Consider the following 144,179-nt stretch of genomic DNA (forward strand, 5'->3'; position numbering starts at 1 on the left):
CAGAGATCTCAAGACATTCTCAGAAAACATACAGCAGGGGAGAGAATCAAGTGTTCCTATTTGAATCCCTCAATAATCTTTGTGAGATGTTTTTTTAAATATGCAGGTGTGAATGAAGGTAGTATCAACAGTTTAAAGAATGAAAGATCCTCACAAGATTTCCTCTGCTACCCACCAAGAACTTTGAGTTAGAATCCCTTTATGCAAGTAAATTTAATCCTGAATATATGTGAAGGCCAAATCTAGGTATTAAAACCACTTCTGAGAATTAAAACATTTTCCCTAGACTAAAGGAGAAAGCAAATTAGTGTCAGCCTAAAACAATGTTAAACTAAACACTACAAGTCCAGATACTAGTGAATATACCCAAGGACCATTGTCTCAAACAAAGCAACAGAATTCAGAATCTTTTTAGCATAGTAGCAACAATGCCCAGCAGGTTTTTGTTTGCATGTTTGTTTGTTTAGCTCTAAATGCATAAAGACAGAGGAAGAAATCTTGATTACAAGAAAACAAATGCAAAGATAACCAGAGATTAGATCAGCAGTTCTCAACCTTCCTAATACTGTGATCCTTTAATACAGTTCTTCATGTGGTAGTGACCCACCCGCAACCATAAAATTGTTTCATTGCCAGTCTATAATAGTAATTTTGCTATCGTTATAATTGTAATGTAAATGTTGGATATGCAGGATGCCTCATATGTGGCCCCTGTGAAAATGTTGTTCGACCCCCAAAGGGGTTGTGATCTGCAGGTTGAGAAACACTGGGTTAGAGTTAGCAGACAATCTCTTTAACCTACATAAATGTTAAAGGAATAAATATGTGTAAGAAATGGAGAATTTCAATAGAAGTAGTGAATCTTTTCAAAAAGAATAAACTCAAAAGTTTAAGAAGATGTTCTATAGGTGAAATGGACGTTAATTTGGTGGTATTAATGACATTTTGCCTCTAATGAAAGTACCCATAGACTTAATGACATGGTAATAAAATAAATCTAGTCTAAGGATAGGGAGGAAAAGATGGAATGTGAGTATCTGAAAAATTGAGTTTCTCAAGGAGAAAAGAAGGAAAATTGGACAGAAAATATTTCTAAAATACATGATAAACTACTTGGACATTTGATCAGAAACAGTGACTCTTAAATAGAGCAGTCAAGAAAACTCCAGATACAAAGAAGAGCATACACAGACATGATATAGTTAAGTTTATGTAACTGAAGTGAAAGAAAGCCTTAGAAGCATCTAGAAGTAGGGGAATGTGAATAAGAATAATAGCAGACAATAATTCAAAATAAAAAAATGAAACAATGATATTGTGAAGATAAAGGACTGATATCTTAAAATATCAGGTGGAAGGCTTTGTGGAGCATTATCACACAGATTGTTTAATCAGTACACACAGCTTTCAAATAAAGAATAAAGTTTTCCTGATGATGAACAGAATCTGAAAAAAATATATAGACTCACAGTAGAATAACAAAAGGTAACACTTCAGGGCCAATGTAAATGATGTGAAATGAACACTAGAATCTAAAAGGAAGGAAGAACTAGAAATGGTAAGTATGAAGAACTAGGTTTTCCTTTTCAAATGTTGTAAAAATGCAGGGTACTGTTTAGGGAAAACATTACAAAGATGAGACAGGAGCTGAGAAGGAACAGGTGAGGGCAGGACAGACAGGAGGACTGTTCCACACAAAGCTCCTTCTGGTGTGAGCAAATGCAATGCCAACTCAGCCCAGACTCATACAAGCTAAGGAGGTATTGTTGTCTGTGAAACACCCACTACAGAACAACAAGGACAAAAACAGAATACAACAAACAAACAAACACAAAGCCAAACAAGAGGACTAGTTAAACTGATTAACTGAAGAAAACAGGAAAGAAATACAAAGTAACCAGATACTCAGCACAGAGTTTCCGCAGGTAGTAAGCTGCCATCTTTGCTTCTTGGGAAAGAGGATGAGCCAGCAGTCAAGGACAGCTGCCATATTGCACAAAAAGGGAAAGAATCAAAGACACGTTTTTCAGAGAGACACTTTATTACACACAGGTGAGTAAAGAGCAACGCAACAGAGATATCAAGAATGGACTTGCATGGATATATTTAAAAAGCCAATGCTGTGTATCGGAACATATACTCAATAGTCAGGGAATAATGGGACAGATGAAGTATATTCTGCCATCATTAATACACTGATTTTCTTTAAAGAAAGCTAGAAAAACATGTATGCAACAAATAAAAATACTGCAAAATTCATAAGGAAAGTCTAATAAAAGTCAATAGAAAAACAAAGATTTAAACACCACTCAATTAGAACTGGTGACTAAAGTAAACAAATATGTAAAAGAATAAGGAACATTTGAAAGTGGTTTTAGCCAGATTTAGCATACTGACATTTGTAGATTAGATATCCAGTGACTACTATATTTATTATTGTAAGTATATTGGGGACATTCATAAAGATAGACTATATAAGCCTCAATAAATATCATCCAGTTGGAATCATAGAGTATGTTCTCTGGTAAGATTGAAATAACATTTGAAGTGATTGGTAAAATAATATCTGGAAAAATCTATAAAGATTTTGAAGGAAAAGTTAGAAATAATAAGAGTAGTTAAATAGTTTTAAATGGATGGTAGTTGAAACACACAAATTAGAGTTGTGATAGTTCTTGGAGATGACTCAGTGGCAAGACCATGAGGACCTGAGTTCAAATCTCCAGCACACAGGCAAGAAGCTGGGTGTGGCTTCACATGTATGTAACTTCAGCAACTTGGGGAAGCAGCAAAGTACAAGAATTTATCTGCTAGCCTGTCTAGACTGAACACCAAGCTTCTGATTCAGTGAAAGACACTGGTAGTAAGGCAGAGAGCAATGAAGGAAGGCCATTGATGTCCTGCTCAGGCCTCTGTATGTTTGCTCATGGTCATGTAATCATACAATCATAGGAATGGAACATACACACAAAACTACAAGAAGTATCAAATACACTTAGTTGTAATTATATAACTTTAAATGATGATATTGGGAAACAATGTTGTAAACAACTGATCTTCATTTTACCCCAGAAAGTATAGAAGTTAATTTCATGACATAGGAAAACACCAGTGGAACCCAATCCTGACTAGTAGAGAAAATGAACAAGATTGAGTTTGTTCTTTTAAAGTTTCCTAGGCAAAAACTATAAATAGAAATTATTAATATCAGTATGGTAGAGAAATAAGACTATCTTCATTTGATGAGTCATGGAATACAGTACTCTGTATGCAGTTATATTTTGGAATAAACTATTATTATAATATTTCATTTTATTAATACTAGCTTATATGTAAGCCAGACTTACTTTAAACTTACTTTGTAGGCTAGGCTAGTCTTGAGCACTCGATCCTCTTACTTGAATCTCTAAAGTGCTGGGATAACAACATGTACCACCTATGCCCAGTGCATGGCTATGATTTGAATGTGTTCCCCAAAAATTCAGCTACAGAAAGTCTATAATAGGCATTGTGAACCTTCAAGAATGGTTAGGTCACAAGGGGTCCTTCTCTTATGGACTGAATTAGTTTCCTTATAGGGGCTTACTGAAGGTCCAAGGATTCAGTTTAGAGGTAAAGCCATTGACTAGCATGCATAGGGTCCTGTATTCAATTCCTTGCATATATATGAACACGCACATGCACACTGCTTGATGAAGAGTCAATCTCTTTGGCCCTGTCTTCCATTATGTGTGGCCTTACTATCATGTAGGACACTCAGGAGCTGTGAAGGATTTAGGAGTTCTAGGTTAGGAACCAAGCATTTGGGTGAAACACCAATATTACAATAAAGATATACCAAGTACTATGATTTACAGAATGAGTATTCATATATATCTGTATTCATGGTTAAGATGTTATTATTATCATATATATTATATATTATAACACACAAACACTCAGCATGCACACACATGCACACATGCACACACACACATATATGTGTGTGTGTATGATAAAGATGCTAAGATAATTCTGTGGAAAAAAATGTTTTAAGGAAATAATTTTCAACCAACTAAATATTTGTGTGGATAAAAAGCAGGTCTTAAATCCTGATAAGCTATTCATAAAATTACTTTGAGTTGTATTATAGACATACCATAAAAAATGAAACAATACAATTATGCAGGAATGTTTGTAATAGGTTTATTGATAATGGCTAAAAACTTTTATGAAGCCCAATATTCATCTATATATGAATGTATAAACACACTGTGATTTATTTATGTAAAGAAAAACAAAACTAACATATGTAACATCAGCAAAGAGGTATGCTACATGAAACAAGCAGATACAAATAAAAGTGTCTGTTTAGTTTTATTTATATGGAATCCTAAAATAAGTAAAACCAATTGTGTGATGGAGAAACCAGAAAGGATATCTTCATGTGTAAAGCATATTAATTTTCTCAGGCATTAAAAAGCACCAACCAGTGTTTCTGAATGGAGCTCAGCTAGTGGAGTGCTTGCCTAGGATACAGGAGGCTCATAAGTCAGAGATCTGTCATCCTAGTATCCAGAAGGTAGACTCAAGAAGATAGTGGAATCAAAGTCACCCACAGTGTGTGAGAGTAGTATGACACCTTACCTTGAAGAACCAAATCAAACACATATGATAATAAATACAAATGATAAATTGGGCATTACCAAAATTAAATTCTGTTCTTGAAAAACAATGCCATCAAGAGAAGACATGTGTAAGTCAGAAACAGGGAAATATAATTACAATACACTTACAGCCGCAATATACAAACAGCTTGTATGATTCAGTAATAGCATGTAATTCAGTAAAAAAGTGGACAAATTGCTTTCCAAAGAAGGCAGACAGCAAGCAGTAGGCATATTAGAAGATGCTGCATGTGAGTAGTCTGCAGGAAATTGCAGATTAAAACTCAATGAGACATTAGTTTACAGATGGAAGACTAAGCAAAATTTGAAAAACTGCAGTACCCAAGCTGAGTGAGCACATGTATATGGCCTGGAACTTCCCTGCTCCACTGGTGGGAGTGTGAAACAACTCAGACACACTGTAAAACAGCTCAATGTCTTTATATAGAATTAAAAGTACACACACACCTACTTTCACTTACCTGAGTAAAATGACTGTATATTTCCACTAAGACATTGCACAAGAATGTTCAGGCTGGCAAGATGCCCTAATGTATATAAAGGCACTTGCTACCAATCTAATCTCAATGACCTGAATTCTGTAACTGGAACTCATATTGTAGAAAGCTCCTGAAAGATACCCACTGACCTCTACATAGGTGCTATACACCACACCATCCCACACCAAGCACACAAGCATGATTACATGCATGCACACACTGGAGATATGGATTATGGGATAAGATCATATTCTTCTCCTCCCTAATCCTAACCCTAACCCTAACCCTAACTCTAACCCTAACCCTAACCCTCCTCAAGTTTTGCTTTCAGCATCTAAACCAGGTGGCTGACACCTACCGGTAACGCCTGGCTCAGGGGAACCCATTCCCTCTTCTGGACTTTGTGGGCACCCTAATATACATGCACAAGTCCTCTGCTGACACCCCCACACCACAATATAATTATTCATTTTTAAAAAAATAATGATTACATATTTTTTATTTAGAAACAATCATTTTACATATCAATCCCCTGTTCCCTCTCCTTTCCATCCTCCCATGCCCCTTACCAATCCCCCAACCCACCCCCAACTCGCTCCCCAAGGACAGTGAAGCCTTCCATGGGAGAATCATCAAAGTCTGCCACATCATTTGGGGGAGGGCCTAGGCCCTCCTCCGTGTATCTGGGCTTAAATAATATCCCTCCATAAGGAATGGGCTCCTGAAGCCATTTCTGCACTAGGGATACATACTGGTTCAGCTGTTAGAGGTCCCATAGACTTTCCAGGCCTCCTAAATGGCACCCACATTCAGAGGGTTTGGTTCAGTCCAATGCTGGTTTTCCAGCTTTACAACTGGGGACCACGTGCTCTCACTAGGTCAGGTCAGCTGGTTCTGTCAGTTTCTCCAGCATATTCTTGATTCTTTGTTCATCTCTCCTTCCTCTCTACAACTGGATTCCAGGAGTTTGGCTCAGAGTTTAGCTGTGGGTGCCTGCTTCTGCTTCCATCAATTATTGGATGAAGACTCTAGGATGGCAATTACGGTAGCCATCAATCTCATTATAAGGGAGGGGCATTTAAGGTAGCCTCTCCACTATTGCTCAGATTCTTAGTTGGGATCATCTTTGTAGCTCTCTGGACATTTTCCTAGTGTCAGATTTCTCTTTAAACCTATACTGGTTTCCTCTGTTAAGGTATCTCTTTTCTTGCTTTCCTCTATTCCGCTCCTGTCTCAGTCTTCCGGGTCTTTCTCGTTCTCCCCCTCCTCCTCTTCTCTTTTTCCTATTTCCCTCCTCTCTTCCCCCATTCTCCCAATTTTCTCAGGAGTTCTTATCCCTTTCCTCTTCTTTGGGGGACCATGTATTTTTCTCTTAGGGCCCTCCTTGTTTCCTATGCTTTGCTCTATGTTTAATATCCATATATGGGTGAGTACATACCATGCTTGTGTTTCTGTGACTGGGTTATCTCACGATGATTTCTTTCTTCCAGTTCCATCCATTTGCCTGTGAATTTTCTTTCTTTCTTTCTTTTTCTTTTTCTTTTTTCTTTTTTTTTTTTTGGTTGGTTGGTTTTTATTCCCTCTGTGTAAATGTACCACCTTTTCTCCAAACTTTGTTCAGTTGAGGAGCCTCTAGGTTGCTTTCATGTTTGGGCTATTGCTAACAATGCTGCTATGAACATAGTTGACCATATGTTTTTGTTGTATAAATGTGCATCCTTTGAGTATATGCCCAAGAGTGGAATTACTGATTCCCATTACCCTGAGATTCCTCTATTGAGAATTCTCTATTTAGCTCTGAACCCCACTTTTTAATTAAATTGTTTGGTGTTTTGGTGACTAACTTCTTGATTTCTTTGTATATCTTGGAAATCAGCCGTCTGCCAGATGTGGAATTGGTAAATATCATTTCCCACTCTGTGGGTTGCTGTTTTGTCTTGTTGACTATGTCCTTTGCCTTAGAGAAGCTTCTCAGTTTCAGGATGTCCCATTTAGTAATTGTTGATCTCAGTGCCTGTGCTACTGGTATTATGTTCAGGAAGCAGTCTCCTGTACCAATTTGTTCGAGGGTACTTCCCACTTTCTCTTCTAAGAGGTTTAGTGTGGTTGGACTTATGTTGAGGTCTTTGATCCATTTGGACTTAAGTTTTGTGCATGGTGATAGATATGGATCTATCTGCAATCTTCTACGTGCCAGCATCCAGTTATACCAGCAACATTTGCTGAAGATCCTTCTTTTTTCCATTGCATAGTTTTAGCTTCTTTGTAAAAAAAAAAAAATCAAGTGTTCATAGGTGTGTGGGTTAATATCAGGATCTTTGATTTGATTCCATTGGTTAACTGTCTGTCTTTGTGTCAATACCAAGCTGTTTTCATTACTATAGCTCTGTAGTAGTGCTTGAAATGAGGGGTGCTGATGCCTCTGGAAATTCCTTTATTGTACAGGTTGTTTTTGGCTATCCTGAGTTTTTTGCTTTTTTTTCCATATAAAGTACAGTATTATTCTTTCAAGGTCAGTGAAGAATTGTGATGGAATTTTGCTGGGGATTGCATTGAATCTGTAGGTTGCTTTTGGCGAAATTGCCACTTTTACATATTGATCCTACCTATTCAAGAGCATGGGAAGTTTTTCCGTTTCCTTGTATCTTCTTTAAATTCTTTCTTTAAAGACTCAACATTCTTATTATATAGGTCTTTCACTTGTTTGGCTAGCGTTACCCCAAGATATCTTATGTTGTCTGTGGCTATTGTAAAGGGTGATGTTTCTCTGATTTTTTTTCTCAGCCCATTTATTGTCTATATATAGTAGGGCTACTGATTTTTTGAGTTAATCCTGTATCTTGCCACTTTGCTGAAGGTGTTTATCTGCTATAGGAGTTCCCTGGTAGAATTTTTTGGGTCTCTTATATAAACTATCACATCATCTGCAAATAGTGAAAGTTTGGCTTCTTCCTTTCCAATTTGTATCCCCTTGATCTCCTTTTGTTGTCTTATTATCTAGCTGGAACTTCAAGTACAATATTTAAGAGGTATTGAGAGAGTGGACAGCCTTGTCTTGTTCCTGATTTTAGAGGAATCACATTGAGTTTCTCTTCATTTAGTTTGATGTTGGCTATTTAATGATTATATTTTTAAAGGTTGTTCAAAATACCTCTAGTGATAATAGCCAAAAAACTTTTATCAAGGTCAATGGCCATATACAGGCAAGTGGGTAAGCATTCTGTGATTTACTCTTGTTATAGATAATGAACCAAATTCTGTGATATACAACATAGACGAATCTCAAAAGTGTTCTGCTGCAAGAACGAATGAGACATAAATAGTATCTGCTGCATGATTTCTTTGAAAGGAAGTTCTAGAATAAACCCAAGTAACCTTGTGGTAACAAGAAGCTAGCTCAATGGTTGCTTCTAGCAAATGGTGGGGTGAGTTGGGCACTGACAAGGCTGAGGTGATAAAACTACTATGCATGTTTCACTTGGGAAAATGGTTCTTGGGAAATGCAAATGGTAAATATTCAATGAAACTTGGAGAATTTTGTTGTGTTTAGATAATCATTCTGCTAAAAAAAAATGTCATCACAAAATGTGTTTATTCCTTTGAAAGTAGATAGGTGAGATTGGAACAAGCTGTCTGAGGCATGATTCCTGCTTCTCAATACTATGCTCTTTTGTTTGTCTCTTCTAACCTCCTGCCCAACAATTCTCACCTTGGGAGATGGTGCTATTGAAGTTGGCACGGATATGTTCCCAGGCCTCTTTCTGGCCACAAGGCTTTTAGAGCCCACCCCTACTGTACCTAGAGAGTATCTTTCTCTACTTTTGACTTCACCGCAGGTTGATAAAGCCACCCTGCTGAAGCAATTTCCTCCCTTATGCCCATATGCTTGCACAGATTTGCAGCTGATTTCTCCATGGGGAACAATCCCCACTTAAAGTCAAAGCTGCCAAGGGGCTTCTCTAATCTCCAAGCACTTGCAGAGCTGCACATATTTTTCTTTTCCGGAGTGGTGTTCCTGGAATCTCTAGTCTCCTGCATGGAGACAGGTACCTCAGAACCAACCTTCCTGTACTCAGTGATTCTGACTCTCTGCTTATAAGATCATTCTGGCCTCTGCTCTTTAAGAGAGAAAGACCCCATCTTCCTCTCTCTCTCTCACTCCTCATCAGCTGCAACTAGAGGTGAGAATTTCACATTCTGATCACAGTCTACTGGGACAGACAGTTTTCTCCCTTCACAGCCACTGTACAATCATAGCATCTTTCATAAACAATCACTGATAAGATTTTCTCTCTGGACTGATGCTTGTCTTATTAGGAACCTGCTCTACTCAGAGCCTGCACCTGAGCAGGGCCCTCAGCCTCCAGGCTGCCCAAAGGCAAGCTGAACTCAACAGGAGGAATGACTTAGAAAGGCAGTTTGGGAAATCAAAATTGGGATTCAGAAACTTCTGAGTGCATGAGTCCCTGAGGAAATACCTGCCTGATGATGCACAGTATTTTCAGAGTCACTGGCCTGAGTTTATTTTGGGGTTTTGCTAGCCTTTGTATAATGCAATAGAACAAGCTTTCTTGCTGTAGGCAAATGCATTTTGTGTTTTGGAGTGCTCCTTCCTGCAGGCAGAGATGTTTGTGAGCATGGGTGAGGGCTGATGGAAGGTGAAATGGTAAAAACTTGTGATCCCAGCACTCAAGAAGTTGAGGTAGGAAAGTTGTGAGTTTGAGACCAACATGGGCTACATAGCAAGCATCTTTTGCATCCAAAACTATAACATAAAAATGTTAAGGGAATATCTGCCATATGCCTCTGTTCTTTACAGATCAGTGTAGAAAGTATGGAATTGTATGGCTTCTTGCATCAGAAGCAAGTGCTGTGGGGACAGGAAATGCAACCTGGAGTTGATGGCAAGATGATAAGAGAGACAACCAAGCAGACCTGTCCCAGATGTGTTGTTCTGAGGAAGCTTCGATATCCTGGGTTTCTGTTGTTCTTTATTCCAAATCTGACAATTCCAGAAGGTCTAATGTCTATAGACATGGGAGGACACAGTTTTAGTACAGACAGAAAGATTGCCAAGTTCCCTACCTGATCCTAAAATGACATTCCACACCAGTTACTCTTATTGCTGCTATGACCAATGCAACTTAAGGAGGAAGAGTTTGTTAGGTTGTCAGTTTGAGGGGATATAGTCCATCTTGGCAAGGAAGACAAGGCAGTTGGGCTTTAATATACCTGGTAATATTGTATCCACAGTCTGGAAACAGGAGGGGAGGAAGGGGGCTGGTGGCAAAGAGATGGGTGCTCCATTTCTCTACATTTCTGTTTGCTGCCCCAGCCTACAAATAGTGCCACCTACATTTAAACCCTACCTAATATAGAATTAACCTTTTATAGAAAGTCCCTCACAGAGATCCTCAGAGCTTTATTTCCATGGCGATTTTAATTCCCATAAAGTTGATAATCAATATTAAGCAACCCAGGCTCAAATGCCTATTAAAGCTCTATGCCCATTACTTAGTTTCAGCAAGTTCCACTGACCCCACTATCTACCCTTAACATGTATGGGATGCCCATGCCCAGGGATAAAGACACAGTACCAAGTGATTGTCTTCAGAAACTGAGGCAATAAAGAGTGGGAATGAGGAGAAGCATCTCAGCTGAAGCCCCAGCTCAGAAGGTGTACAGCTGTGCATTTGAAATCCAGCCTGGCCCCTTGCTAGCACTGTGCTTCAGAAAACAATGACTGGACTCCAAGTGCTTCTTTCTTTGTGACTGAGGAAAATGTATCATATAAACTTGTTATAAGGATTCAGGCAAGTACAAGATAAAATCATATTTAATTCTAGGCTTGCCACAGTTCCTGCGAGATTCGTGGTGGTGTTCAGTTTATTTAATTTTGGATCATTAAACCTGAATTTGAAGCCAGTAATGCAACCTTGGTATATTAATACAGAACACCCCTTCCCTCTGTGTGTGTGTGTGTGTGTGTGTGTGTGTGTGTGTGTGTGTGTGTGTGTACAGAAACCCAACAGCATTGTGCTGGCCTGTTTTTGTAACATTGACACAAACCAGAATCACTGGTGAAGAGGGAATATTGACTGAGGAATTGCCTGCCTTACACTGGCCTGCGAGCATGCAAGCCAGTAAGCAGCATTCTTCTATGCTCCTCTGCCTCAGCTCCGGGCTCCATGTTCCTGCCTTGATTTCCTGCCTCTGCTTCCCTCTGAAAGACTGTGATCAGCATGTGTAAGGTAAATAAACACTTTCCTTCCCAAGCTGCTTTTTCGTCATGGTGTTCATCACAGTAACAAAGAGAAATCTAGAGAGAAATCTTACTCCTGCCCCATCATTTTTCTGTGAGAGTCCCTTGCTGAAATATGGAACTTACTATGTTGACTAGCCTGGCTGGGCAGTGAAGCCTTTGGATCTGCCTATCTCTGCTTGCCCTGTTTGCTCTGGGCTATAAGCAGTCATTATAAGATTTTATGTGGGTGCTGGGGATCAAGATTCAGATTATTAAGCTTGTACACTGATCACTTTATCACCTCAGCCATAACTATAGCACCCTAGAACTAATTTAAACCTCAGTTTTCTTACTTAAAAGTTAACAAGTATTTTGTTGTTATAATCATAGAAATATGACATCTCTAGGAAACTTCCTGCCATCCCTTGGGATAAGGCTCACTGCTTCTCACACTCAGTTTGAACTTCTGTATCTGTTTCTGTGTTTGCATTTTGGCATTTCTAGCAAGCATCTAGGTAATCCTGATGCTATGGAGCTATGGACCATACTTCTTCTGTGTATATGAATATGTGTGTATACACGTAGACATTTCTTTGGATCTTCTATGTATCTGTGCACACATGTGGATGAATGCTGGTATGACTGCATCTCTGTCTTTAAAATGAACATACTCTTTGCCTTAGGGCGTGGAGTTAAGGGTCACAGCTTCACCCCTGGGCAAAGTTGCTGGAATACAGGAAGTGATGGTTATTACTGAGGAAGAGAGGACGAATAGAAAGGGAAGTTTCTCTTGAAATATGCAAAGTTCTCCAAGTGTTTAGGAGATAGAAGAGAGTGAATCCTAAGAGTTGGGAAGCTTTAAAATACTGAGACTTGTTCAAGGCCATTTCCAAGTTGGACAGCCCCAGGAAACAAACACACACACACACATGCTTGTACAGATATACATCCCCATACTCCCATCGGTTTACACATATGTGCACATACATACACACACATAGAAAGAGAGAGTGAGAGAACGATTTACCTTTCAAGCACAACATCAGGCTCAGTCTGATCCAACTCCTGTTTTTTTTTTTTTTTTTTTTTTTTTTTTTTTCCTGTCTCCTTTTGTTGTCTCTATTGCCATCTGTTCCTCTTTGTCCACATTTTTCTTCACTACCTACTCCCTCTGTGTCATTCCTCCCTCAGTTTATCTGATCTCTACTTTCTCCCCACTCCATTCTCTCACTTTTTCCTCCCTTACCTCCTGTGTCTATCTACATTGCCCTGTTCCTCTGGTTCTCTCTGGCCTTTAGTTATTTCTTTCTTGTCTCTTCTCCCTGAAACGTTGAAATTCTTTGTCTTTCTGTCTGTCTCATGTGGTGATTACACATTCCATTTTCTCATATCCAAACAAAACCAGGACCCCTGAAGCTGCCCAAGCTACGTGCTGAGCCAGCAGACTGAAAGTTTTGATTTGTTTGTTTGGTTGGTTTTTGCTATGGGGGAACTGAAGAGCCTTCCTGAACACCCTCTTATTATATACCTCCAATAAACACCTTCATTATATAACCCCATTATACAGCAGGAAGTACAGGGACTCAGCATGCATCCATGACACAGGCAGCTCTGAGGAACACTTTCCTCAGAGTTCTGTTTCTAACCCTCCTTGCAACCACACCCTCCACTCCTCACATTACTCTTACTCTGTTCTAAAGAATCATTTCCCCTTGCTCTGACTTTATCATCAACACCTGACGTGGCCTTTCTGGAGGAAGGGCTTGTCTCTGTTTCCTTTGCTCTTTCCAGATGTGTTAATCAGACATTTTGTCACAGTGATTATTAATATCAGAGAAGCACAGTTTCTAAGAGTGAGGAGTTGTTTTGGCTCACTGTTTCAATGATTGAGTTCAAGGTCAGCTGGTGTCTTGGATGAGACAGATAGCATGGTGATAAGACCAAACAGTAGAGGTGGCTGCTTATCCCGTGACAGACAGAAAGGAGACAGCAGGAATGAACTGGGGACAAGACACAGCCCACAAGGACATGCCCCTGGGAACTTACTGCCTCCAGCTAAACCTGACTTACTAAAGTTTCCAGAAGTTCCCAAAATAACAACATCAGCTGGGGAACCAGTCACTCAACACACAACCCTGGGAGACATTTCATAGCAAAATAACAAAATAATTTTCAGTGATCCTAAATTTTCTTCATAAGAAAAATAAGATATGAAGAAATAAACAAGAAAGTTGGACTAAGTCATCATTTGGGTTCATCTTTGTTATGTTATGACATTCTGTGACATTTCCTGAGTTTGAAGACTCCTAAACACACACATGCACACACACTTGCACACACGCAAGTACATAGGCATGCACATGCACATATATAGCATTGTGGTCAGTTTAAGCATCTATATAAAGAAAATCTACATGGAAAAGTACTTCAGTTCTCTTTGATGCTTAGAAGGAGGTATGTAAGGTTTGTGATCAATACTTTTAAACATGGATAGCTAATGAGTGGATGATTGTCACCTGCTGTAGCAATCATCCAGCTGTTCTTAGCTTCTCTCTAAGATTTTATGTAGGTCCTGATACAAAGCTATTATATCAGGAACATCAGAATACTTTAGCATCTTATCATGTCCAGCAAAATGCCAGAAGCCTGTAGGTGTTGCAGGAGACATTAAGAAAATGAAACTGAAGATGTTCTGCATAAAAGAAGCCTTGCTTTGGTTTCTTCATCACTTTAGAAGAGAAGGGCAATGCCTATGGTATTTGCTAACACTTTCTGTTGTCTTCTTCACAGCATCATCAAAACAAAATGCCCAACCTAATTCTAAGGGCACGCCTTGCCTGTGCATTATACTATCACACAATTAGCAGAGTGACGGGTGATCTGGCAGACTGAATGAAATTGCTGTGAGTGACCTATTATTATCTGCAGATTACATTTTACAAGGAAATTAAATGAATTCTGTCAGAGCTCCAGGAGAGAAGAAAATGCTGCATTGTTCAGCTCTGAGAACTAGAGAGACTGCACGTGGTGATAAAGAGACCTGTGTTTGTGCAAACAAGGCGTGGGCTTCCACTTTGAAAGATGCACTTGTTACACCAAAGCTTGAAATAGGAAATATGTGTGGGCAGAAACAACGGAGATGAAAGGGGAGAAAACTAATTATTACTACCAGAGCATTTGCAGATCGGGGTATTTATATAATGTGTTAAATTTCCTCTGTTAGGAAAATGTTTGTCATACCAGTGAGATTGGAACTCTACCTTACAGGGGTTATATTAAGGCTTCAACACAGATTTTCTTTCTTGAAATCATCTCTTCTAGTTTTCTTCAATGAGTGGTGCCTTCAAGCATTGTCTCTCTTTTTCAGGCATCGTATATCCCTTATTCTCTCAATGAGTGTGCTTTTGATTTGTTTTTATTTTCCTCAGGTATATTGCAGATATCAAAAGGAGATAATCTACTAAGGGGTATGGAGCATTTTCCGTATTTGGAGTCCTTGTTCTCAGGAGTGGAGCAAACTTCTGTGTAGTTTTAGTGATCTTGTGTCAAACCATTCTGCATCAATATGTACTTCATTGTAAACAGTTGCAAACTTCCTTACCTCTATCCCATTCGCAAAGTACCAAAAGGGTTGAGAGACATGTAAAGACTTAATTGACATAGATGGCACTGTGTAGTCTCAGAATCTATGAGCTACAGAGAAATGTACTGTATTACTTAGTTTTCTGCGGTACAGCTCTCAGTGAAAGTTCCTGGGTATAACCTATAACTGAAAAAACCTGAGAACTCAGGAGTCTCACATTAAAATGTGTACAAAGCCATGGCTCTGTATCAGGACATTTAGCTTAGAAACAGAGGTAAACAACAGAACACACTGTTATAGAAACAGTGTAATGAACTTGAAGCAAGAAAGTTGCAGTGGTCCTTTAGGAGATCTAGTACAAGTTAGAAGAATGCTGAGGTCATTGAAAGTTCTCAGAAAAGGCTGCCACAAAGTTACCCTGTGGATGCAAAGGCTTCAGATACACCTATGGTCATGGACTCCAGAAGTCCCCAATTATAAATCACCATTTAATTATTAGTTAGCTTTGCAGAACATTTACTTCTAGTGAAATTCTACATGAAATGGCATAACTGTGGGCCAGAGCTTATTTCCAAATAGAAAGAAAACCATCATGCTCAATTTTACAGTGTTGAGACCTGAGACCTATGCAGGAAGTCATTGAATTAGGCTTTTGTTTTTGTTGTTTTGGTTTTTTTTTTTTTTTTGAGAGAGCTTTTCTCTGTGTTATCCTAGATGTCCTGGAAATTGCTCTGTAGACCAGGCTGGCCTTGAACTCAGAGATTTGCCTACCTCATTTTTTTTTAGTGAGCATATTTCATGATGAAATTGTAAACATGGATATGTGTGTATATAGGTATCTGTGTAGTACATATATTTTCAAAGATACTAATAAGTCGTTTTACAGTTAATTTTTTTTAGTTTGGCACAAGACCATACATGTCAAAAATATATTTTTACATTAATTTCATTGTTTCTAAAATCCCATAACATTCTTTTTAGCTGGTTGTATCAATTTAGGCACAGACATACTATTTGCAATGAGATATTTCCATGTATTCTACAACAGAATGGCAATTTTCACAGTTTATTTTCTATGGAAGAATAAAAGGCTTAATTCTCTATTTATTAGGGTTGCTATGAATATTGAACGCAGGGAATGAGCCTGAAGCCTCATAGGTATAAAAAGATGTTTTCAAAATAATAGCACCTAAGTGTGGGTCCATCTGGCTCATCCTCAGCGTCTAAGACTATTCTTTCTTGATTTAACAGCACTGTTTATGTATACTTTACATAGACAACATTTTACTCATACAAAGTATATAATGTAATAGCTTCAGAATATTCATAGGTATTTGATTTTCAAAAGAAACCTACAATCTTTCAGTATATATATCAGTTATTCTGAACTTGTTTTTCCAAACAGAATTATGCACACAGACTTTATATTTTGTATAATGTCTTCAGTTTATCTATGGGTTGTAACATGGACCAGAACATTATCCTTTATCACTTATTTGCATCGTAAGAGAATTACTCACTTTCTTCATCTATTCATTTTCTGTTGAACATGTGGGTTGTCTCATCTTTGGGGCCATTATGAATAAAGCTACACTAAACATTTGCACATACATTCTTGTGTTTATATCTGTTTTCATTTCTTTGAATATATACCTAGAAATGGAAATGCTGGATCATATGGTAATTCTGAATTCCAGAGTTGGCAAACTTTTGTAAAATGGTTGCATTGTTTTCCATTCCCACCAGCAGCGAGTACAGATTCTAATTTTTCCATACCATTGCCAACATTTGTTAATTACTTTCTTTTTAAAATTAAGCCATCTTTCTGGCCACAAAATGGGATCTTGCATTTGATTTGCATTTCCCAATGGCCAATACTATTGAACACTTTTTTTTTTCCATATGGTTGTTGCCCATTTGTGTATCTATCTTGCTTGTATTTTTTATGCTAAGATCTGAAATGCCTTATATATCATTTGAATTACTCATTTGTTGATGGAAGTTGATAGCTTGGTTTAAACTTTTATGTTTTTTTTAATAAAAGTTTTTTTTTAAATTAAAAGGTGTTTTCCAAAGATTTTTAAAAGTTTTGTTTTGGTTTACTCTTTCTTGAGACAGGGTATCAATATATAGCTCTAACTGGCTCATGAATCATATTCTCCTGCCTCAGACTCATAAGTACTGGGATTATAGACATGTGGCACTCTTTCTAGCTTGGTATTTTTTGGTATAATTGCTTTGTTTTATTTATTTATTTACTATTTTTTAATCTCTGAAAACATGACATATTTATGTACCACAATCTGATCATCAATGTACATACATAATGTTTAATGATGAAATAAGACTAGTTAGCACTTTCTGTTCCTGAAATATGCCTTTTAAATATTTTATGATGTGCAATAATAATTATGGTAATGAAACAGTAAATAACTTTTCTCTTATTATTCTAATTTTGGTCATTTTTTAAAAGAAAATCATATATTTTCAGTAAGTTTTCAAATGAATTTCATTAAGTTATATGTATTATTTACTTTAACTTCTTCCCTTCTTGTTGAAGTTATATCTCTTTCCATAACTAACTTTCACATTTGTTTACTTTTTGTCTATCCAAGGAAAAGTATTTTGGATTTCATTATCATTTTTACTTTAAATTTTTAATAATGATAGACATTGTTAATTCTTCTTTCTCTCTGATTTATATTGCCACTTCTGCTATATAAAGATGAGTATTGCATTCTTAACATTTTCATTTTAACTTTAATTATGAAAGGAATAATTGTTTTGTAGAACTAGGACTTCACACATGTGAATTGAAAACATATTTGACCTATGAATTTAATTTATGCTATGTGCCTTGAATTCAGTGTTCAGTTGAATTTCATAGCATTTGATATGGCATTATTGGATTCTTCACTTCTTCATAGATTTATTACCCAGGTTTTTGAGAATATAGCTTATGAAATTCAAGCAATTTTGATTTTTACTTGCTATTGATATTTGTAATTTAATTGAATTATGCTTGGAGAATGTAACTAATTAAATCTTTTAAGTTTTGTTACCAGCAGTTTTTCCCTCCAGCCTTGTCCCATAACACTGTTGGCCCCAAAATAACACACTAAGATGCTATATTTTATATAAAGCTGTTGGCCTGTTATTAGTGTTTGTTATTGGCTAGCTCTGTCTTAAATATTAACCCATTTCTATCAATCTAAGTATTTCCATGTGGTCTTATCTTACCAGAGAGAAGGTCTGGACCTCTTCCTCTGAAGTCCCTACAGCTTGACCCCTCACTACTACATCTCCCAGAATCCTCCATGTCTCCTAGTCCTGCCTATCTTGCCTTCCTATTTTCCAACAGTGCTTTATTCATTAACCGATAAGAGAAACATATTTACAGAATGACATCTCCTATCATCTTCTCTTTTCTGTCTAAAATAAAAAGAAGGGCTTTAACTTTAACATAGTAAAATATATATCAAAACAGTTATCAAAAAAGAACTATTGTTAACAATATTTAATCCATTAACATTTAGCAAGAATTAAAGAAAATATTCCATCATCTATCCTATCTTTGCGAGTCTAAAGTCTTAAATGTAACATGTCTTTAATCTTAACTAAGGAAAACTATAACCATAACTATCTGTTTTCAACTTCCTCAAAGACCACAGAAGGATAATATATAAACTCTAGAAAACACAGACACAACTCGCTGCCTGGTCAGTCACCTGAAGTTCTTTTGTAATGTACCATCTTCAGCCTATAGGTCATAGTGTGTGGTAGACTCCTAGCAAAGCAGGAAACTTTAAACCGTCCACCTGTATTGGTAGTTTGTCAATCACTTTTCTCTGTGTCCTGAAGACTGTCTGGCAGACTCTTCCATGAAGCAGGAACCCTTCGGCAATGTCCATCTTGTTTCAGTAGTCACTTTTCTGTGGGTTCTCATGTCTAGTTTATACAACATAAAATCAAATAGTCCAGACAAGAGCAGTTTCCTGCCCAAATATCTAGTCTTGCCATATTAAAAGAAAGTAGATATCCATCTTTCTTTCTGACACAGGTGGTGTTGCCAGAGCAGTAGTGTCTCACTGTCAACAAAAACCCTAAACCATTTTAAATGCCATATTCTGTAGGTCTTTGAAAGGTTTGAAGAATGCCTATCCATTTTAAATATATCTCTGTATATCTAGAAAACCTAACTAACTTAACTATAAGTTTTGACTATTATAGGTGACTGTCTATAATCTGTACTAAATTATACATTACATTTTTAAATGAGCTATATAAACAAGCTACCTAAACAAAAAGAGAAATGTACTTACCACAAAATTGACCTTAAATTTGTATCAATAAATGGAAATCCATTCTAAAACAAAATATTCATTTCTATAGCATAATCCCCTTTTTTTATCTTTAAAAAGAGATTGGTTGTGGTCATTAACCATTTATAACCAACCCCATTTAAATGAAAACGAACATTTATAGACAATATTTGGAACTTTTGGCATAATTATTTCCAAACTGCTTCCTGCTGGTAGGGGGAGCTGTCTTGGGGAATCCTAAGAACATGCAGAAATCCTGGATATAATGGTCTTCAAGGTTGCCTTGTTCCAGCTGTTTTGAATGTTGAATCATCTGGGACACTGTTTCAAGGGATCCTGCTTGATCAAACCACATTAGTCTGGAAGGAATCCAGAGCTTTTCATTTTCTGTGAAAACAAAAATAGAAAAAAATTTCCCCAGTAACATGTCCTTAGACTTAAATTTTGATGTCAAAGCAATTTTAAAATATATAAATTGGATTAATCCAGCAGCGTTTACCAGTTGTTGCTATTTCTTCAGCAGTCAAACAATACAAAGACAACACAATAGCATACAGTATCCAGACTCTCTGTGTACTTTCCATCTTCACATGGATTTTTATTACTCTATTTCTTCTACTTCCATTTTTTTTTCACTTTTTGCGACAGGGTTTCTATGTGTAATTTTGCCTGTCCTGGAATTAACTCTGTATACAAGGTTCACTTTGAAATCACAGAGATCTGCTTGCCTCTACCTCCTGAGTGCTGGCATTAAAGATGTGTGCCACCACACCCAGCTACTTTCTTCCTTCCTTCCTTTTCTTCTTCTTCTTGTTCTTCTTCTTCTTGTCCTCCTCCTCCTTCTTCTAAACTACGTTATCCTGTTTCTTTTTCTCTCCCAAGCCTACATATATTTTTAAACACACTGTAAACCTTTATAGGTTTTTACTGTAAATCTTTCTTTTTTCTAGTCAAAAGTATTTTACCTGCTAAGCATCATTGCTAAAATGAAAGCCACAACTGTATTAGCTGTCATCTATCCAAGATGGCAGGGGTATGTTTACTGCTAGTACTGAGAGCTGTGCTTACTCCCTTGGTCTATGCTGCCACTGAGCAGCATGCTGCCAGCTTGGAGATGTGGTCACTGCCCATGCCAGCACTTGTACACACCATTCAATTGTTAGCAGGGCTTCTTAAAAGCTGTGAGGTTTTTTTGGTGCTTATGCTGAGTCAGGAAACCTTTCTTAAGGAGCCTCGAGTGTCTCTGCTTGCCTCTAGCAAAACAGAGCTCACTCAAGAAAAATGCTGCTACCAAGAAGACTAGTTTGTCTCTCTTATTTTGTTTTACAAATCCTTTCTTAAGCTTTTGTTAAGTGGAAGTTCTTATTACCTACCTTGCAGGAGCCATTTTGTTACGAGCAGTTTTTCTTGCCAGCCTGGTCCCACAGCCTCATCAAAGTTTTAATTTGCAGTAAAGTATGATAGGAGATGCCATTATGTATATATGTTTCTCATACTGGTTAATAATAAAGCACTATTGGCCATTAGGAAAGGAAGATAGGAGGGACTAGGAGACAAGGAGGAAATAGGAAGTAGTAAGGAGGAGTCAAGATGGAGAGTCTGAAGAAAGCAGTATGCCTCCGGCTCCCCGGTAAGAGAAATACATAGATCAGCAGAAATGGGTTAATAATTAAGGCAGAGCTAGCTGATAAGAAACAAGTAACAGGGCCAACAGCATTGTATCAAATACAGAGTCTCTGTGTGTTAATTGGTGCTGGTGCTGCGGCAGGACAAGACAGGGAGGTGGCAGGCGGAAAAACCCGTACTCATTACAAAAGTATGTGCTGGTAATACTGGCAAAGTTACATAGAGAAACAATTTTTCAATGTCTATCTATGTTTTAGATGTAATATTCTAAAACAGCCCATTCCACTTAATGTTTCCTATGAAAATCATGCATTTATATAAACAATAAAGAAATGTGAGTATACACACATGGAGTGTGTATACATATTTATATGTGGTCATATGTGTATAGATACACACACATATATGCATGCACACATATATTGTAAAGTTGTGATCTCAGAAATCTTAAGCAATCTAACATTTTTATAAGTCTTTTGTATAATGGGATTGAGTAAACAAGCTATGGTTAACTCACAGAGTGGTTTGCTATACACAACTAAAATTAGTTAGAGTAAATGTGAAGATACATCTTAAACCTACAGTCTTTACCAGGGTGTACCCTCAAGAAGGACCACAATGCCTGTGGGTTGGTAAAAGGTGTGGAGATGAACTGCTCCAGAGATTTTGTAAGGTATCAGCATCTGCTTTAGTGCACATGAACAACCTCTTATGTAGTGGAAGTCTATCAACTGTGATTCGTTAGCACATTACCTCATATTTGATAGTGAGGACTTAGCACTTATAATGCAGGGATACTAAATAGCAGAGGCACATAAAAGGAGATTTGGAGAGTGAAGACATATCAGCATGCTAACTACAGTGTTCTCATGCAGAATTCAAATTTCTGACTTCTGGGAATACTCAGGAGCACAGTGTGCCATGCTTCTTATTTAGAAGTACAGTGTGTCAGGCAGGCTGGCTGCCAGGTCATGCCTGCATGTCTTATACAGTTAAGTATTTTTGTATAATGGGATTGGGTGTACCCATAGATTGGGTTAACTCCCATAGTGGATTGCTATGCAAAAACTAAAATGAGTTAGTGTGCATGAGCAGATACATCTTACAAACAAATATTATAAACAGTAAGGTATAAAACATATGCACAGTATGGAGACATTTATTGAAATAATAATTGGTTGCAACAATACTACAATGCTATTTATGGAAGTATCTATTTGTAGTAGAAAAACATGAATAGAAATGTTGCATATCAAATTCCAGGTATAGATAGTGTTTGGAATGGAAGCAGTAAGGGAAGGGATTTAGGATTTTAGGTTTCAAAATCGTTTATTCCTCATTGGAATATTGAAGCAAATAGAGCAGAACAACAGCATTTGCTGGATCTGGGATCATGTATCTGGGTTTCTGTTTACTGCTGGGTTCCATTTTTGCTCAATTATTAGGCAGAACAGTGGCTGGATTTGCCTTCCACAGTCTCTTCCTCGTAAAACTGAGATATGGATGATGTTCAATTTTACATGGGAAGTTTAGAAGTAACATTCACATTAAAAAATAGAAACAAATGAAAGGCTATTATTATACTCTAGAAAACAAAAAAAAGTTTATCAGGCTAAAATAACTTTCTAATACATTCTGAAATTTGTATTCTTCTGGAAAGAGTTTGAATTATTTTATGTGGCTATGAACCAAAAGTAAAAATAGTAGTTTGGAGCTGGGAAACGGTAGACTTCAGCCCACATTTTATTAGATCAAGCCCAAAGCCTGAAGGGTGTGAGTTTCAGAGAGAAGACTAAGGAACAGGGTCTTTTTGTCAAAAGGTGTTTAAATAGAAAAAAAAAAAAAGTCCTTCTCTGGCATGTTTAGCAGAGATTCATGTTAATGGATGCTAAGTAATATTTTTATTAAGGATTGTCTTAATTAGAATCAGTATTCCTGCAAAGAAACCATGTTCAAGAGCAACTCTGAGAGAAAAGGATTTATTTCACCCTCAGTTCCTTACAACAGTTCATCATCAAAAGCAGAGAGAGAAGGAACTCAAGCAGGGCAGGAACTTGGAGGCAGGAGCTGATGCAGAAGCCATGGAGGAGCGCTGCTTACGGGCAGCTTGCTTTTCATGACCTTCTAAACCTGCTATTTTATAGAACACAGGATCACCAGCCTAGGGATTGAAACACTCACAATGGATTTAGCCTTCACACATTAATCATTAATGTAAAAAATGTCCTAAAGTTTTGACTACAGCCTGATCTTATGGAGGCATTTTCTCAATTGAGGCTTCCTTGTCTCTGATGACTCTAGCTTTTGTCAAGCTGGCAGAAAACCATTCAGCACTAGGCTTTTCTAGTTCTTAAAGCATTTTTATTTTTAAGATTACTTTTTAATAGAATAATAGTGACTCATGTAGTTGTGACAGCTTGAAATTAGCATCAGTGATGTATGAAAAAGTGTATGCTGTGATATCTCTTTCTGACTATCTCTCAGGGACCTAGTTTATGAGTAGCTTTACTAGATTGATTTCTTAAAATAAACAAACAGGAATGAAGTGGGAGGAAGGGAGAAAGAAAGAAACAAGAAAGGAAGGAAGGAAAGTAGGAATGAAGGAAAGAAAGAAGGAAGGAAGAAAACCGACTAAAGGGTTAGAACAGACTAATCCAGAGAACAGATCCAACCATAATTCATTTGCACTAGTCATCTTTTATATAGTCTGGATTGCTTCTACATGAGATAGTCAGAGATAGAAGTAGCACATGGTGACTGTAATTGGGTAAAATTAAGTATTCCATGGTTATTAAAGTAAACCTAGATGTGAAGGAAAGGGCAATGAACTAAAATGCAATTTATTCATAGACGGTTTCAGTCTCTTTGGAGTCCCTGTGTGTCTTGGCAAGTATACTGGTGACACTCTGTCTATCCTAAATCTCCTATCTGTTCAAATGGAAGGGTTTTGGTTCCTATGTGGGATCCATGTGGTCTAGCCTCAGAAAATTAATGACCCAATTATATTCAATGGAGTTAGCAGTTCATCTCTTAATTTAACACTGTAACACTGTTTGAAGGATATTCCCCTGATTTAATTTTCACAGTGACTGTCATATTGAGTCATGTTTGGCTATGTCTTCTTAGTAGCAGACATAGTTATGAGATTTTCTGAAGGCATGGGTGTAATGAGTTCACTAGATACAAGAAAAATGGCAAATAGATGTTTTATTGAGGAACAACTTACACAGAACAATAAAGAACCAGCACATCCTTTCTTTGCCCTTCCTATTCCATCTGGGACCTGAGAGAAAGTGTACTTTCTGGTTCTGTCAGCACCTGAAGCCACACCCAAAGAGGTGTGGCCAATGTTACAGTTTCACAGGCAAGATGCTGCTATACTTTCCATATCCTGGAAATTATTTGGGTGGATACAATTGACTGATTATGAATTTCTTGTGTGTGGCCCACAGCCACAGCCAGCAAGACAAGGAGACTTTTGATCAAGAGTACATTTCTACATAATGAGAAGTAAAGTAGAGCAGATTAATGGTGTCAGCTCTTTAATGGAACTTTGGAAGACGATGAGGTGATGGATTCTTTTTCCTGATAACAACCTCCTAGACTAACATCAATGGATGCCCAAGGAGAGTCATCAAAGGTCATTGCATTTCTCTTTGACACTTAGGTTTCCTACTGTATCTACCTCCCCATTATCACTGGCTCTGTCTTCACTGAGAATGATGCTCAGAATGAACAAAAGATGTGGATAACTGTCCAGGGTCAGATATATCAGAAGTATAATGACTAAACAACCAATGAAAGGAGAGCCCAGACTTGAGGTGGTGTTTTGCTACTATAGTGGTTCTTGCTAGGCAAGGAAGAATTATGAAAGGTAGTAGGCTTTATGTGGGAGAATGACACAGCTAGTTTTCCCTTGCTTTAGCCAAACCTGGATATGATTCTGTCAGAATTTCCACATAGCTGATTAATGTCATAGTATGGCCAAGGTCAAGGCTTAGACTCCAGGAAACTTGGACCATTTCTAGTAACAATAGTAAATATTTACTAAGTATTCAAAGATGCTTATTATAGACACACAGTGTATATCATGTCAGTTAATAACTTCCTCACATTGTAAGTGTTAATATTCCTATTTTTGGATGAATATGTGAGGCTTTGGTGATAGTTTTCCCATTGAAGTGTTTCGGCTGACAGTAATATTAGAAGTCATGATCATAATCCTGATTATTATGTTAGTACTCACATGGCTCTCACTGTTAACTATGCTGTGTTTCAAGAACCTTTTGATATATGAATCCACTGAGTATCACAATAGTGAACAAGCTGCCAGTGTATGTTACATTTCATTAATGAGTGTGGTTGTCTGAATAGGTATGGCCTCCACAGTCTGAGGTATTTGAATTCTTGGCCCATATTGAGTGGCACTATTAGGAAGTATGGCTTTGTTGGGGTAGGTGTGGTGTGGGTTTGTTAGAGGAAATATGTCACTATGAAAGTGGGCTTTGGGGGTATCATATATGCTCAAGCCATGCCTAGTGTTGACAGTTCACTTTCTATTGCCTGTGCATCAACATGTAATCTCTCAGCTACTTCTCCAGCACCATATCTGCCTGCATGCTGCTATGCTTCCTGCCATGAAGACGATGGCTGAACCTCTGAAAGTGTAAGCCAGCCCCAATTAAATGTTTTCTTTCACAAGAGTTGCCAAGGTCATGGTGTCTCTTCCCAGCAATTGAAACCCTAAATAAGACAATGAGGTAGTTAAGGAAGCAAGGCTATGTAACATCTCAAACCAGGTAGTTCAAATTGAAAATACGGAATTATGACTTGAACTACAGCATCTGGCATTAGTTACTGTGCTTTTAGCACAAGCTTTAAAGTGCAACACGTGGAGGTAATGAGGACACTCTCTTTTCCCAGCTTCCCCTGTGTACTCTTTTTGAAACACTTGTGTCTCTAAGTGATTGAAAACTGAAGATTGCTCTTAGCATCAAGGGCGCCTTCTATATTCAGGGGTTTCTGCAATCAGTTTGCTCATTCTTGTTCCTCTCTAGGTATCACATATGGTCATGCTTGCTTGGCTCACATTGGCTTTAGTTGTCTACTACAGACTACAGAAAAGCAGGTGTCATTGGCAGAGCCTCCTCATTTAGCATTACACAATAAAGGCCTGTTATGATGTCTATAGAAATCAAATTAAACTTCCAGATGCTTATCAACTGTATTTCATTAAAAAAAATTCAATAGAATATCAGAATGTGGAAGTCATGTATGGGGTGGTCTATATTTATATTTATATTACACTATTTTTCAAAGCCCAAACTCCTACTGAGTTGCTTAGGGGGGCCAGGGGGAAAGGCAGGCACCATAAAAAAATAGGCAGCCTCATTCCTGACTTGTAAACATTGAAATGCAACAAGATGCCCCAAGATAGCTGAATGAAAGAGAAAATCTCTTCATCCTATGTTGTGTGGAAACAGCAAACAAACTGTGCTTTCTTATACAAGCTTCAAATCAAAAGACTGTGTGTCTTGACTTACAATCAAATATTCTCATCCTCTCACTGTGCCAATTCTATAAAGCATGTTTAGCGGTAAGTAGAAAGTATGATGTATTATTAATGATAGTTAGTGGAATGAACATCTGCAGATGATGAAATGAGCACATGATCAAATATATGGATGAATATAATGAAGTCAGGTTTCTCTGAGCCTGAGTTAAAACTGAACTTGTGCCTTTCTATATATACTGTAATGGGATGCCTCTATTTCCGAGGCTGCTTTGTACATACATGAGCCCTTGCTCATGACAACCTTGTATCCTAAGCAGGGGTGGCATTATGGGGTGTTCATTTTACAAAAGAAAAGGACAATGCAAAGAGGAAAAGAGAGTTTTAAAATAATGAATTGTTATTTTATGGTTCTTGTTTTTATTTTACATATTCTCTGGGTAGTTCTTCTATATTGGGCATTAGAAGAACAAAGAAGTTGTCCAGTGCAGAAGGGACTGAGTTTCCCACTAAAAGGGCCCAGACACCAGAGCTAGATGAAGGGCAGAAGCTGAACTAGGGGAGTACAGAAAGCCCAGTTACTAAGCCCAGACTTCCAGCACTTAGGACAATCCTGTCTAGAATGTTCTCAGATCTTCAGTGCTGACCCAGTTTCTGTGGCTGGAACTTTCCATGGCATGTCTGTCTCCCCATGCAGCATATCTTGGTCACTTCCAGATCTGGATACACCCAGTGGCAGGCTTGCTGCTTATAATTTGCCTTTGACATAAAAATCTGTTTCATTAGACATGGCTTTGTTTATTCCAGTTTCATCCTTCTCTTACATTTTCTTAATGACGCTTAAGCTTAGACTATTAATCTTCTTGCACAAGTTAAACCTTTCTCTCAATATGTTCTTTTAGAGATATCTCCACACTCAAAAGCTTACATTCTTTTTGCCCTCTGTGGGATTTCTTGAGGACAATAATTAGATAGAAAGCCTTGTCAGAATTATAGAAGAAAATGATTGCGAATTAGGTGTGATTTGGGACTCAAAGCTTCCTGGACTATTTGTCACTTTGGAGAAGGGCAAATAAAATAGTTTAATTCAATTCAGTCAAGAAAAGGGATTGCGTTTCTCTTAGCACGGTTTGGTATGTTGGGGAATGAAGTGCAAAGGGCAGAGAGTAAGGTGGTTAAACCAGAACCAGATGAGTACCAAAGTAGAAGTGTATATAAGGACTTACAAAGGGAAAGTGAATTTCCATCAAAGGGGATTCGGTGGAAATTTCAGAATACAAATAAACATTGAATCAGGGATATGCTAGGATGAGAAGAATAACACCATTTTAGACCTAGGAGTAATAAAGGACAAAGACAGAGAGAATGTGGTATATATTATGCTGGGAAGTTAGTTCCCTTCTGCTATGTTCTTTCCTTTGCATGGAAATATCAAGTCCTTTTTGAGTACTGAGTCTCCCTTACCATTTTTACTTATGCTCACAACAGCATCCCTAAGGCAACTCTACTTACTTAACTACTGATTCTTTTAATTTTCAGGCTAAATATCATATTCTCAAGGAGGCTTGCCTTGACATATTAGACAAAATTTCTTTTATTTGTACATCCACAATACTTTATTATCTCTTATTCCAGTTGCTTAGATTATGCCTTTCTCAATCATGTACAAGTGTATGGTGGCTCAGACTACATATCCTTTGTTCTCTATGTATTTTCAGGACCAACATAAGACCTGATGTCTAATGAACATTTTATTCATTTGTATACTTATTCAGTGATAGGCTGGGAATTCATGGTATCATGAGATGAGGCTAGAGGAAACAAAGAAGGGAGGGAGAAAGGGAGAGAGAGAGAGAGACAGAGACATGAGACAGAAACACACAGAGGTGACAGAGAGAGGACAGACATTTGATTTAGTTAAATATTTATATTTATAGACACCTTCATTTTGAAGGACAAAAGTAAGTATAAGAAAAAAAACAAGCATAACAATTTTTCTTCACGCTTTGAAGGAACATTTTGATGAAAGGAAGATAAAAGATTTGTAGTTGATAACATACATACACTGTTAGTGATTTTCTAGGAATTCATCAAAACAAATAATACTTCCCTCCCGAAAGCAGGGGGTGATTTTTCACTGAGGATACTACAATAGCAGAAAGGAAAAGGATGGGGGAACATGTGCTTATGTTGGATTCACATTTGCTGTAACACAAACTGGACATAGGCATATGAATGAAAATGCATGCCAGGTCACAGTTGATAGATCTAGTGCTTAACTTCTGATGGTTGATGGTTGGTTGATGTAATTTCTTCAATGAAATTTCACTAGACATAATTAGAGTTACCAGACATCAATACACAAGACTCAAGATTGACCTTTCCAAACTCAACACCGCAGAGAAGAAAAGAAAGATGTCAAAAAATTAAGCCAGGAATGTACCACCACATTGGCCAGTAATCCTATAAAGATAATACTCAGCTTGAAGGGAGACTTAGCAAGGGGCCATGCTCATCAGATATCATCTGAAGGCTTTGTACCCAGCATCAAAAGACTTAAGTTATACTTTGACTGTACTCACTGGCTCATTTGCCTGAGGACTGTACAACAAACTTTACAGTAGCAACAGCATTAATTATGTGATCCTGATCTTGGGAATGTCATCACTATATCTACCAGTACACTTATTTTTTCGTTTTTCAGTTGTCATTGTGTTATGAATGATTCTTAATACATATGTAGTGGGGACCCTTTTTAATGTCTTCTACAGACATATGCCCTAAAATTCACATCCTTAGCTGTTGCCACAGTTTTTTGAGAGGATCTAGAAATTTCAGAAGGTAGTGTCTGGCTGGCACCTGTGGGCTAAGTGACCCTCTGAAACTGTAAGTGGAGCTAAAACAAAACAAACAAATAAAAATTAAAAAAACACCCAAAAAACAAAACAAAACACTTTTTAGGTGTTTTCTTCAAGCACATTGGTTGCAGCTATGCAAAGTAATTAATGCAGTACCACATTTCAAAATTTTAGTTACATTTTACAGAATTTTTGTGGAGTGGATGACATCCTGTTGAAACATTCATGAATATGAATTCTCAATGGCCTTAGGACATACATTTAATCTGAGTCTGGAGCCTATACCATGACCTTCACTTAGGTCTTTGTGAATAAAATGGCTTCCCTAGGCAAGACTGGGAAATCAGGTCTGAATACATGGACTAGAGGTCTGGAAAACCTCAAAATAGAATTTTATCCCCTAACTAGAGGGGAACTCTTATCACCTTTATGTTCATTGACCTTGTGGCCAAAGCTGGTATGAAGGAATGTGAGACTCTGACACTATTATCTGAAAGAGAGAGTGACATACTCTAGAAGTGACTTTTGGATGTCTGCTTTGCATTTGTGTTCCATGGAGCCTCACTCCCTTATTACCTGTGAAATATCTCAAGTGAGTCTGGCAGGTTTTAGGGCAGGTGCTGAGTTCCTGATCTAAAGGTGGAGTCCTGGCCCCTGATGATCATTTCACAATTTTTAATTTGCTACATTTTTTTTTGTTTGTTTGTTTTGGTGGTTTTCAAGGCAGGGTTTTTCTGTGTAGCCCTGGCTGTCTTGGAACCCATTCTATAGACCAGGCTATCCTCAAACTCAGAGATCCACCCACATCTGCCTCCCAGATGCCAGGATTAAAGATATGTGCCACCATTGCCCATCTTATTTTCTATAGTTTTGAGAGTGAGCCTAAGTTATAGGCACAGGCCTCTAGAAACAGGAATAAATAATTCAGGGATGGGCAGAGCTGTAGCTGGATATAAAATGCACTTAGCTAAATCATAATATGGGCATACAAAATAAACAAACAAACAAATAAGCAAAAGAAACCCAAGCCTGAACAAAGCCATGCAGAAACAAAATCCTAAATCAGGAGGGGGACTTTGGCCTAGGATGAAAAGTCTTTCTGGTGGAATGTCTTTCTACTTGGGGTATGTCACTGGCCATGGGGTGGCCTTGTGTGAGACTAGAAAGGACACAGGACAGCTCAACTCATAAAGGAAATGTGTGAGCAGAAATTTCTGTCCTGCCAGCAACTCCCAAATAAACATAGAGACTTAATATTACTTACAAATGCTCAGCTGATAGCTCAGGCTTGTTACTTGTTAACTCTTAAAGTTAAATCAACACACAATTCTTAGCTATGTTTAGCCACATGGCTTTTCTTATTGTGAGTCTTGTTTCTCTGTTTGCAATGTGACTGATTCCTCCCTTCCTCTTTCCAGAATTTTCCTGCCTATAATTTCTGCCCTGCCTATACTTCCTACCTGGCTACTGGCCAACCTGGCATTTTATTAAACCAATTCAAATGATAAGCCTATACAGTGTAAAAGGGGATTATCCCACAGAAGAAATGGGGCTCAGGAGTATGTGCTGGTGGACATCATAGGTACAGAACGGGAACAGAGAGGGATTTTATTTGGGGAAACATTCTTATGTCTACTGCTTGTGATATTCATTCATTTTTTTTTTTTCCTGAAGTGGTTTGGACTATGATAGAAATGTATTGTCCTGTGCTGGTCTTGGTCTTTTGTCAATACCTATCCCACACACAGACTGCTGGCTTGCTTTGGACATTTGGGAATACATTGTAAAAGCATCAATTCTATATATGTGTGTAGCTGAGATACAGGGACCAGCTGTTTGGCCTAATACTAGAATAGATGTTGCTGCTGGGGTGTTTGATGCTACAATTTACATTCAAATTGCTCTAAGATTGAGATCACCTTGCATCACATGAGTGGGCCTTACCTTCTAACTTTGAAGACTTTGAGAGCCAAGTAACAGGTTTTCTGTGAGGCAGAAAATTCTTTATGTTCCAAGACAGGCACATTAAGAATGCTGCTGCTTGAGTTTCTGGCCTGCTGCACTGTGGAATTTGGACTCAAGACTGCATCAACTCTGACCTGAATCTACTGGCCTGGCCTGGCCTATAAATTTCAGACTTTCCAGTCCTTGCAGTCTCAGGAGCCAGTTCCTTCAAACAAATCAATCTCCCAACCTCTCTCTTTTTACTGTGTGTGTGTGTGTGTGTGTGTGTGTGTGTGTGTGTAGGGTGGGCATGCATGTGTGTGTGTTCTTTTCTGCTTCTCTAGAACACCCTGACATTTATGCCTAATCTATCTATTTATCTATCTATCTATCTATCTATCTATCTATCTATCTATCTATTTATTTTTGGAAAGCTGTTGTTCTGTTTTGCTTTTATTTCAAGTAATGGGAGCCCAGGATAGCATCTGTGAAGGCGGCCTTAGGCCATTTGGCCAATGAAAGCAAATCTATGTCTCCTTTACAGTAAAAATTCAGGGCAAGGCTTCCTGTGAGTGACAGACAGTCCAGCTCACCTACAAGTGCAGACAGCTGAACTGTCAATAGCTTGTCTGCTGGTGTGTCTATCTCACCTACCTTCTAAAACCCTTCTCCCTGTTTGCTTGCCTGACCCATCTCTTGTACCTCTGGTTAAAAGAGGAATTCAGAGAAGGGGAAGTGAGATTTTCCCAGCTCTGAACTTGTAAGCCTTAAGCTTTGTTGAACTTGAAGGATTCAAATGGCAAAAATCTTTCCCCCAGACCTCTGAAGGCCATCCCACAGATTGGCTACAGAAGGGAGCCTGGAAAGAGGCAATTAACCGCAGATCACTAACAGCTCAATGCAAAGGCCTGTGTCCAGGAATTCCTTCTGCCAGAGGTCCTCAGAGCATTTACTGCAGAGAAATGAGTTTGCAAATAAGCACTTTTCTTTGTGAAGCCTCTTTTCCCAAGCTCTGTGAGCTCCCAACCCTGTTTTCAGCTGCTAGGGCTGTCTTTTTATCTTGAACTTTACATATTCTTCTAGTTTAGCTCAGTCACACAGAGCCCTTTGGCAAGCCACTCTCTCTCCCACTGAGAATTGTTGGGTACCAAGACAGAGAATAAAGTATGGAGTCAGCCAACTTTCCCTCCCCACAAAACTCTCACTCCACCTCTCTTTGTGTTCAACAATGGGTTTCAAAATCTTTGGCTTCCTTTGTCACTGGGCAAGGTGCTGGAGTCATAGAGGGGAACACAAGTTCCAGACACGCTGAGCAAATGAGGCGGGGGGCAAAGATAGAGAAAGAGACAGAGAGACAAAGAGACAGAGAGTTGGCTCTTGCTTCCCCTTCCCCCGTTAGCACTGTAACCCTCAGGAATGTATGTCATTTGAGGTTGAGTTAGTGGTTTGCAGAGTTCCATCCAACTTCCTGCTGGCAAATTTAACCTCTCTTTCACTTTTAAAGACAATAAAACCTTCCTTAGAAATGCCTTTTGTATTCACTTCCAATTGTGCATTCCCAGCAACCCTGTCCATTTTCTGTTCCTGGACCATCACAAAGCATGCTACCTTTTCTCATCTTCCTTGTCCCCTCCACAATATTGTTCCCACTACAGCTGCCAAGCTGCTCACTGTGAACAGTCAAGTCTAGGCTTGGAGAGGGGCTCTTAGGGTTCTGACCCTGCCCGCTCCTCAAAACACTATCTGAATCAATTTTCCAGTGCCCCTCTGGTAAGTGTGCAGTGCCCACACTGCCTTGAATTTTGCTACCTTGTCTCTTCTTGAATGAACTCTTTTGGTAAATTCCATTTTCCTTGAGTACTGGTCAACCCTGTCCTCCTGGAGAGGAAGAGAAATTTGGTGTTATTGTTGCCTTTCTCCATCCTTATTGCGTCACCTTCCTGGGTAGCCTGACAACCAGTCAGGGACATAGCCTGTGTCCTGTTGTGTTTCTGAATTATTAGGAGGCATGATTCAGTATGCTCTAGGTGTTAGGCACACTGCCTCTGTATCAGAATTTTTGTTTATTTTAATCTCAGTATTTGTTGGCTGAACCTCCTTTTTGTTTCTTGTGAAATGGACAGATACATATCAATATCAAAATGCTGATAGTCAAAATGAACAAAAACAATAAATGCAAAATGTTCAACTCATTGCTAACATAGACTAAACCCTCATCAATGACTCTAATTAGAAACAACTGATTGCCTCACCTGCCTGTGACACCCTTTGCCTCACCTGCCAGTTCTGTTTGCATCTATTTCCAGCTCCCCCATCTTTGAAGCCATTAAGTACAGGGAGAGGAAAGAGTTAAGCTTGACTCTAGTCACCACCAATTTACAGGCAGTAAATACAGAGCTGCATTGGACATTCAGGCTTTAAGTATGGGCTGCAGTTAACTATAAACAGCTGTTGGAAGATAATAGCTTTCTACTGGTAAAAGAACGTCAGCCCTCTCCCTTACAAGGACACATTTCGGTAAAGAGCCTTCTGCACAATAGATCTCCAGCTCACTGTCCTCAACATTCAGAGACAGGGGCAGGGAAAGTATCACCAGGCTTCCCAGATCAAGCTGACATGTATGTAGACATTCCATTTCCAGTTTCCAAAGTATCTTCTCTGTCTTAACTATAGCAAACTCCCTCAGCTGTTCTTACAGGGATGCAGTGCTGGTCCCCATGGCTCCTGTCCTGTGAACATGAGGGAGGGAGTGGACAAAGAGCAAGCCTTAGCTAAGAAGACACATGTGCCATTTTTCATGGTGCAACTCTTCTTTCAGCAAGTGCTCCTTGCCCACATTAGGAAGCTAAGTATGAGTCAAAGCTTAGCAATGCAACTCCATATGGAATGTGGGCACTGATAGATCCATTTCAGACTTTAACAACGGTGGAATTTATGCTCTGTACTTACATTTTACTGGAGGCACTCATGTGCTTGGTTTTGATGATGACTGATGATGGAAAATCCTGGTTCAGGAAATGTGCAGAATTTGTTGCCTATAAATTTTATTCCAGGCACATAGTAGGTGGCTAGTGTATGTGTGTTTTTCTGAGCTTGTTTCAGTTTGTGTGTGTGTGTGTGTGTGTGTGCGTGTGTGCGTGCATGCATGCGTGCGTGCATGCACATGCTGCTTGAGTGAGGAAATGTGATTGATGAATTTAGAATGTTGGAAATGAGAATTTTCAATGCTGGTATAAATGCCTTCCTTTCCCCCCCCCTTCCCCCCATTTCTTCCTGTTTCCCTCCCTCCCTCTTTCTCTCTTTTGATGAGGCCCAGAAAAATTAAGTGTTTCTCAGGAACATTGAGATACCCAGTGACACAGTGACATACAAATCTCAGACTCCTGGACCATGATTCTAATTAGCTCATATCAAAAAAAAAAATTCACAAGACTAAATGAAAAGGGCTCTGAAGCTTGGACAAAGGGAACTCGAATGTTTGGAAGCAGTGGCAACCAGAAGTTTATGGTTGTTGTCTCATAAGAAGTGGAGGTAGCTGTTACCATCATTTTCTAGCTCCTCAGTAGTAAATTTCAGAGTCTCACAAGACCTGGTAAGTGTTGTTCTGTTAGTGACTAAATGGCGGATACACACTATGCTGAGGTATTCCTTACCCCTGTGACCATGCAGCTAAAGTCACTTGCGATTTCAGTGATTTCAGCTTGATATAGATAAACTGGGCTTTAGAATGATTGTGATCTTTGCTAGCTGTCATCTACATAGGATTCTAGAGCTAAGTTTCCAAACTTTGTTTTAGCTGCATATGGTGAATCATCCTTTTAATTCCATTACTTCAGAAGCCATGGCAGGGTGATTGCTGTGCGTTCAAGGCCAGCCTGGGCTATACTATAGTAAGATTGGGGCCAATCTCAAGCTACAGAGTGAGACTCAGTTCCAGTATAAATGCATAAATAAGTCTAGGAAAACAGAACAAAACAAAAAACCTCCTTATTCTGACTAGACCTTGATCTGTTGACCACTGAGGTTCCACACTGGACAATAAAACTGAATAACAAAAACAAAGTAACTGTCTCTTTATAAGTTATACAACCCATGTTTGTACTTTCCCTTTGTGGACTGGGACATTCAAGATTATGATCCCAAGATGTTTTCACCATTTATATTCCACAAGTGTGAGATACAATGAGTTATTAAGATGCAAGTCTTGTCTGATGCTACTCAACCCTGTTTATAAGACACAGAGATTTTTAAAAAGGAGCTCAATGCCTTTTATCTTTTTTTTAAATGATAGCATTAATCTATTCCTAGATATTTTATGCTATATTTTTTAGCAAACTAAAAGTTTCTAAAGGTCAAGGTCACCTTTCTAAAACCAATAAGGTGTCACAGGAATTAAAATGATTACAGAATTTCAGTGAGTGAGTAACGGAGTGAGGAGAAGGTTTTCCATGGACAAGTGCAATCAGGGGTTCTAAGCTATCTGGAGGGCATTGTTAGACTGTCTGAATCCAAATGGGTAACTGTCCTTCAATGCAGAGCTATGAAGTTTATCTGTTAAAATGAATAATATTAGCTCAAATAAATAGGCTCTGTTTGCATTCCATGGGATGATGGTGGTGATAATTTTTCTTTTGAGCTCTGCTCTGTGCCTGGCCCAAAATATCTATACTAGAGGCTTCATTTACTTGTCCTCCAGGTTTCAGCTGGACTTGGCAGACACATTAGGGAATTAGGGAAAGGAGACAGAGACCCAAGTTATGGTCTCTTGTTCCCTCTTTCTCTGTGTGAGACCTTGATTTGATTTAGCCTAACGATAATCTCAGCCCCTGTCATGAGAATGCCCACTCTCTGTTTCCCCTATATGGATTCCTTCTCTCCTTAATATATGAATCTTGTTGCTTCTTCTCAAACTTTAAAGCTTAATTCAATGTTTCTTACCTCCAGGAGCCCCCAAAGTCTCATAGAGCAGGAAGGATTTAACTATCAGCCTTTCACGCCATAAAAAGACCTCAGCAATCCAGATCCCCAGAGACAGATCCTTAAATTAGATGTTGAGCTTCCTGAAGACAGGGATCAATATTGTTTATTTCTTTCTCCTCAGTTCCTGATGTACAATTTACACACAGTAAATGTTTATTGAGTTAATGAGTTATAGTGGGTTATCCTGCTTTCCATACATCTAAGCTTTCCCTAAGATAAATATCGAAGCATTTACTTCTTTTAATTATTTAGAAGAAAACACATCCTGAAACCAAATAAACACAAAACAAAAATGTCACCATTTGAAAGAGAGCATAAACGACATAATAAATTTGAATTAAAAAATAATTTAGTGACACATTTATGAGTACAAATTATAGCACTGTGCTTAAATGTTTACTAGTACCAGGAAAACTGAGGCACACAAACTTTTCAATCCTAAACTATTCTCAGATGGGTTCCTACTTTGAAAACTCAATGTCTTCTTCTTGCAGGAACTACTCGTGTCTCCCCACTCTTCACTTAATATTTGTGACATACTGTGAGTGAGGATATCTAGTAATCAAAGACTTTTGACTTTGTAAAAATGTTTATTCACATTTTTTATGTATGAACTCTCTGCATGTTTACCTACAGGCCAGAAGAGGGCATCAGAGCCTACTATAGATAGTTGAGAGCCACTATGTAGTTGCTGGGAATTGAAGCCAGGTCTTCTGGAGGAGCAGCCAGTGCTCTTAACCACTGAGCCATCTCTCCAGCCCCCAATCACAGACATTTGATTTTTTTGTAAAATAAGAGCAAATATTCTGTATTATGTGTAAGTACTGAGGAATCTTCAGGAACATTGCTGTGATGTTTCATATTCTATTTTTTAGGGTGATTTGGACGATAAATGCGTTTGGACTGGGGCATTTGAACACTTAGTCCCCAGGTGGAGGTACTGTTCACTGAGGTTATGAGGAAATGCAACCTTGTTGGAAGAAGTACACCATTGGACAGGCTTTGAGAGTCTTTGTGAGTTTAAAAACTTGGTGTACTTCCAGTTTCCTCTCTTTGCTTCCTGCTCTGGTTTCCATGCCTGACTGCTGCTGTGCCTTCCCACCATGATGGACTCATCCCTCCACAAACATAAGCCAACACACATGCTTTCTTTCATGAGTTGCTTTGTCCATGGTGTTTTATCACAGAACACAAAGGTAAGGAATACAGCTTTTAGTTTCTCAGTGTTTTAAAAATTATGTTAGATCATAGGAAACACGGATACCTCAGAATGTCTTGGAAAGAAAGAAAATCAAACATCTGTTTCCTGTCTAAATGAGGCCACTTGGGCCTATCACAGCTTTGGAGAGTTTTAATGCCTATATTTTGATCTCAGGCCATCCTATATAGACACCCTCAGGAATCAGAAATGAAGAGAAGCCCATATATATATATATATACATACATATATATACACATATATACATACATATATATATGTATATATATGTATATATATATGTATGTATATATGTGTATATATATGTATGTATATATATGTGTGTGTGTGTGTGTGTGTGTGTGTGTGTGTGTGTGTAGTGTGTCTTCAGGTAACGAGGAGATGGAGGTGTTAATGGTAATGGTCATTATGTGAAAGGGAGTTGGACAGTTGGGTCCTAGAATTTCACTCCTTATTTTCAATACATGTCAAGTCCTCTTTGACCCTCAGATCACTGACCTTCAAAATGGGAATGAATTAAAACCTGGCACAAGATATTCCAAGTAGCCACAAGAATGAGAGAACCATGCAGAACTATTTTATGAGCAAATATACAACATGAGTTCTTTCATATCATAGTGACAGTGATAATTCAGGCCAGCATCCAGTACTCCCAGTGAATCCTATGTTTGTGTGGGAGATATTTCCAGAGAAATTCTGGAATTTAAAATGCAAATTTCTTGAACATAAGGACTAAGTCTGAACACGTTCTTCCAACTGGGGGGTCTATTTCAACCTCATATAGTCCAGATCCACCTTCCTTTCATTCCCTTATCATTCACTCTGGATTCTTAGAGTCCAAAGAGACCCCTCAGGGTGCTATGTTTCTTTTCATCAGTATGGCTGTAGGAGACTCTGGACTGACTTAAACTTTCAGTGAAGTGACTGGATCCTGACATTCTCTGAGTTACCACTTACTCCTTTCCTCTCTCTAGATGCTGCTCTTTTTTATTGGATTTGTATCCAATGTGAGTCATTTTCTTAATTTAAGCTAATTCTACTTACTTTTATGTGCATGAAAGGAGTAAATAACGAATGAGTGAGAAAAGATGAGGAAAATGAATGAACACTAGAACTGTAATTCACAAACTGTGAACATTAATGTATGTATTTAGAAATCATTTTACGAATCAGGATAAACCCATCCAAGGAAGGCAGACAGTCTGTGATAAATGAGCATGTGGCCATATCATAAATGCATAAATGAACCTCACTGAAGAGGACAAAAGGGAAAAGTATTGAACAAAGTAGTGTTGGAAATAAGTAGTCTGTAAGAGTTAGAACAAAAAGAATCTCATGTAAGCATTGCACTTGGCTTGACAAGGTTGCGTTGCACAGGGCTACAGGTTAAAATATGGATACTGGTGTATATTTATACTAGACTTGAACAATTAAGCAAAATATGTGGCAAATGGAATAAATCAGGGTTTCTGTTGTTAAAGTAGCAAGTTACAGATAACCAAGGAGAGAAAGTTAAATGAATCATGCATTTATGAATTAGACTTGGAGACTTTAGTGTGCAGGTATATATAATGCAGGTATAATAGAAATTTACATGGGCATGTGCATATGCACAGATCCCCCTGCCCCACCACTTGTGTGCGCGCACGCGCATGTATACACACACACACACACACACACACACACACACACACACACACACAGATTTCTTTTGCTTTACTTGGTCAGTTGAAAAGACTTGAAAGAAAGAGCACTTCAATGGCAAAGTTATCCACTAGTACCAAATCATGTGTTCAACACCATCCTCCCATAAAAGAAATCAGGAACTCTTTAATAAATCAAAACCAGTAGGATTGGGGCAGGAAATATGAAAGATGAACCTATAATAAAAATATAAGAAAGGCTAAAATATAATAAACTCATATTGATAAGTTGGGTTTTTTTTGGGGGGGGTATCGGTGCCCAGGAGCCCATTGAAGGAACTCCCAGTGGCCAAGGCTGTGAGAATTTGAATATCAAAATCAGCCAATATTGGATATAAACCCAAATTATAAATTAATATCCATGAGTTTATACTTATCTAAATAAATAGTTGATAAAATTAATAAACAGAGGAGGGAATGTGGGTCTTTCATAGAGAAGACCATATATTGATTTTCCTAGATGCTCTGTCTTCAGGAAGGGAATGACTTCCCACCCCTTATGATGGTGTTGCAAAGTCTTTTCCTTCAGATTCTCTTGGAATGAAAACAGAAAACAGAAAAATTAGTTATATGGCCAAGATCAACATCAACAGTCATAAGTTGTATTAAGTATCCCCCTGTTATTTTGTGATAGGAATGATACCCTATAATGCTGCTCTTCGGTATGCATGCATGTGCAGTGTGATTACATGTACATAAACACACATACACAGACATACTCAGCATCTCAGTTCAATCTTAATAAAAATATCAAGCTCCAAGATAATCCAAGATATTGGCTGGTACTTCTTAAAATTCAAGAGAGTAAAAACTAGGGGAACATGATGAACTTCCATAGCCAAAGCCAAGTGATGTAGACATGATTATTCAGGACTAAGAGTAGCTGAATGTACCTTGGAATTCAGTTAATTACACCTGTAGGTTAAATTTTAATTGTTAGGAAGATACAGTAACAACATTATATGCTACTAACAGTGAAACACTGGTGCTGGATTCATAGGGATAATGTGCTGTTACTTCAACTTCTTGTAAATCTAAAAAGGCTTTTTAAAAAGCCTGTTCCTAAATAAACAGTTATTGATTTATCTTCATAAATTATAATCTTTGTAAATGATTGTTGTATTTAGTATGTTTCTTGCGCTGTTAAGTTACTATTTTGATGTGCTTGTTCCTTTAACTTGTTCTCTGACCTCAAACAGGTACCATGATTATCTAGGTTATGTAAACTAATAAGCACCTTGGCTGGAACCTAGTATGTTTTCAGTGATTATTTGTACCCACATTGATGAGATAGATAGTAGTGATGGTTACTGGGATTTGCTCTAAAGTACACATGTGTTATGACATTCTACCAGATGGTGATATGAAGGCCCACCTGCACTACATTAAGAATGGCCTAGAGAATATTTCAAGACTAGGGATGGAGGATTAAAAAGGCAGAGAAGTCATTCTTTTTATTTGTTTTTGTTTTTTGAGACAGGTTTTCCAGTGCTGGGATTAAAGGTATGTGTCACCACTGCCTGTTGAGAAGTCATTCTTATGAAGATGTTCCTATAATCCCAGGTCTTGAAGCATCAGACAGGCTTTCAGGATGGATTGCAGAGACACAGGTTTGCTCAAAAATACTATGGAAATCTCAAATAATAGAAGAGATGCAAAATTGGAGTAATCCACAGTAGTCTGGTCACAGAAGGCATGGGGCTCAGGTGCCTGATACTCCCGCTGGTGACCAGAAAGTAAAAGAAATGCTGAGAATCTTTTCTCTAGAGAGAGGGTGTTTCATTTGCATTCTGAATAGACTTAATCCAGCTGTGGTGTAGAGTTGGTTTGGACTTTGACCAGATGGGCTGCTGGAAGGCCATGGCAACTGAAGCTGTTTGAAAAACATGATGTTTTCTTGTGGGGCAGTTATAACCCTCTTACTTCCTAAGTCCACCACACTTCTATGAAGTGCTGTCTAAATATTCTCTTTTTATGTGCATTAGCTATAAAGGTAGAAGCAACTTTGGCACAGAAATGTATCTGCCAGGCCGAGTGAAACATTTCCTTTTACGACCTGTTCTTGTTCCAGCCTTCTTTGCCAGGAGAGAAGAATGCAGGCTAGAAATGAAGAATTGGTACCATTTCAGTAGCTGCTGTTTTAAAGCTCTCCTTCCTTTAGACCAGAGGCTGTAGAATTGTGTAGAGGCTAAAGTTTTGGTTCATCTTCCCACACAGGTTTACCCTGGTCAACCAGAATCTAAACTTTAGAAATGGGCAGATCATCCTGAATGGTGGAAGGGAAAGGAAGCCAAGTTTGGTGGCTAGGCATCTGATTTCTTATTGCAGCTTGAACTGGCCAGTGGTGCGGTGTTTTTCCTAGAAATTTAGGAGCCTACTTAGAAATTTCTTAAATACAAAATGTACTCAAACACCCAGCCTTCCCACACCTTCATTTATCACCAATACCATCCCATACCACCAGCAACAAAGCCAATATCACATTCTGATACCTAGATCCCTAATTCTAGTAAGTATAAAATGTAACTATACAAAATCACTGTTAATTTCTAGTCACCGATAGAAATGACATATGAATAGTCCTAAGAATTACAGGGTTACAACTTTCATAAACTCAATGCCTGGTGCATACTAGGTACTTAAGAAATATCTGGCAATATTTTTATGGTGTTTCCTCTCTATTGCATATGTTATACTCAAGAATATGAAAACCAGGCATTCTATATGGATGTTTTCCTGGCCTCTGACATAGAGCAGATTAAAGACATTTAGTATACTAGTCACAGAATATTAAAAAAATTTCAATTTTATTATCAAGGACTCCATTTACACTCTAAAACCTACACATGATATCTTAGAAGGGGTTTGGCTCATTAACAATTAAATCTACTAGAAAATGAGGATGTTCCTTCATGGAATATCTGTCTGCCCACCATCCATCTATCTATGCTCTATTATTTGTATCTATGCATAATCTATCTATCTATCTATCTATCTACCTATCAATCATCTGTCATCTATCTAATCTGCTTACTTTCCTTTGCCTAGCTATATTTTCTATGTTGTCATTTGTTCACCAAGCCAAATTATTCTCTCCATCACAAATTCTATGGTTTGTATTTTGTATCAATAACTTGGAGGTGCTAAAAGTCCTTATCTTTTTTCAATTTAATTTGTCTTTTTGTTGTTTAGGCAGTTATGTTCACAAGACTTCATGGGTTGTAGCTTTATTTACATTTCTGGAGGACACAACTCACAGCTAACTTTTTGTTCTTCTGACTCTTACAGTCTTTTCATCCTCTTGTCCTAAGTGATCCCTAGACTTTAAGTGCAGGGATTGTATATGTTTAGTGCCTGGGACTGTGCAACACACTGTCTTGTTATCTGCATTTTGATCAGTTCTGGTTTTTTTTTTTTTTTTTTTTTTTTTTTTTTTTTTTGTAATGGTCTCTTCCTGTTGCAAGGAGAAGGGTTTTTGAAATTATATACATACAGGAAATGTTACAGTGATTAAAGAGATTGTATTTAGAAATATGTATGTACCTACGTAATAACAAAGGAAAAGAGGCCACCGCTTTGAGAGAGAGAGAGAGAGAGAGAGAGAGAGAGAGAGAGAGAGAGAGAGAGAGAGATTGGGGGAGGAATGGAAAGGGGAGAAATGATTGAATTGTTTTAGAATTTCAAAATAAATAAATTGTTAACAAGAATTTCTTCTTTCCATTTCACTTGAACTAGCTTTTGCCTTTTCAGAAAAGATTCTTTCCAAACATAGCTTCAAGAAATGGTGTGCACAGAATGTCTTCAGCAGCTTCCCTTAGGCCACTTACCTCCTATTTGGAGCTCTGGTGCTATGGAATTTGTTGCAAATTTTGGTAATGGGAAAATATTTTGGGGATAAACAGTTCATTTCCTGACATCTTGGAAGTAGTACAGGACTGAGGCATGATGCAGTGTTTGGATGGTTGTAGGGTAATCTACAAGGGAACATTGTTGCTGCCCAAGAGCTGGTTATCAGGGCAGAATCCCATGACCCACCTTGAACCTATTTAGTAACAGGCCTCATTTGAAATAGATGCAAATGATTCATTTGAGAATCATCAATCATGTCCACTGCTTGGAAACCTTATTTGGACACTGAGATAATCTAAAGAACTTAAAAAATACCAATACCAGGTTTCCAGAGCTAGAGCCTTAGATTTATTTTATCTGAAAGTGTTGTCTGAATATTGAGCATTTCCAAAAGCTTCCCATGTCAATCAAATAATAAGTCAAGGTTGAGAATCATTGATTTGGTCAACTTTCTCATACAAAAATAGATAAGTTGTTACTTCACCAAAGTGAAAGATTCACCTCTGAGCTGTCTGCAGAGCCCCACAGAGAGTGGGAACCAAGCAACATTTGCATCATTACTTCAGAAATAACTTCTCTTTCCCCTTCTTCCTTAGGGGATCAGGTTGTCCTAATAATGTAAATTTCTCCTATGTTACACTGTTGATACTCAGGAGCATTAAAAGGCTATTTGGTCATCTGAGATTCGACTCGCCAGTTGGAGTGACTCTAGGTGTTCTTGATGGGGCTTCTGGCTGGTTCCCCAATGGGTGCTGAGGGGCCATGTATTCTACCATAGGGTTTAGAAGCAATGAATCAAGTCAGGAAAAAGCAATGAATCAAGCCAGGAAAGGGGAGAGGACGGAAAACAGAGACAGTCAATTATGAGGCTTATTTATGTCTTTAGTCCGGGTTTCCAGGCGCTTCCCTAGGCACTATTGCAATTGTCATCCCATTATTTAAGGAAGCATCACCATTCCTGACAGAACACCCACATTCCTCCCTTAGCCAGCTCAAATTAGGTGTAGCCTAAATCATTTTTAAAAGTCCTAACTAATTCACTCACTTTATTTTTTCTGCTCAACTACCATTAGCACATATGTCAGGTCATCAATGAAACTCATAGTTAAATGATGAGCTTATAAGCTGCCCAGCCTAAAAGGGGAATGAAGAATATCTACACATCAAGGTAGTTCTTTCTCTCATGCAGTGACACTGAATATAAATATATATGATACAAATATATATGATATATATATATATATATATATATATATGTGTGTGTGTGTGTGTGTGTGTGTGTGTATGTGTGTGTGTGTGTGTGTGTGTGTGTGTGAAAAGAAAGAAAGAAAGAAAAGAAAAGAAAAGAAAAAAATTCCTTAGTTGGGGCTCTGAACTGTACTTTTCTGTTTAATTCTTCTAACATTCTCACTTGTTACAGAAAGGGGAACTGGGACTTAGAGTGAATAACTGGATTTCCCTGGTTGTATAGAAAGTGGTCACTCTGGAAATGAAGTAACTGCTCTTGGCTCTCTTAAATATTTGTGTACTTACTTTTATTTTATATGTATACATGTTTGCCTGCATGTATGTCTGCACCCTGTGAGTTCCTTGTACCTTCAGAGGTCATAATAGGGTATCGGATCCCATGAACCTGGAGTTACAGGTTGTTGTGAGAAACAAAGTGGGTCCTGGAAATCATACACGGTTCCTTTGGAAGAATATCCAGTGATTTTTAACTGTGGAACTATCTCTCTAGTCTTATATATGTTTTAATTTAAATATAGACACAGGATGTAACAAGGATAATGGATGGGTGGTATAGTAGGCAATAAATATGAAGAAGTGAACAGGACCATGAATGGAAGATCTCAGCGTGAATTAGAACACTTATTATATATCATATTAACCAAAGTGTCTTAAAGATGCAATTCCCCAGATCTCTGTGAAGGACTTGTTAACTTTTATAGATGTGAAGTATAACTTGATGAGCATGTGTGTGTGTGTATGTGTGTGTGTGAACCAAGATGCCTTCCCAATTGTACTTTTTCAGTCTGAAATTGTTTGAAAACATTTATAGAGTACAACAGTGAGCCATTATCTTTCTGATGCATCCTTGGGAATATTTATTTATTTTAATTATTAAAATTGAGGCCTACCTTAGAATATGTTTGATTCCTTGAAATAGCCAGTGAGAAACTTTCCCTATAGTTCAGATTCATTTCTAATTGTTCTTTGCTATTTTTGCACAAAAATTATAAAATCCAAGCATTATAACTAAATGGATTTTGCATATTTCCATTGTTTCAGGTGACTGGGTCACAACAGACTTGCTGAGCAAGCAGAAGTAGCTAAAGGAATGTCCACTGACCATCCACCCAGGAACAGCATCTTTATACAACCACAGTGGGCATGACAATTCTGTTTTCATCGACCTGGAACTTAAACTCTTCATACAGTTTTCACTAGCAAGGCTAGAATCTATGGAAAGATATTCTGTTAGGTAATTATAGAGAGAAGTGATCTTGTATTGGTCCTGTGAATTCTGGATTTGCTATTTATGAACCTAAAATTTTTGCTTCCTCTGGAAGCATTGTCTGACTGCTGGCTCACTGACTCTGCTTTTGTCTAGTTTTTTAATCTACATGTGTTAGTATGCTGCTGAACATCTCGAGCTGTGCTGCCATGCATCTGACCTTGGGGCTTTCACTCTGCAGGACTAGGTGCCTAGAGTATCTGATGCTGGCTTTGAATTTAATCCTCATCTCACTTCTTTGTGTTCTCAATGGGGAGTTTATGGCCAATTGCACCTCAATGTAGTGTACATGCATGTTGCTTGCATGTTTTCCTTGAAAATGTAGGTGACAAAGCCTGTGCCAAATACTGTTGGTGTGATAAATATCCAAGAACAACTGATGAGAGGAAAGACTGATTTTTCTCGCAGTTTCAGAGGTTCCTGACCATTGTGCTGGGGAGGGAGGCTCATACCATGACATCAGGAAAGGAGAATGCACACACATCTGGGGGGGTCAAGAAGAGAGGGAGAGAAAGAATATGAATGAATTACTGCACTAGCAGGCTTCATCTTCTTTTGCTCCACCCAGGCCACCTCCTTATGAGATTGTGCCATCCAAAGTCATGATGGGACCCTCCTGCCTTAGTTAATGCTCTCTAATAATGTCATCACAGACCTATGCAATAGTATGATTTATGAATCTCCTAAGTACCTTTTACTCCAAACAAGCTAACAAGATTATCATCACAAAGTTCATAGAGAAAAAAAATATCATGTACTTTAGTCCTGTCAGAATTTTTGATAGACAAGGTATATGAACACATGCATCCTACCCAACAATGTGCATAAACATTTTAAATTTCCAGCTTTGAATTGGCTCACAAGCATCTAGTCGGAGAAGGCTATCTCTCACTCAGCTGCTCAGATTATCTAGTGCCTGTGATAGAAACAAAACCTGGAGTGTTCAGTCCCTTCAGAAAACCAGTGTTTTTTCCAGTATGCAAATCTACAATATGGTTTCAGGATAAGCACAATTCATAAAACTATCTATATTGAAAAATATGAAAAGTGAAAAGCAATTATTTTAACTAATCACATTCAGAAAAATATGTATATCTGATAAAATATCCTTTTGGTTAATAATAAAAATCATAGATAATAGTGTAGAAAAATTTAGGCTGGGATAGTAATGATAGTAGCAAAAGTCTGGGTTATTAATATTCAGTGTCTTAAATGTTTTAATTTGTTGAATTCTAGTAATTAGATCCATTTTACAGAAAAGAAAAACAAGGCAAAGAAAGTCTAAAAGACCAACTTATTTAAAAATCAAATCCCACAGCAGGAAATCTAGGGTTCAACACTAGAGAGATATTACAATGTATGAGCAACAGAATCTCAGACTGGGTCTCTGCTTCCTGGGAGTGAGCAAATGCAACAACCATTCAGGTTTGAGGACCCATGCTTTTAGCAACTCCACTTAGACTGTCTCTAAAGAAACTACAGCAGCCTGTTAGATATCTAGAGAAGGTTCTTGGAAGGGGGTGTGGTAGGCATTTGGTCACTTACTAAGTTCTGAGTTGTCATACCCTCCTGTACTGTGTTACTTTTATTCTGACTGCCTATCAAGGTCAACAGAAGTCACCATGTAGGGAGATTCTGGTACATTTTTATGTTTAGATTGTATTTTTCTGTATAGTTTTTTTTGTATGATGACAATAAGAAAGTATGATTAATCAAAACATGCTGTTTTTTAAAATTTTATTCCAAAATATAGCTGTTACAAAATAATGCCAGGAAAGTCACCCTAACAGAGAGCTGTACATTGTGTCTGCCATGAAAGACTCTCTCTCATGGCTAAAGAAATGATTCTTTCATCACCCAAGGAACTGCCCCTCCTCTCCTTAAATTGCTAGCATCCATCACCGTCTGCACAGACATGGTAGCTTTTCAATTCAGAGCCCCAGTGTGATAATTGGTATAATTTCCCTGAGATAATGCAGAGGTTAATGAGGTGCATGGAGCTCTAGGCCATCCACTTTCATTTGCAACTCAGGGCAGGGAGCTAGGAAGGCATAGACTTTGAGGAGAGTGAGGGATCACCAGAACACCAAAAAGAAACACACTTGGCAGGTTTATGGTGCAAGTCTGAGCCTAGGGAGAAAAGTATCCCAGCTAGTCAGTGATGACCTCCTTGTCCCAGAGGCATCCCCTGCTTCTCTGAACATGGAAGAGCATTCATGGTATATCTTAGGGCATTATGACTCTGGCCCTTGGCAGGTATTCTTGAAGATTAAAAACAAACAAAAAATTTAGAAAAAAGTACCTTGGCTCATATGTTTGATCCCTGCACCATGAAAAAAACAAATAAAAACCATTAAAGATGAGTAAATAATGAGTTTTACTGAACAAGTTTTGCATGTCTTCCTTTCTATATGTTTTTGAGGGAAGTTAGAATATACAAGTCTCTACAAACCCACAGAGTAGAAGCATGCTGTCGGTTAAACCAATTTTGTGAACTAATGTGCCTATGGAAGCCTTTTTGCTTTTCCTTCTTCTTGAAAAATTTGATGCACTTTCTCATCACTTCTAATAGAACCACTGTGCTGTATTATATTTATTGCAATGGTACCTGAGAAATGCCAGTATAAACAAAAGCATCGTCCCTAAACTAGATTGTGGCACTTATGAATGCATTCATTTGTTCAAGTAACATAAATTGGTCATGTATACTGTGCCCTGGGGCAGGTTTTGGAGTTGGGGACACAGACATTAAATAAACATTGTATTCATGAAAGACCTCATAGTCAGGGAAAGAAAAGTGTAAGCAAACTGTAAGGCAAAGAAAGGAAGGCTCAAGGTGGAGGCAAGACTCTGGCATTCTGGGAGCACAGACTGGGTGGCATTCCTGTTACTGAAATGAACCAGGGAACCTGAACCTCAGCAAGCAGATGGAGATCTCATCCGAGAATGGTGAGATGGCCTTTAGATCAGGTAGCAAAGCTCTGAGAATCCAGGGTACTGCAATTATTCCTCTGATTAGCAATGGAGGCCAGCAGTGACATCTAGCTTGTAGTTTAAATGCAGTGGTAAGGCCTGTGATAAAAGACTCTTGGGGTAAGAGGAGAGGGAGTGTTTCTCAGAGGCTTAAGGAAGTACAGTTGACTGCATGCTGAGTGACCAACCAGGCTGAGTGACATAACATGGTGTCTATATGAGAAAAGAAAGGATAGGTTTGTTTACTGATTTTTATTGGTTGGTATGTGATTAAGTTTACACTAAATAAGGACCGGGTAAGTTGATTTGTGTCTAAAAACTGTGTTATACTTCTATCCTGAATATCTATGGAAATTTACCATTGCTCAGGAAGAGGGTCTCTTAGATGTAATTAGTTAAGATGGGAGTTATTAGGGGGGTCTCTAAATCCAGTGATGGATGTCCTAAGTAAAGAGGAAACACACAGAGACTGAGGATACAGAGGCAGAGACAGGAGTGAGGTGATGAGTGTGAAGGAGCAAGGTCACCGCCAAGAAACCTGGAGAGAGAGAAATGGCATCGGTTCTCCTGCAGAGCTTGCAGGAAACCCTTACGAGTGCTGTAGTAATCACATGGCCAGTACAGGGCCTGCTGGTGCAGGCCTAAAAAAATGTTCTACGGGGGGTCACAGGCTGCAGGGGTGAAGTATGATCATCCTATGCACCCCAAGACATTTTTTTTCAATACCATGAACTCCAATTCCAGGATTCCAATAGTGCCACCAGGTGCCCTAGTTGTGCCAAACAAAAATGTCCTAAAACACTGACAAATACTCCCTGGGGGCAAACTCTTCTTTGTTTATTATTACTGCATAGAGTCCTTACTTGTTCAATCACTACTGGGGTAGTCAGGTATTCATTCAAGCATACATTTGCTTAGCTACTGTTTATACTTTTCTGAGAATGTAATGATGGCAGCCTTTAAACTATATTTTTTCATTTTGCATTCATTTATTTGTGTGTGTGTGTGTGTGTGTGTGTGTGTGTGTGTGTATGTATGTATGTATGTACTATAGTATGTGCCTGGAATTTAGTAGACAACTTGTGAGAATTATTTCTGTCTTTCCACCATGGGAATTCCAAGAATGGAATGCAGGTTTGGTGGCAAACAAATTTTGGTGAGCCATTCATATGCCCAGTGGAGGCATTCTATGTTCCTAAAGCTCGCAGTGGGAATGAGTTTCTCAAATTCTAATGACACAGTAATGCAAACACTTATACACATAAATAAATGTTCACATGTGATGAACAGAGTTCTAGGAACATATATAATCAAAGAGAACTATCCAGATAATAGAAGAGAACTCTGCGAGGGAGTCTAAGAATATTGGGGTGACCCAGTATAGATGGCAGGCAGAGTAGCCGGATGTGCAAAGAGCCTATGATGGAGAGGAGACCAGAGAGCCCGGGGAAGATTAGAAGGAAGATGGAAAAGGTTGTGAGCATGCCCAAAGAGATAGAAAGAGTGAGACCACAGCAGAAAGGGCAGAGAAGTCCCTGGTGAGACATTCATTCAACTCCAAGACTGTACTTAGAAAACTATAAGAAAAAAGATCAACAAGAGGCCATCTCTGCCATGTGGCTCTGGGCTTCTGGCTCTGTCAGTGATACAGGTAGATGTTCAATTTCTGGAAGAGATTGTCTCTTTTTTTATGGTTTAATGAAGGGGTGTCCAGAGGCCATCATGTCAGCTCATAAAAAAATGTTCAGAAATCTCTATTTATGCCTGGTAGTTCTCTGAGGAAAATAGCACATTGTCCTACAAGATAGATGCAGCCAACCCTTCCAATAGCATGGTTTTCCCTAGAAGGCCATTGTGGAGATAGATGGCCTATGTTGCTGCCTGCTGCTTTCATAAGGGGGGGGGGACAGATACAGGGACAAAGAGATAGAGACACAGAGATAGAAAGACAAACAGATAGTCAGAGCCTTATTTAGTGGGCATCACATCAGGGCTAGAGTATATTGTATCCCAGTTCCTAATGTCCAGGTCTTCTCAAGCAAGGGTTTGCCATTGAACACTGAGGCTCTTTATCCTTGCTAGCAAGCTGCCTAGTTGCAGCTCATTGAGGATGACCCCACAGTTTCTTAGGATGAAATGCCTCTGACCTAGATGCTTCCCAGTTCTGTTCTCAGGTCAAAAGAGAGTCCCATGTGTGAACTCTTCTAGAAAACATGATAGCCCTTGCAATACCTGATACATTCTGGGCCTAATACAGGGTATTTGGCCATTTTAAGCCTCAATTTTCTCACCTGTAGAAAGAAAATGTTTGTTTACCATAGGATTATACTGACAGGATTTAAAACGTGTTCATGAAGGTCTTAGAGGCACAAGTGATGGGATGCAGGGCTGTTAATAGCCAAGGGTACTGTGAGAATTGGGAATGTTTACAAGAGGAAATGGAAAGCAAGAAGCCTTGGTAGCTGAGCAGCTTGTTTTTCAGGAGCAGGGGCATGTAGGTCCCCTAACTTCTGCCTGAAGATTCCTTCCTGGAAGCATCTGTACATCTTTTACAACTATCACTAGCTTTGCCCCTCTGTGGACTCTTAACAGTGTTTCTCTGGGCTAAGATTCCCTAGCTTTCCCAACAGAGATAAACCATTTCTTTCTTCTCTGGTCCTTTGGGATTTTACTGACTCTTCCTCACAACATTTTGCCTCTTCTTATCATTTATGACCTGTTGTAGCACCTTCATCATTTGGACCACAAGCTTGGTGCAGACAAGGGCTGAGTGAGGGGACCAGCTTCATCCTTTCTATGACCTTGTAGAACATCAGTCTTAGAGCATCCCTGGTTTTCTTTCTTTCACAAAGCTCACCCTGGTACTTTTATATGTCAAGTACCATTTGAAGAGCTGGATTCAGAAGTAGCTAGTGTACAGGACCATGCATGGCCTCAAGGGATCAAGTATCCTGTAATATAAAGCCAAATATACAAAATAATAACACGTATTAACAAGTAACATTAAAAAGAATAAAATGGAATAGTCCCACATAACTTTTAGGAGGCAATATTTTAGACTGAGGAGGATCAGGATCCATGGGGTATGCTAGGGAGCTTGACATGATTATGATAGGAATTCTTGGTGTGGCCTGAAAGCCTTTTTTTCTCTTTCTACATCACAGGGTATTTTTCTTTCCTAGAAATCCAATCCAAGGCCACATGACCTCTTCAGTATGGAAAGTAGTGTCCTTGGACTGCTATATACAATGGCCTCAATCTGGAAACTTTAACAAACCACAGCAATGTGTTCTCTCACTCTTGTAAAAGACAGAATTGTGAATTCAACATGTCACCTTGAAGACTCACATGGAAGGTCCTTCCTACTGTTTGTTTTCCAATGGCTCCAGGCTTACTTTGTTTTGGCAGTTTCTCACAAGTCCCTCTTTCTGCTGTTACATGATACACCTATGTCTGTGTGTTCTCTCCTGACTCCTAAAATGTCTTGTAACTATACTTGTCTTTGGATTTAGGGACCATTTAGATAATACAGGGTGCCCTTTCCTAGAGAGTCTTAATTACACCCAAGAAGAAGACTGTGTTTCCAAATAAGGTCACTGTCACTGGTTCTGTGGGTATTGTGATGGTTAATCTGGATTGTCAGTCTGACTAGGATCAGAATTATGTAGGAAAGAATCTTGTTGATACACTGGTGAGAATATTATATGAAATCTAACTAAGACAGAAGATCTGCCATGAATGTGGGTAGAAACATGCCATGGACTGGGGAATCCCAGGTTGAATACAAAGGTGAAAGTGGGTAGAATACTGACAGTCATCTCTGTTTTGGGTTTTAGATGCAGCATGAGAAGACACAATGCATTTCTGCCACCCTGCCTTCCTTGCCAAGATGAATAGGAAGCAAAAAGGAACACTTTCTTAAACTGCTTTTGTTAAACTTTTTTTTTTTAATTTACAACAAGGAAAATAGCTTACAGAAAACATAAATCAAAGAGTAAGGGCCACTGTTGTGATAGACATACCAAAGTGGTTCTTAAACTTATTTATTTATTTATTATTTATTTTGGGAGAGTTTCAGCCTGGGACTAGAGAAGCACTAAAGTTTTCAAATGGAGCTTAATGAGCCATTCTAATGAAAACTTGAAAGACTATAACATTGAGAATAATATTGAGAATGAGAACATAGTTCATGAGGCTTCAAAGGAGGGATGCAGAATTGATTACGAACTAGACTAGATACTAGTCATGTTACATTTTGGTGAAAGTTTAGCTGTTCTACAAGTTTGAGTGAGGCTAAATTGAAAGATGACAAACTAAGTATTTTGTTGAAGAAGATTTCAGGATAGCATTTACATCCATACTATAGTATGGGTGTTGCTCATTGATCTTAATCAGACCCACAGTGGGGAAGAACAGCAATACATGAAAAATGTGTGATTGAGAGGAGGAAAGGAATGTGAGCAAGTTTAAGCTGAGGACAACATAGGTGCATAGGAAATAACTATAATTGTTAAAGTCAGTATCATTAAAAAGAAATCTCATCCCCTGCACTAGGGCCGTAAGAAGCCTATATAGAGATCATGAGAAACTCCATCAAATAATGACTCTGACATATGGAAATGCCAACTCATTAAAGGACAGAGACTGAATTGGTGATGTCACCACAGGGTTACTTGCTCCAAAGTTTCCATCTTGGGAAATGTTTACCTAGAGTTAACTTTTATTTTATTTTATTTTATTTTATATAACAAAGTCCAATTAAATGAAAACAAACATTTATACACAATATTTGGGAATTTGGGCATCGTTCTTTCCAAACTACTTCCTGCTGGTAAGGGCGCTGTCTTGGGGGGATTCAAAGAAGATTCAGATATCCTGGCTGTAGTCTGTAGGGCTGTTTTGTCAGCTGTTTGGAATGTAGGATCAGCTTGTACTCTATTTCAGGCAGTCTGGCGTGATCATACCACATTAGTCTGGAAGGAATCCACATCTTTTCATTTTCTGTGGAAACAAAAATAGAAATCCTTTTCCCCAGTAACTTGTCCTTCAACTTAAATTTTGGAGTCAAAGCATTTTTTTAATTTAATTTATTATTTTACATGTCGATCCCAGTTCCCTCTCCCTCACTCCCTCACTCCCTCCCTCCCTTTTACCCTCTCTGCCCTCTCACATGCACCCTAACCACCCTCCCCACCCATCCCCCTACCCCAATTCCATATGTAGGGGAATGCAATCCAGTTGGGGTCATGTAGATCTGACAGGTCATGTGAAGTAGGGACTAGGGCTTCTCTCCTGTCTCTAGATTAAGGCAGTTATCCCTCCATGGGGGATGTGTTCTCAAACTCCTTTTGTGTACCAGGGATACATCCTGGCTCCACTGTCTGAGGTCTCTTAGACTACTCAGTCCTTCTGGCTGAGACCCATATTCAGGGGGGCCTGAGTCAGTCCCATGCTGGCTTCCCAGCTATCAGTCTAGTGACTATTAGCTCCTCCTTGTTCAGGTAAGCTGTCTTTATGTGCTTCTGCTGCAAAGCTCAAGTGAAGTGGGGGAGGACAGCTAATGGAGAGAGAAGTAGGAGAAAATGAGGGGGAGGAAAGGAAAACCTGTGCGACCAGGAAGATTGAGCCTGGTTAGGAATAGAAGATAGGAAAGAGAGGGAGAGACAGAGACAGAGAGAGAGAACATAAAAGAGGGAGCCAATATTGGTTTGACGATAAAATTGAACACAAAGAAAGGTCGAGAGAACTACAAGACTGCTCCCAACTAACAATCTCAGCTTCCGTGGAAAGGCTATCATAAATGCCCTTCCCGGAGAGTGAGATCAACAACTAACTTCTCCATGGAGCCCTCAACTAATGCCTGTTGAAAATAGGAGCAAACACCCATACATAAACACTGAGTCGAACTTTTTTTTTAATGTTTCACTCTGTACTAGATATTTCTGTATTCTAACACTGGTGGGATGCAAAGTCCACTGTCTTTTTAGAGACTCTCAAATGTCCTGAATTGGGCACCAGAATAAGAGTGAAGTTCAAGGGTCAGTGTTGGTCACTATTGCAAAATAGAAAACAAATTTCCCCTTAGAAACTTTACACAACTGAGACTAACAACAAATTTCCTTAGAAACAACTTATAAATAAAAATACCCAGGTAAAGTGAGAACCCCTGGTGACAGGAGAGCCCTAGTACATTTACTGGAGTACTTAGAGTTAACTTTGAAGATGTATTGATACTTCTGTAACTGTGCTCCAAAAGAAGACCAGACTGTATCTTCAGCTGGCAACAGAATGCAGTCATCCATATGATACTGGTTTTGCAGGAATGCAAGATGCAAGAGTGAGTGAGCTCCAGAAAGCCACTGAGATCAGGCATTGGTGATCCAATCAAAGTTTTTGAAAGGAGGTCCTGAGAGACCATGAAGCTGGAGAATAAACCAAAACTGAGTCAGTATAGAGCTAACTTAAGAAAGCCATCACATGTGCTGTGGGTAGCAAAGCTGAAGGGTAGGACTAACCAAGGCTATTAAACCCAAGATGATTCCAACATGAATCCCATATATCAAACACTGCTGTGCTGAGTTTCATGTTTACCTTATTTGGTATTAGTCTTGTTTTGCCATTCTCTCTCTCTCTCTCTCTCTCTCTCTCTCTCTCTCATTTTTTTGGCCATGCTTCCATTCTTCCCATTTAGAATGGAAATATGGAAATGTTTATTCTGTGCTATTGTTTACTGGAAATATGTAATAATTTAAAATTTTTTAAATATAATTGTATTCATTTTTTAAAAATTTTAAATATGCATTCAGTATATTTTGATCATGTCCATCTCCCACTCCTTCCTTCCAGACCAAATTTCACCCAATTTCATTTTTTTTTCTTCTTTACAACCCATTTACAAAGTCCAGGTTGTGTTGCTTATACACAAATGGGTGTGGGACCATTCATGGGGGCATGGCTGGCCTATCAGAGACTGTAACCAGGAAGAAAACTAACTCTCTTTCTTCAGCATCCATCAGTTATGAATTGCTCCTCACCTAGAGGCAGAAACTTGTGAGCTTCTCCCTCTTCCATACTGGTCTGCTTGATCTTGTGTAGGTACCCATAGTTGTAGTTAATGAAAGTAGCAGTCTTCTTGTGTTCAGAGATAGTGTTTTGCTGTTTCTTCCTAATCTCAGACTGTTATAGGCTTTCCGCCTCTTATTTCATGTTTCCTGAGTCTTAGAGATCAGGGGTATAAAAGAGATGCCCTGTTTATGGTTGAACACCCAAAAGATACTCATTCTCTACACTTTGACAAGTGATTTTTCTGGGTTAAATCGTGTTCACTATACAAACTTCACTGATGACGTCTGAATGGTGCATTAATCTAGGGATATAAAAATATGAATCTAGAGGGCAGTTTCATGCCATGTCAATTTAGCAAAATAATGGCAATAAGTTCATCCATGGGCTCTATGAGATGCTCAACTATAGGTTCTTGTCCAAATTTACAGTACCAGACATCCATTTCCTCTTGTAGAACAGGCCTCAAGTACAATAAAACAAAAGCAGTTATTTCAGTTATTTACTCATATAACATTTTGTCACTGTTGTACCTATGGGCCTATCTTATTAGCTCATGAAGGTCAGAGATGAATGATATTGTTGATGAATTTTCTCCCATAGTAGCTGATGTAATACCCTCTGGTGCTATGAAAGCTGTCCAGCAGGGAGAGTGTTCTAGCCAGTATCAATTTGATTTCTCCATATCCTCATGTCAGGTATGTGGTGTCTTCAGCAATAGTGTCTTACTGTCAAGTTCTGGTGGGCAACCAACAGCAATGTGAATAGTCTGTATGATTGATAGGGTCTTTGGGATATCTCTGACCAGGAACTCCTGAGGAGGTACCTTTGGCTTTTGTTTGGAAGCTGGGAGGAACATTATCTCCTCTGTAGGACAACTGCAATGAAATTCATTTAATCGAAAAATATGAAACTTATAAAATAGGGTTTCCTATGGAATTTTCAAAATCCTTGGTGTTGATTTGAATTAATCTTCTCCCCACCCCCTCTGCTTTTTTTCTACACTCCATCCTCTTCATGTAAACTTCCCTCCCCATTATCCCTATACCTTCTTTTAAATACTCATAGTTAAGACTTTGTTTTGAACCTCAGGAGACACTTTAAACTTTTGAATACCATTGGAACTGTTCAAACTATGGGGACAATTTAAGTTGGACTCAATGCATCTTCCATTAAGTGGTATACATAAGCCTATAGGGGATCCAGGACTGGAATGTTATAACTTAAAAGTGACATGCTTAGAGGTAAAGTTTGGCAAGGGGTAGATTTGTGGTGGTTAATTTTATTTGTCTACTTGGCTATATTTAAGTTACACAGGGAACACACTTCTGCCTTTGGTGTGAGTATTTCTGGAAAGGTGTAACTAAGGTCAGAAGACCCACCCCAAATATAGGTGTCAATATCCCATACACTGTGAGTCTTAGACAGAATAAAAAGGAGAAAGCAAATGGAGTGCCGGCATTTATTTCTCTTTGCTTTTTGACTTAGGTGCAATGTGACCAGATGCATCACATTCCTGCTCCATGTCTCCTTGCCATGATGGACTATACTCCAAACTGTTAGCCTAAATAAAGCTTTCCTTCCATAAGGTGCTCCTCACCACCCACCAGGTGTCTAGTCACAAGAAAATTAAGTAATATACATATGGATGTATCTTTGCAGCTGGCAGTCAGGGTAGACTATTTCTCCTTTTCCTAAGTCAGTATCTATTTACCCAGAGGATTCCAGTTCTTATGGTGGACTTCTACCAACCTTTCACTTGCATTCAATTTATTTCTGTTTTCATTTTAAAATATTAAACTTTGACACCATAACACATCTGTTTCATTATTAAGCACTGTCAGTTTCTCTACACCTTCTCAAGACTCCCTTACCACTCAGTAAACCTGCTCACCCCATGCTCATCCTTAAACACAACACCCCTTTTCTAAGGGAGGGTGACTGTCTTTCTACAAAGCCAGTCTTTTGGCCTCTGGCTGGCTTTGAGCTCTGCCCAGGATTTGGGGCAAGAAAATAAAATGATTCCCAGCTGGAAAAACAGGCCTGAAGCCAAGCTGTTCCAGAACTCTGGAGAAGGGGATCAAGTGTCAGGGTCCCATCTGCCTTTACTTTTATTCTGGTTTTAACTCAAATTCTTTTTATTTCTGTAACACACACATGCACACACACACAGGCATACCCCCCCCCACACACAGAGCACACTGGGGACACACAGATAGAGGGGCAAATGGACAGAGACAGACAGACAGACACATACACACGTACACATACAGAGCAAATGTTCTGTAGAATAAAGTAGAAAGTATAAAAGAAAACAGCAGATCATCTTTCTTATGTTTTTCTATCTTTCCAAGTCCCATATCCCATTCAGAAACATACTTGACATATTCTATGGAAGCCACATACACATCCAAATAAGGACATGTACATTTATATACATAGCTTGAGTTTGTTTTCTTTGTTTGGTTTTTACATTTTATACTCACACACACATATTCATGTATAAATATTTATCAGTGTGGGAAATAGTCTCATACTTTATAGAACATTTACATTTCATTTTCTCAGTGATGAGTAAAATGGAAAGACTTTATTTGAATATATATATATATATATATATATATATGCATATATATTTTTTTCTCATTTTAGACAGTCACAAAGAACTTCACTCAGGTGAGGTATCAGGGTTTAGTAATCATTTCAGATAGATTCTGATGGTGTCAGTTCATCAAGGCTTAACCTAACTCTCATCAACTATTCTCTCCTCTGTAAATTTTTTTTTACATAACAAATGTAATTAGAACACAAAAACATGTATCATGTTATTTATACATGTGGCAACTCATATTATATAAAATATTTAACATGTTAGCTATAGTAATTTTTATATATAATCAAGTATTTATTATTTTTCAAGGTGCCTGAAATCTCTATCTAAAGTAACTGAATCCTTAGAGTCTGAAATGAATAAAAGAGAACTGAAGTTCATGGCTCTGAGAAGTTAGACCCATGTCATTTATATTTAATATCAAGCCTACTTCCAGTGGTTCTTCTTTTCTTGGACACTCTGGCATAGACTATACTCTTTTGCTCTCATTCTACCATCTTTTCTGGCCACATGTTTCTTTCCGGAGTCCGTTCTCAATCCTTAAGGACCAGCAGGAATGTAAACATCCTAGGACTGGGTGAGTGCAGAGGGATGAAGTGTCAAGCTTGGCTGGCTTCTCCATGGACTTTCATCCCCCACCGCCTGCTTGTGTCTGCAGCACTTCCTTGCAGTCTCCTCCTCCCACTATCACACACAAAGGGACAAGAAAAATAAACTGGGACCAAATTTAGCCTGTGTTGACTTCTGGGTGGGCCTGAGTGTTATGTGGTTGAAACCAGTCTACTCCTGACACCTTACAATTTCTTGCTCTTTAGAACAAGAGGGGAACCACCCCCCAATGTCCCACTGTGGCACTATGTGGAATTTTGCAGCATTTTGAGAGCTTGAGTTGTATAAAACTGGCTGCAAGTTCTTTACTCTGGATGTCCCCATGTTTGTAACTTTGTAAAGCCTCTGGCCAATGTGAGCCCCTGCCCTAGCCATCAACTGAGGGGCCAGTAACACAAGTGGAATCACCCTGGCCTTTTAAGCAGTTTGTTGAATATAGTTCATTTGGAACTAGAAAATAAGGAATAAGAATAGAAGCTGTGTCTCCTCTGCTACTATGTTTTTGTTCCCTACTTTTTGGAACATGCCTAAGTCTCTGTGTTTTCCTTCAAGTCTGCAGTGTGCCCTTGCCCTAACCCAAAGGCACAGACCAGACCTTAATAAAGCATAGGTTCCTTGTAGAATGATTAAGAGGAAGAATGTCGAAGTTGAGCAGGATGGCACCTTCCTACAATCCTAGCACTAAGAAAGCAGTCACGTTTGAGACATGAGTTTGAGGCCAGCTTGGTTTACAGAGGAAAACATTTCTTTTTTTTAACCTTTAAAATGATTGATTTACATGTACATTTAATAAGCAACTGAATAAATTGACAAAGATCATGGCAAAGGCTTGTGACTCTCACCACACTCTCTCTACCCCAACTCACAAGTCAAAGTTAACATGGAAAAGTGCTTCCACTTTCCTAATCTATAGCAGCATTTGTTCTTTGTGGCTATCATATCTTTTAAAACATAGGATGAAAATTACATGACTTAAAAGATGTAGAAGAAGAAAACAGTGTGCAGAAAGTCATCAGGAAATGACTCTGTGGTTGACGAATGACTTAAAAGTCAGTACAGCATCCTTTCTTTTCCCAGTCTCCATATCATGTAGGCTCTGGGCCCTGGGGTCTGCCTCTTTTTTTGTGTGTGTATTTTGTTTGTTTGTTTGTTTGTTTAGCTTAAATGAGTTTATTTAGAAAGGGGAGTGAGGGAGAAGGGAAGAGACAGAGGCACCAGGAGTAGAAGGGGGGGGAGAGGGAAAGGGGGGATAGCTGGTGGCCAACTGAAAGCAGGAGAGAGAGAGCCAAAGAGGGTGTAAGAAGGCAGGGGTCTGACTTTTAATGGAGACCTTTGCACCTGCTGGCAGACTAGTACTCATGAATGCCTGGGCTGACCAGAGTACTGCCTGAGTGCATTCTGTGAGGTGACAGGGGCAGGCCAGCACAATGCCTGAATCCTTACATTCCCACCTTTACTTATTATTAAAAAGGTGGGGAGTTAGATGTGGCAGGTTAAGGAATAAGGACATTGTGTTCTCAAGACTTCTTCCTGTTGACTTGGGGGCACTGATTGTTTTTGGGGAATCTGCGAAACCTGGGGTGCTGCCAAGTCCTGGTAGCTGGTTGTTTCATCACAGTCCTGACAGTATGGAACTCTGGTGTCTTATTCTTTGTTAACTGGATTAACATCATCTGGGAACTTTGTCAGTGGCTCCCTGTCCATGTTGGAATCCTCTGGAGCATCAAAATAACCCACTGGCAAATTTGACTTCTTAAGAGGTTGCTTCACGGGTTTGGATTTTCCTTCTTGATAACTCACTTTCCTCAAAGAATTATTGCTCTCCAGACAGAGGCCACCAGAGGTCCTGCAAAGCCAGTGGAGATCATACTGTCTTCTCCCTCAGCCTCTGCCAGGAAAAAAAAATTCTAATACAAATGGAGAGCCTGCAGACAAGAGTTATTTATGCTGATCTGGAATTGTTCCATTCTGTATAAAATTTTTGCATACAAAGGACCAGGGTCTAATTTTTTTTTTTTCTGTTTCTGTGGATGTTCTTTTTCCAAAGTATAGACATTAGTGTAAATTTTCATATGCCAAGACTTTTTTCCCTGTGGAAGAAATGCATCTTGAGTAAGAAGATTATGCTAATTATAGGGTACCATGCATATCATAGGAATATTGGCCTTTCAAAGACACTAAGAAATTCTGCAATGAAGGAATGCTTTATTTATCGAAAGACTCTCTGAAATTATTTGATAGAGTAATATTATCATCTTTTTAACTACCACCATCAGTGTAGAACATGAGGAGTCCAAAGAAACCAGTTTATTTCTTCATATTTAATGAATGAATACAATTTTGACTTCACACTATTTCCCACTCCAAAAACATAGGCATACTCAGGCAGATGTGTAGACATGCCCACCCATATATGCCTTTCCCCCTAATTTTGGAGACTTTAACCTGCTTAGGCTACCAAGCTGACCAGAAAGAAGTGCATCCCATGACCAGCATCAACACTTTCCTATGGATGACCTTAGGTAAGCCTGGAGAATTTATTTGATCATTTTCTTCTGATACGGTGAACTCTGTACTAATGGTGCTAGAACTGAGCAGGAACAAGTGTGAGGTAAATTGTGATATGCTATATGTATGGTTTTTCACAGTTCTGGGATTCAGAACACCAGTAAAGAGGTGCCAGCTATTTGCCTAAGTTAGCAGTAAGGAACTCACTCATACTCAAACACAAAGACCACATATGGGAGGTCACAGGTGCTTGTGAAGTGAGGTAGACCAGGCAGAGCTGGAATGCATCTGATTGCTTGAAATACAGAAGGCTTTCCTCTATTGTGCTTCTGGAGATCTTCCTCCCAATCACAACTTGGTCAACAGACACCTAAATCTACTGCCCACATGCCACTAACCCTTTCCATTGCTAGGAAAACCTGAGGTCACATGTTCCATAAAAATGAAGGAAAAAAACATCTGTACCCATATGTATATGAGTTAGATGCATGTACCTGTGTTTCTAGGCATCAACAAATATTTGCAGATATTTAATGCACATGTGCCAGGAATTACAGACATAGAGGGCACAAATGGTATCCCTGACCCCACGAGAAGCATCTTGGTAATGTGATAAAAATTACACTGCATATGAAGCTACTTGTCTGTCATCATCACCCCAGATTATCATAGCTGAATGATGTTAACCCTTTACTCTCGGTGTATTAGTTTTCTTAAGGAGAATGAGCATAAAACTTGGGGTCAAGGTAAAGATTGGAAATAATACAAGTAAAGTTTTCAATGTAACAGAAACTTATTCAATTATATTTTTAAAAACTTATTATTACTCTAACCAGTGTTCACAGACTAAGAACATCTGAAGGTCCTTCTTTGTATCCAAGTTTTCATTCAAAAGTGTTGAGGGATGACTGGGACCTGGATACATTATAAACATGTAGGAATTGTTAAAGAATATATCAGTAAAAATATAGGAAGTTTGATTAGTATTTAGACTAGTGCTATACAGGAAAGGATGTGTGTGAGAGTGAATACAAATGGTCATGCTGTGTTTTATTAAGGGGAAAAAATGTTTTGCCAGTAGTGCTCCCATGTGTCGTTGCCTAAAATCAACAGAAGGATGTGTGTAATCCCTGTAAGAAATCACCTGGTTGCTATTAACACAGTCTTCCATGTTATATTAACTACCGTAAGCAAAAACAATATAGTGGTCCAGAAAAAGAGAATGAAACAAAAGGTTCTTTTAAGGAAAAAAATTGAAAGAAATTTACAACTTTTTAGAATACCATAAGCAGATAGCAAAATTATAGTAGCTAGACAGCACCTAGCCAGTGGGTATAAACATCAGTGTGTCTTTAACATGTACACTCAGCCACTCACAAGTCAGTCAGTCAACAGTGGGGCACCCAGGCGGTTCTCAAAGGCCTTGTGTGAGGTATCCCATGGACCCCCTCCCTTTCCCATGATATCTATCCCCAGTGCATAGATTGTGAAAACTGAGGTTTATGGAGATTAAGTAAGTCAGTCAGTCTGGACACTGATAGTCTAGATTTGTAACACCCATGTCCACTGCTTCAGAATACACCAACAAACTTTCAAGCCAATGAATCAAGCAGAGTGATTCATTGGGGGAAAAGGTATCTTTGGTGAGTTCCATGTTAGGAAGTTCCTATAAAGTCACAGTGTTTCTGTGATCAAGGAGCTAGCAGGAGCTAAGGAGTTAATATGAGGCAGGGAGCAGAGCTGTGTGGAATGAAGATGACCTTGTTTGTTTTCCTTCTTCCTTTTCCTTCTATCTGATCCAAGCACCCCAGCCTCATACACGAAGGCTTGGTTTTACTTTCTTTGGCTTGAGAGCAACCTCTGAAAGAAGTCAACAACCCGGAGACACTGCAGACAGTCTGCCAGGGGAAGACAAACAAAACTGACACCGAGCAAAATCTGCAAAGGCATTGAAAATGTGAGCTCTAATTTTCACTCCTCTGCATGAAGCCTGCCAGATACAGGGCTCTGAGAGAGAAAAGAAAAAAAAAAATGAAAATAAACCTGATTTGTTCTCAAAGGGACCAAAAATAACCTTGCTTTATCTTGGAGAAGAAAACAGAAAATCTTTGGTTTCCTTCCATTCGGTTTGCCTTTCTCCTTGCCTGGGGTAGGCAGTGGGAACCCAAGGCTCAGGCCTAGAAGGAGATAATGGACCAAAATAGTCTATGGGACAAGGAGATGCTGAGGTGTCAGCAAAGCTGATGACTAAGAGCCCTGTCTGAATTTGACTAGGGAAAGCATGCTTAAGGAGGAGGCAGCTACTGGGTGAAGACAATTTCGTTTGTATATGCTAAATACAAATCATTTCTGTTCAGTAATAGGCCTCCTCTCCCCTTCCCAAAATATCTACTCCATCCTTGCTTCCCATCTTCACTGCCCTTCAGAGTTTCTGGATGTTTTGCCAAATTATCTCCTGTGGACTCTGGTTCCAGGCTATTTCCATCTATCTCAAGTTTTCTAAAATACAACTGTGATGTCCCTGTCTTCTGGTGATGCGTCATCAAATACAGGAAACTGTCTCTATTAAATCCAGGGCAGCATTCGATTTGATTTGTCTCCCTCTGACCTCAACCATATTTCTCAATTTACTGCCAGTTTCTTAGCTTTTCTGTTTGCCCCATAAACCCACTTCACCCTCCACTCAACAACCTAGCCCCTTGTTTTATCTCCCTAACTTCCAGGGCATCTTTTCTGCTCCAATAGTGAAACCATGAGGGGAGCATACTTTCTACAAATTGTCTTTCAGTGATTTATCATTTCATCCCTGAAAACAGTACAGTTTAAGAAATGTATTGACAAGGAACCTGAAGTCAGAGAGGAGACAGAACATATTCAAAGTTACAGGCTTATCAGAGATAGAATTGATGCACCCCATGTCACTGGAATGCAATCTTATGTGACTGGCAGCTGCCAAAACCACAAGCATGAGGTTTACTCAGTTCCTGAACCCTCTAAGTGGCACATTGCCGCTTCTGGAATAGCAATGCTGAGAGAGAGTCCAGGTGTTGCTGCTGTGGAGAGAGCTGATGATGTTGCCCTGCACTGTTTTTGATCTCTTAAATTTCTCCTCAATAGGGAAAATCTATTTTTATCTCAGAAATCAAGCACGGTGTTACGGTTCTTGCAAAATTCCTTTAAAAAACAAAACACAACAAACACAATATCTCATTTAGTGAACAGACCCCCCCCCAAAAAAAAAAAAAACCAAAAAAACCACCAACAACAAAAACCTTCCTGACCAAACCAAAGAGAGTCCCATGAAGACAAAAGCATTCAGGAAAGAGGATGAGGATCCACAATGAGTATCTTCGGTATAGAAGAGAGAGCTGGGATGTATAATGAGAACACTTGGATGAGGAAGACCCTGTCAAATGGCTGTGGGTACCTGACCCAAAAGAAATGTCTCAAAGTGAGTGAGTTTCACTCATTCAGTACCAAGGCCTCCCTGGGCACCCATTTGTGTCAGTTGCACACCTGATTACACTTTGAAGGAGCCATATCATCTGGCTTCTCCAGCTCTGTGGTTATCATTCTCATGAAAATGAAAATTCTGAAGTTCAACTTTGGACCTGCTGAGCCAGAGGTACCTAAGAGGGAGATGAAGCACTGTCTGCATTCTTAATATGATTTCTAGTGGACCTGGGTTTTTTTGTTTGTTTGTTTGTTTGTTTTGAATTGCTGCTAGAAGCAGTGGGAAAGGCACAGATAGGAGAGGGATAGTCTATTGTGTCCCCCTGCTCCCAATAGGCATCCAAATAATATTACATCCTGTCTCTCACATAATCCTATTTCTCCCTCATCTTCACATACTATTTTCAGGAAGTTCATATGATCACTAATGTGTTGTATGTTTCAAATTTGACAGCATTTCTTATGTCTTCAGGAGACTTCTCCCATAATGACAACCAAGCTGTTTATTGCTAGTTGGACATGGAGAGCCTTGCATGGGCTGTGTTTGCTCAGAAGTTGCATCCTGCAGGAAAGGCAATGATGTCTATTTTCATGGGAGGAAGTGTTTGGCTGAATGGACAGATGTCAAAGAAGCTATGTGGTGCAATATATGTACCATGATAGAGAAGCACATGTGGCATTGCACTGTCATAACAGAAAGAGCCAACTTTGCCCAGATGTCAGACTGAAGAGGAGAGGGAGAGAAAAGATAAGGGAGAGAAGGGTTTTGAAGGGGAGGATGAAGGGACACAGGGGAATAAATGGAGTAAAGGGAGAAAGGAAGGAATGGACAGAAGATAAATAGAGGTGGAGAAAAGAGGGGAGGGAAGATCCCAAAGTAATAGAAGGAAGGAGAGAAGAACTGGGTTAACATTTATTCCCCAGAAGCCCTGCCTACTTGTACTTTCACCTTCAATAAATACCTAAGAGAGAATTTTGAGGCAGAGCCTATAGCCAAGGGAAAATCCTCAGTGCTCCCCAAATACAGTTTCCCACAGAATAATATACTCTGATGTACATCCTCATGCCCAGCTGTTGAAGGCTGGGATGGAGACTGGAGTCCTTCCCTTTATTCCTCTCAATACTGATGTGTTTCTGACCAATGGTTGTCTACAGACACTACATGTGTAAATCATCTGCAAAGCTTATAAAATATATTCTCACTGGAATAACTTTTTGGAGTTATTTTCTGTTCAGTGATATTAAAAAGCAGATAAGAATGGGTTCTCCATTCTTAGCAAGAAGAAAGGATATCTTTGCAGCTTCAAGTCATAGCCATCTTCTGAAGGATGTGTTTTCAGCAACTATTATAGGAAAGCTCACTCTGAGCTCCATCTCCTGTATGTATCAGTTGTATGAATTCGAACATGTCTAATTTGCCTTATTTTCTTTATCTATAAACTCAGAATAAAAGTACCCATGTTGGGGCTTGAGATATGGCTCAGCAATTATGAGCACTTGCTATTATTACAGAAGAGCTGTGTTTGGTACCCAGAACCCACATAGTGACTCACAGCCATATCTAACACCAGTTCCAAGGAAGTAGACACCCTCTTCTGACCTCCATGAGCAGTAGGTGCTCACATTCTGCCATAAAGCATGCAAAGCACCATTAAACAGAAAAGATATAAGTTAATCTGAAAAAGGGACCTAAATGTGGTGCCACAGAGACTGAGTGGCTAAATTGCCAATCAGTGTTTCTGAAACCTTAACAGAGTTGCCACACTGAAGAACATGAAAAAATGCTAAAGCACTGATGCTTGTTAAACCTGTTCAGAGTAGTGTACAGTCATCACCTCCCAAGTCCATCTTCTAGTTATTCTTCTTCTGTTTGTATGGCATTGAGATTGTCTAAGATTTGGCTTATTTGGGGAAGTTGGATTCATCATTTTTGGTTTGTGTGCTTCTCCCCTCTGAGTTCATTGGTTTTGGTTTTGGGTAGAGTCAGAATAGGATTTTACCACATGAACTTTTCTGAAGGCAGTCTTCCTTTCTCCCATTCTCCCATGAATGTGTACCTAGTCCCAAGTCTGATGATGTTCTGGTGGTGTAGGCTGGGCTGGAATGAGTTGGGCATAGTGATGGATGTTGCTCGCTCATCCTCTTCTCATGTTCTATTAATGAGGCCCATCATAAGCAAGTTTGTTCACTTCAATCTTTGGGAAGTTTATCTGTTTTTGCACTTTTACAATAAGGCAACAGAACTTTTAAGCTGAAAGACTCTGATATTCAAAACTTATAGAGAAATTTGTTTCTCAAGAGGCATATACTAATTTATTTATTTTCACATAAAGAGGTTTCTCTCAGAGTGAATGTTCTCAGTGTTTGAATAAAATAAGTTCCCTTCAACTGCGCCATGTTTTTGTAACATTCAATTGTCTTCAGGACTGGATGAAAAGACTTCAAATTTTACATAGCAAAGTTTGCATCAATCTTTTATTTCCAACAGATAGCTCAAGGTTATGATGTTCTCTTGTCTTTGAAAGAAAACGAGGCCAGACTGAGCAGAATATATGAATCAGGCTCAACTTTTCTTTGGGAGGAGAAGCCTTTTTTGTTGTTGTTCATAATTCATTATTAGAAATATTTCTAATGCCTTTTTGTATGTTCTTTAGAAAACAGGTTGGGACAGACACATAATTTAGTTAAACCCACTAAACTGCTAATAGAGGAGAAAAGTTGAGTTGGGTTTAGGAAACCAAATGTGATCAATAATGTCATCAGGGAGTGAGTCTATCTAGCACTCTGTTCTTTGAGAGCCCTCATCACTTCTACTCTGAGTGCCCGACCAGTGGCTGCAGAGTAATAAAAATCCCTCTGGCTCTCAGATCCTGTTCAGTGACTGCCTATTTCAAGATTCTATAATATTATTGATTGTGTATTTGGCCTTACAGAAGCTTCTCAGTTTCAGGAAGTCCCATTTATTAATTGTCGATTTCATGTTTGTGCTACTGATATTATGTTCAGGAAGCAGTCTCCTGTACCAATTCATTCAAGGGTGCCTCCCACTTTCTCTTCTAAGATGTTTAGTGTGGCTGGATTTATGTTGAAGTCTTTGATCCATTTGGAATTAAGTTTTGGACATGGCAATAGACATGGGTATATCTGCATCTTCTATACAAAATCATCCAGTTGTGCCAGCACCATTTGGTGAAGATGCTTTCCTCCTTCTTTTGTATATTTGTATAATTTTAGATGTTTTGTCAAAAATCGGGTGTTCGTAGGTGTGTGGGATATCAGGATTTTCGATTCAATTCCATTGGTCTACCTCTCTGTTTTTGTGCCAATACCAAGTTGTTTTCAGGACTATAGCTCTATAGTAGAGCTTGAAGTCGGGAATGGTGATGCCTCCTGAAGATCCTTTATTGTACAGGGTTGTTTTGGCTATCCTGGGTCTTTTGTTTTTCCATATAAAATTATTATCCTTTCTAGGTCAGTGAAGAATTGTGCTGGGATTTTGATGGGGATTGCATTGAACCTGTAGATTGCTGTTGGAAAGATTGCCATTTTTACTATGTTGATCCTACCTAACCAAGATCATGGGAGATCTTTCCATTTTCTGGTATCTTCTTTAATTTATTTCTTTAAAGACCCAATGTTCTTGCTATATATGTCTTTCACTTGTTTGGTTAGCATTACCCAAAGATATTTTATGTTGCTTGTGGCTATTGTAAAGGGTGATGTTTTTCTTATTTTGTATCTTGGCCCCTTTATCATCTGTATATAGTAGGGCTACTGATTTTTTGAGTTAATCTTGTATCCTGCCAATTTGCTGAATGTGTTCCCTGGGTCACTTATGTGAACTTTCATATCATCTGCAAATAGTGAAAGTTTGACTTCTTCCTTTCCAATTTGTATCCCCTTGATCTCCTTTTGTTTTCTTCTTGCTCTAGCTAGAACTTCATGTACAATATTGAAGAGATATGGAGAGAGTGGCCAGTCTTGTCTTATTCATGATTTTAGAGGAATTGCCTTAAGCTTCTCTCCATTTAGTTTGATGTTAGCTGTTGGTTTACTCTATACTGCTTTTATTATGTTTAGGTATGTTCCTGTTATCCCTGATCTCTCCAAGACCTTTAAAATGAAAAAGTGTTGGATTTTGTCAAAGGCTTTTTCAGCATCTAGTGAGATAATCATATGATTTTTCTTTTTCAGTGTGTCTGTATAGTGGATCACACTTATAGATTTTTAGTATGTTGAGCCATCCCTGCAAGATCAAATGGCAGCCCACAGACTGGGAAAATATCTTCACCAACCCAACATCTGACAGAGAGCTGATCTCCAAAATATACAAAGAACTCTAAAAACTAGTCACTAAAACACCAAATAACCCTATTAAAAGTAGGGTACAGAAGTGAATAAAGAATTCACAATAGAGGAATCCAAAATGGCTGAAAGACAGGTAAGAAAGTGCTCAACATCATTAGCCATCAGGGAAATGCAAATCAAAACAACTCTTAGATACCATCTTACTACTGCCAGAATGGCTAAAACCAGAAACAATGACAGGTTATGCTGGAGAGGATGTGGAGAAGGGGGAACACTCCTCCACTGCTGGTGGGAGTGAAAACTTGTACAGCCATTTTGTAGATCAGTACAGAGGTTCCTCAAGAAAATGGAAATCAGTCTACCATATGACTTGGCAATTCCACTCTTAGGCATATACTCAAATGATTCACATCCATGCAACAAAGGCATTTGTTCAACTATGTTCATAGCAGCATTATTTGTAATAGCCAGAATCTTGAAGCAATCTAGATGCCCCTCAACTGAAGAATGGATAAAGAAGGTGTGGTATATTTACACAATGGAATATACTATTCAGCAGAAAAAAAGAAAAGAAAAGAAAACAATGGAATCTTGAAATTCCTAGGCAAATGGATGGAACTTGAAGAAACCACCCTGAATGAGGTAACCAAGTCACAAAAAGAGAAACACAGTATGTACTTATTCATATATAGATTTTAGACATAAACAAAGGATCACCAGCCTACAACTTACACTGCCAGAGAAACTAGGATACAAGAAGGAACCTAAGAGATTCATACAAGATTCCTCACGGAAGGAGAGCATATTCGGAGCAGGGGGTGGGTGTTCTGGCAGTGAGTAGAGAGTGAATTAGGAGAAAGAGAATTAGAGGTGAACATGTGGGACCGGAAGATTGAGTCATGGAATGAATAGACAAGAACAAAAAAATAGATACCAAAATAGAAGGAGTCCTTATAGGTTTGAAGAAAAATACTGACTCTAGAGCCATGTTCAAAGACCTACAAGAATGACCACAACTAACAATCTGAGTAACATTGGAGAGGCCACCTTAAATGCCCTTCCCTGATAATGACATTGATAACTAACTTATATGCCCTCCGAGAACGTTCATGTAGTAACTGTTAGAATCAGAAGCAGACACCCACAGCTAAACACTGAGCCTAACTCTTGGAATCCAGTTGCAGAGAGGGAGGAATAATAAGAAATGGGATCAAAACCAGGGTACAGAAACCCTCAGAGACAGCTGACCTGGACAAGGGGGAGCTCATGGAACCCCAGACTGATAGCTGGGAAACCAGCATTGTACTGACTTAGACTCCCTGAACAAAGGTCTCAGTTAGAAGACCTGTGAAGGCTAAGAGACCTCTGACAGTCGAGCCAGGATATATCCCTGTTGCATGAAAGGACTTTAGGAGCACATTCCCCATGGAGGGATGCTCCCTTAGCCTAAAGGCAGGAGGAAGGGCCTAAGCCCTACTCCAAATGACCCTATCTGTGGAGTGGGTGGGGAATGGGACGGGATGGGGGCTGGGTACTTGGGAGGGAAGGAGGGAGTGGGACCTAGGATTGATAAGTAAAATAAGAAAAATAAATAAATAAATTAAAAAAGATTCTGTAAATCAAAATACTCAACTCTCATCTTCATTCCCTTACAAAATCCTTTCCAGATTTATTTGTATTTCAGTGTGTGTGTGTGTGTGTGTGTGTGTGTGTTTGTGTTTGTCTGTGTGTATGCTTGTGTGTTTGTGCCATGTATATTCATGTACCCACAAAGAGACAATACCAGATGCCTTTGTAGTTGTGAGCCACCCAACGTGTGTTCTGGGAACAAACTCAAGTCCTCTGGAAGAGTAGTAAGAATTCTTAAGCACAAGCCTTCTTTTTCAGACCCTCTTTGCAACTTTTGAGAGCATTGTCCTTAATTCTCAGTTTAGATTCTTTCAACTCTTTTCTCTTCCTATTGCATGCCTTTGAGAAAGCTTCATTTGCCTAGATACCTCCAAACTGTGCTAATTCATCTGTTGATTTATGTGAGTGTTTCAATAGTAAAAGAATAGCATATAGGGAGGAAACTAGGATATCTTACTTTTTCCTGATCATGCCATTTTTGGTTTGACATGCTGTGGTAGATATTAAATAAACATCTCTCTGATGAATGGAAGGTATTTCTACACTCATATTTCAAGCCTCACTGGATCCCTAGACCAGGATGACCTTTCTTCTCCACTGTCAGACTCAATCCCAGTCTACCCTTTGTATGAAATATTGTCTCTGCCTTCACATTCTCTTGTTGAGAAGGATGCATGGATCTTAGCAAGTATCAGCAATTATAAAGATCTGACATTATTAACACCATCTTGGAGACTGTTTTTGCTAAATCTTGGACTGTACTGCCAACAGTGCCTTTGCTGATTCACAGTAAAGTTGTGTTAGAATATCTAATTTCCATGAATCATAGTTCTTCCAAACCAGGCATTATGGATCTGATTTGGGTTTCCCAACACTTCACAGCTTTATTTTATTGTTGTTGTTTGTTTGTTTGCATCAAGGCCAGAATCCAATAAATATCTTTAAATGAACAAGGACAGAAATAAACCTGACCTAACTGATTTTATACCCTGCTGCCTGCTAGCTTTAGACCATATGAATTTTAACTGAATCTGAAGAACACCATCTCCCTTTCAATACAATGGCTCCCAAATATTAATGGATATTAACATTAATTGGACTGAAACCAAATTGTGTCTACCATGCCTTCCTGAACAGAGATACCTTTCACAGTCCCCCGAACTTGGACTAAGTTCCTTGTCCCTCTTTCCTGTAGCTGGCGGTCAATTTTCATCCAACTTGGGGTCCTGAATCTCTCACTCTATCTTAGAAAATAAATGGAAGAAACATTCCTGTTAGGTAAGGAGATCTTCTCCTCACACAGGTTCGGATGACATACTAGGCCAAAGTAAAACTCCAGATTGATATAGCCTTCAGTTCCCATGCTAGCCTAAAACAGCATTAGCCTAAAACAGCATTTTCTTCATTTCAACAGTTCAGTGTGATGACTGCAGCCTCCTGTCCAACCAGGAAAAGAATATGGCCCAATGGTTTATAAATTTTGCAGTCATTTCCTCCATATTTACGAACATTCATGAAAAATTGAGAAATCTCATGAGCTATATGGATGGGTCACTGTATAATTGCCTACAAAGAGCGAAAAGCATTGAGGATATAGAAGTGAAAGTGTGATATATAATTCATAGTACGGAGATGAAAAGTGGGTGAATATGAAGCAGCTCTTCCTTAAAAATGTTTAATCATTTTTAATATCAACATACCTTATTATAAAGACAATATGGATTATCCAAATACAATCAGTAAAAGGACTCCTGTCTTTAATCCGAAGATTACAGAATTCTCAAATCGTCCCTAGGATAAAGTATTTTATTAATATGATGTGAATAACAGTTAAATATGGATTTCTTAATAGTCTAGCTATTATGTAATTAAACAATGTTTGTATAATGACAATTGTGTGTATTCCATAAGTGGAAGTTGGAATTAATGAGATATTTATTGGCACAAATGATTAATAGTAAAACTCTCTATGCTGAAGGTAATTTATACACATATGATGTGGCTGAGAAGAAAAGCTCATTTTAATGCTTACCTTGTGTCCTGCCTCATATCCAATTCAAATCAATTCCTGGTGGAAAAACCTTACTCTAAGACTTAACTCATTAGGAGTGAGACAATGGACAAAAGTAGCTTTGAAACAACTGTGTGTGAATGTATGTATATGTATATGTATATATGTATATGATTTATTTATTGTTTTTGAAGTAGCCTAGTTTATATTACCAAGTACCAACATGAGCTTGAGAGTCTTGGACTGTATTGTTTCTTGCTATTGTTCATGCAGTTATAAAAAAATATCTGAAATAAAGTGATTTTTTTGCATTTAGTGGGCTTTATTTGAATTGCATTGATATACAACTAGAAAACAGTGATGTTTTAAAGTATTAGATAATCTCATTCAAATCTCTTCAATTGTTTAATCAGTTCATTCATTTCTCTAAGCAATTGTTATTGGTTTTGAGTGTAGTTGTTTTCATAGATTTAATGTTTTTAATGTTTATTTATTCTTCTATTTACTATACATTGCAACTACAGCTTCCCCTCCCTCCTCTCCTCCAAGTTCTCCCTTCACTTCCTCTCTCCCTCAGATCTACTCTCCATCCCTGTCATCTACCCACAAAAATGAGCATGACTCCCAGGAACATCAGCTGAACTCAACACAATTTAAAGTAAGACCAGGCAACAAAGTGATTTTTAAATAATTTAAATTTCAGTCTGAATTTCCAGACTCTGATAAGTCCAAATACAATGTACCAGTGTAATTTTGGTTGTCTGGTGTGTGGATACCTCATTGCTGGCAAAGACTCCAGAGAGGAGGAACACTGTGTACTTGTGTGGTGGAAGGGGAGGAGCAAGAGACAAGCACTATGTGAACTTCTTTTAATAAAGACATTAATCCCATTCATAGGACTGAATCACCTTTTACAGACACTACCATTACTACTTTTGCATTAGCCATCGATTTTCAGCACTTAAAGTTTGAATAGACCACATTAAAACACAGCTTGGATTTATGCTTTACCTTCAGTAAGTCAGTATATGCTTTATAGGATTGGTTACTCTTCAGCAATGTGAGAGTTACTGGTATTCCTTTCTTTCTCTTATGCTAAGAAGAAATAAATAGTTCAGTGATTGTATTCCTGTTGTGCACCTCTTTGTTCTAAATGGAAAGTAGTTACCAAGGTATAATGTTATCCATGTCTTAACCCTCATGTAATACAGTATTTCATACAGAGAATATACCAGTTAGTATTAACTATAATAATTTTACTCTGTCGAAGTGTTCTTCTGTGGGACTTCATGGCAAGATAGAAAGGAAAGTCACAGTGCTCTGAGAAACTCTTCTATCTGTGTCACTGTTTTCTTCATAGAGCTGACAAATTCCTAGGATAGCCGCTTTATTAAGTGGGGCTAATATGAGCAACAACTCTTGAGTTAAGAGTTGCCAAATTGCTATTTTGACTTAGCAAACAGAATCACCAGTGAAAACAAAGGTTGAACTAAGGATTATAAGGCAAGGAGAAGGACTGGACAGTTAAATAATTGAGCAAGGGAAATTTATGAAGAGGGAATATGTGGATGCGTGAACTAAAAAATAATAATTGCTCATTGTATTTTTCTAAAATTCTAATTGTAGTATCACTATAATATATGTGATATTACAATAAAAACAATAATCACTGGTTTACATTTTTCTAAAAAATCTAATTGTAGTTGTACACAGGAACAATAGATTTTTATTTTTTTCTAACTCATTCTAGATTTTCAGGCAGGCAAATGAAATATTTTCAAATAGGTTATGTGCATTTTAGAAATCAGCATGTTTTCTGTAATGCCAAATGCTGTCAAGAGGCTTTTTGCATTGGGTTTCTTTGAATCTCAATTTTCTTTCTTCCACATAGGAAATAGATGACCTTGGGGGAAATTCTTAATACCTCCCGGCTTTAATTATGCTCACCAAAATAAAAATAAAAAATAACAACAAAATGTGGTTGTTGAGCTTAGAGCTTCAAGTCTGTTGTCAATAAAGCAAATACAGATTCAGCATTTATTACTCAAACACACATTCTAAGACAAATGTTAAGAGTGATTTCTTGAAAGCCATCTTATAGAGAAGTTGAAGTAGAATCATTCCTGTTTATGATTAAATTTCTGTTTCACAAAGGATCGGGTGGGTTATGTTCCCCATAACTTTAACTACAAATAGTTCTGTACTGCCTGTTACAGGAAACACCAACTATGCCTTTGTTTTCAAAAGTTGTTAGGACCACATTGTAATGACTACCTTGTTATGACTACTGTGCAATCATGTCTGTTTGAAGAGGTTGTTATGATCATCTTGTTATGTTTATATTCTGCTTCTGTAACCCAACATGTTTTCCTACCAAATCCCCCATTTTGGGACCTCCTACTTCTGAACTATAACAACTCTTATCTTACTCATGTCCAAAACAAGGCCAATGTCTTGAATGCCCACCTTTAGGGAGACATAGCCCATGTACATGAATAGAAAAAAACTTGCTTTAATTAATTTGGTCACGATGATTTAGGTTAGTGGTCTTTCTCATATCTTTGGGATTAACAACACAAACATATACCACACACACACACACACACACACACACACACACACACACACACACAGAGGGGGGAGGGAGAGAGAGAGAGAGAGAGAGAGAGAGAGAGAGAGAGAGAGAGAAAGAGAAGAAGAAAGAGAGAGAGATTGCTCAAAAAGCAGCTTTTCTGGCAAACTGAAATCATTCATATACCTAGGAGGAAATCCACTCCTTAAATATTGTTGCATTTTGGTCTCATATCACACCAAATGCGAAGGGATGTTGATAAATCTACTCCAATAGGTTTTAATATCAACATATTTGTCATTTATGTTCCAGGTCAGTAGATCCAGACAGACCCAACTCTTTATTGTCAGTTGAACAGTAAAAAAGATTATTTTATCAAGACAGATACAAATTATTTTACCAAGACAGATAAAGACGTATTGTAGTCTATGAATCAGACAGGATATGCCATTTGTGGATACCTTCTCATGGCCCCATCCTTTAAAAGCATGCCTGAAAAAAAATCTTGGGAAAACCTTTGGATCTTTAAAAAACCGCTTTCTATTTCTGTCTGGGAATACTGGAGCCCATGTTTCTCACGCTGCCTGCATGTAATGACATTTGGTTCTAAGTTAAGACTAATGCTGATTGATCTATGAGCAGAAACAATGAACCACACCTTGCCCAGCCCATGCAAACTCCTGTATATCTAAAAGTCACTCTAGATTTTTAGCAAGTTGTACACCACCAGGATGGCCTAAGACCTAAATGTAGGAGAGCCCCCAACTGTCTGTGGTTTAAGTCTTTGACTTTGATACTTTGAAGACCACTACCAAATACTCACTCCTACTTTGCATCCCCTGTAAGAAATAAACACTAACCCATTGGGGTTCTGAGCTTGTTGGCTATAGTATTCATTTCCACTAAGAGAATACAAACCTGGATCTTACCCAGTGATAACAGACAATAGACAATTTGGCAAATTCTTCCCAGAGTCAAGCTAATTTACACATGAAAACAGAGTTCATTGATAACTGCAGGTCTGGGTCTAGAAACACAGAAGCAGAGTTCAGAACTCAGAAGCTCTACCTGTGAAGGGATCTGCTAGTGAACAAGACTCCCAGGGCCTCCTGGGGACTGTCAAAGCTTTGGCAGACAGGTAACTTCCCAGGCCAAGTTCCCCCCTGCTGTCCTAATCATTACTTCCAGAAGCAATAGTACCTCTATAGTATTTTTAGATCAGCCTAATTTCTAGAGCAAGCTCCATCTGAGTTCTCACACTCTGATGTGCTCACTGTCATTGATGCCTCTGCTACTTAATTTCCATTATTAATATTTACCACAATATGATTAGCCTAGTTCTGGGGCTCTGTGTTAGAACTTATTATTAGCTTTTCCATATACAATGCTCATGAAGAAAACATTTTTCTTCTGCTTCTCAAAGATACCACGGGATTTGGATATGGAAGAGTTCATCCTCAGAGGATGAACCCTTGATAGGAAGGTATGGGATCACTTCCCGTGGATGCCTCACTCATTACTCTAATCACTCTAACTTTGTTTGTTTGTTTTTCATGGGAATCTACTATAATTGTTTCATTATCTCCTCAGATTGTCAGACTGTGCCTCTTAAGGGGCTTGGTAATAATTTTTTTTTAATCCAGTGACAGGGATTGAGTTTGATGCATCTTTCAAAACATGTCCAAGATGTGTTTAATTATTTGAGCCCCTGCCACATACTCACTATTGTCCCTTGTACCAGGAAGCAAATAAATAGCCAAGAATCTTGTCTTTATGGAGCTAATAGGGTGACAGTTATCAAAGATCTCTCTCAATAGGCACATCATCATAGATGAGTTCAGTGATCTGGAAAAGAACAAGCATGTTTCAGTGAAGGTATCTTACTTTATCTTTCCCAAATAGACCTTCAGAAAAGGCTTTGAGTGCATCTGCATGTGGGCAGTAATTTCAGGAAGAGCAATGAGAATGCAGAGAACTGTGTCAGGAAATTGAGGAAGGCCAATAAAGGTGATAGTAAAGAACAGATTAATGTTGTGGGAGACATAAATTCAGCCCTGCTCAGGTTGGCTGAGTAGACTATCTGGAGTGTACCTGAGGACTACACTATTGTTGGGCATGACCCAACTGCTGCATCTCATTAACTGAAGAGTCATTCCCTTTGCTGACTCCCTCACATCCCAGCCTGTTTTGTGTTAGTTAAGAATATTCTCCAATCACAGAGACAATAGCAAGGCAAAGAGACATAGAGGGTTTTCAGTGGGAGAATTCTGAGGTAATCCATGAGAAATAGAGACCTTCTTCTGTGGTTAGAGTCCCTGTTGGTCCCATCAAATGCATAGAGGAAGTATGTGGTATTCATGGAAATGAATGTGATGGGGAGCTGAAGATGTGCTGGATTTGGTAAGGAGAGTAAGGATGAGAAGAAATTGAAGGTGCTAATGAACAACCTACTTGTAGTCCTGGCTAAGAGCAAGGAAAGGAAAGGAAGACGCCAGAAGTCCTTAAACACAAAGTGTGTCACATGGTATGGGTAGTATTAGAAAACAATATTGTTGTGACTAATTGGGAGGCAAGTGAGTATTGCATAGTCTGAGTAAGCAATTAGGGTAGTAGAATTTGAGATGAAAACTGAGGAAGTAATAGAGGACAGATTATGTCTGTATAAGATGCTGAAAGACAGGTGTTTGATGAAACAGAAAACACCTCTGGAAGAAAATAAACTAGACTGACAATCAAGAAATTGAGTCTAGTCATCCTGAAAATGCAAGTTTTGAGTTAACCAACAGGAAATATTTAAGGTAGGCATTTTGAATGACTTTTGGTGTATACCAACAAGTCTTAAGACTTAGAAATATGTGCTTAAATTCCTTGTAGCCAGGAGACAGCAATGTGGTAATAACCCTCACTAAGCCATGGGGAATCCTGGTATGTAGCAAATAAGAAAGGCAGGTATTCATTCTTCTTGACTGTCTACTAGTTCTAATTTGATCTGAATACATAGTGGCAGGTTGCTATTGTTCAGACCTTCCATTCCTATAGTTCTCATAGTAACTAGTGTGAGTCTTAGTTAAAAAAAAGAGTCAGATGTTGATAAATACTAATGAATGAGGAGGTGGGTGGGGTGGGTGGTTAGCTGGATGGATGAACTGATATATCCTGAATGCTAAGGTCTGGAAGATTGGTAAAATCAGTGCAAGGTAACAAGGGTTGGAGGATGAATGTAAGATCGATGGATACATTAATGAATCAAGTGTAAGGTGTTCGACTGTTGCTCCAGCTGTGTGTTCCTACACTGAAAACTTGATCAGAATACAAATTCTCAAACTGTCATGAAAGGAGACTGAGTCTTTTGATTGAATGATGTCTCTGCTGTGTGGACTATTAAATTAAAAATTGTTCAAAAAAGTGACTGATTTCAGTTCAGTGATACTGTACCTACTATGCGCCTCCTGATTTGTAAACTAGGCCAGTGTTTCAAACCCACTCCTCTTGAAAGTTCTTTATCTATCCAAGAGGTACTGGTATGGCACAGCCAGGTCTGCAGGTAAAGGTGTCTTTGGAAGTGAACAAAGGAATGTCATGAAACTGCTATAGCCGCCTTGAGAAGAGAGTGAGCTGTAGACCCAGATGAGAATATTTAAATATATGCTGATCTTATATTCTAGAATTGCTCACCCCAAATATTAAATAACTATACATAAATTTAATTCATTAATTTAATATACATTTATTGTGCATATACTAGTAGCTTAGTGCTGAGAAATCCATAGAAATCCCTCCCTAATAGATGCTGTAGATGTCCTGAATTTACATAGAACTATGACACCTTAGAGGAAAATAGTTGAGAGTCTGTTGAGATGACACATCTACACATCTGAGTACTTACTGTACACTGGACATAGAAAGACACACACTGGAAGAGACAGACAAACACACACACACACACACACACACACACACACACACACAGAGAGAGAGAGAGAGAGAGAGAGAGAGAGAGAGAGAGAGAGAGAGAACTCTTCCGATGGCATGGATGTGAAAATCAGCAAACAAAAGTACAAGAATATATTTTACCAGGGAGGTGCATTGACTCCATGACCAATACAAGGATCGGAGTGTGCTCTGCTCAGAGATGAGGCAAAGAAGCTCAGAAGGCAAGAACAAGAAAGGCTATAATTGAGAAACAAACAGGGGATACAAGTTTTCTGTACACATTGTTTTACATATTTCAAAACTTATCCATTAGTTTAGATTAAACAGATTTTATGAATTAAGATCTGGAGGATCAGGGCATTCTTCCATGGAAAACTTGAAGGCACTGTAGGAATTTTCTGATTCTGCAATCATTTGTTTTGGCAGGACATATTCCTGAGTGTGCAGTGTGTGTTAGTTCATGGATAGACACTGGATAAAGAGGAGGGATGGTGTGGTGAGCACTGGATTCCAAAGGTAGGACCAAACAGAAAGGCCCCATGTTTTTTTTTTTTTGTTCTTTTTTCACTTGGACTGATGACACTCTACTGAGCAAGGTGACCTGTTGTTTTCACTAATGGGGCATCACTAACTTTTCCAAAATGGGAACCCTGGTGATCCTCACATCATACAATCTTTGTGGGACATTCTAGGGAATGTAAATGTAAATGTGTTCTTAGTGAATGTTAGTTAATATTAACACATATGAAGCACATAAGCAGGGAGAGAAGCTGACAGCTAAAGAAAGGTCAGTGATATAAGGCAGATTATTTGCAAGAGTCACAGAGCTGGGTGAGGCAGTCTATAATCCCAAATGCCTGTGAGATGAAGTAGAGGAATTGCATGTTGGATGCCAACCTGGGCTACATAATGAGAATCTGTTTCAAACAAACAAACAAACAGTAATGCATGTCCAAGAATAAAACTGGCTGTTCTTGAATTCAGAGAGACTTCTAATCTTGCAAGTATTCCATTAGAAATTGGTAAATAAGGGGGCAGTGAGTGGAGAGAGAGCTAGGAGAAAGAGAATGGGGAGGAGAGCATGTGGAACTAGGAAGATTGAGTCAGGGGAGGAATAGACTAGAACATATATATATATATATATATATATATATATATATATATATATATATATATATAGAGAGAGAGAGAGAGAGAGAGAGAGAGCATAAAAGATGGAGCCATTATAGGTTAGAGAAATGTCTAGAGATATACAAGGATGACCCCAATAACAATCTGAGCAACAGTGGAAAGGCTACCTTAAATGCCCTTCCCTAATAATGAGATTGATGACTAACTTATCCACCATCATAGAATTCTCATCTAGTAGCCGATGGAAATAGAAGCAGACACTCACAGTCAAATACTGGGCTGAACTGGAATCCAGATGCAGAAAGGGAGGAGTCATAAGAAAATGGGGACAAGACCAGGCTACAAAAACCCACAGAGACAGCTGACCTGAACAAGGGGAAGTTAATGGACCCCCCCCAGACTGATAACTGGGAAACCAGCATTGGACTGACTCAGACCCCCTGAACATGGGCCTCAGTTAGAAGGCCTGGGCAGTCTAAGGGACCTCTGACAGTGGAACCAGGATGTATCCCTGGTGCATTATATGACTTTGGGAACACATTCCCTACAGAGGCAAGAGGGAGGGCTTAGTTCCTACTCCAAATGACTTGACAGATTTTGTTGACTCCTCCTGGAAGGCATCACCCTCCCTATGGAATGTTGGGGGAATGGGATGGGAGGGTGGTCTGGGGCATTGGAGGAAGGGAGGAAGGGAGAGAGGGAGGGAGAGGGAACTGGAATCGAAATGTAAGATAAGAAAAAAAAAAGAAATTGGAAAATAAATAACAAAGAAACAGAACCCTCTCTGTTGGTTTAGTAAGGCCAAGGGATGAGATACAGCTGAACTTTTCAAATGTTATTGAAACTTTAAGCCAGGGAAACTTGAACTTTAAGGACCACATTAAATATAAGGACAACAATATCTTGATATGGAAAAGAGAAGAGCACAGCTGTACCGGGCATCCTGAAGGAGGGGACCAGATCTTGTGTATCAAACCTGTCTCTGCTCTCAGTGGTGCCTCTCTTCTCTGTATCTTCAGAGCAGCCATTAGGGAGAAGGCAGAAAAGCCCCAGGCCCCAGGACTGGATGCTTCTCCCATCTGCATATCATAGGTTCTAAGTGACAGCCAGAGGCCTAGAATAGCATCTGTGGCCTGGGTATGGGTTGGATAGCTTCAGTTAAGGAAGCTTTCCTTGCTCTGTGCTGAGCAACCATTGAATGCTCCTCATCCTCCCTGAGTCTTGGCTCTACTCTTGAAGATGTGAACCATACATGTGGATTCTTCCCTCCATTCAAGGTATCTCAGTCAGATAGATGACCTAAAAATAGGGCTCTGCATCTTAGTCTTGCATTCTAGACAGTAGTCATAGGTCTAGGGATGCCTACATTTTTCTTTTTGGGAAAAAATGTAGTGTTTTTAGATTTGACCATAAAGATCAAAGTGATAAAATGATACTCTGGTTTTCTCTCCTGTTTTCCAGTATCATCCACATATATACTATACTGCAGGGAGATCAGAGTACTCTAAGAAGGCAGTATCTGTCCCCTGATGTCTTCCTTGCTAAACCTGATCTCGGATATCCCAACCAAAATGTACCTGAGCACCATTTTCTTTTTCGGAAAAATAATTGCTAGGTAATGTTCTGTGGGAAGGACAGAGTTAAGGAGTACAACAAGCAGATCTCTTATGATTGCTCATTTGTTATTTATTTACCAACTATTTTCTTGTACCCCCAATATCTGAAGACCCAAGCAAGAGGTGAAGCCAGGTGCCCTGGTATTACAGAGGATTCCAACTTTGGGCTTGTGGTTATGAGGAAATGACTCAGGTGTCATAGATCTCTCTTGCTCTTGTAGTTTTACGACTTTCAGACTGTTCCCTCAAAATTGTACTTAATTTTAACTTCATTAACTTCCTGTTCTGTCACAACAGTTGAACAAGGATTTCTTCATGAGTAGTATTCAAATCAGCTTTTAATGAGCTATTTAATTAAAGGCTAATTGAGGTGAATTCATTAAAGATTTCTAAATTATGCTTATCAGGGTAGCTATGTTTTAAGATAAGTTTTAAATATTTGTTTTATATTGCATTGTTTGATCATGAAAGTATGTATAAAATTACTTTTAAATATTGCTAATTAGAGTGTGGGTAAATTTTGTTCTCCCTTCACACTTAAGTAGGACACTTCACTAATCAATTTAATATATATTCGGTGCTGGGATGAGATGATAAAAGATTACTTGTGACTGGTTGAGATTACTTATGACTAGGTTTGGTCCATGGAACACTGCCAGGTTTTCTGCATTTTTGGGATGCTTTTGGTTTAATGTTCCAGCTTCTGTGCAAATTGTAGCTGCTTAGAAACAGTTTCCACCAAGCTCTGATAGATTTTAAATTTTCACTTGACTTTGTGGGGAAAGCGCACTTTCTTATGAACAATGTCACTCAGGAAATTAATGTATGAGATAGAATTTGGCCTATGTAGATAGACATACCCTATAGTACTAATCTATAGTGTCCTATGGTATGGAGGGATGAAAGCTCAACAAACATTCACTGGAACTTGCCATCATTCTTGGTGCTTGGTACTAAGAATCCTATAAAGATCTGTCCCTAGGAGAGGCTGAAGATGTTCCAAATCTACATAGATTTATGACACTACAGAGGAATTATACATATGAGTACTTACTTTACACTAGAAACACACATTTAGTCATCCTCACAGAGAGAAAGAGAGAGAGAGAGAGAGGGAGAAGACAGAGACAGAGACAGAAGTTGCTTCTTCTCTGCAATTTTCTTGAAGTTTCACAGGTCCATGTTTAAGCAGGGTCTGAAAATGTTAAATAGAAAATTATCAATTTTACTGGTTTTAAACTATGAACCATTCTGAGGCCTAAGATAGTATATTGTGTTGTTCCATACTGTCTGCTCACTCCTGTCCTGGAATGAGATAGGGCATCTCTTTGTCCAACTAGCCATGCTCTATAACTTTTTGTAGATTAGTCAGTATCTTAGCTGGGTAACTATATCTGCTCCTGGAATAGTCAGTGTCAATGTTCAAGGAGCCCTTTGATTATAACACTAGATCACCATGCCTGCATTGTTCAGCTCACTTCAGCTCATTATGTGGGCATTTTGTCATTCCAAACTGGTATATGAAAGGTGAGGGCAGTATAATAAGGCATTCTAAGGAAGAAGAGAATGGGTATATATTTATATAACTTTTATCATAATAGACTTTCATAATTGTACCATTTCATTGTTAATCTTTTACTATGCCTAAATCATAAAGTTAGATAATAGGTCTATAGGAAAAATGTAATACATGGCTAATACATACATACATACATACGTACATACATACATACATACACACACACACACACACACACACACACACACACACACACACACAAATATATATATATATATATATATATATATATATATATGTTCTTCTGCCATTTGTGGTTTCTGACAGCCATGGGAAGTCTTGGAATGTATCCCATGGATAGAAGAAAACTACCACATCCTACATTGTAATGAGGTTGCCCTTTAAGACTGGGTCCAGGCTGTTTGAGGGCCTTATCAGAGAAGTACAGTATGACATTCAGAACCAGTCCTTTGAGGAATATGACTGTGAACATTGCTGGGATAAGCACCCAGCAGAAAGGTGGAGAGGTTATACTTCATGGGAAAATCAAGCCCCACTAGGAGGAAAACTATGATTAAGTTTAGGTTTATATAAAATTCATAAAGTTCAGGAAAAGGGCAGAGAAGATAGATGAATTTTTGTCAAAAATAAAAATAAGGATGAATCTTTAGGAAAAGGAAGAGAGATAAATACAGAAAAGGAAAGAGGTACATAAAATAACAATAAGGATATCAGAAAAAGCCACAAGGGATCATGTTGTCAACTATTTAAAAAAACTTATTATACATGTAATTCCATGTATAAATATATATATATATATATATATATATATATATATATATAATCTTAATGAACTTTCCCTATCTGAGCTTATGGTGCTTACTTGAAGAACCAAAGACAATTGAACAAAACCCCCCAATGCATGACAAAAGAAGCCCTCCTTTGGATTATTGACCTGGGCTGTCCATCAGACTCACAAAACACACAGCCTATTGCTGTTGTCCCTGGTTACCACCACCCCCACAGGTAGAATTTGAATCCTTATTTTATAAGATAACATGCACTTCAGAAACAGGGCTCAGAGACCCCTGAACTGGAGCTGACCTGAATGGCTCCCTCAATGAGGACTAATCTTCATGGTATCAGAAGGTACCATGCAAGGTTCTAAAAGAGAGAGGCTTCCATCAGTTCTACTCAGTTATGAAGCCTATGAACCACAACAGTGACCACCATTGCACATGGATCCTAAAGATGCTGTCCTGGCACTCTTACATTGGCAGTAACCAACTGCTCTCTAAGAGCTAAGAATGAAGAGAGGTGAGTGCTGGATCCATTTTTTTTGGAGAGGTTTATGTATCAGCTGTGTTGAGGAATTGAAGAATTCCTGGATGGATTTTGAAATGATTACTGTAGAAACCTGTCTCATAAATGTGGATGAAAATTAAATGTAAATTGTTACTGTGAAAGAAGATGGCTGGCTGGAGGCTCAAGAAGCTGTTTGAAATAATTTTGAATACATGTTCTCCTGAGATGCAGAACAGCTCCCATATCAGTATAAATACTACGGTTAATGTCACAAGCCCAATTAAATAAAGCTATTTTGTTAAAAAGAATCAATGTGAATGTTCATACTGAGATGGTTAAAGATAGGAAGGTTTGTTTATGAAGTGGAAGAACTGACAAATTATATAATCAAAGCTATGGTCCCTAGTAAGACACACTGCATTGTGAGCTCAGGTTCTTGTTTTTGTCACCTTATTACTTAATGGATGTGTAATACCCTTGATCTGATCTGATGGGTTAGAGGGGAAAAACTACATGTTCATTATGTTACACACAGAATAAAAGACTCTTCAAGGCCACTATGCCCATGTTTTATGTCAGGAAATATCTTCTGCAGAAGACACACAGAAAAATGGATGGTCAGTCTCATCTTATCATCTTGAAAAGAAAATGAAGGTTCTTAAAAGATTATCAGGCCAGATTCTTTCCTTCTGTATATTTTACTTACACATTCATACTTTTATCAATTCATTCACTTTCTTCTATTGTGCAAATAGCTTTTTGTTTCCCATCTCTACCCCATGTCTGTGTTGTTCACTCCTTTTAACTTCACTTCCATTATTTATGTCTGTCTTTCTGTCTGTTTCTCATTGAGACATGGTCACACTGTGTAATACTGGATGGCTTCTCCTGTCTTCTTCTCCCAAGCAATGTATTTATAGCCATTACCATGCCCAGATCATTTGTTTCCCTTGGTGGGACATGGAAACAAATTCTAACTGGCCTCTCCACATCTATTTTGGCCATCCTAATATATTCTCTATACTTTCCTCAAAGCATTGGTTTTTAAAAGTAGGTTTGAAAGTCTGATGAATGGTTTATTACCCATGAATGGCTCTTGGGCACTCAAACTAGAGTATCCAATCACATTGGTCTTTATAAAGAGTTGCAGATAGAGCATGCCCTTCTATAATTTACATGTCAAATATAACCCCAGAATATTACTGTACTTGAAAACAGGGTTGTTTGAAAAGCAGCTAAGTTAAAGTTAGGATATTAGGATGGGTTTCAATCCAGTATGATCAATGTCTTTATAAGAAGACACAATTTAGATACAGAGGAAAGGCTGACCAAAGATGCACAGAGATTGTCTTCAAACTCAACAGAGGGCCTCAAGATCCTGTCAGTACCTTGACTTGGGATTTCTACCATATAGAATTGTGAGAAAATAAATCTCTCTTTTCTGAGTCACCAAGTCTCTGGTATAGTTTCAGGACAGTCTCAGCATAGACATATTTCATGTTCCTCAGATATGCTGAATGCTGCCTGAAAATGAATTTCTTGGTTCCAGGAGTGTTGTCCCTCACTCTGTGTGTTCAGGTCCTTCTTACTCCTCCAGTGCTACTGCAATTTCCAACATTTTAGGAATGCTCCCTAACCATGAACTGCATGTAGCCAACTCTTCTCTCTCTCTCTCTCTCTCTCTCTCTCTCTCTCTCTCTCTCTCTCTCTCTCTCTCCTCCTTTTCTTTTTTCAGTCTCCATAGTTATGTGCTAATTCCAATATTCCTATGGTGTATATGCTGCGAGGTCATAGCTTTGCATGTATGTTTATTACTATTGAGCATGGGTTTATTTCAATGCCTGGTACATAGTAGATAGTAATTTGACTTGTTGAAGTAACAAATAGAGAACATAGTACCTATATAATTCTGTGTCAGCCATTAGCCTGGAAAGAGGAAAATGAAGGTGAGTAAGTTAGAACTTGTCTTCTAGGACTTGGTGGGTAGACTTACATAAATGAGTAAATATGATAAAGTACAATGAGAGTGAGCTTAGTGGAATATCCCTGGATTTCACCAAGGAAGACACTTCATCTTTCTTTATGTGCCAGAGAGTTTCTGCAGTAGCTTGGTGAAGAATACACCTTATTGACTTATTTCTGATGAATGCAGATTAGTGAAGTAGTGTGTGTCTTGAGAATCTGCCTTTTCATGGAGAAACATTTTGATTTGACATTGGTGGGAATGCATTTGTGCACCCCACACTCCTTTCATGGTGCACATGTGAGATTACAGTTCACAAAGAGACCACCAGGAGAAGTGGCATAAAACAGAGACTCTGGCCTGCTGTAGCCAGAGCTGAGGGAAAGAAAAAGGAGGCCAGAGAAAGTTTAAGTCCCCTAAGGGCAGATAGATTGGAAAGAACTTACAGGTGGTTCTGTTTGCATTTTTGTGGGAGTGGATAAGGGAGAAGAAGAGCTGGCTCTACATGAGATTGGCCTCATCAACCCTGCAATTTGTCTCTCTGCTTCCAGAAGTAACTCCCTTGAATAATCTAGGAAGGGAAATAATCAACTCCCTGGTTTCTTTGGTTTTGTTTGTTTCTTTGATAAAAATGACAAAACACACCTAAGAAATTCTAGAGTTCATTATAATTATCATTTCCTTTCTTCTTAAATTAAAACAATTTTATTTCTTTCAATCGAACCAGGCTTCAAGAAATGACATCTTTTTCTTCCTCTGGCTTTCAACCATTCATATAGCTTTGCTGAGAAAAACCCAAGCAGTGTGTTCCTTGGGTGAGTTTTACTCAGCTTCTGCCAACTGCTCACCAGAGATGGACTTGAATTAGTTAGCATCACTCACCATCAGATGGGAAACCGCCACCCAAGGGAGAGCAAAAGCACCATGAAAACACAAATTTCTAGGGGATGCATATGAGCACAAACATTTCTGCACATGTAGGCCTTAATTGAATAGTAAAACAATTAGCTTTTAATACTTTTGAAGTAACAGAGGGAAGCACTTTTATTGGATGACTGGGAAGAAAAAGCCATATGCAGCTTCATTTTTAATAACATTGAATTGTGTTCATGGTTAAGTTTATTAAAACATGAAAGTAGAACATAGCAGGACACCAAAATGTCATTCTACCAATTATTTGTTATCCACCCTCACTCCTTATACTCCTTTCAAATGTAAAACACAATCTAGAAATGTGTAGCTAGGTAAGGAGGCACACGTGTGTTTTAACCTATTCCAGCTATTGGCCTCACAAAAATGCAATTGCCAAGGAAAACAGATTTCAACATAGTCCGTGGGCTGATCAATCTTACTGTAGGTAGTTTACTGATAAGGGTGTTGTTCAGCATCTCAGGAGAACATGTATGAAAATTATTCTAAACAGATTCCTGAGCCTTCAGCCAGCCAGCTTCTTTCACAGTAACAATTTTTATTTGATTGCTCTTTATATTTATGATAAAGATCTTCATATTTATCATTTTAAAATTCATCTGGGAATTCTGCAACTCCTCAACACAACTGATAGGTAAACCTCTCCATTCTTAGCCCACTTACCCACAAGTCCCAGCCAACCTCACTCCCTGGCTTATTCTTGTGTTATAACCTCACAACTTAAAGCATTTTCACCTGTGTTTAATTATTCCTCTTCTTCTGTACAGTTCTTCCTTATTCATACAGGTTTTGTTCAGATATCACTTCTTTGTAGAAGTTCCCAATTGAGATAATTTTTTCCCCTCTTGAACCTCAGTTGATTTTTTTTTCTACATTTCTAATGGCTTCTGTGTGGAGTCTTCTACTTCCATGGACTATCTTGTAAGAAAAGAAAGTCTCGGCTTAGACATCTGATATGTCATAGATATTCACCGAGATTCAAGAATGAAAATGCAAATAATGTCAGGCCAGTGCACACTGCTCTATGGAAGCACTGAACACTGTACAAGTGAAGGATGCTGGGCAGAGGCCAGGACCTTGTGGGTAGTTTCATCATTATTCATATCTAGTTTGTAAATTTTAGTCATGATATGGTCAAAGGACAACATGAATAAGGCCAGTTTATTAAGCATGTGTTTTTATGTGACACTGATGAAAAAACTGTAATGAATTAAACGATTCAAAAAAGAATAAGCATTTGAAAGTCTCAGAACTGATGAGTTTATATTTCTAAAGTTTTACCTCTATATGGAAATATTCTCATATAAATTCAAGCACTTTGGACTCAGTTTTAAAAAGCTTATTGCTTTTTAAAATTTTATTTAATTGGAAACTTACAATGTATTTATTCTGATCATTAAATGTACATACAGAATCATATTTTGACCACTTGATGTTGTTTAAGCATGTGTCTGATGATGAAGGCAGTGGACTTGTCATGACATTACACATATGGCTGTTCTTGGTTCGGTAAAACAGGGAGTTGCACATTCAGGTTTGTGCTTGATGATGAACAAATCATGAACAATCTGGACCTTGTTTCTTTTTGTTGTTTCTAGTGTAGTGGTGGTGGTAGTAGTGGTGCTGATGTGTGTGTGTGTGTGTGTGTGTGTGTGTGTGTGTGTGTGTGTGTGTGTGAACATTCATGCATATGTGTACATAAAAAGAGTCCATATGTCAATTTTGGTCATCTCCCTCAATTAATCTTCAACTTATTTTTTGAGATAGGACCTTTCACTGACCTGAAGCTCACTAATTTGGTTAGATTGGCTGGCCACTAAGCTCCAGAGATCTTTCTGTATTTATCTTTACATATATAGTACTACAGAAGAGTCCTGTCATATCCAACTTTATTTTTAGTGTGTGAGAATCTGAATTCATATATTCTTGTCTACACGAGAAGCATGTTACCAACTGAACCATCTCTGCATTCCTGGATCTTGGTTTGCTTATCTAAACACCATGATGGTATATGAGGTGGCATTCAGATTCAATTACAAATCTTAAGTCTCTTTATTTCTCCTCAAATCTGCTCTTAGTGCATGCATACATTTGTTAATAAAAGATAGACTTTCCTTATAGTTGTCCCTCCCACATTTATTTACATTTCAAGTAGAAAATATTAGTTGAAATGGTGATCATAAAAGTTTTTAAAGTTCTACCATGTTTCCACATTGAAGAAATTGGTAGTTATTATATAAAAGAGTGAACTAGTTTAAAGAATATGTTTACATCCTACAAATATTCTACTGTACATTATGGTAATTTAAGTTATTGTAAAGATGCCTGCAGTAATTCATGAAGGATTAGGCTCAATTATCCAGGAAGACACGTTTTTGCAACTGTACAGATTAGGAGAACAGGCTTCTTCTTCACTATGGACAGATGTGCCATGTGAGAGATTGTAACAATTAAATTTTAATTGTGCTTGGACTTGTCCATTTTCACCTCCCATGAAGTTAAAGTGGAGACTTGAGAACACAGACACTATTGGTTTGTTTCTTTGCAGAAATTCAGGGCATGCAATGTCATAGATCCAGTCCATATATTGGCTTTTCAGTCTGCCACTCTCTGGAATTTATGCACCAGCCACCTGCCATGTAGACAACAGTGGGCCATTATGGTGCTAAAGTTCAGCTGCTGTCAGAGCCAAAGTAAAGAAAAGCAACTGTGTTTATTTTAAATACATGATCAATCATAACCCTGAGAATAGCTACTTTTCTGTTAATGCCTTCATATATCATCTAAAGCCCTCTGGCTTCTATATAACTTTTTTTTGTCAGGTTCCTTGTCTTTCAAGCTTCAGTTTCATTCAGGGATAATATAGGGCTGCTTCTCCAAACATGCCTTTCTCTGTATTCTCTCTTTAAGGCTGCTGTTAGCAAGAGAACCCTTTTCCATAAATAATACAGATGGAGTGCTGGCTTGTAAGCACTCAAGCCACAAAGGATTTGTGAGCAGGGGAAAGAGTAGATGGATTTTGAGGCAGGATCCCAGGGTCCGAATGGTGGTGATTTTGTCATATAGTATGTGTGTGAGCACAGGTCATTTATTTCCTTTCCGGATGTCAGCTATAAACAGGAACCATGGAAGACTGCAAGTGATGATCCAAGTTTTGGAATGTAGAGTGGTCAGTAAGTTTAGTCTGTTGACATGACTCCTTACTCCCTTTGAGTGGACTCTATGCAAATATTTTATTTTAAGTGGATCATTGACTGATTGCCATCCTCAGGTAAGTGCACAGCAGGGTAAAAAGGTGAAAATTCATGTCAAGATCCTACAACAACAGTTTAAGTGGGTGATTAGTGTCAAGGAGGTGGCTTAGGAGGGGAAGAGAGTAAGTGACTTGGCTGTCGATGTAACTGTGTAGTAGAGACCCTGTTTTCCAGGCAGATCCCCAGGTTCTATCATCAGCACCACAATAAAAATAAAACCAACAGCTGTCTTAAAGTATAGATAATTCCAACAGCTTGCTTTTCCTATTTCTGGGATTAATCCAAGAATGGGTGGTCCACTGTTTTAAGGGTTATTTTAGGTTCCAATTATGCATCTACTCACAGTATGGTTGCTTTGCAGTTTCTGAGAATTAGCTGAATGCATATAAACATGAAAATATGGATTGGGATTCCAGAGAATTCCTCAGTACCAAAAGAAGTTTCTAACATGCAATATGTAAGTCTCTTCTCATGAAAGATGACAACTTCTTGATTATAACCCTGATCCAAATAGAACTATCTCACCATTATCCTTACTACCTACACTCAGGGGTGGGGAAAGGAGACAATTCCACCAATGATTGAATCTCTCCCCTGCAACAGACATTGGATAGCATTATTTTATCTGGCACCTAGTCTAAGATTGGGTTCAGAGAAGACAGTCAGCAAATATCTGTCAGAAGGATTAATGACTAGTTAGCCATGTCCCAAATGCATCACATTATATGTTTTTAAAACAAGGGAGAATAGTTTATAGCAAGAGGAAGCCATTTTGTTTGCTCTTGTAAAAAGCCTACAGCTTTAGAATGTCTTTCTTTGAATTTTTTTTTTTTTTTGCCAGTAACTTTCAGAAATAAAAATCATTTTCTTCTGACAGAAGTGTTCTAAGCAGCAAAACCAGTTAGGTTGGGGTGATCCAGCTGTTTTCCAAGCTAGAATGTCAGCCATCAGCAGACAGGATAGCAACACTAATAAGAATGTATGGGTTTTCACCATGAGTTTGGTTTGCACAGTGCATTTGAAGCTAAGTTGCAACAACAACACATCTGCATAAAACACTGCAATGATTTCAGTGTTGTCATTGCTATAAATTTCCAACATTTTGTGTTTATAAATAGACTGCAGAAAAAAACAAAAAAACAAAAATCAAAAACGAAGCTTCCAGACGGCATAATGGTATAATGTTAGTATCCTTGTATCAGTAAGTTTTCATGAGGCACCTAGACAGATGCTAAACTGACTAAAATCTGTGAGTTGATTCTCCATTCCCCACAACTTGGAGACAGTTTATTGGATCCATGCTGGTCTTTTCCATCATGTGGAAAAACAGGGCTCCCCAACTGATCCAGATGCTGCTTTTAGAATGGTCTCTGTCCTGTGAAGTGTACTTCAGTGAAGAATCTAGAAATTACCCTTGAATAACTTCAGACTAGACCTCCTTGGACATCTACCCAACCTAGAAATAGATGCAGAACCTGTGGAATATGTCATGCTCCCTCCCCCATAACAAGTTTAGCAGAAAGAGAAGTGGATATAGCCTCAGCTATGATAGAGCTGCAACAGGAGCCCTCTCATTCATCCTGAAGTTATTTAGAAAAGCAGCAGAAGGTCTTTCATGATGGAAAAAGAAGTTGTGATCCAATCAGATATGTCAGATACCAGCTGACTGGATACATACATACATACATACATACATACATACATACATACATACATGCATGCATATATATGCGGCCATACTGGTTGGACATAGAAGCCAGACAGTGGTGGCATACAACTTTAATCTCAGGACTAAGGAAAACAAAGGCTGATGTATCTTTCCAAATTCAAGGCAACAAGAGATTGAATCAGTCTAAAAGAGTAACAGAGCTCATGCCTTCAATCCCAGGACTCATGAGAGGTATTTAAGGCAGGATCAGGCTCTCAGAGCTGGCATTCATTTATTCTCCAGCAACACTAAAGATAAGAAGGTATCCATTCTCCAACCATATTTAGGATAGAAAGTCATTGATTTTTCAGCCACACTGAAAAGAGGCAACAGTCTGAGGCTTGGTGAGAGCTCGTAGAGACAGGATTCAACCTTTTCAGTTTTAGGCAGAGTTAAGAGTTAGTGGCTTGACTGCTTTGCTTTTCTGATCTTCAGCTTGACGCTTGAACACCAATATCTGTCTCTGGGTCTTTTATTCATCACATTACAGAAAGGCAATAGTGAACTGGAGGAAAGGAGTTTTTGAGGACCAGATATCACTTACTGAATATCATAAACATGTAGTTTCTAATTGGTATGTTGTGTGCTTTCAGAGTTCACTGGTAAAATCAAGAGTAATTTTCTGTCTTATTGAGTCCCATCAGCCTGAAAAATCCTCCACCAAAAGACTGACACCCCCCTGCTCCCCGCTACCACTAAAAGACATTTTGGATATTCAACTGCTGTCCTTACTGACCCAGGCATTCTTAGCTGGGAATTAGAGACAGCATTAAGGAAAGCTAGTTTGTGTGTGTGTGTGTGTGTGTGTGTGTGTGTGTGTGTGTGTGTGAAAGTGAGGAAACTCCCTTTGTTTGTATTGTTTATTCTTAATAGGAAATTAAAAAGGATTAAGGATTAAGGTATTCTCTTTCTCTCTAACCCTCTCTTCCTCCCTCCTTTCTTCCCTCCCTCCCCCCCCTCTCTCTCTCTGTGTGTGTGTGTGTGTGTGTGTGTGTGTATACACATGTGTGTCTATGGTTTAAGATAAAGGTATCATAGGCTGGGGACTGGACACTATTTGTGTTTTCATTTAGTTTTCAGCAAACATTTATGAATGCACTTAATATGTCTATGGTGCTAAAAGCCAACACTGAGAATACAGAATCAAAAAGTAAAAGTTTGTTCTTCTTTTGAAAATAACTTAGAGTCTATTTAGGAATATATATCATGCAATCACCATGATTATAAAACAATCATTTAATGACTTCTTACATAGAGTATGTGGAATTAACGATAGAGGATTTTTAAAAATATATTAACAAATCTCTTTGTATCTGTCAAAGTACATATGAGATGACCCTGAGTAGTGAAACATTAGAGATTTACAGCATTGAAAGACAATGTCTGGAGAAAGAGACCCGGGGTGCTGTGGAAACATGGAGGAAGGGATGGTGGTTCCTATTGCATGAAGGAAGGGATGTTGGTTCCTACTGAGGGCACTCCTTGGAAGAGCTGGCTGGCTTCCAGTGGTATCCTGAATGATGGCAGACTTGTGGAAAAGTTTGGGCAGGATGCTGACATAGACAAATACATACAATTAGAAAAGAAGACTGGCATGTTAGTATACAGAGGGAAGCTTGGTATAATGATTTTAAGTATTGAAGTGAATAAGAGTGAATACAATGGATGGGATGAACTAGTGTTGGTTAATTTGAGCCATTTAATGAAATACATAGGCATGTAAAATTTCCATGTTGGGTAAATGAGGATGTAAAAAACGTCCATATCTAACTAAGTATCTCACTTTGCAGAAATAAGGGGAATGGCATGGTCCCTTGTTTTGGTGATATCTTGCTTATGCAAATGAAGCCTGTCTGATGGTGAGAGAATGGAGGTTGCTACTAGCTGACTATAGAGGTCTGGAGTTCTGTAAAGACATACAGGAAGTGAAATATCTGGGCAAAAACAAGATTTAAGCAGGGAGAAACAGGAAATCACTCTCTTATTTTCTGAGGTGCTAAGGAGGTAAGGTGTGCGTGGCTTGCTCCTTCTTTCTGATTTTTCAACATTTCCCTCTATATATGACGTTAGTTTTTTATTATCTAGAACAATTAAGAACTCCATTTACATTTTGGTGCCCAATGTGAAATGAACAAAAAAATATTAATACAACCTAGTATCAATAATGGTTTATCCCTGTTCATCTTAATAGCTCTACAGTTCAACACTGCCCATTTTAAGTTCAAATTCACACTAATTCCACTTGGTGCACTATCAAGGACTCTTCCATGTTCTGAGGTGTGGTTGAAGCACAGTTTCTTCTTTCTACATCTGCTTTTCCTTCATGATTCCAGCTTGGATGCTGATATTTCTGAAAACTGTTTTTATTCAGCACACCCATGTTAAGACCCCTTTCCTGGGCTCCTTCAGCCCAGATACTTCTTGAGTGAGGCCATGTGTCACATTATAAGGAACTGCTTGCATACTTGTCTGTAGTACCCCTAATTCCTTCCTGTCCTCATCTAATTACATAAACTGGCTCTGAGTCCATAAGGATAAGGACCTGGTGATTAAGGAAGGAGGCCATTTCAGTGACCTATGTTCCAAATTTCATGGAGTTTGGTTAAAAAAGAGCTAACTTTTCCAAAGCCACTTCTGGGACTGGAAATTAAGTCAGAAGTAGAGAAATTGCCTAGCATGTACAAGGACTTGGGTTCGATCTCCAATAATACACACATACACACTCTCATACATACCCACCCCACATTCACACACACAGAAACACATGCACTCACATACATTCATTAACACATACACACACATACACACACAGAGAGAGAGAGAGAGAGAGAGAGAGAGAATGAGAGAGAGCTAGAAAGCAAGAGAGAGTTAGAAAGTATTTATTAGCCTGAATACATGAAATAGTTTGTTAAAGCACACTGTTAAAATATACTTAAGATATTTATGTTAGACAAATGGCAGTGTGGCTTTCTTTATAGAAATGTTGCTGGCTTGCTGATCCCAAATGGTAACAGCTGTAGGACCATGTGCTGTCCAATCCCTTCCTACCCTGGCAATTTCTCACATTCCTGCTATTATGATAGGATTTAAAAGGATCTTTTTCAAAGCGGGGTGGGGGTTATCAGGGAGAGATTTGACAGAAATATAAAAATAGCCTCAGACTTAAGTGAACAGAAACTTCCAGACTGAAGTGCTATTGAAATAAAAGGTCCAGAAGGGAAGAAAGCCAGCAACACACAGGTACTGCAGTAATTCACAAGCACCTCTGTACCTAGGCCATCAGCAGAGTCATTGCCAGCATGACTGTAGGTCTAAAGGCATAGAGACATTTAGTTGAAGCCTTTGGAAACTTGATGGGCATTCTTTGAAATTATTAAAATGTCCATCTGAATTTCAGGAGCCACATCAAGAAAACATGGAAGAATTGGGACTTCACAGGCCGAAGGTGGTGACTGGAGCTGATGGATGGATGTGAGATTTGGGCTTTAGGTTTCAGGGTTCTGAAGAAGACTCAGTGATGCCCACCTCCCACAAACATGACTTTGTTTTTCCTTAGCAACACTGTCTGGCAGAAGGCCTGAATTGTATTACTGTAATGCCCTACCTTATATCTTCACCACTGCCACGTCACTACCACCTTCTCTCTCTCCCTCTCTATCTCTGATTCTGTTTCTGGTGCTCGCTCTCTACTCTCTGTCTCTTTCTCTCTTACACACACACACACACACACACACACACACACACAGACATACACAAATACTTACCACACACACTAAATACACATGCACACACAAATACAACATACACACGCACTCACACACCACACTCTACACACACAAACATACATCACATAGGAACACACAGATACATAAAACACACACCAAACACACACACACACACACACCATACTCTACACACACAGATACACACCACATACACACCCTCACACACTATACACATGTTCACTCGTTCATTCCCATACATCTACTTCTTTACCTGCTGGACCTGGGTCACTGTGAGTTCAAGGTTGGTCACCATTAAGCCTGATTATTATGGAACAGGAAACGTTCCCAGTTCACATTTTGCTGCAATCATTACTGAGGTCCTAGGAAAAGCAATCTATAGTGACAGTAATCAGAAGAGGGCTGCAGGAGGTTGAGTGGCTGGAAAACTAAGTGAGAAGTCCTGCCTACATGAATCAAAGGTTTCCTGCCATTGCCTCACGTGATTTCCACACCATATCTCAGGATGTGGGACTGTTGAATAGTAGAGAACCCTAAAGCCAGGAGAATGAGACATTGTATTCTGCAGTGTTCCCTCAGATTCTAAAAGGATCTCTCAGAACTCTCGGCAACTAAAGAGCTTAGACATACTAGGATTGGAATTTCTTACCTATTATACTTATCTTCTTTCTAAATCAAATTTATAATATTTTGTTGTGGGACATAGTTTTTTTCTAGACATGCAATTATATATAAAGGCTCTTCAGTCATAACTAAGTGGTAAATGAAGTATTTGTGTCTTGCCTTCCTTCAAGTATAGCTACATGTTCTTGGGTCATTTCTTCATCTTTCCCTTCCAATGACATTAAAGAAGAAAATTAGAAAACAGAATATATGTCTCCTCCCCATTAAATGGTAAATAGTATACTGCTTTAACTTTATGAAGACAAAACAGTTTAGGAGCCTTCTTAACTGTTATCTCCACTGTACACACACGCAAGAGAAGATTTTTGCCAAGCACAAACTTGTACTGTCTGGTATTTTCCCTGCTTTCTGAGGACTTTGTATCCTTCATCCAGTCCAAGTATCTCCCTCTTATAGGATGGGGCTTGGAGACCTTGGTCAGGCATCATTCAAGATCAAGATTAGTCCACAGAGATGGAAGTAGCTGGAAGATGTCATACAGTAAGTGATGCTGGGAACCAGGATGAAGAATTCCCTTTTGAGTAATGGGAGATCATGGAGGCTGAAAGAAAGCAAAGCCCAAATCATAAAGCAAAAAAAAAATAATAATATTTAACCCAATACCAGGTATGTAGACAAGAGGAAAAGGAGATTGATGGTGCCAGTTCTCAGCATCAGTGTCTTTGACATCAGCCTCCTTTCTAGGTATTAATTAAACACAGGCACTGGACTAAGTTCATGTCTATAATGCCTGTTCCAATTACAGCAGTGACTAGAAAAGTCTCCTGATCCCTTGAATGGAGTTTGTTCCAACAGCACAGCATGGGAGGTATGAACAAAATTAATATTTTGTCAACCAGCTGTGGAATGAACAGAGGTAGGTTCAAGTCTTAATTTTTTCCACTCACTGTCTATGCACCCTTATTGTGTGTATGTGTATGTTTGTGTGTCTGTGCCTATTTATGAGTGTGAGAGAAAGAAAGAGTAAGAGAAGGGGTGGTGAGAGAGCATACACATGCTACTGTATGTAGTATAGAGTTTCTTCATTTCTATACCTGTGCTGTGTGCTCTAGGCTAGATGGCACTCAAGCTTCCAGCCCATTTTGCTGTCTCTGCCTCCTATCAGTAAAGGAAAGTCAACACTAGGTCACAAAGCAAATTATTAGGGGCCTTGTAGACATATAAAAATCCCTTTACTGCTTCCATTTCAAAACTTTATTAGATAAGAAAAGTCACCTCTAGGCACTGTGGATGATGTTCTGGTAGTAGCCAAGTATCTGGTCTTCCTTCCAGGGAAGTGGGTTCCCACCTTCTGGAACTCAAACAGAGCCATATGGGTGGAAGCATATACAACAAATCTTCTGGGTTTGTCAATCAACAAGATTTAGTTCTACTAGAACAGTTTCTTAAGGAAAATAGGAAACACCTATCTTTATTTGGCTGCTTGTTTTTGCAGTAATGATCATTCCATTCCCTTGATGAACATATTAAGGGATTTAAATGCATTGACTTGCCCACTGGGGTTATATATGTTTGTTGATCCAGAGCTATTTATTTTAATAGGTTGAGTTTTTGGCTGCTTTTATGCAGAGGAAATGTATCACAAGCACATAACGCCCAGCACACTAGCATTAAGCCCACTGCTGGCAGCTAGCCTTATCTTTTCTCTCTAACTTTTTGTTTTGAATTTTTATTGACAACATGGCAGCAGGAGTGATTTGTACCGTTGATTTAAGCAAAGTTTTCACTGACCTGGGAGTACCAGTTCTGCGTATGCGGGTAGATATTATAGCATGCCCTATCTGAGTTGGTCATCAATTATTAATTGTGTCATTCATGTACTTCAGAAGCTTTCATGTGAATGAAGTCTTTATTATAAGTTGTTTTCTTGAAATTTTGAACTGAAGGATTTAAATATAAGACCACATCTATACCTCATTTTTTTTTCTAAATTTGTCACAGTTTTGAAAATATTCTGTGTTAAGCACTGCTATAGATAATGAAATACAGAATTTCTCAATCAACACAGACTCACAGCAACCCTACAGGGTCAATGGATAGAAATCTCTCTGCTGAGGAGACAAAGAAGGCTAAGACACTGTTCAATACACACATCCAGCAGGCAGATCCAAAGGAGATAGCCTTAGAGAACAGCTGAGTCCATTTGCCTAGGAGCCTCTTGTCTTTGTTTCTGTCTGCTTGCTGATGACTCTGAGCCTGCAGAGGGGTTTTGTTGGGTTCTCCCTCTGCCTTGAATTTCTAATTTGCTCTAAGCCAGTGCTATGACCACAACACTCTTGGAAGCTGAGGGCCTGAGATCAAACTAGAGGCCTTATTGGTGTGAGTGATGGGGCCAACCTTCCAACTTGCCATTAATAAACTGAGCTGTTCACATTTCTCTGTAGCATAGCTTGACATTTAGGCAGAGCATTTGTAATTTCACCAAACAGATCAGGAGCGGTGTGTGTGTGTGTGTGTGTGTGTGTACAATTAAAAGCTAAGCCACGGAGGCTAAGGTTTTCATTAAAAGCCATCCACTTTAACTTATTTAGTGTTTCAGGACCCAGAGAGAGTACAAATCAGAATTAGGTCTCCAGGGGACAGCTTTTTACATAGGACCTGATGGATACCCGTCTGACTATTGGACTGTAGGCAGCATGATTGTTAGGGTGGGGGGGGTGGTGGGAAAAAGAACCCATGAATGTGGTCATTTGAGGAAATCAGACGTGTGATTATTTTTCCCTCGCTACAAAAGTACCCGAGAGAGCTCCCAGTTCCTTCTTTGATTAATATTGCTTGCGGTGGTTGCACACTGCTCAACTTGGCATTGCATTTATCAAAATTTGCCAGGGCAGACAGGCATTGCCATGTGAAAAGAATGACTGTAATGGGTCCATGTGCCTTGTGGGGAATATCTGAGCACCAGGCATGCAGGAGGTGGGCATGCCAGGGTAGTGGGCTCACAGCCTAGACTCTTGTTCTCTTCTTTCCAAATACCAAGTTGCGATTTCACAGTCCCACAGGCAGCTCCACTCCTACCTTTCACACCAGGTAACCTGCACTGTAAATGGCGTTTGTGGATTTAAATCTTAAGAAAGAAAGAGTGAGATGGTACATGTCTTTAATCCTAGGTCTCAGAATGTAGGGATTTTTGTGCAAGGCCAAAATTGTTTACATAGCAAGTTTTAAGCCTGCCAGGGGTACACCGATCCTGTCTTAAATAAATAAGTAGGTAGATAGATAGAGAGATGGATGGATGATAGATTAGATAGATGGTTAACAAGTAGATAAAATCTCCACATCCTCAGGGTAACTTAGATAGGCTGCTTGGAGAATATGAAGTGGGGATTAAACTCAGAATACAGTAAGGTACTCAAGGAAAGAGTGGTACAGATTTTCAGGCAACCTACTGGAGGTAAATGGGTAGAAAGTGATGGCCTTGACTTCTTCCTTTTGTTTTTTAGTTGTAATGCACACCCTGCCTTTGGCTTATTTCATTGTCCTTCATAGAACTAATTGGTTGTGCTAACAGACCATCCAGCCCCAGCACCCCAGCCACATCATAGATTCTCCTACACCATCACTATTATTCATCTCTGTGAAGTACATTTCTAATATTTCCAGGTTCACACATATAAAACTTTAAAGTTATATAGATCTATATATTTCTCTTATTACTTTTTTATTTAAATACATTAATATGAAAATTTTCAAAGGCACCTTAGCTTGGAAGTAATACATGCAGATGTGATTCAAGTCAGAAGTCTGATTTCAGTTGGTTTAGAAATATGGAGGAGAATGCATGGGGCTGGGGCCATTTCTTGAGCCTGGTTAAACTCATGATTGTCATGTTTGTCTTTGGCAGAACTGTGAAATCAAAGTGCCCACTTAGTAAAGAGCTCAACACCAAGATCAACAGCTCTTCTGACCTTTGCCCAGATAACTTTGCAATGCAAATATAATAAATGAGTGGCATAAAACAAAGCAAAAGAAAACTGGAATTAAACTCTAGCAATGAAACTTATATCTTCTAAACAAAAAAGTGAATTCAATAAGGATAATTTATAGGCCTTATATAGACCAAAACCAGTACATGTATTTAATTCTATTTATGGAAATTGATTATAATACATTCCAATTACCAGGGATGTCAAAAAAATAAAAAAGGTTGGGGAGGGAACAGAACATAAATATTGCATTGTAGTGAAATTTACAATATCATAGTTTCAGCTATCAGCAAACTAGGAGAATTGTCAGATTTTGCTTACACCAATTGACTGACATCTAACAACAATTCTATTCATTAAATGGTGTCTCAAATTGAATAACCTTTCATTCCATTGTTTATAACCATTGCTTGTGAGGGGCAGGACATTTTGTTTTTTAATACTTTTATCCCTGAAGCAAAAGTATAGATGGATTTGTAGCTTACAAACCTCTACTATTCACTTAATAATATTAAACTTGAAATTATTCTATTGTGCCCTGGGACTTACATTTGGCAATGATGAGGAAAATGATAGCTGCATTTACCCTGGGATGACTTCTTCACAAAATACTCTGAATCACCAGTAAGCACTGTCACTAGACTCAGGGTAAAAGCAGACCCCCTCCCCCAGTCACTGTAAAGTTGTATTTTCTTTCTGTGTGCATGAACTATATAGGTAGGAAGGTCAGTGTCTTCAAAATCTTGCTAAATATTTCCTGGGATTCTTCTAAAGAGGTGTATGGGCTCCCCTGGAATTCACTCACCTCACACAGTTGGTGCCCCAATTCTCTTGGAAAGATGCTGTTGTGTGCTTTGTTTCAATAAAGCCCCCTCAGAGTGGTACTAAGAGAGCCCATCACTGACCCAGAGCCACCATTGTGTCTCCTGAAGCCATGGTCTTGAATCTGCTTCCTAGAGATTTGAAGGCAACAATTTCTCTGCCTCCTATTCTTTTTAGCCTCCCCTTCCTTCTTTTCTTCCTCAGACTATTTTCTTTTTATCTAGCTCTTTATTCTTGGGAATGAACTATAAGCCCAAAGAAGTTCACAAAACTAAATACATATGTAATCACAACTTATATCAACAACAGAACATCTCAGCTGATTCTCATCTCCATGGATTATTTGGCTTCTGTGATGCATGAATTTCATTGAAAAGTAGACTGGATTTAGGATCACCTTGAAAACAAACCCTTGGGCATATCTATGATGACATTTCAATGAAGGTTTAAATGAGGTGGGAATTGAATGAAGGTGGTCTGGGGTTCCAGAGAACTGAATGTTAAGTAGAAGCATTCATATTGTTCTGCTTCCTTACTGAAGATGTCATGTATTTGCTAAATCCTGACCTGACATCAAGCTAAAACTGAGGTCAGCCTGACCCTTCGGTCTGCATAGCACTTTCTAGGAACCATATTCCTGCTTCTGTAACGGTAAGGCTTTCTGTTCCCCTCCAAGTGGCAACTTGGTAAAACTTTTCTGCCTCAATTTTGTAAAAAATTCATATTCTGTCATGATTGTCAACACCCACTATACTTGTATCAGCAGAAAGAGCCTGTGTGTGTGTGTGTGTGTGTGTGTGTGTGTGTGTGTGTGTGTGTATGTATGTGTGTGCATGCTTGCCCTTTCTTTATGAACTCATGGTTGCCTTTTTTAGTCACAGGAGTATGTACTCCAGGCTGTTTCTCTGTGGCTCAAGAATTTCACATTCATAAAGAAGTCATGATGTTTTCATTCTCCTGGGAGAGAACAGCCTAGCTACAGCAATGTGACCACTTACCTCATGTTCTTGCCACCACACAATCCCAGTAATGACACTCTGGACCTTTAAACTGATCAAAATAAACCCTTACTTCTTTAAGTTTCTTTGTTAGATATCTTTTTCACAGCAAGGCAACTAATATAACTTAGTTTAGATCTTCATGTAAATGCATTAAATAGTATATTAACCATGCTACTGATGATGGACATTTCCATATTTCTAGTTTGGGCTCATTATGATTCATGTTTGCAGAGACCTTCTTCTCAACTGTTTTACCTGCAGAGGTTTTCTGGGAAACCTCTAATAAAATAGCTCCTAATCTTCTGTCTACCCTACTGCCCAGTGTAAAGCTGCCCACACATTGGTATCCTAACTACAATCATTTTGGCTTTCCAGGCTGTAAGTCATAAGCACAGGAGTGAGAACTTCATGCTAAACATGGCCTCTGAAATAGTCTCCTCCCTATTTGATCTAGACTTCTGCTGCAGATCACATCTGATGGAAAGCAGGCTGGGAGGGATGCAGAATGACAGGCTCTGCACTTTCCTCCAAATCATCCCTCGTTCCTTAGTCATTCAGATGCTATTCTCCAGGGTTCAAGGAGAAACTTGAACCAGGATACTATTACACAGCTAGGATCCATGGAGACCCTTCCTCCCTATCAAATGTGAATTCTGAGAATGAAAACATTGAAAAACAAAGTCAGCCAGTCATTTATAGTTGCTGACATTCATGCTTTCATCCCAAGAGAGTTTGGTATAGCAGTAGAATTCTCTGCTTTTCCGTGGAACAATGATACCAGTAGCAATCACAGTTAAGGTTATTAAATAAAGTTTCTGTCTTAAGCACTGTTAACCCCTGACATACAGCTATCTCACTCCTCCCAGTAGCTGCATGAAGGCTATACCTAATATCTACTTATAAGATAAAAAGCCTGAGGCTTTAGGAACTAGACAGCTTTCCTGAGGGCATTCCACTAGGAGGTGGGGGAAGCCAGTATTTAATAGTGGATTTGTGGAGCATCAGTGATCATCATTCTGCTTTCCTTGTTGTATTGTTCCCTATTGAGAGATGCCTACTAAAATGATTCCTTTTATAATGAGATGTAATGATGCCAAGCACCAGGGTCCCTATAACTGGCATGCAAGACTGCATCTGAGAAGAGAATGTGGTGAGGGATGCTTGCTTGGTTATGTTGATTTTTTCATGGCCCTGGGCTTTCTTTTTGCACCTGCTCTGTGCTTTACAGTGGATGACAGCATGCTTGTTTGTGCCAGGGTGGAAGGAGGTAGAGTCCATATTAATGGGATCAGAGCACCTTTGCTGCAAAGTCACACCAACAGGCCAGGCCTGTGCTGACCCTGAAACACAGAAAGTCAGACTGCTAACAGAAACACAGGGGTGATTTCCAACTAGCTTTCAAGTCTACTGTCATCCAGTGTCAGCAGCCATCCTCATTACCATAGCTGGGACAGCACTACCTGGGTGCTTTTCTTTCTCCCTCCTACTGCTGCAGGAGGTAGGCCACAAGCCTTTCTTCTTGGGAATTGATGACAGCAATTTGTCTTTCTGGGGCTTCCACTCAGGCTCGAGCAGTGGCAGCTGGGCCTGAGAAGCCCTCCTGATGCTACCATGTCAGCAGATTGCTTCTGGGATGGCCATGCTTCAGTGCTTTTCTGTTAAATACCATATTGATTTTGGGGCCTTCTTACTCACATGTGGCCCAGGACCCTAAGCTGACTGGAATGGGTAAAAGAGGAGGAAGGGTATAATGAGACGAGCTGCCCAGCAGGTTCGCATACACAGCCTTAAGCTATCTGGTGCTACTGATTTATTTTATGTATTTAACAAATATAATAAGACATAGATGCTTCAGAGATGACAGAGTACTCAGTGGGAGGGGAGAGCCAGCTATGAATCAGTGGGTATGAGGATTCAATTAATGGGAAACAGAAAAAGAAGTTGCCTTCAGATGGGACAGCAAGGAGATTAAATTTATAGGTAAATGAAAAGACAGGATTACATCAAAGATTAGGGAAGTAGTAGTCTGGCCTAGTGGAATTTCACTCCCCTAGGCAGGCCTTTGACACTTCTTGCTTTCTTTCCAGCTTTTCTCCTTTTCTCCTAGACTTCTGAAGTCACCACTCCACACTTCTTATATCCTTCTTAATTAATTTCTCGTAGTTTGTCAGATATCTTTGTCTTTTAGCATAGTAAAGTATATACAATTTAATATTTATCAGCTCAAGCATCTTAAAGGACATAATTAAGCAGTATTGAATACATTGACAATGTTTTGCAACAATCACTACAAATTCCATTACTTAGATTTCATTCTCTAAAAGGGTGATTAATCAGTCACCCCCCCCATTAACCCCTCTCCTGTAGCCTTAAGCAACAACTAATCTGCCTTCACTTTCTATGGATTTAGGAGTAGCACATAAATTGAACCACATGTGATATGTTGACCCTGTATCTGGCATTTTCACTTAGTGTAAATATGATCAAAATGTATCAATATTGAGATATGTATATAATAAGAAGTAATTATAAACATCATATATTGATTGATGGCTGGCATATAAAATGACATAGTCATAAAAATTTGACATTTCCTTAATAAGCTGAACTCACAGTTAACATATGATCCAAAAATTACACTTTAAGATATATTCCTAACAAAATGAAGACACATAGCCAACAAAAGCTTGCACATGAACTTCAAGGCAGCACATCTATAATAGACAAGATATAAAGGCAACCTAAACATTTCCCAAGTGATAACTGCTTAAGACATGCAGCAAATACATGAAATACGACAGTTTTAAAATTATGTCTATTCCTGTTCTAACCTTCAGTGGATTCCTATTGAATTTCCTATTAATGTGAAATGCACCATAAATAAGTATAAATTATCTGGCTGTGTTGACTTGCTATTCCATTGAGCCTATGATGAGGCAGAACATCATGGATGTCAGTAATTGGTGGAACTGCTTCATGGCAGTTGAGAAATAACTTGGCGTTCCATATAAGTTTTAAAGTCACAACCCCATGACCCTAATGACTTCATTTCTTCCTCTAAGCCCATTTTCTACAGATTCACCACTTCCCAATTGTGTACTCAATAACTTGTCTTTCTTTGGATCACTAGCTCTCTAATAATGACATGGAGAATTTTTATTAATTACGAAAGCTTGGCCTTAGATTAGGCTTGTTCGCAACTAGCTCTTAAAACTTAAATTAACCCACTTATGAATCTATGTTCCACCCTATGGTTCAATACCTCTCCTAAGTATCCTATGTCCGGTGTCCTCCATGTGTCTGGCTGGCAAATCACCCATCTCATACTCTTTCCCAGGGTTCCTATCTCTCCTGCCTACCTACTGGCCATTCCGATTTTTATTAAACCAATCAGAAGGTGCCTTGGGCAAATGTGATAAAATAGAGATACATCTTCAAACACCATACAAAAATATTATTCCAAAGGCCATTATCTAAGACCTGTTCCAAGATGGGAGTTCTTTTTTGGAGTAGGAGGCTATAGAACTGGGAATATGGTTTAGCATATCCATTCAACTAATTATCAGATTATTCATTCTCTCATTACTTTTCATCTCTGTTTACTTGTTTTGTCTTTTTGTTTTTGTTTGTTTTGTTTTGTTTGTTTGTTTGTTTTTAACAGTTACCAAACTATCTCTGACTCAAGGACACTTGGGATATCCTGTGCCTTGCTTTCCGATTTCTGAGACTAAGCTAAACAATTGATTCTGTTATTCTCAGTATTGTTGTTCTATTAATTCATTGCCAAAGTACTTCATAATGTTAATTCTTTTCAAAGTAAGGTCTTAACTCTATCCATTACTAATTGAAACTCACTATGTAGCCTAGGTTGACTTCAAGTTTTTGGCAATCTCTCTATGTCTCTCATGTTCTCTTCCTTCTTTCCTTCCTACCTTCTTTCCTGCCTACCTTCCTTCCTTCCCCCACCCCCATCCCCCTCTGTCTTCATTTTTCTCTCCTTAAGCTTGATGAGAGTTTGAGATGATGTATGCCTTTCCATCACAGGCATATAGTGTTTGGGGCAGAGCTAGGCAAGTAACTACATGCTTAATAAATACTAACACAGTGTGAATGGATATTTTATGTAAGTTTTAGTGTGTGGGTGGCTTATCAGGCTCTAGTTTTTATGTAACATATTGATGTCTTCAAAGTTAAAATTGGGATGTCAGATTTGTGAGTTATCTTGAAGAGAGGACCAATTTCAATGTACAGGAGCAAGGATAGTTCAAGCAAAGATAAACACAAAAACCCAGTAGTTTTGTAAGCTATGGATATTAGGGAACTACCAGGAGTGGGAATATCCATGTAAATGTACATAGGCTGTGAGTGACCTCTCAGAAAGGCAAAAGACATCACAGAAGCTTGAGAAAGGACCCAGTTTTGTCAAATCAAATCTCAGAGTTTGAATCCAGACAGCTCACTTTGCATTACTGGCTGGTGAAAATCAAGTCTTTTTCCTGTTAAGCCTCTTGTAATTTTGAGTCAATGTCTACTCTTTATTTTAATTGTTTCCATGGTTCTAGAAAAGTAAACTCTTTTTCCTCAATGCTCTTTGTGTAGTCACTACACTGAACAACTGCCTACATCAAATGTGTATTTGCTTATCTCCTTGGCATGTTTTATATGTGAATTTGGCTGTGTTTATTAGTTATTATTGCCTGTACAGTGTACGCCAATTGAAATGAAATTATTGATGTAACCCAAACCACTGTAGAATACTTTTGATCAGTGAGGTCATCTTTAGGTTTTTCTGCCTGTCCTTTGGAGTTTCTCATGCATAGGAGTATCCTAGGCATTTTGTATGTATGTCCTATGACAGGCTGAATAATCTATCTGTAGTGTCAGTCACTTCTAGGATATCTGCTGTTCTCTGGATGTACTTTGGCCTTTTAATGTAGTTTCCTCACCATATGCCTTCCACTGTAGGTAGGAGTAGGTTTTGTCTATAAACTTTCTTCACTGGAGGAAGTTTTAGTGCCTCTTCTCTATCTTTCATCCCTCTCAGCACCTCAGACTGGATTTGACATAGCAGAATGCACTTGTAAGATATTAAGAACAATGGAATCATCAACTCATCAATAAGCAAGAGAAAATCAAATAGAGAAGTTTGAGTGCAGAGAAAGCAATGATGTCACACATGATAGGAAGGGATGACAATTAAAAGAGGTAGTTCAGAAACCCAGCTACAACAGCACCTATGATGGAATAAGAAAGAAAGTAGAAGAAACAAACATCACAGATCCTCTCCCTTATCCACATAGAGAAGACTATTCATGTTTGGAATCCAACCTATCCCCAAGGGTTACTCTTAATCTCTGCCCCCAACAGAGCAGTCCATCACCAGAGATGAGAGAAAGATTGGGAAAATCAGAGCCAAGCTCATGAGCTGAATGGTATGGGCAGGTTTTATAGTCCAATGGCTGAGTGGTAGCAGTGACATGATGAACAAAGCTCAGTCTTCTGGGACTACTTAGCCTGTAAGAACTGTTAGCTACTATTGCTGTTAGGTTGATTGTATTCAGAACCTTAGAAGGAACCCCAAACCCTTAAAATTATGCCACTTTTCTATTTCTTACTCCCCCCACCCCCAGCTTTTATTTTACCAGTAAGAGGATCTTTCTCTGTTTATTACTTGTTGCCACAGAGTGGTTTGCTGATAATCATTCATTTGTATTTATGCCTAAGGCTTCCTGCTTTAATTTGGTCTTTACCTCATTTTCAAGTTCAGGTAGTTATGTTCTCAACTGTGGGTTTTCTTTCCCCAGAATGTCTCATGAACAGTTCATGGGGAGGGAAAATGAGTCCCTTGTTCCACTTTCTGTAAACAAATAGTAACCTGAACACAAGCCCATTTAGATATTTTTCCAGAAGATGGTCTTGTCCAATGTCCTTCAGAGACTTTTGTCCCTATAAAGATTTTCCCTCATCATCAAGTTTTTAAAACTGGGTAATCTCCCATTTGAAAAACTCCAACTGGATAGCCTACCAGGTGGTGGCTTTGTATGTTTTGCCCAAATTTGTGCGTTGGGAAAATGCCCTTAGCCATGGATCAAGAGGAAACAGAGAAAAGCTAGACAACCTATCCACCGCCAATGAGAGATCTATCCAAAGGTTGCAGAATGACTTAGTAGCTAAAGCAGGCTTCACAGATATGAATTCAGTATTCCTGGTGTTGTGGGAAAGCCTGATGTTTTGTAGTCTAGTTCATAGAGGACCAAAGCCCAGAGAAAATATGAAAGATGCATGATCACATAGTAGCCTCTATATTTACTGAATTCCACTTAATTTTCTATTTTTCTACATTTTTATCTGCAAGGAGAAAGTTGTAATTCCTACTAGATTGGATTATGACAAAAAATAATCACTACAAGATTTAAATAAGTTTAAATTCATAATATGTTACCATAGACTTTCCTAATTTCAGTGACTATTACTAATATAAATAAATAATCATGTATGTATTCATCATATTTATGAGTGCTCTTAGAGGTATCTGAGGACTGTAGCTCATTGTAAATTAGTTCAGCTTGGTTGAAATTCCAGTCCTGCCATACAGCAACTGAAAGATGCATGGTGATTCTTCCAGGTTTCTGTCAAGTGGAAACAAAGATTCTTATTTTGTTTCTTGAATTGTAGCAACATCCAAGGAAAACTGCAGTTATTAATTACCCTCTGCTCCTCCAAGCATTCTTTAAGAGCACATGTTGACGAGACCCTGGTATTCAGCCCTGAGCTCAGGACAAGTTTTTGATAGTGTCTGATGAGGTTGTGTTACTGTGGGTGGTAAAACACCAAAATCTCCTCCTTTATGTATGCTAACCCACAGAACAGGAAAGGTGTTTTTCTCATGGCCAGAAGCAGTGGGGAGAGAGGAAAAACAAAACAAACAGAAAGCACTAATACTCCTCTGATAATAGAGATCCTCCAAAGAGTTGACAAAGGTGGCTTGTTATTAACATTGGTCTTTTTGCTTCTGTAGGCTTACCTGCCTCTTTGAGTCTCTTCTGGGGCATACTGTGGGCTTAAGTTCATTCTACCTCATGGCCTTCCATTATTGCTAATGGAAAGAACTGACTGGGGTGAGCCACCATTTGATTATTCCATTTTTTAAAAAGGTGTTTCCTACAGTCATATCAGGTGCCATATTCTCCCAGAGAGGCCCCTTCTATTCTTTTTTTTTTTCTCTTTTTTGTCTTAATGGAGTACCTAAGCAGAAAAATTGCTTCCTTGAACACTTTTCTATTCCTCCATAATGTTGAAACGAGTAGCTTAGGGTCTGGAGTCATAATTTACTGACTTCATTTAAGTTGGACTGGAAGTGATGCTGTTTACCCAGCTGGTCCTGGATAGTGCCTACTCACCCACACATTCCTTGCCACATCACATAAGGTTAATTCCAAGTCTCTATGTCCCAGGGCCCTTATTAGGAACAGTGTGTCTTTTCTAACATTGTTAGTCTAAACAAGTGTGAAGAGAATGAAAGCATAAATGGTCAGTGAGGTTGAGTCAAAAAAAAAAAAAAAAAAAATCAATGAACCTGGATTCAGAGTGCTGGAGTTCAAATACTGAATCTTGTTCCAGAACTGAGGACTGATCACCAGACACCTTAGTTTTAGTTCATTCTTTCTTTTTCATTCATTTATTCAAGAAATATTTGTCAAACCAGGCATCCTTCCAGAATCTAGGAGATATTGCATTGAGCGCGAAGAGCAAGGTCTCCATTTTCTAGGTTTTCCATTAGATTGAAACAAGACCAAAGCATACAAAAATCAATGAATATATGATTAGGTTTGTAAAACCACCAAAAAAGATAAACCAGCTGGATGCAAGAATGACGATGTATATGATGTCATGCAAAATAGTCAGCATAGTGTTATTAGATAAGGGAGGGGGCATTTACCCTGGTTTCTGAAGGATGATAATGACAGAGAAATGAGAAAGCTGCTGAAGGAAGCATCTTGTGGGAACAATCAGAAGGTAGAAAGGTTTGGGAATTGTGAAGCTGTTGATGAGGAATAGAAGGGCATGAGGAAGGCAGGACCTCTGGAAAGTTTTGAACTGATAAGCCCGGCTAGAGTAACTAGACCTCTGTTAAACAAGCTAAGCTGGCTGATATTTCTACAGCAGTATTTTTCAAACATAGCTGTGTTGTAGGAATACCCAGAGACCATTGTTTAAAAATTCCTGATCCCTCCCCAAGAATTCTGATGTAATTGTCCAGGGGAGGGATTTGGTCATCAGGTTCTTTTGCCTCCCAGGTTTTTCCAGTGTGCAATCAAAACTGAGAAGCACTATAATAGATGCAAAGCTACTTAAGTTTAAAAACAGTGATCACAATTTCAGTCATATTAGACACAAATATTACCTATTTTTCTTCCTTGTGAAGCTTCTTTGTAGATGCTCATCAAAAAGTTGGTGATTTTTGAAATCATTTTTAGGATCCTTTTAAATTTTCAAAAAAATTGTTAGTTCATAATTGTGTAGTTTTGTGGGGGGGGGTGGCTAAAACTTCTCCAGTGGGTCTTAAGTCAATTCGGATACCTCAGAATTACTTTCCTGGATGAAGTCAAATGGATTCAATTGAATATGCCCCCCCCACCCACACACACTTTGTTTGGATTACACAGGATTTTGGTGTAGAATATTTGCTATTTGGCTTCTTATGGAACACGTTACTCTATAGAGCAGAAGCAGCAGCATCCTGTTTGAGTTCTAATTGTGTGTGCACAATAGGGACATCTCATTGTACTAAAAAATTGTGGCCTGTTTTTGAACTCAAGTTACTTGTATTTTCAGTAAGGAAATTTGTACTATTGGATCCTCAATGTACCAAGGGATCAAGAAAAGCAAGGTTTCAAAAAACACAGTAAAAATAATCTGAATGTACTTTGCATATTTTTCATCAATGGTTCTCAGGTGCACATATGTACTTAAATCACCTGACAGGGTTCTCATAACACATCAACACATTGTTGGTCTACACTACCCAGAGATTCTGTTCCAGTAGGTGGAAGATTGAGGCTGGAAATGTGCAATTCTAGGACGCTCCTGGATTACATATTACTGATACTGGCACTCTGACAACTTTGAAACTCAGCTATAAAGTATATGGTAGGTGCTTATGAAAATGTGTATTATATTGAAGGAAGCAGAAGGGCTGTGAGAATCATGATTATTCTCTCTCTCTCCCTCTCTGTCTCTCTTCAAATGCTGGAACAAGGAATTATGAAATGTTATTCCAAATGAAACTGTCAAGGCAAACTCTTGCTTTGGTGGCCATGTTCCCAAGCAACCACAGTTTTCTGGACTTACAAGCCAAAGCAGCACATTCCAGCATCAGTGTCAGTTGCTTAGAACTGCCCTCAAGAGGTCATTTGAAGGGTGTTTTGTGATTCTCTCTCTCCATTTGATATGAACCAGAAAGCGACAGAATAAAAATCATGATTCTGCATGTCTGAAACCTAAGCAGACATCTCAGGTCTAACACAGATACACCATTTTTCCACAAAGAATACTCCTCCTTCCCAACTGTTCAGTTCCCTGCAGCATCATAGCAATAGCAGGTATGGATGTCAAGGTGCCATACAGAAATAGGAATCCCAGTGCAGATCTGAAATGTAGGGATGGCAAAACCAGCAGCAAGAAACACAAACTGTTCCTCTCTCTCACCTTCCCTTTCTATCTCTTAGATATGTACTAGATTAAACTCTGAGGCAAGGAGAAATACACCAAAGCTATATAGAATTGTCAGGTTTTCCCATATCATTTGTCCATGAATTCCAGAGTAGTCACCATTGCATCACTGATTGAAATCTCTCTTTCTTAGGAATAAAGGGTAAAATTTCTTTCTTTCTACCATGTGATACTCTAGCAAGGGGCATTTGATGATCATAGAATAGGGCAGAGTCCTCAAACACACATGCACGTAAAGTAGAACAAGAGTCTGTGTGGACAGAGAATTGGAGGACACTATGGAGTGGCAGGAAATAAAACTGCCTGAGAAGGAGACAGGAAGTGAAGCTGGCCATGTACAATGGGACAAGATTATCAGAAGTTGAGATATCATTTTACTACGGTCTAAAGCTCAGAATTAGGAGCTAAACAAAAACAAAATCAATCAAACAAACAAAAAACCTTAAATGCTTTTAGAGCAAGACAAAGACGGCTGGTAAACCAGACAGAGGTCTTAATAACAAAATTGAGTTAGTGAGTAAAAAACATCTTTTAAAACTAAATTTGGTTCAAGGGTAATAGTTTTCATTCAGATTCATGGAAGTAGATCCTGAAGGGAGGAATAATCCTTTATTCTTTCATTGTATTTTTAAAGTAGGGAAGAATAGATTTATTTAAAAAAAAAAGAAAATGAGGAAAAGTTGTGAAAGTGTGGGTTGTTGCAGGAGAGGAATACTGCAAGAAATAAGGAAGCATATTCCCCATTCATCCTAATACTTAGACTTTAGCTGATGTATATATAGGACCATAACAGAATTTATTTTGCTACTGTGTATGCAAGGAGGTCTTATCTATGTTCTTAAGCAAGGTTGATCTATAATCTCCTATTGAATTGCATTGGCAAGACCAAAAATGCTTCAGTCTTGACTACTCTTATGGACATGAAATTAAATGCATTCTGGGTTACTTGGTGTCCTCTATCTGAATAGTACTGGATTCTTAAAAATTTGATGCTTACCATTATAGTTTCCTTTCTGTTGCTGTGATAAAAACACTCTGACCATATCAACTTCAAGGATGAATGGGTTTATTTGGCTTACACTTCTAAGTCACAGCACATTATTCTGGAATTTATAGCAATAGCTCTGACAGAAACCAGAGAGAAACACTGCTTGTTGGCCCATTTGCTACTTCATGCTTACCTAGCTTTGTCATATAAACAAGGAAAACATGCCTAAGGATGGTGCCACCACTAGTGGCCTGGGTTCTTCTTCATGTTTTAACAATCTCCTACAGACATGTTCATAGGATAATCTGATCTAGACAATTCTTCAACTGAGGCCTTCCTCTCAGATGACTCCAGGCTTTGTCAAATTGACAAAGTTATTTAGGACACTACTGTTGCTCCCCATAACAGAGGCTGCCCCCTCTCAGATTTTGGCAGAAAGTAACAGTTATTAATGGAAGCTACATAATAGGGACAGCAGGAGGCTGAGTGGGGACTCAAGGTTCAGAAAGAGTGAAGAAAATTGTGAATAACATATCTCCTGGAAATAAGGAGACAGCGGGAGTTTGACCTGGTCATTAGCTCCAACTAAATGCACATGGTGCATGTTACATTATTCCCTGTGAATTTTACCTATAAAGAACCAGCTTTATAGATAAAATGGTTAGTTACTTCAGAGCAGTGACTGTGGAAAGTTAAATTCCAAATGCAGAGGCAAGTGTGATTGTATTAACTGCATGTCCATGAGTTTGTCCTCTTCCATGCTCAGAACTGCCACTGTCAATGTTTCTTAAATGATTACATAATACATGCTGAGAAGATGGCTACTGGCTCACAGAGGCTCCCATCTTTCCAGGCCTCTCATCAAAAGGAAAGAGGACACAGACTCCATGCCTGTTTAGTCTGCAGAATTGTAACCAAAGAACCTGGAATTGAATAAAATGGCATGCCCAGGTTTTGCACAGGTTATATGGGATTGACATATTTTGCATATTTATAAAGTACAAGGTGATGTTTTGAATCATGCATATATTTGGAGGTGATCAACTCAAACTAATTAGCATATCTGTCAACATAGAGTTGTTATCATTTCTTTAAGGTAAGTACACTCATGTGTACTCTATTTTGAATGTTATTCTTGAATCATTTACTATGGCCAGAGATCACGAGTCCTCCAAACCCATGGATAGTATCAAAGTAAACTTGGCCCTTTAAACCTGGAAATGCCTTCTAGTTTGTAGTTGAAATAGTTTTACTGCTAAACATACAACATAAATTACTTAAGAGTTTAGGCAAGTCAAGTTCTGAGAGGTGAGCTGGGTCAAATGTTCAAAAATAAAGATATAAAAATTCTAAACTAACCTAAAGTCAAAAAATAATGAACGGCTAAATCCAGGAGAAACAGAGAGCATCTGCAATGCTTCAAGTGACAAATTTGGAGATTAGTGAGAGAGGGCATCCCGGTTTGAAAAGGTTGTTGAGAGGTAACGTGTTATCACCACTCCTCATTTTGCAGAAATCCTGAGGGTAATTCTGGTATGGAAATCAATCCATCAGTGGCAGAGGCTCCATCCACCAAGGTCAGTGGTGTCTATGGGTCTATTCATAGATGCACACTGAAAGCAACATTTTACCTCTGGGACTAGGAAGAGAAAAACAAGGCCCAGCCAAGCCAGTATGAATAATAGGCAGTGGGATAAGGCTGTTCTTTGGAAAATCAAGTTCTGAAGAACAAGAAAACAAATTCTTTTCCCATGTGGGTAAATACACTACCCCTACACACAATTTTGGCTTTTTCTGATTATTTTATTCAATCAGAATTGGCCACTAAATTCTGTTTCCTCATCTGTAAAGTGCCCATTAAAGGGACCTTGCTCTTGGTAACTGTTTAGACAATGTCTTATTTATAAAATTTTTCACATACTGCCTTTCCCAAGACTACTGATCCATAAATATTCTATCTGTATGCATAAACGCCTACTCCGTATTTTGAAAATTTCTTGACTATTATCTTTCAGGATAAACAATCTTGTGTTCTCTCAGATTTGACTTATTGAAGTATCTCACTTATGGTTCAGGGAGGAATCTGTGCAAGGCCAGAGTTAGGCCATTCTCCTCAAGTGTGACTCCATAAAGTTGACAAGGCCATCCTTAGTATTGATGGGGACATTAGATCTCAAATATTTCTGGGAATGATGTTGTTCTGAGAGGGAGAAAGAAGTTGGACATGCCTTCTAAATCTGGTTGGAGGATTATTTTCTCTCTTTCTTCAAACTTGAGTGCTTGTGGGTTACGAAAATGGATCATTATTAATTAGGTTCTTATGTGTTAGAAAACGTGTAATACATTTTTATTTTCTTTGACTTTGTTTCATTGAACAAACCTATAGATTGCATGTAGCCTTATAAATAATATATATGCACCTTTCCTCCCCAAATATGCAATTATCATTTAACAGGGATTATTGCCCAAGTTTATGGGTGAGAGGAAGATCTCTTGAACTTGAGTCTTGGCATGTATTACTGCCAATTATCAGTTTCCCTACTTCAACCACTGCACTTGTTGTTAGTGGTATTATCCTTATTATCCTGCTGTTGTTGTTGTTGTAAGTGGTGATTCATGATGGAATACCTTACCAGAAATAATTCTTTACATTTTTATATGAATATTAATAGATACTCAAGAAATTAAATTTTACCATATGAACTAGCCCAGCTGACAAGAAACACGTGATGTCATGTCTATGTATACACTATAAAAATCCACAAAGAATGTAAGGGTGACTAAAGTAGACTTTAGTTTATCATGTCATCTTAAAAAGCTTATAATAATGCTTTCTTTATTAACATATAAAATGAAAAAACATATTAGCATAACATTTATTTTCCTCTAAAGCATAGACATAGTTCTAAGATTAGTGATCTTTTAGTATCTCAAACAATATTGTTTTGATAACTATGATGATAATGTTTCTCCACTGGTTCCTATCCATACCACTCTAATGTTGTGGAGTTTCCCTAAATCATTTGGCCACAAATACACACAAAGACTTATTTATTATGAGACTGTTGGCTGATGATATGGGCTTCTTATTGGCTAGCTCTGTCTTAATTAAAATAGCTGACCGTATTTCTACATGGTCTTGGCTTGCTGGAGAATGCCTTGTGTGTCCTCTCTTCTTGGGCTCACATTGCAACTCCTCTCTGTCTACACTACCTAGAATTCACCTCCTTTGTTAGTCCCACCTTTTCTTCTTGCCTGGTCACTAGCCACACACATTACTTTATTCATTAACCAGTAAGAGAAACATGTGCACAGAAAGGCAGCTCCTATCACCACTCTGCACAGACCAATCTACCTATATCTCATTCATTAAGCAGTCATTGCAATCAAGCTGTTGGGTTTTCAGGATACTTTCAATACATCTTTATAAGCAGTGGGGGGGGATGCATTTTATTTACTCCTTTATATAGCCTGGAGGTGCTTCATTGTGCTGTTTTTTTTTTTTCCCCATATCACTTGTTGGCTCCTCTTTGGAATACTCTACATGAGAGTCTGTGGTATTATAGTTGATGCCCCTTTTGACAGGATAATATATCAAGTTTTATATATTTTGAACATGACTATCTTACAAAATTAATCGTGTTGTTTACCCTTGCCCACTACCTTTATAATACTGTCTGAATTAGTTCTCTGGGTCAAATTTATACTTGAACCCTGTTTAGGTATTATAAGTACCAGACTCTTAAATAAGATCTAGCCACTAGATCAGTTGAGGAAATATTTATGAATAGCTCAAGGATAATACCAAAATTTCTAATAGTATTTTGCATTTTGTATTAGTTTAATGAAAGTCAGATTAGATGTCTCATTTGTAGGAAATCATTCTGAATTCTGTATGTATTTATGCACATGTGTCCTTGAAAGAAACAGAGAGAGTGTGTGGCTGTGTATATATGAATGAATATATGTGTGTTCACTGCTTTAGGTCTTTTTTCAATTAACAAAATATTGCTGATTTCCCCACTCCATATATTTTTATCACATATTCTGGTTACTGGGAGTTACATGTATTCCCCTAGAACTTCTTTCATTTTCCTCCTACCCAAGCCAGTCCCTTGCCTCTTTGATGATCTCTTTCCCATGTTTATACTTTTTGTTTTGTTTTGTGTTCCACAGAATTTAACTAGGGCCCTCTTTGTGACCATGGGTTTGAAACTATTTGTTAGAGACCAATAGGTTCACCAGTGGGTACATGCTGGACCCTGTGCCTCCTCTTTTCCAAGAATCTCTCAATAGAAAACTGTTCAGCAGTAAGTGGTGAGGTAGCCATGCTAGTCCCTTCCCTACTTCCCTACATAGCTAACCTGTGGGTAGGCTGACTTGTATATGCCTAGTGCAAGCAGATACAACTCCTCCTAGTTCATAATGGCCATGGCCATCCCATACTCAGAAAAATGGATTTTGTGCCTTATTCTTTTCTGCCTGGCTTACATTTTTTCCATTCTTTCTACAATGTTCCTTGACTCTAAAAGTAGTTGCATAAATGTTATTTGAGCTATGCCTTAAACCTTACTTTATTCCCAGCACATTGTTCAACTATGGGTCTCTGACTAACCTATTTTCCTTGCAAATAGCAATTTATGTCTAAAGTTGAGGCAAGTCTTTATCTGTGGGTAGAAACAATGTTATTTAGAAATTTGTTTAAGGTGTCAATTTAGCTAAGCAGCAGTACTAAGTTTTACACTTGGGCCTAAGACCTCCCCCATCATGGGTTTTTGACTGGCTCTACAGTACTTGGCATAGATATCATCTGTTGGAGTGGGCCTTAAATTCAATCAGGGAGCAGTTGTTTACCCTATAACAGTCATGACATTATTGCACCAATGGGCACATCTTAATTGGCAGGTTGAGATTGTAGTTCATAGACTTGTTGCTCTGTAAAATTCTTTTTGCTTATAGTTCTAAATGAGAAATGTCTATTGTCTCAGACATTTGAACACTTGGTTTCCCGTTGTTGGTACTGTGGAGAGTGCTTATTTGGAGGTACAACCTTGATTCAGAAACTATGTCAGTGGAGTTAGGCCTTGAGAATTTAAAACCTCATGCCTCTTTGAGTTCTCTCTCTCTCTCTCTCTCTCTCTCTCTCTCTCTCTCTCATGCTTAAGTTTGAGTGTGCGAGCTCACTGACATGGCTGCTACACACCTCCCCATTACGATGAACTATTATCCCTCTGAAACCTTATGTCAGTTAGTCTCTTTCTTTTATAAATTGATTTTATAAATTCTGTTTTATCACAGGAAGAGAAAAGTAAGTAAAACAATGGCCTTATTTCTTGGCCTTATTTCTCAACAGTCTGCACAGCACTATACAGATATATGAAGGTTAGCCAAGAGAGGAAACTTCCAGTTCAGTTCCAGTTTGATTTCTGTGTATCTTGCATCTAAAGTGAGTTGTTTCTTCAATGTTAGAGGCTTTTAAAACTAGTTCTGGTGGTCAACAAAGAGGGAAAAGAGTTATATTATGGGGAGAGGGGTTCTGGGTTGTCTCTGACCAATTACTATGGAGATATTGGACACCTGACACTGGTAAGTTTGTTTTGTGTCACACTGCTTTTGTAACCTAGCTTTGTTGACTATCTGCCTTCACACACACACTCCCGCCCCTTCATGTTTGTAACTGGGTTACCAGATAGTTGTCTTCCATGTGGTCTTTTTATGTCCTCTGTGTTTTGATTTACCTTCCCTATCCTGGCCCCCTGTCTCCATATTGTACCACTCTTCCTTTAAGAAGCTTTGTGTAGAAAATTTGTATTCCTGAAAAACATGGCAGGTATGTGGTTCTAACTGGTCATTTTCATTTATGGTTCTCTTGTACAAGTATAAGACAAGGGGAAAGGAGGGGTTTTATGAAAGTCCTCTTCTAACCATAACAACATTTGCCTGACAGAGGATTAGAAATCATCACATCTTTTTCTGGGTTAGGAGGGCTCACATTTTTCTTTCCATTTCTCACTTACTGTCTGTCATATTTCTCAGTCTCCAACACTGGTGCATGTTGAAATATAATTTGTCAGGCTCAACAAGTAGAAGCCAGATAAATCACAGGTAAAAGACAAGAGTCTGATGATTGGAAATGAAGTTGTACATCCACACTGAGAACCTGAGTTTGTGTCTTTTTGCTATGTGGATCTGTTTCAAAATGAGCTATGGACATTGGCTCTGCAGCTGATGATCTTAAAATAGGGATTTTCAAATGCATGATAAAAATCTTTAGGAGAATGGCAAAATTTGTTGTTTTTCTAATCAGAATGCCGGCATGGGCTTGGCACAATTTTTACTTGGGATATCAAAAGCAAAGTTCATCAGCAAGTTACATAATGTGGTGATCTCTGTACGATGCATAGTAAAAAGGTGAATAAACATTGAAATGGAGAGTTTTCAGGATCTAAAGACATGGCTTCTCAGGCAATACAGAGCTTCACTGGAGAGAGTGATGATGACTGAGTGACAGCAAATGGTTTAGAAAGTCCCAGAAGAAATGATGTCTGAGAAGCAGACATTATTTTCATGAGCAAAGGGTCAATTGTAATCTTTGAAACATGGATTTCAAGGTTGTGGTAGAACTAATAAACAATTGCCAGTGATTGCAGAACAGTTTTACATACCATCTGCGCTCACAGTTTTGCTGAACTCTGGGTAAGATATTTAACACAGGAAATAATGGCATCACCAGGGCTACTTTGCATGCCAGAATCAGTGTGTGAATTGATCTGTGCATAACCCTGAATAGAAAGCATCCAAAGTGATGAAAAAGACATTGTGTTTAGCCATACCATCATGGCTATACAATTCAGAATATTATTTTGAACTAAAAAAAATTCATATCATGAGATACACATATATTTTCCTCTTAAAGCATTCACCTTTTTTTTTTTTCTCAAGGATTCAAGTAGTTCCAAGGACCCTAAATAGGAATTACTGCAAACAATGTGCTTTAAAGAAAATTAGGACAGGGTAGCCTGAGCATTTTGTTGTTGAGGAAATGACTGTCTTGCTTTCTCTGTCTCTGAATTTCCCTCTACATTTCTTGCTGTATCACTCTGCTTTTGGCAGAGGATGTGTAGAAGCACGGAGGCTCTGGCGAAAACCTGCCATACCTCAGTACCAAATCCATTCTCATGTGACCTTGAAGAAAAGTCTCTTCATCTCATAGCCTCAGTATTTCCATATGTATGAAATTAAATAGAAACTGCCCTTGCCCTCACCTAATATGATACATGTGTGTGTGTGTTGTGTATATATATATATATATATGTATATATATATGTATATATATATATATATATATATATATGAGAGAAAGAGAGAATACTAGCTATAGACATAGATATATACAAACGTAGATAAATTGGTATATATATATATGATACTCATCAATAATCTATTTTACTCATAAAAAGCAATAATGAATTTATTTTAATGATAAATGCAGGTGGTCAGTCAGGAAATGTTTGAACATTGTGCAGATTTTGAGGTTTTCAAAATTGAGTGTTGTCCCTTGAGAAAGTGAGCCAATATATAACAGTTTTTGATGTGGCTTTATTCTTGTATTCCCTTATTCCTCTGGTCATTTCTAAGGAGGTAATATGTGTCTCTGTAGAAGGTCCTTACTAATCTTTGCATTATAAAACATCCTTTTTCCCACTGGATACTGTCAAGTTAAATGAGGCATGAATGACTGCTCTGTGCCTTGATTTCTTCTGTGAATTAAGAATACTAGTAGTAGCTTCTTTACAATTTTACTCTAAGAACTGAGTGTTTAATAGATATGAAGTGCTTGGCATGGTGTCTTGTCTTATTATTTGTTAAATAAAATCTACATATTGTTGTAATTATTATTCCTATTATTTTACAAATAATTAATACAAGACCTGATAAGAACTTATGAATGCAAACAATAATGTCACAGGAAAATATTCAGGAATCATTAATTATGGCTCAGATGCCTGAGGCACATTCTCAGATGATGCTCTTTTGGACTGAGACTTGAATGTTGAGGTAGATTAATGGTAGTAGGAAAGGATGTCCCAAAGTTAATAGTAATTAGAGAAGAGACACAAAAATATAAGAAAAAGACTGTTTTGGAAGACAGAGAAACTCTTGAGATTACTATATACTCTACCCTTTTCCTGAACCCCTGACCTATGGCATGGTGTCTAAAATACACTTTTTAGGGAAGGGGAGATATATGGCTCAATATATAAATAGGTGGATAGCTGTGAGGAATGTATAGGATAAGAAGGATGTGTGTATACATAGGAAATACTATAGCCCAAGCTTCCTCATGTGGTAGTTAATGGGGCCGGTTCAATATGATTATGTATATCTTATACTGGGTCCAACACCCCATGCTAAAACTTTCCACACTCTATCCAAAGGAGCTAAATTTAATCATTGAGCAAACTTGATCCTCCACCCTTTAAAAACCTGCAGTGTGAAGAGCACCTTTGAATTTGTGGTAACACTACAAACCTCAAATTCTAAGCAATGAATCTGTCTGTCAAAGTTTAGAGGTTGCCAGAACTAATACAACACAGGGAGCCTGTACTTGAACATGGTCTCACCTAAGTGTCTTTTCTACTTTCAACATGTCAGCCAAGACTTGACCTGTGATATGAAACAATAAGCTAGCAATTCTGCCTTTTGCTGTTGCAGCCTGAAGCTGCCATTGCCACTTATGAAGACGATCAGGGAAAGAGCCCCTGATCTGAGACATTTTGAAGCACAAGCTTTTAGTAATGTCTTCTCTGGTGGGTCGAGGTAAATGCTGCAGGTGGGTACATATTTTTCCTTTCTTGTTTCTCTCCCTCTTTTGATTTTCTAAATAGCACTTTGGATGTTTAGTGCCAAGTTGTTTTCCTTTTTAATCAATAATTCTAAACATTACAGCAGCAAAGTTTAATATAGCTCACCTTCCTGGAACAAACCTCAGGGAAAACAAGAAGCATATTGTTGAAATGGTGCTGAGCTTAGATCTCCAAAGAAGCTTGGCGTGGAAAGCACCTGTTCAGCAAGACCTCAATAGTTTTAGATGCAGATGTGATGGCCTTAGGACTATACTTAACTTGTGACAGTATTGAAGTATTTGTGGGAAAGTGTTACCCCAATGAGACCTGATATCCATGTGGTGAGCACTAAGGCTGCTTGGAACACTGGAAGATGCTCCCTGTAGTCAGTGGAGGGCTGATGAAGGTTGAAGGAGAACAAAGGGAAGTTTGAATTCAGAAGATTCAACAGGAACAGGGAACAAATTACTACATCTTATAAATATCATGGGATCTTTTAATAAGCAACAAACCATGACATAAGTTGTTCTGTTTTTCTTTTTTCCTCTTTTTAGTAGATGTTTGGTAGGAGATGAATGCATGCTGAGTAGATACACTAATGTTTCTTGATGGGAAATGTCATTCTGTAAATATGTTTCTTGTATTGGTTAATGAACAAAGCACTGTTGGCAAATTGGAAAGCAAGATAGGTAAGACTAAGAAACAAGGAGAATTCTGGGAGAGGTAGGAGGAGATTCAATATGTAGAGACTCGAGGGAAAAGAAGGTCCAGACCCTCTCTCTGGAAAGATAAGACCAGGTGGAAACACTTAGATTAATGGAAATGGGTTAATATTTAAGACAGAGCTAGCTAATAAGAAATGCTAGTAACAGGCCAACAGCTTTATTTATAACACAACAGAGACTCTGTGTGTTATTTGGGGCTGATGGGGCACTAGGACCAGGCTGGCAGGAAAATTGCCTGTAACAGTTTCTTATTTTCAAGAATATAGATTTGGGAAGCCAAATATGCTGTGCCTTTGAATAAACAGCAGTGAATGACTTCCATCCATTCATTCACTATCTAAGGAAACATTTACTGAAGTTCCACACTGTGTTAATCCTTCTACAATATGCTAGAAATTCAGCAAAAAGAGATCCCTTCTTGACTGAGCAGTCTAAGAGACATCAGACAGTGGAGCCAGGATGTATCTCTGGTGCACAAAAGGACTTTGCAAACATATTCCCCATGGAGGGATAACTGCCTTAATCTAGAGACAGGAGAGAAGCCCTAGTCCCTACTTCACATGACCTGTCAGATCTACATGACCCCAACTGGATGGCATTCCCCTACATATGGAATTGGGGTGGGGAGATGGGAGGGGAGGGTGGTTAGAGTGCATGTGAGAGGGCAGAGAAGGTAAAATGGAGGGAAGGAGGGAGGGATGGAGGGAGAGAGGGAGGGAGGGAGAGGGAACTGGGATCGATATGTAAAATAATAAATTAAATTAAAAAAAATGCTTTGACTCCAAAATTTAAGTTCAAGGACAAGTTACTGGGGAAAAGGATTTCTATTTTTGTTTCCACAGAAAATGAAAAGATGTGGATTCCTTCCCGATTAATGTGGTTTGATCACGCCAGACCACCTGAAACAGAGTACAAGGTGATCCTACATTCAAAACAGCTGGACAAAGCAGCCTTACAGACTACAGCCAGGATTTCTGAATCTTCTTCGAATCTCCCATGACAGCGCCCCTTACCAGCAGGAAGTAGTTTGGAATGAACAACGCCCAAATTCCCAAATATTGTGTATAAGTGTTTGTTTTCATTTAATTGGACTTTGTTATATAAAATAAAATAAATTAATAAAAAAAAAAGAGAGATCCCTTCTTGCCTTGCTAGGGCTTCTGATCTGAACAGGAAGACAGGTATCCTATCGATGGGAAATCACAACTGTGCTAAATGCAAACGAGGATAAAGAGTGTGGTCAGCATTTGCAGGGAACTACTCTCTGCTTTACAACATGCAGTAGCTTTTAAAAATCTAATCCCAACATTTAATTAGATTGTCTTATTCGCTGTAGAAATTTCAGAAGGGATTTTTGAATACAAAGTGATATGGTTTAAATATTCAAGATGCCGTAGACCTTATGATCTATAACTGGACTGATAGCTGTGGCAGCTAATGATTTACTAGTTGCTGGTGGTGCACAAGGACGTAAGAAATCACAAAACCAGAGATGGGCATGCTACTTATCCAATTCTTCTCATACCCTAATGGCAGTAGCATCTGGAGTTTAAGAAAGGAAGTGAACACAAATTAAGCCATCAAACTGACTAAGTATCTATTGAACGAAAATGAAAAGTAATGTGATACAATACTATCACCAAAATGTTAAAAATAAACATTCCAGTCACCAGACACATAAGTGATCATTAGTTTTTGCTAAAAGCATGTATGTATATTTTATTTACTCTGCAACAAGATGTTTATTCAGCTTGAAAGAAGAGACACTCTGTAAATAGGAGGCTCCATCACTAGGCTCATTAGCTGTCCCATCTCTCCCTGCAATAGGCATTTAATAAATCATATTATAAATCATCTTCTGAGATGTTAATTAAGTGGTAAAACATTTGCTGAAAGTTAAAAGTTACCAAGGATTTAATTACAACCTTGTGGCCACCATTTGTAGTTAATTATACACCCTTCTTATATACTTGATAAACCACAAAATGCACCCTGTTAATGATCAATTGGTATTAAATTAGCTGGAATTAGTTTTTATTAAAACCAAATTAGATTTTTATTTGTGATACAATAAAATAGTGAGCCCAGCCCTTGCCACTAAGATTTGGGATATTTCTGTAGAGAGTGATTACCAGATGTCTAATTGGGCAATTAATAGATACAGTTTCCAAATTAACATAATTGAGGGACCTAAAAAGAAAACAAAATGATTATTCAGCCAGAAGACCATCTTTTTTGAATCCTGACATTTCATTCAGGGATGTCAACCAACACTTCATTCCTTCAGGACTCTCTGATTTTTCTGGCTGAAGCAATATTAAAAGGGTTACTGGGACCATGAGGTAAATCTCTCCGATGTGGTGCTCCAATGTGTAGGTGTCAAAACTCAAGGCCACTCAGAATAGCAACACTTTCCTGGCTGTGCTGGATATGCAGGTAGGTATGGTGAGGCTGCATAGGGATTATAGAACCTTGGAGGTAACTAGCTAGATAATGGGATGTTTACACAGCTGATGAGAGTCCAAATGCACAAGCCTATCTCTTTCCAAAAACAATTTGCCAGATGAGTTTAGTCTGCTGTTCCAAAGCTTTTTCATTTTACCACTTAATACACACAGAAGGGAGTGAGACTTAACCTCTCCATCTCTGCATTGACTTAAATCCCTTTATAATTGCTTTCCCCTACATGTTCTGCACACAGTCCTGGAGCATGTCCTCTGCCATCTGTGTTCACTGAAGGGATAGTCCTGCCTATCCATGTTGATAGGATCTGTTCAGACGAATCAGGGAGAAGTGGCAATTGTTCTTCACACTGGGAACCAACGCATCTCCATCTCATCATCCATAGCCCAGTAGTTTCTTAAAACTCAGGACACTGTGCCCATGGGCATACAAAGTCTGGTGGACATTACCAAAAAAAAAAAAAAAAATGGAGTGGATTGTAAGCCTTAAGGAACTCTTTATTTTGTGGATCAGCAGTATTGTTAGGATGTTTCCACAGGTGCGTGCATTCTGAGTGGATCATGTCCATCTGCCCTTATGATAGCTTCAAAATAAAGGATTGTATAAAGCTATGAAAAGTCTGTGGACACTAATTTCTACAAGTATCCAAGGTCCTCATAATGTCTTCTCTACCCAGTCCTTCACTCTTCTGAGGCTCTTGCTAAGAAAGGCTTATTCCACTGGGTATCATTTTTATAATTAATTTTTTTGTCATTGTCTTCTAACTTTATTCCCTGACACTCTATCCTTAACTTATTCCACTGACAATTGGATTCAGTTATTTAGCAGATGGGTGTGCCCTTCCTTCTCTGTGATATTAGGACACAATCCTAGAAGACACTGACAATGGCGCCAGTACTCAAGTATTGCCATTTACATGGAATTAACATGCTGAAAATATACAGAGGGACAGAAAGATGGCTTAAGCTGTACTGCCTAACTGACTTGAGTTTGATCCCCTGGAGGGAACCTATTTTGGCAAGTGTTTCTCTTTCACACATGTGTCATAGCACACAATCCCCCCTCCACAAATGCATACATAAATGTAATAAATATTTAAAGATATGCACATATCTAGTTTAGAATTACTAGAAGTCCTATAAAAGATGAAGGAAACTGAACCATCTTGACAATAGCAAGGACATCTTTCATTATTTGGCAGTTCTCATTGAAGACAGTTTGTTTAAACTGAAACCCGAGAAGAAGAAAGTCAATGGATTCTGGGCAGCAAGAGAAGTACTGAAATGGTCCTGGAGGTGGAAAAGAGCTTGAATATTGAGAAAACTGGGCCAAAAGAAAGTAGAGAAATGGGAGGGAGGGTTGTGGCATGAGTGGAGAATTGGGAGGAAATAGAAAGTGGCAGTTAAAGCAGGTGATTGAGGACCACAATAAGGAGTTGAAACAGTTAGAAAACTTTGAAGTTAAGCAGCAGAATGAAGTGGTCTGATTGGGCTCAAAGATCATCAATCTTACTGATTGGTGGAGAATGCATTCAAAGGGGATGAGGCAAAGGAGAGCTGACAGGAGGCCGTTGAATTTCTCCAAATGAAAGAGAAGGGTTCGAGAGATGGACAATAAAAGGGGCTAGAAAAGGAGAATTATAGATATACTTTCAAGAAAAGAAATGATGGGTTGGCTATGGAACTGGAACTAGAGAAACCTCAAGACCTTCTTAGGTCTCTGGCTTCAGCCTTTGAGCTGACTTTTTAATTCATCATCTATTTCTTGACCACTCACTGTATGCCAGAAGCTGGGTACTACAATGGTGAACCAGACAGCAAAGGCTACTGTTCTCATAGAAGTTACATACCTTGAGAAGAGTTGGTAGGCTTAGTGCAGAAAATCCCTTCCCTCTTCACCCACTTAAAATTTACTTTGGATTCAGAGTTGAGAGTTTATACCATGAAACCACATCCCCTGTATACGAATGGACTTTTGAAAAGCCCATTCCATATAGAGGGATACTCTCTTAGCCTAGACACACGGTGGAGCCTAGACCCTGCTCCAAATGACTTGACAGATTTTGTTGATCCCTCCTGGAAGGCATCACCCTCCCTGTGGAGTGGGGTGTGGTGATGGGAAGGGATGGGAGGATGAGGGGCATGGGAAGGAGTGAGGGAGAGGGAACTGGGATCGATATATAAAATAAGAAATAATAAATTTACTTTGGAGACTATACAACTTTTATCAACTATAATTCCTTACACAATCAAAATGAGGCCATGACTTGTTACCATGGGATAGGGCTGTGACCTCCAATATGAACTTGCTTCTCTACATGAAATTTCCTTTTTAATTTCCTTTTTGTTACTAGGACATTGTAGATTGCTTACATAAAATCTGAAAAATAATGCAAAACTTAAAAGCATAGATACTCAATCATTCAGGACTCCACTCTCAGTTTATCAGATAGCTTTAGAATGAATCCTACAGAGACACAAAAATATTTACAGGGAAGCAGATTATTATTGAGAGTGAAATACAGAGGAACCTGGAGGTATGTCTTATCTTACTTGTTGACTGGCTACAAAAGGACTTAAGTGAGGGCTAGTGACCTTTTATAGGTTATTAGCTATACCAGACACTCATGGGTTGGTACAAAGTAGGGTCTAGTGAGGTTCAGGTAGACCAAGAACATCTTTCTTTTTCCGCCTTCCTCCTCTAGATTAATCACTGGAACCTCCTTCTCCATTGTTTCCCATGTCATTTTCTCATAATTCTGATTCATTTTGAATTACATGCATTTCTCACTGAAATTCTTATTATGAAATTTTTTTTTTGGTTTTGGATTCAAAAATAACAAAAATCTGATGCTTTCAAACATTCTCTACATATATGTTTTGAACACTCCTGTCTCAAATTTATGGATACCATTAATATTATTTCAAACAATTTTTTTTTGCATGGATAACTTATGTTACTCAAGACATCTTTTTTATTTGTATCTGAAAGTAGTGTTAATGGGTCAAAATGGAGCTGGTTAAAGTCTCCAATTCCATATTGCTTAACTACTGTACTAATTGGTACTCCCTAGAGAAATGCAGGAAAGAAAGTATCTGTACACCAGGAATGAAGCCATATTTGATCCCTGATAATGACTATTCCTCTTAACTCAGGATGAAGAGTAGTGGTGCTGATTGCCATTATAACATATGACAGCTAGAGCTATCTGAAAGGCATTTAAGAATACAGTTGTAGTGGTGTGTTGTTTTAATCAAACAGTTCTCTAATGATTGCTTACAGGTAAAATTTTTTGATGTGCTTACAGAACTGTCCTTGAGAAGGGGGCTAGTGGCTGCAGTTTTATTATGCCACTGTTCAAGTCAACAATGTGATATGCATCCTGATGGAATTATTTCAAAGAAATAGTAATCCAACATTTCTGATCAAAAATGTGTTATGTTGTGGATTTATTATTGAGAAATTATTACAAATTTTTTGAAAATCAAAATGAATAATGCTATTTGTGTAAAATAAAACAAGAATATTGTTTCTTGTACTTTCAAAATACAAGCCTCTTGCTTTTGAGTTTCCTGCTCCCCACTCTGAGTACCTTCTCTTTGCTGCTATCAGAGACAATATCCTTAGGTTCATGGAAACATGTCTTCTGAGCTTAGCATGATCCATACTCGGGAACTGGAGAGAAAACAAAAGTCAGATCTCTCTTTCCATTGCAGTCCTGTGTGTTCATCAGACATATTGTCTTTGCAATGAATACCCAAGATGAATATATTAAGCAGTCATTTTGGCTGAAGGTTCCAGCTGATGATTGTCTAGCTCTATTGCTTCTGGGGTGTGGTGAGGCTGATCATCATGTTATTGATCATGTTGTAGAATAAAAGTCAGCTTTCATCATGGTATCCAGGAAGCAGAGAGAGACAGAGGAAGAGGCTGTAAGGAGATTTATCTTTTATATAATCTCTGTTCTTGGTTTTTCTTCCCTAACCAGACCCCAAAGCCTACATTTCATCACTCCCACCAAATAGCATTGTATTATAATCCATAAAAAAAGAGTTCATTGATTAGGGAAAAATCCTCAGGACCTTAGTTACCATTCTTTTCCTGTGCTAAGATACTATAAGTAAGGAAACACAGGAAAAAAAAAAAACAATTTCAGAGGATGAGCTGTGACCATTATGGCAGGGAACTTGACAGTATGTAGGCAAGCATGGCATTGAAGCAGTATTTGAGAGCTCACAAGCACAAGCAAGAGGCAGAGAGCCAATTGAAATGACAAGGACTTTTGAAATGTCAAAGCCAGGTGACCTAACCTCCTCCCCAAACAGTTCCACCAACTAGGGACCAAACACTGACTATATGAGCCTATGGAAAGAACTTCATTAAATATACCACAGGATATATTCTCTTTTCCATAGCTTATCAGCTTTGAAATAGCCATCCAATGAATGAGCTTTTCAGGGACATTCTATAACCAAAATGTAAGATTCTCAGAGACTCTCTTTATTTCTTTCTAATGAATCACGTAAACACACCCATGAATGGATAGTATGGTTTTATAATGAGCATTGGAGATGAAATATTTTTAAATCACTAATAAAAATAAGCAAAACAATACTTCTAAAGAAGTATGGCCTTCAAAGGATGATGTCAAATCCTGCTTAGCTTGCAGCATAACTTGGATGGATCCTTTGAAGCAGCACAATGATCTGTGTGGACCTCATCTATATTAGAAAAACACTTTAAGAATGAATCAGTGAATCACAGTGCTCTATCCAATAGAACACCCCACCATAACTACAAATTGGAGTTATGAAAACCAGTTTGACACTGTATTTTATGATATTGTACATTTCAAAACACATATTAAACAGATACATTTTGACTATAGGCAGCACGTTACCAGTTAATCTTTAATATGCTTTGATTTAATTAATGTGCTCTACTGGTTCAAGTCCAGAAAAATCAATAAGAATTTAGGGCTAGGTTCTGCCGTTCCATATTAAAATACAATATGATTTTTTGACATTTAATATTTGTGCCAATATGATCCAACATATTGTATCTTTCAAAGTATCCCTTTCCCTTCCTCAAATAAGTATGAATGCACATATCTGTCGACTTCTGTGAGTAGGCTCTGCATGTTCTCTTGTTGCCTCTCTGTCTCTCGACCTCTCATTCTCTTAATTGTGTTAATATTATTTGTAAGTATTGGCAGCTTAAATTGTGCAAGAAATTGTAAACCATATATATATATATATATATATATATATATATATATATAATCATTTCTTTTCTATGTATCTACTACAAATCCTATATTAGTAATGGGTTTCCAGAAAGAGATTGAAAAAGCAAGGGAGGGAAACTGAGAAAAATGAAAGACAGGAATGGGGAGATGTAGGATGGAAGAAGAGAGGAGGAGAGAGAAAGAATATATTTTGGGTGAGTTGCTTACACGCCAATAAATCGGGTAGTAGTAGTAGTAGGATTTCCTTTCTCTGTATTGAATATGTGAATGTTGTGTTTGCTCTTTTCTATGTAATTAGCTATCTCTGATATGTGCTATGGAAATAAATGGTTCTATTCATTTTTTGTTATTCATGGTAACTCAATCAGGCATCAAAACCATCCACAGTACATTTTTCCATCCACACTGGTGATCTCATTTGATAAAGTGGCTGAAAATCTGGTCATGTAAAGAAGGAAAAATCTAGATAAAGTGTTTACTTTGCTATGCTTGGGTAGCATTTCTTTGGAGTAGCTCTTATCAGCATTTGACAGTAGAATGAAATTCATTTTAATGCCATGGAAATCACATACACACTCTGTGTGTGTGTGTGTGTGTGTGTGTGTGTGTGTGTGTGTGTGTGTGTGCAGGTGTGCGCGTGCGTGTGCGCACACACACGCGCATGTGTGTGAAACCTCAATGCCTTCTATTTATATTCTGTATAATTTTAAAAGAATCAATAAATAAAGTGACCTTGACAGTGGCCGAATACAGCATCTCATCTTAGTTCATCTATTACAAAGTTAACATATCTCATTACTTACCATTGTTAGGGACAGTGTGGTATCTGTGGTCACTTCCAGGAATCCACAAGCAGCTGAGACATTTTTTTTTTTTTTTTTTTTTTTTTTTGCTGTTAAAAGATTTTGTTTTTATTATTGCCAGGGAACTACTGCAGAGTATCTGCCTGGCTTATGCCACCACATCGTTTTTAGAAGGACAGCTGGCAGTTCAATGTCTTCCTTTCTTAAAAAGAAAAGCAATGTGCCTCTTACTCTTAAGTGTCAGACAGAAGCTGCTGAACTATCATGGACTTATATATTTTATAAGTCTAAGCTTTGCCAGGGGAGTAGAGAAACAAAAATGAAAGAAAATTGACATGCTTTAGGAATTGTTGCCAGTGAACAGAAAGTGATGGGTGAGCATAAAACTCCACATGTACTTAAGGTAAGAGGATCACAGTTCCTATTGACATTCGGGATATGAACATTAGAACCATTTCAGATGCCCAGAGAAGCAATCAACCTCAGCAGAGTGTTATCAGAGATGCTGTGATATAATGTGGTTCTTGGTGTATTTCAGAGGACTGAAGTGTGGAAGAGAACAACTCAGCTGGACAGACTGGATTGAGATGAAGACTAGAAATGATATTATAGGTTCCTTAGAAGCAAGTGTCAGCTGTTATGCTTTCCACATGCTCAAAGGCACACATGCAACAAACTGCATCTGTCTTTAACATATAAGAGGTAAAGAAACTCTGATCTATGATTTTAAAACTGAAACCGTGAACAGAATAATTAGTGAAATTGGATTAATGGCACCCCTGTATAAAGAGTATTTGAAATAATAAAGAATAAGAAGGACCATTGTAATGATATAGCAAGAAAATACAAATACTAAGCTTTACAGATATGCTAAGTGTACCCAGTGATTATTTATCAGCTTTAATGGGGTTACTTGGAGTACTAAAAGGATCAATTGTAAGCTGTTATTTTTAATGAAAAATGATATCATGAATGTTGCATTGGAAATGGTCAATGTTTACATTGCTGATGGCAGTATTTTTTATAGCTGTCTTTTGGAAACAACATGTCAACATGTGTGAATTCTTTATCTTTCCTAGGCTTGATAATTCATAAGGCAATAAGTGGAAATGTTAATTTGTAGACCTGTTTAAGGCATGGGTCTGGAAGACTTCTTAATGTTCAATACAGGAAAGCTTAAATAAATGGTGACATAGTCATTACATGAATGAATTGTTGTACACTGCAATTATGACAACTACATAGCCACATAAAATCACTTAAGATATCTAATTAGGTAAAAAATATCAAAATGATATTAAATAGGAACTATAATAGAATTATAACTACATAAGAAAAGACAACTAATTTATTTAATCGTTTTTATTGCTTGACAATTTGCTTGATTATTACATTTTGCCACTCTCATAGACCCTCCTTCAAGATTAGAGATTCTGTACTGATCTGGAGTAGAATAGACACAAAGTGATTTAAAAGTTTTGAGGAACTAACACCACCATGAAGTTAGTGGATCTCATGGAACCCAGTGAGTTATTTAAGGCAGTAATCCAGCTTCCCCTCACTTCCAGAACATTTATAAGACATCAATACAGAAAATCAGAATTTTATCATCCCCCCAATAGTTTAGCACAGATACAATGAAACATAATCTTTTACAATCTATACATTATTTTCATGTTTTTAACATCATTAACATTTAACCACCTGGAAGCTGACATTTTGTGATTAACCTTTAAGAAATAAATGGTCTATTTAGCCACATGCTTCAAAGGTTTTTGGCACATCATAACAGCTTAAACATGCTTAAGCATCTATGGGGGAAATGGAAGAATAAATATAAGAAGTGGGAACTACAGAGTCAGACACATGTTCTCATACAATGTGACATGGTGATATGAAATGCAGAATAAAGCCCCAACTTGGAACAATTTTCGTAAGGGCAGAAAATCAAAGGATATTCCTCTTTAAGACATCTATGAAGAAGCCATAGAAAGAAAATGACATGCATTTACCATTTGTACGGAAGTGCAGGGTACTAGAAGGAGTTCTTGCATTTCAGGCTAGATTTGAGATTGGTCCAACTAAGTCTGCTTGAGAAAGCTTGGCTTGTTCCATCCATCAAGGTCTTAAATGGTGGTTTAATTCCATGAAAAACCCTTTCATCTCAGGATGTCACCACAGTTTTAATGCTGTGACTTAGGGCAGAATGTTACACATGTCCAATTGTTATTAGTAGAAGGAAAGAGCAATGAATTTGAAAGAAAGCAGACTTTATGCGCTCTGTATGAAGTAGAAATCCACACACACAAAGGCAAACATACATATAGTACATGCAATGAATAGATATGTGGCCCACCTTAAAAATCTAGTGGAAGAACTCATATTATTTGCAGATGCTGTGATATGATATTTTGTATACTTACTCTTATTTGGGTCCTTCAATGATTTTTTTGTGATCACTTGTTTTCTAGTAAAGGAAACTAAGTATCCATGCAGTTAAAGAATTTCCCTGAGATTTCTTGCAAGAAGTTGGGAGGATCAAACCCAAGACTGAGTCTGTGTCTCTCACTATTTCTTTTCTATTATAACTTCAGGCTATAAAATATATTGATGGCTTCCCACACCACAGCAATGGATTTGTGTCTCCAATCCATTTATTCTCAGCAAAAAGCCACAAGACACTGAGAAGCCTGGCTAAGTTTTATTTTTCATTAAGTGGAGTTATGAGAATAAACAAGAAATACTGCTAACATAAAGTACAATGGACCCTTCTGCTCAGGAATGAAGAAGAAATCCAAGGAGAAACCAAATCAAGCCACAAGTAATAACTAGATCTTTCTTTGGCTAAAGTAACAACACAAGGATTTCTTACTATTGATGCTCTGTTCCTATGTCTGAGGCAAAGTAGAGAACTCTTAGATCTTTTATTGGAATAGTGATTGCCCTATAGCAGAACAGAAAGATCTTTTGTTGTTGTTGCTATATATCAGATTAACTCCTTGGGTTACTCAATAAGAACCTTACAGTATAATTTTAATAGAATTCTTATTCTATTAAAGATGCAATTTGAGGATACTCCATTATGTAGCACAGTTCCCCTCCACATTACTTATGATATTTTATGAACACTAACTAAGTTATTTAATAATTGACAGGAATTCAGTCGTCATCTCTTTGACAAATTACCTTATCAAACTTTTTTAAAGAAGTCTCTGGCCATTGATTAAATGGATGGCAGCATGTTGAACAGGAAAGCTGAGCACTTCCCAGACATTTCTGTATCTCCTGAAGAACAGAAATGAAATATAACTTCTGGATGAGATAAGATAGATCTAAAATCTAATTCTGGGCTATGAGGTTTTTACTTAGCTTCTTTCGTCTTGGGTAATGCTGTCTTTTTATACTCCAGTTCTTGTTTACAATATCAATAACATTATCATCCATTTATTTTTTTCCCACACTACTGAAGCCTTACTTAGGACCTCAAGTCCATCAGTATAATGTATGGTTTTTAAAAAGCCACTGGCACTATTTTTTTTTTTTTCATTCAAAGAAGACAATAATTCCAAGATGTCTGTAAACTGATTCTATTATCTGAACTCTGACATCCAAATGGTGCTCCTCATCCACTACTGTCTCTAGCTGAGGAGCTTAGACACACACCCTATCCTTTCTGAATGTCATTGTCTTCATCTGCAGAGTCATGCGACCTGCACATATTGGTATGGATTAGATAAAATCTTGGAAGCAAATACATTTCTGTTAGTGTGAATCCATAGTGGCTGTGGGATAGGCATCACTGTTTTGAAAAAGGAATGATTTAACTTTTAGCATCACATAAATAATTTGGTTCAAAGTCTCATGAGGGTGTTAAAGTCTCATGAGGGTGTGAACTGTTTGTGATGCACTGTAGCAGTCCAGTGGTCTAGATCACTGCCTGGTATAGCAGAATCTTTGAATACCATAGATGTTGCATAAGATGCATCAACTGACCACTCCATTAGTAAATTTGTGTCAATCAAATGCACTGCTTTAGATATTATTTCCACTCATTGAGACCAAGTATTTGCTCTAAAAGACTCATCTTTATGTGTATAATCATAAAGTATCTAAGGATAGATTCTATAATATTATAGAAGTCTAATAGACATGAGTAGAGTAAATCCTTATTTCTATTTTGTGTGTAAAATATCAGAGGGAACTAGCTGATGGTGCGCTAAAATGTGAAGACCACCAAGAACTCCTACTCTGAGTGCCTTACAAAGGTAGACATGGTTTTCTATGCAGCACAAAGACACAAATAGAGGTGAGAATTAGTTAAGTTACTGTTACTCATGTATATCCTCTTCAGAAGTGGAAGAGAATAAAAATCAAATGGAATGGATCAGCAGCTACAAGAATGGTGACAAAGAAGATACGTGTGCCACAACTGGGCCTCTTTACAGCACTCCTCTGAGGGAGCCTTGGAACTGTTGGAGAACTTCCTCTGCTCTGTCAGGGATTGATAGATGGGTTGCACCATTTAGATGTCTCCATCTCAGCAGTTTTGTGATAGCCTACTTGTAGCTCTCATCAGAGAAGGCCCTGGATATGACAGTACCTCTAAGACTTTTGAAACATGAAAATTGCCATTTCAAACCTTTTAAATTGTTTTCTGTCTCTCAGACTTAAATTTGCATTTATCATTGTAGCACTGTCTCCCTTTCCAGTGAAATACTTTGTGGGCTTTTTAGATATAATAACTCCAAGCAAGTCCCATTGAAGTTGCTGGAGATAATTGAAATCTTGAATATGGAGGGTTGAGGCAGAGAGCAGGGTGTATACTCGAACTTATGTCACTGATCATCCTATAGGATATTTTGTGTGTATTTGGGGGATGTCTTTTCAATATGCACTTCAATACACTTGAAAATTACAGGAGCTTACACTGTATTTATATACACATAGGCTACTCTGTATTTATATACACATAGGCTACTACAGCAAGGGAATACTTAACATATAGAGAAAGCAATACTCCAGTGGATTAGATTGGTATGACTCAATATTAATTATGCATTTTAACACATAAAATATGATTTAATTTAACAACAAATAAAGGTGGTATGATTTTTCATGCTCATTTTTATTCTTGTTTTTTAAAAAATATTACTTGAGAATGTCACATATGTATACAAAGTATCATATTTACCTCCATTTCTCATTTCACTCCTTTTACACCTCTGTATGTCCTAACTTCATGCCTTCTTCATGTTATTATTTATTTGTTTACTTATAACACATTGAGTCTTGTGAGCATGTGTGAAGAGCTGTCCAGTAGATCATGGGAAACTTACCAGCAGTCATACTTCTGAAGAAAACTGGCTTTCTCTCTTCCAGGAGTTATCTGCTGCTATAGCTCCTTAGCTAGAAGTGGGGTGCCATTCAAGCTGGTTTGCTTGCTCTCGTGCAAGTCTTATGCAGGCAGCCACAGCTATTCTATGCCTCAGCCCTCTCATGTACAAATGATGAATTTTTTTCACAGCCCCTAAAATATTTCTAACCCCACTTCCAGTGTATTTTGAGTCTTTAAGGTAGTGTGATACAGATGTCCCATTTTGTAATAAGAATGCTATAGTCATTTACTCTCTGTAGTTTGACCAGTTGTGCTTCCCCATATTGACCTTTATCTCCTATAAAAATTATTTCTCCAGTGAAGGATGAGAGATGCACTAATATATGGGTATAAGTATAAGTATTTAGAAGGCACCTTGAATCAATGTACATTTAGTAAATTAATAGTAGTAGGTTCTCCCTTATGTCTTATAGCTTCCTTAACTGCAGGTCCCTGGCCAGGCTTTCAGAAGCTGTCCTTAGTTCCATCTTATAAAGTGGACCTTAAATACAATAAAATTTTGTTGATTCTTCCCATGATGTTCATGTAATTACTGCACCACTAAGCATATTGTGCCTACTTGGTCATTACTGAAGCTTCCAGTCTTCATATCTGACTAAGACTGTGAACTTTTCTTCCTAGTGTCCAGACCACCTTGACCACTGTGGAAGGTAGCAAGCAGGGAGACATCTTCCATATCAGTTGCAGCTTGATTTCTGGTTGCCCTATGTAGCATCTTATCAAGTTCTGGTGGGCAACAAAAGCAATGGCAATATCCTGTATTGGTTTGTGAATCTCCAGGATCCAGTTAATCAACAACTTCAAGTGGGGTATCTTACTTCTCAGGCTTTGTGATTGAGAATTCATGGCATTTGGGAGGAACATTTTTTTTCCTCACTGCCCTGATGTAGGTAACTCCAATTAAACTCTTTTTTCCCCAAGCTTTATTCTATATAATTTTTTCTTATTTTACATATCTATCCCAGTTCCCTTTCCCTCCATCCCTTCCTCCCCCCTCCCTTCCTTCCTCCTCCCTTCCTCTCTCCATCCCAACCCATTTCCCATCCCATCCTTCCCTACTCCACAGGGAGGGTGATGCCTTCCAGGAGGAATCATTAAAATCTGTCAAGTCATTTGGAGTAGGGACTAGGCCCTCCCTTCTGCTTCTAGGCTAAAGGAGTATCCCTCCATGGGACTTTGGGAGCACATCCCAATTAAACTCTTAACAGTGCACATGTGTAGAGATGTGGGGAATAATGAATGGAAGATATAAGTTTGAAGGAGGAAAGGAAAGCAAATAGGAGGAGGGATTAAGAAGGGAAACATGATTAACACTAACACTAGGATTTTTTAAAAAGCTACTTCTTTTCAAGAAGTATCTATCTATCTATCTATCTATCTATCTATCTATCTATCTATCTATCTGTATGATTTTGTGTGGTCTGGGCTACCGTAAACTTGATATGTATCTCAGAATGGCCATAAACCACCAATCTGGTGCCATTAAATATATGTTCATTGCTAGTTTATATTGAATATACAATCAATTAGGAATAGAATTTAAGCTCCCAACAGATTGTATCAAGCCAAAATGGAAATACTTCTTCCCTCTTGTCCTTATCGATGTTATGGCCTGAATCTGAAGAGCAGACACAATTATGTCACTGTAGAGGGAGGCAAACTGTCCCATGTATATGTCCCATGGTACAAATCATAAGGGATGACTTACTGTTTCTTTTGTCTCTTCCTATAAAATGGTAAATTCTGCAAGGGGAAGAACTTTGTCTAATCATTAGCTATTGAGTGAAGGAATTTTGTTTTGTTATATTCCTAGTATAGTGCCTATACTGTGCTTAATACATGTCTTTAGACTGAACAAAGTATTTCAAAGGATGCAAGAGAAGGTTAGCATCCTGACATAAGAACTGTTGTCCTCATCCTCTTTCCCTTGCATTATCCATCATGCCAATGTATTTTGTACATTACAGTATGTTTCTTTTTTTGTGGGGATGACTCTCAGCAGCCTATTTCATGGTTATGCCTCCACTGTGGCATGGTCCAGCTTGCTCCATGGGGACACAATCAGAAATCATGTAAACTCTGTTTCAAGATTCAGTTCTGCATCATGAGCTACCAAACCCTCAATAATATATTATAAAAAGTAAGGGCTGTAAACCTCATAATACCTTATTAATTTTTTTCTTGCCAAATATACAGACTTTATCTGCAACATTACCAGAAGACTATACTTACAATGATTTATTATCTTCTTGGGACAAGCATTATTGCTTTACTCGAGCTAATAAGATCATAAAATAATGATGATATTACTAATGGTAAAAGTGTACCTGCTTCTTGTGGATTTGGGGGGATTGTACTTTGGCCTTCATGTATTTGATTCCACTTAACCTTAAAAGTTGGAATCAGGTAGTGATACTGTTGCCACTGTTAGATAAAGAAATTGAGGCTCCATGGGGTACAGCAAAAGCCCACTGTTGTTCGGCAGGAACCCCAAGGGAAGAGTCCACACTACATCTGTCTGCAGCTCACAAGCACCATGTCATACTAATTGCATCTGTGCAAGGTCCCAGCTTTCAGTGACAGGCGACTAATAAGGGATAGGCAGAGATCAATACTCACAGAACACAGGCTTAGGAGGTGGAAAAGGTAGCATGAATGAAGACAGCTGAACACTCTGAGGAAATGAACATATGGTTTTGTAGCTGTAGCAATGCTTCTGAGAGAGCAGGAAGGAAAGGGGTGAATTAATTTTATGGGCCCATCGTGGTCTCTCTCTCTCTCTCTCTCTCTCTCTCTCTGTGTGTGTGTGTGTGTGTGTGTGTGTGTTTGTGTGTGTGTGTGTGTGTTTCCATCACACAGGTGGTAAAGGGAGAAAGTTTCATGGGGAAAGGTTCATGGGAAACAGCCTTGCAAGACATGGGTGATGGGGCATGACTGCTTTGGGTGTTGGTGTCCCATTCTGTGTGAATGGGAAACACAACAAAAATACAGGAAAGCAGAAAACATTGGTTGGATGACATGATGCTGAGAGACAAACTGGCTCACATTGTAATACTGAAAGTAACGACTTGCTTTACTTAAGTATGGGATGTCCGTACTTGTACAAACACAGATATCACCTTTGAAGCTACAGAAAAGCAGCAGCACATATCCGGCCTCATTAGGTTCAGGACTGAGCTCAGGAGAATACATTTTGGCATGTGTTCCAGATGCTTCTGATGATATCCTGTGGTTCACACTGGGAGAAATGTGGCACTTATGATGCAGAACCACTGAAGCTGTTAAATAAAGGAGAAAATAAAGAACGTGATCACATCTGTGGCTTACAGTATTCTATATTCCCCTCCTGCGGTTTGCAGGAAGAACTCTATGCACAAGGATGCTGATGCAATGCAGTGCCACGTGGGCTGAGTGGGCCAGAAGGGTCACATGAGCAGGCTCAGACCCATAGGCATCTATACTCTGAGAATGAGTCTTTAGTGGAGATGTGAGACACCACTTGAGGCTACGATAACACCAATAGAAATGCCAGCTGGGGAGGAAACTCCATCACAAAGGAGACTCCTCAGAAGAATCCAAAGCTGGCATGCAGAGTGACTCAACCTGAAATATTTGAGTTGCATTACTGTTCTCCCATGGCACTTTTGGTTTTAAATAATATTTTGGGGGATGTTTCCTAGTCACAGATGTCCTTGTTTAATTTAGCAGTATCAAGGCCCAAGATGTGGCAAAGCATAGCAATGTGGAGAGATAGAGTAGGTTGTATTCATTTATTCCGTATGTAGAGAGGACTTGCCATGGCAGGTAGGAATAGGGAGATGGGGAAGAAATGATCTAAGATTAACATCCACTTTATGCTGGGAGGGATGGAATAGAGTGACAGGATCAATGATGTGACCAGGCCCTAGGAGAGGCCTAATAAAAGTCTGTAAACATTCAGAGCTTGTAGAAATGGCTTCTGCTGGGATGATCATCTGGAAGGCAGTGGGCCTCGGCAGAGGGATGGGGCTGTGCATACAGATAGTAGCTATGGAAGGAATTTCAGGCTGAGAAAATAGTTTGAGGGAATGACTAAAGAGAGCTGATTAGGGACTAAAAACATAGGGCATTGGCACTCATATAACATAATTGAAGCTTGAGGTCTGTAAATGGTTGAAAGATTGAAAACAACAACTATTGAAACTATGTTTACTGGGTATTTTTCATGTGTCTGGAATTCTATAAGAACATTGAATGTTGCAGTAAGCTAGGGGGTGGCTCCCAAGTGTGCCAAACTGAAGAGCCTTGAATTTTAGGCTTAATGAGCTGGATTTATTCCTCAGGCCAGAGTTTTTAAACAGCTCTGTATAGGACAATGTTTCCACAAAGTGCCCCAGGTGGATGTCATGAGGAAAGAAATACAGGGGACAGAGGGCCCTTAAGACTACGCTTGAGGTAAATTGTCAACCAAAGACAATCTTTTCTCATCTGGTTAGCTGTTAAGTTTGTAAGCAAGGCTTAATTTGAAGACTATTTTGTTTTCTTGGTTTCTTAAATCTGTGAAACATTTGGAGTAGTAAAGTGTTGTGATAGAAGTTGAAACTATAAAACCTAAATTAATCTTGTGCAGTGCTATCTACAGAGGAAATACAGTTTAGAAGTTACTTCAGTTGGGACTGGAGAGATGACACACTGGTCTTCTATAAGACCAGGGTTCAGCTCCTAACTCAAACAGGTGGGCTCATGGGTATTGCAAATGTCTGTGATTCCATTCCTGGGGATTCAACATCATCTTCTGGCCTCTGAAGGTACCATGCAGAGACTTGGTAGAGAGACATGCACTGGGCAAAATACCTGTACAATACAATAAAAATAAGGATTCAAAAAAATTAAAAGTTAGCTAAACCTTTAGGCTACAGATGATGGACCCATTGTTTGGACAGTAGCAATGATTATGGTGGTTGCTATGGGGAGGTCTGAATGGTTCTAAGAGGGACGACACTGGTAAGTTCTAGTCTTCAATGCTTGGTGGAAAGAGCTTTTTGGGAAGTAAAGAGGACAGTGTGGGCTTGACAGGCGTACAACAATATGAGCCCCAGAGTCCTGGATAGAGAAAAGAAAACTCAGGGCTTGGTCTGGCTGTAATTAGGTTCTAAAATCTCCTTGTATTTGTCTTTCTCTCTGTGTATGAAGGAATTAGCTTCCGGTGGGAAGGACACTGTAGTTACTCTACACCTTGCATAGCATCTCCAATGAAGTAAGACTTTGACAAATCTGTACTGATTTAATTTGACTATCCCATGACATCATCTCAAGTTCAAGTTAGAGACAAGGTGGAGGCAGGCGGTGACTTTGCTTTGACTGTAAGTGCTCAGAAGGAATAAAGGGAACTTGTAGACAGATCTTCAGGTGTATATTCAGAAGAAGAGTGATACAGCAAACAAAGCAAGGAAATTTGCCACTTTGGGAGGGCGGGGGGATGTTCAAATTCTGCCTCATCCATTTCTAGGCGCTTGGGAATGTTTCATTTGTAAAAAGAAAACAATAATATTCATCTGAAATGTGATAATTTATGAGTTGCTCCACCATCATGATACTTTGAAATTCAGTATGAAAAAATGCAAGCAACTCATTTCCCAGACTGATTTAAAGAAAAAAAATCATGATTCTTCTTAAGACTTCTTTGCTTATTTCAGGCCATACACTTTAATACTTTTAATGATTGTCATTGTATGGAAGGAAATTTAGGTAAGTTAGAAAGAACACCTGTGGCATTCTCTGAAGCTTGTGTACAGGTGAAAGTCACTAAGTTGTGCCCTGAGTAAGAAACATTTCAGTACAGCCCAGAAAAAATGTAAACCCACTAAGTTAGAAATGAAAACACTGCAGCATGGCCCTGGCATTCTATTTAGGTGCCATGTGGATGGGGAGAAATAAACACAATTGAAGTCACTTTATAAAGTGCTTTGTCTTTTTTAAAAAAACATGTACATAAAGAACTACTTATTAGTGTGTTCTAGATATGACTCCCTCTTTTTTGAAGAGAATAAACATATATACATCATGCATGCATGCATACTCACATATCTTTATTTTTTAAAATCTACTTTCTTCATTTGAATAGAGTAACTGAGAAACACTTGGAAGGGAAGTCAAGTACCAAGGATTTAATACCGATGCCATTTGTAATTTGCATAAACTACAAAAATAATCAATCTTGCATTGTTTTAAGTTCAATGAGTACACAGCAGTTGATGAGTTTGCATGGGATAATCCTTTTCAAATGCTATTCTCAATTCTAAAGGGCCTGCTGAATAATACTGACTTTCCCTGGTATGACAATGGTACTCTGTCCACAGAGGGTGTCTCTGCTGCAGGGCTGAAAGACAGTTGTGAAAGCAGGCAGCACCTGGCATATCTCTAGGTGTTCCTCCTAAATGGCTGAGGGGGCAGGCATCTACTGCAAGCCTTGTGGTTTGGCTTTCTTTGGGCATAGTCAAAACATTGCATCATCCCAGCAGGGGAAGAGACAGGATATGAATGTGTTCTTATTGTGTGTTGCTAAAGCTGGCTTATATTGGCTTACAAGATCTCATTATGACATATGCAGACATTTGGGAAGCTAGCCCCTGAGCTTTTGGTGGCTCAAAAGCAGGCTGTAGTGGCAATATTTACATCACAGGAATGGGAAACAAGCTCGAATAGTCCCCTCAGAGCTGGTTACCATCATCAATGATAATTACAATGCCTATGCTTCCTAGCATTAAAATATAGTCAAATGAATCAATGCCATTACTTTCTATCACAGCCAGATTTAAGATTATAGTATGACATATACCATATTTTGGTAAACACTTTGAGTCTCCACTAAGTTTCAGGTAAACATCAGATTTTAAAACTCCACAATGACCTTCAGGAGTAAGCCTTGTTACCCAGGAAAGCTCTCAGAGAGCTCAAGAACCTTATTTTGGAGTGGCAAGTAGTTAAGCAAGGGGAAAACCTTGGTGTTAGCTAAGTGTATTCTTTCTATGGCCAAGGACAAATTTGAGGAGTGGTGATTTCAGGTGAGATGCTTTTGGAATCTTTGTGGAATCCAGGACCTCTTTGTGAGTGTTGCTGAACTTTCTCTTACTCTTGAAAACAAACAGAGGTACAACATCCTCTAGCATCTCATGAAGGGGAAGTGCAACCCAAACTCTCAGACTCTGTGCCTAGCAAGCATTTCTAG

This window comes from Phodopus roborovskii, unplaced genomic scaffold, assembly GCF_943737965.1.
Source record: "Phodopus roborovskii unplaced genomic scaffold, PHOROB, whole genome shotgun sequence".
NCBI classification, from domain to species: Eukaryota; Metazoa; Chordata; class Mammalia; order Rodentia; family Cricetidae; genus Phodopus; species Phodopus roborovskii.